General features: G+C 41.0%; 2 protein-coding genes across 2 annotated transcripts; one reads left to right on the forward strand and one right to left on the reverse strand.

Moving 5' to 3' along the window:
• Positions 1 to 8,042: 8,042 nt before the first annotated feature.
• GOPC (golgi associated PDZ and coiled-coil motif containing) lies at positions 8,043 to 34,153 on the forward strand. The gene is made up of 9 exons (XM_058801174.1): positions 8,043 to 8,321; positions 20,989 to 21,153; positions 23,419 to 23,442; positions 26,772 to 26,947; positions 27,220 to 27,385; positions 28,627 to 28,722; positions 29,457 to 29,621; positions 30,333 to 30,513; positions 31,035 to 34,153. Exons 1-9 carry the CDS (start codon positions 8,043 to 8,045, stop codon positions 31,151 to 31,153), a joined length of 1,371 nt encoding a protein of 456 aa, XP_058657157.1. The 3' UTR covers positions 31,154 to 34,153.
• Positions 34,154 to 42,887: 8,734 nt separating this feature from the next.
• Positions 42,888 to 88,920, reverse strand: DCBLD1 (discoidin, CUB and LCCL domain containing 1). Its single transcript, XM_058802105.1, is given in 16 exon segments — positions 42,888 to 45,148; positions 47,628 to 47,747; positions 49,265 to 49,314; positions 50,443 to 50,533; positions 52,006 to 52,122; positions 52,205 to 52,352; positions 53,870 to 53,994; positions 55,040 to 55,255; positions 56,521 to 56,561; positions 60,596 to 60,729; positions 62,386 to 62,458; positions 63,193 to 63,244; positions 63,808 to 63,945; positions 73,275 to 73,487; positions 88,510 to 88,851; positions 88,854 to 88,920. Coding segments are annotated over 16 exon segments (2,445 nt in total). The 3' UTR covers positions 42,888 to 44,630.
• Between the last annotated feature and the right edge of the window lie 16,002 nt (positions 88,921 to 104,922).

The raw sequence follows: 104,922 nt of genomic DNA on the forward strand, positions 1-104,922 counted from the left end.
AAACCAAAACAAACAAACAAAACCCCACCAAAACAAATCAAAAAAAGCAAACCAAAATGAACCTCCCCCCCCCCCCCCAAAAAAAAAGATTTATAAACATTTCAGAATCTCTGTACAGGACGTGGCATTGCTGGCCCATGAGTTGCACAACCTCACAGCACACTATTAGGAAGATGAATCACTGTGGCCATTTCCTGCCAGCAGTTTTTATGCAAACTCTCCCCAGCTTCTGCAGGACTAAAGGCATGATGTAGCACTCCATCACTTCTGTGTCAGAAGGAATGAGCAATAGCCCCCAAACCTGCCACTGGGAGAAGTCCCAGGCACATCCTACACTGTGTGTGCTTTAACCAAAGGTAAGCACTTCAGATCAAAACCTGCAAAATCCCAAGTCTGCATAAGACATTGTCTTGTTGGCAGCTAATAAGTACATTGATTAAATATATTGGACAAATTTGCATAAGCACAAGCTTGAGTTGCTGGAAATTACATCATTCAGGATTGCTGCGTTTATTTCAAATCTGAAGTAGGGCTCATAAAGGACTGTAAAGTTTGGTGGATTTTTTTCAAATATATCAGTTAGCCAAAGAAAAATATGCTATTTTTTGTACAAACCTTTCCTCATACAATATTTCAGCAGTACTGGTATATGGGCCTTTTCTTTCTTCACCAAAGTCACATTTTTGACAAAACACACATATTCAGGTCAAGGCATAACTTTATAATCTAAGATTTAGAAAATGACATAAAAGTAAGATGACATTAAAATGGGAAGAATGAACCTGCAGAACTCTTGTTATGGCCTGTTTAGAAATGTCTGAAGAAAGCCCACAAACCTACAGGCATATCCCTTGTAATGTACCTGATGGCACAGACCATGCAAAGGAAGATGCTGTCTTATCACAAAAGACATGGAGAAGCTGAGCTCTTGCAGTTGGGCTGTCCCTTGCCTATGGAAAGGAAATATTGCAGCGAAAGTCCAGCTCAGGGCTTGCACAGGGCACAGACAGGAGCATGATCCCTGAGGGATGTCACAAGCAGAAGCAGTTTGGCAAGTAGGAACTGCTAAGTGATGGCGTATGCTCTAAAGAATCCTTGGCACATTCAGGTGCCATATGCTATCAAGTGCCTGCCACTGAGTACATGTGAATTTATAATTATTTTTTGCTGGAGTTTTTTAATTTGGATTTGGACCAGTTTTTCATAGGAACAGCAAATGGCATTTGTCTGCTGCAAAGGTTACCTCCAATCAAGCACTTCTCTTCAGAATGGATCAGGCTGCTAAGGGAAACAATCATAACATTGTTTTTCAAAATGTTATGAGTCTCTTAATCATCTGTTGAAATGTCCTGAAATGTTTTACAGAAATGTTTCCTAAACAAAGAGCCTCAGAGGGTTACACTGAATCAAGAATGTCAGCAAATGGATTCTAGGCCAATTATTAAGACCTAATTAATATACAGGTTATAAATTTATAAAGAATTATTTTGTGTTTTAATCCTACAAAGCAGAGTTTCACAAAAACAATCAGAGACCTGTCTGGAAAAAAAAAGGTATCTCAATTTTCTTAAGCCAAGAATTTTGTGGAACTATTTTTATCCATTTTCATAGTATGTGGAAAAGGTGTATTCTAACTCCAGGCAAGGTCATCTTCATACCCTGGAAACAGCTGCTGGATGAGTTAAAGCAGATTTTTCTTCCACACAAAAAGGTAGGTTTCCTTTTCTTCCTCCATGCTGGCAATATAGAGGAGATGCAAACGATGACCCCTTAGGAATTTCTTGCATTTCGCTTGTCCAGGGCACATTTGCATTCCAGAGGAGCTAGCACGGTGAAACAGATCGAAAGGAATGAAATTTTGTTAAATGGAAATCCACATATTGAGGAGTTTTAGTTATTGCCAGTTTTATGAGTACTAAGGGATTCTAGCCCAGATCAGATGCATCTGGGGCAGGCACCACACAAAAAACAACCCTCCTGGAGGACATCAATTTACATAATTTCATACACATATGCCACTAATGATGCTGCAACTGCCCTTCAAAGTACTGTAGGCAATGGCATCCACTTGATGGAGGAATGTTTTTCATTAATTGAGCCACGGAGAGCTCTGTCCATGAAATGAGAGATTAGGGTATGGTATAATGACAGTTTCCTATTAATGACATTACAAGTAATTTCCAAAAAGGAATGAAGAGGGGGGAAGTAAAGAGGGTAGATCTGATGGCTGAGTGTTTTCAGCCTAGAATTAAACACAGAGGTCTTTCGTATGTGAAGAGCTATATAAGATCTGTAATTAATGTATGTGAGACCGTGTCTTGTGCAGTACCACCTGAAAGTAAAGTAGAAGGGAAGGATTATCCAGTCAATAAGGGAACTGAAAAATCAATGGAACTTTGCTAGTCCTGTAGGGAGTAAGTTAGTTCTGCCCCTTCCATTTCCTGTGAATATCTTTAGCTTTTAAAGCAGCCTGCTCATAACTGAACATCCAACAGAATCAGAGTGGAGCTTAAACTGTAAAAATTGTCTGCTGTTCAAACTGCAAGGCACAGGACTCTGAAACGGCAATTTTTAAATTATACACACTGTGTGCATAGAAAGAGGGTTTCATTCTTGCATGCTGTAAAGCCGAACATTTTTGGCATGTCTTTCATTCATTTGTTAAAACAAAACAAAAATTCAGAATGAAAATAGCTAAGCTTAAGTGTATACATAGAAAGAAGCATGAGACTAAGATCACAATAGCACTCTAAAAAAGAAAAGCTGGTCTGAAAAGTGACCTGTGAGAGCAATAGGGAGTGGGTATTCAGAATAGTCATCAGTAAACTGTTGCACCCATGGATTGTAAAATGCAGCCAACTATGAACTAGCTAGGCCTGAAGGCAGGAATCACCTAAAATATAAAAACCAGAATCTCTGGGGTTTGTCAGCAAAAATTTTCTGTAATGACAACCAAAAATGTACAGCTGTTCAAGTATCAGTACAAATGGACAACTCCCTCCTCTCTTTCAGAAAGGAGTGTGCTTTAGACAGGCACATTCTAATCATCTTCTCTAACTCCTTTTCCTGCTTTACCATCTGTGATTTTCTCCCATCCTTTGATGCTGTTAGATATTGCCTGTTTTCTCTCCATTTCCCCTTTGGTGCCCCCACCTGTGACTGCACAGCCACCCAGGCAATGCAACCACGCAAGATGCTTCAGCACAAACCACACAGAAGGTGGCCTTGACATGTGCAGGCGCTGCAGCCTGGCACGCACAGCTGGGCAGCTGCAATTACAGAGGGTGGACTGACCCTCATGTGCAAACACACATGTTTATATTGTAAATTCTTTGTGCAGGGGCTGGGGCTAACCAAAGGTTTGCATTGTATCTCACACAACACTTTCCCAGTCTAGGCATGGACACTAGATAGCAAATCTATAGCATTGGAGATGTCGATCCAAGAAATTTATTTTTAAATTTTGATTCAGGTATTACTTTGGATTTTTTTTTTGTTGTCTGAAAATATGTCCTCCTCACGCTTAAGGTCATTTACTCTTAAAGCTCAAAGCAAGTTTTCAGATGATTAATTAGGTACTCCAGTAATCAGTTAAAGTATGCAGGTTTTAATTTATGAAGGACCATTTGTACTTAAATGTACTTAATAGCAGTGTAATAAGGAGATCTCACGTTCTCTCTATGTTGTCTAAAATAACTGAAATTATGTACATAAATTAGATGTGGAGGAATTAACTGGTGATTAGCTTCACCAGCTCTATCACTCCATAGATAAGGTCAAAGGAGGAGATCACAAAGCTTTCAGTGAAATCTCTGACATTAAAGGCAGCAAATCCAAATTCTTCTTGACATATAACTTGCTTCAACTCTATGATTGTTAGAAATATTCCTTGTAGAAAGGATTCTTACTGCTGGACCAGCTGACTCAGACTACTGCTGTTCTTTAAATGTTCTTCAATTACTTTATTGATGTTATCAGTGTGTAGTATGCTATAGTTTACTCTAAATTGATTTAATCTAATTGAAGGCCAAAACTACTAACTTTTGTTAGGTTCAATTCCATAATTACTGCACAGCTTCCTTACAGAACAGAGCTATGTTTGCTCTAGGGGATTTTGGGAGGCATTTCAAGGGTAACTGGAATTGATCAGAATTTTCTAGGGGACCTGCAAGCATAGTTTTGAGATAACTAAATTATTTGTGCGTTTACCCTTAAAAGCAAGTGATACTTGCTTTTTCTTTCAACCCCTCTTTTATACAGTATTTCTAGTGAGGAATATAAATAGCTAATGATAGTTACATTTACTGATTTTTTAAAAATGTTTCTTTAAGCATTTCTTCTCATTTATCCATAAGCCAGCATGTATTAGACAGATACTATGCTGCAGGTAAGCTTCTAAAAGGATTTTATTTGAGAAGCTAATCTCTGAGTGGAATAAGTAAAGACAAAACCTTGTTTGAGTGGTGAAATGTAAGGACATGCAAAGCAAAGGTAGCGCTGATAAGGGATGAAAGAATTAAAAGTAATGACCACAGAACTCTGATACCCCTGTAGATAAAGACAATTAAAGATAGAGTGGGACTTACCTTAAGTTAAAGGAAAAGGACCCTAAAAACCTAAGAATAAGTGATTCTTTAAAAAGAAGCAGTCATACGTAAATTACATGTCAAAGTTTTTGAAGGCAGTATTTGCTATAGATATGTTACATAGTAACTATGGGAAACTTCTCTGTTGAGATGGGGAGATACTGTTCAAATGAAGAATAGAGATATATGAGCAGAAACTGACAATTTTTGGCTAAGTGATACATTACTGTTCTGTTAAAAAAGGCAAAGAATGTAACAGATTTCTATAGATACTTCTCCAGTGCAGTACGAGACTCAAAGTCGAAGCAAACATAAAAACTGGTAGTCCTGAAAGAATTAATTCTCTTGTGTGGCTGAAATAATTTAAACAATAAAACTGGTTTGGCTTTTGAGCCAGCAAATACTTTTATTTTCTGTTGGATGCTGTTGTGCAAAAAAGACATTTGATGCCACTGTGGAGAATGAAAATCAGGATAAGGTCGGGCAAATCCTCTGTGCATCTGGACTCTCTCCAAAGCACTTACAGCCTTTTCTCAGCTCCTATTTTGAATACACTGGTTTACAAAGCCAGAATGTTTTCTGTAGGTGTATGTAAAGGCATCTCTAACTTTTGTTTCCACCATGAATGGGCTTAACAGTAAGAGAATCCCCCATTAGTTGCCCAGTCGGTTACTACCTGCCTTCAGTTGCAGTGCAGACAATTGGAGTAGTGCGCTGGTTTTGTCTGGGGTAGTTTTCTTCACAGTGGTTAGTGTGGGGCTGCATTTTGGATTTGTGCTGAACACAGAATTGATAATGCAGAGATAGTTTTGTTATTGCTGAGTAGGGTTTAAACATAGCCAAGGCCTTCTGTGTTTTTTGTACTGCCATGCTGGCAAGGAAAGTTGGGAGCACATGGGAAGTTGGGAGGAGACACAACCAAGACAGCTGACCCCAACTGATTAAAGGGATATTCCCAACCATATGGCATCATGCTCAGTATCTAAAGTGGGGGGAAGAAGGAGAAAGTGGGGGATGTTTGGATGATTGTGTTTGGCTTCCCAAGTAACCATTATATGTGATTGGGCCCTGCTTTTCTGGACATGGCTGAACACCTGCCTGTCCATGGGAAACAGTGAATTGATTTTTTGTTTGCTTACTCAGCTTTTACTCTCCCTATTAAACTGTCTTTGTCTAAACCCACAAGCTCTCTACCTTTTACCCTCCTGATTCTGTCCCCAGTCCTGCTGGTGGGGCAGTGAGTGAGTGGATGCACAGGGCTGTGGTGAAACCACAAAAAAGGGTAAAGGGCAAGTGAACGGGTTTGTAACAACACTCTGTCAGCTCCTTGTCAAGCCTACAATAGCAGGTCCCAGAGGAAATGTGATATCTACTGGTAGTGGTGAAGTTTGCTTTTATCAAGCTCTTCTGAAAGCACAGATTGATGGAAGTACAATTCCTTCCTGCTCTGACATATCTCTTTGCATTCCAGGTGACTGGTCTAAGCACTGAGCTGTAAAGTGGTATCTTTCTGTCAATCTGTGTTCCAATCAATTATTTATGCAAAGTGGAGAAAGGAAACAAGCTCACCTCCGGGATGCCCTTCAGCCCCAGGGCTGTGTGTGAGAGGTGCTGGTGCCCCCATCATTATCTTGGCATCTCCTCTGCTGGCTGGAGGGTCCCTGTGCTCCCCCTCTCTGGTGCTGGCAGAGTAGGTTGGGTAGGCAGGATTTGGGTCCTCGTCTGGGCTGAAGTGATCCGCTCTCTCTTTTGAGGTGGAATTACAGCTTCAGTGCAATAAAAACAACCTGCATGTGTTCTCCACAAGAGAAATAAATGTAATAAAGCTCCCACTGAAATCAACATCAGAGTTGCAGCATTTGAGAGGAGATGAGCTGTAACCAAGGAGAGTGCCTTGGAGAAAGCACCCATGCACTTATTCCCTAAAATTTGCTTTCATTCTCAGAACCAGCATGAGCCTAAAAAAAGCAAATACATTTTATATGGTTCATCCTGAAATTCATTGGTGCTTCTAGGGGTGCAACGGTGCTGGCAGCAGTCCATTTGGGACTAGGTTAGATATTAAGATGGAATTCTTTACTCTGTGGTTGGTGAGACACTGGGACATGTTGCCCAGAGAAGCTGTGCTTGCCCCATCCCTGGCAGTGCTCAAGCCAGGCTGGATGAGACCTTGAGCAACCTGTTTTAGTGGGAGCTGTCCCTGCACATGGCAGGAGAGTTAGAGCTAGATGGTCCCTTCCGAGCCTTTATGTTCTGTGGTTCTGCGATTTCATACAATACCTCCAAACTTGCATCTTTTCTGAGCACAAGCAATGGATGTGTCACTGCAAATCCTGCTGTGTGGTTTGCACATGCCGAGCACCTTGGTGAATACAGCAGTGCAGACTCCTCTTTCCCCTTCCATTATATATAAAAATGACCATATATACTCCAAAATGACCCAGCTTGCCAATTCAGCATGGCTCCACTTTTGAGTGTTCATGTCTGGGCAATGTGGAAGCCATAGATGTCTTTTGTATCTGTTTGCTCAAATGCAACTCTTGTCCATATTGCAGAAGTATTACTGCAATGATAGCTCAGAAAATGAAAAAGCTTTTCCCAAAGCTAAACCCGTTGTTGTTACTTTATCTAATGATGCCATCTCTCTGTTTGCCCCTCACCCCCTGCTGCTGCTTTCCCTGTCAGTAGTGGAGGTTGTTTCCTGTCACCACGGTGTGTAAGTCACCATCATCCCACTTTGTGACGTTTTCTCAGTTTCTGTGTGTTTCCCCTCTTTAGATCTTAGAATATTGCCATATTCTAGTGCCTCATTCAAGCAGTGATGCTTCTGAGTGAAGCTGTGGCTTTAGCATGGCATCTGTCTCTTCGTGTAGGCCACTTCTATGCACAGATACCTCTGTAATTGTACTTCTCTGTTACATTTATTCATCCCTTCCTTGATGTATTTACATCGCAAATTTACGTTGTTCAGGGCAAGGTCCGCATTCCTTTTCTTTACTATGTACATATTCTTTTTCTTTACAGTGTACCAACTTAGCCTAGCTCTGTATGGACTATATGTCAACATAAAACTGGCCATAATTACAATACTATACCCGAGGGCGCTCCCAGTGCCCGCGGCGGGGACGCAGGAAGGACATGGGGACACGGAGGGTACACGGGGAGGACACGGGGGGACACGGGAAGGACACGGGGACAGTCCCGAGCCCCTCGGCCAGTCCGAGCCTCTCTCCCCTCACGCCCGGCCCGTGCGGGCCCGCAGCGCCCCCTGCCGGCGCGGTGGGGCCGCTCGGTGGCTCGGCGCTCGGCCGGCGCTGCCTGCCACACCAGCAGGCGGCCCCGCGGCCGGCGCGCACGCGCGTGCCCGCGCTCCCTGCGTGGCTGCCCCGGGAGCGGGGCCGGGGACGCGTCCGGCGGCAGCGGGCGGGCAGCGCTGTGAGGGGAGCGGGCGGCAGCATGTCGGCGGCGGGCGGTGGACCCTGCGGCCCGGGCGCGGCCGGCCCGGCCTCGGCTGCGGCGGCGGGCGGCGGAGTGTCCATGTTCCGCTGGCTGGAGGTGCTGGAGAAGGAGTTCGACAAGGCGTTCGTGGACGTGGACCTGCTGCTGGGCGAGATCGACCCCGACCAGGCCGACATCACGTACGAGGGGCGGCAGAAGATGACGAGCCTGAGCTCGTGCTTCGCCCAGCTCTGCCACAAGGCTCAGACCGTGTCCCAGATCAACCACAAGCTGGAGGTGAGGGCGCCGCCGTGGCCCCGGGCGGGCCGGGCCGGGGGCGCATCCCGGGCGTGCCGCGGTGGCCGGGCCCTGCCCCGGGACAGAGGGGGCTCCCCCGGGGTTCCCCCTGCTCCTTCCCTGCCCCGAGCAGCTGAGCGAGGTTCACCAGGCCCCGCGTTTTAGGATTCGGGCCTGGCCGCGGCCATCCTCCCTCTGGGTTTGGTAATTCCAGCTGTGGCATGGGGCGGTGCGTGCCTGAGGAGTTCTGTGTGATGTTGAAAGCAGGAATTTTGGGCAGCAGATGCTGCTGACTGGTCTTCTCTGCAGTGAGTCAGAAGGAGAGGACAGAGTCTTAAGCTGCACCAGGGAGGATTAGGTTGGACATTAGGAAGAAGTTCTTCACAGCAAGGCTGGTTAGACATTGAAATGTGCTGTCGAGGGTGGTGATGGAGTCACTGTCCCTGGAGGTGTGTAAGGAAAGGCTTAGTCTGGTTACCGTGGTGGTGTTTGGTCACAGGTTGGGCTTGATGATCCCAGGGTTCTTTTCCAGCCTAATTTATTCCTAGTTCCTGTGGATTTGGAAAGACTTGTAAAGAAAGGACAAAGGCAAGATCGAGGTGCTTAAAGCTTAGAGTCAGTAGTCAAAATGAAGACATTGTTCCTCCTTAAAAGTAAAGGAAACAGAAAAGTGGATTGGGCATGGACTTTGACAGGTCCTCTTGTTCCTTCACACATCAAAGCAGATCAAATAGCTCTCTGCCAAGCTTAGTAACTGAAAATAATAGCAGGGGTCGCACATTCTGTGAGGAGAAGAATAACTGGCCTTCCTGGAAGGTTTTCTTCATGCCTGATACAGAATTTCAGGCAGGCTGGGAGAAAAGAAGCCAGAGCCAAGTTATCTGGTCCTGAGGCTGCTGAGAGGCAGGGCTGAAAAGTCCTTTGGCCTGTGAAAGAACTGGAGTGCTCTGGAAGGAGATTCTGGAGAACTTTATGGTCATTTTGTATCTATCCTACCTGAGTATCTTCGGTTTATTAGGTATTATTTGTGGTGTCCTCAGCAGGTGTGAATGTGAGCTGCCCTCTTGTCTTTTAACTACAATTAGAAGGCTTTCAATGTTTCTTCCTCAGTTGCCTTTTCCCTGGATTAAAGGCTTCCACTTTCTTCATTGTCTCTTGTAGGCCGTACTTTTTAGACTTCTATTGCTTGTTCTTTGAACTTGTAAGGGTATAGCAGTAAGAGGAGAAATTCTGAGACACCGTGAAAATATGGGCTTTGTAAGAGCTTCAATAGACAGAATTCCCTTCTTTCAGTCCTTTGTGTTACACTTATTATCATAAAAGAATCTTAAAGCCTTCAAGCAGTAACCTGCTCTTCTGAAGGCGTGTCTTTCAGTAGGAAGTAAGTAGATTGTCTTTGGTTTTATCAGATTTCTTCCTGGTACGAAGACATTGTTATGCAAAAGAACCCGTGGAATTTTACAGAGGAGCAGGATTTTTCAGAGTAGAGCAAAGATCTCGTTAAACTAGGAATTTTTTTCATTTAATTTTTTTTCCCACCAGAATGCTTACTGTAGTGATGTTTATGTTCCTCTGTGTGTTTTTGTTGATATGTTGTCTTATATTTGGGGTGAGAGAAATATTTTTATGTATATGCACACATATACACTACCAACCTATAAAGTGGGCTTCATGAAGTACAGGTATAGGAAAATGAGGTATTTATGAGTTTGCTGTAGATAATCAGAATTTATTGCATATTGCACAGCTGTGGTGGGTTGTTGTGTGCAGGCCTGTAAACCAAGTGAGTTTTAGGTTATTTTAGGAGAATAGATTTCTTTGAAAGGTTGTTTCAAGCTTAAATATTTTGAAAGGAAATGATATAACTCAGATCCTGAAAGGTTTTTTGTATCTAATTTAAATCAGCAGCAGCACCTACAAAACTGAAGATCTGTGCCTGAATCTCTTATGAATATAGGAGCAAAGGAGCCCAGTTAGCAGTTGTTAATAATTAGCATTATTTTTGTGTATGCTTGAGGTAATTGTTTGATAAAAATGTTACTGATAATCTAGAGTGAGTGCTTCGGAAGTGAATAAAAAGTGTTACTTTGTAAAGTAGTTTTATTGCTGTGAGTAGTATCAGGCCTCGTACATACAGAAGAGTTTTTATCTCTCAAATAGACCTTTAGAAGACTTTAGTATTGCCTTGAAGGTTGTTAATTTTAGGACCTCATGTTTATTGGCGTCATAAACTTGAAATGAGAGCTGCCATTTAAAACCTCCAAAAGATGGAGCTGCTCTGTTGAGAATGAGTGTCTTGTCTTACGTGCACAGATTTCTAGCCGGAAGCCCCAGTGACCAATATGAAGAGTGCAGTTACATATTTTGAAAGAAATCACTAACAGCACTACTGGCATTTAGGATGTGATTGGTGGTTTTGCTTCTTTTTTATAATGGGAGTTACTGCACTTCATGTAACTTTTAAGATTGCAAGCATTTGTTAATAACTTACCATTGTAACTTTATACTGTTTTACATTTTAATACAAAGCTTTTGTTGCAGTCACAAAAATGTCTTCTATAATAGTTTACTTGGGTACACTTATTCAAGCCAATAAATTAGATCCATCTTGGGAAATACTAAAATAGTACAAATAAATCCTTTATTTGGATTAAAATAATACTTGAACTGAATCTAAGCTTGTCTAAGCTTACTCCTGCAGCTGCATTTGGCAGGACTTGTCTTACTGAATAAGTGATTTTATTTCATAAAATAAAACAACAAACAACAAAAAGTTATGAATATCATTCTGTTGTTTGTGGATATCATTTCCTTAACCAAAACTGTTGACTTTTACTATAATATTGCAGGCAAGAATAAAATGCAGTTCAGACTTTGGTTTATCCACTTTATCAGCTTAATACACATTCTGTGATTTGTACAATCGCTCTTAAGAGGCACAGCTTGAGGTCTGGTGGATGGAAGCTCCTGCTGTAGGACTTGCCAAAAAATTGTTGCCATCTTGCTGTATATCTACTGCTAGAGAGAGGGGTCTAGGTAAAATATTATATGGATAGTGAAAGAAGTGTTCCAGGAAGACAGTAGTTTCCCAGGAGGCAGCTGTGTTGGCAGTTCTGGGCCAGGTTATTTTTAGAAGGAGCCTGAAGGTATTCCAGATGCACAGGGGATGTATGCAAATAAATTTACTTGTGCTTGGCATGGTGAAAGTTTATAAATCTACTACTGTGCTAATAATATTTTCAGTCTTAAATTAAACTAATGGTATGTTGGGGGGAGGATTTGTTTTCATAATTTTCCTGCTGGTCACAGTAGGGCAGAGTTGAATTAAGTAGCTTGTAAAGAGGAGGAAAAAAAGGTGTTTGTCAATACAAGCCACTGTCTTTTCTGAGATCAGCCTCATTTCATTGTGAACAAATGAAGAAGTGTATCTTGTTAGTAGGATAGCAGGGGCCTGGGTCTTTTAGAACTGGTGACAGACATTTTGAAGCAGATTTTTTGTGCTTCTCTGTTGGAAAGCCATATAAATCAGCAGATGCATGCTGGTGGTCAGTGTGTGAGATTTTAGAAAATGTTTAACTGAGAAGCAGTTCATAGGTTGGTTTTTTTTCCTGTTTGATTGTCACTTGACTATGGCATTGTCTAAATGTCCATTAAAAAAAATAAGAGTTCTGTGTATCTGCAGTTTTGTAGAAATAAAAGAAGTAGGTCAATGTGCCAGTGAAAACTGAGCATGACTTCAACTCTGGCACTTTGACTGCCAATCTGATTCTGCAATTTTAAATGAACAAGCTGGAAAGGAATGTTTGGTGGAGCACACCCTGGATCTTGGCAGATGTGTTAAGGCTGTGTATATGCTACAGCTGAGGAAACCATGTATGTCTAAGGAGTTAGATGTAGTTTTATGTCTGTGATTAATTTGGATCAGCATGTTTAGAGGAATGTGGTTCTATAAGCTGAATTCTTATGTTAGTAACTTGTAACCTATTCAGTTAAAGCACATACAGAATGATGTGGGTGATATGAAGATGTATAGATAAAATACCCCAACTGCAAACTGGAAAAGCTAAGTGTAGGTGCCTTTATGTGTATGGTGACTTTCCATAGGCATGCAAGTCCATCTTATGGGACACACTGCAGAGGTGCAGTCCTGCTCTGTTGTTTGACACGACTTTAATCAAGGTAGGACTGTACACATTCTTAAGAATGTCTGTCTGGATTTTTTTTTTGCCTCTCTCCTTTATTTTGTAGTGAGAAATGCACTTGTTGAAGACCAAGATATTTTTTTGTCCATGTGAGGTGTATATATACATACATATAGAACAGTTGCAGTAGCTTATTTACTTTTTTCAAATGTCATTAATATTTCCAGTAGTTATTAAGATATTATTTTATTAATTGGACTTGTAATACTTTTTCTCTTTTGAATTAGAAATCTGTTGGTACTAGATAGAATATATTTTTTTGAAATATCAGTGGAGTGAGATTTGGTCCAGCTAGTTTGATATCCTAAAATTTGAGCATTTTTCACATATTCAGGAAACATAGATTTACATGCATTTTTTCAGTCAGCTTATATACTAAGTTGTCATTAGTGTGATACATATGACTTCTATCAGAATCATTATGCCCTTTTTAATTACAATTATGCCTATTTAATTAATCCAAATATTAATTAATATTTTCCTGTATCAGAAGCCTTTGTACTTCTATACAAATTTAACTAGCCTAATTAATTTTCAGTCTGTATGTGGTAAAGTGTTTTCCTTTTCTGTCTCATTTGTTGGGAGCTACCAAAGAGAAAGTGAGAAGAAACCAAAATATTGGTTTATATTTCTTACTTTATTTTACTGATTTACTTTGCATAGGTAGCATAGATTTCAAAATAATGTTAATAATAAAACTATCAGTATAACTTCTAAGAACAGATTTGTGTCTTCCTGATAAGCAACTAGAAGCATGAGCAGCCTGACAGAAATAGTCATTGTGAGGCAGTCAGAAATTTGTCCCTGTCAGCAAAATTTAGAAAAAAAATGATTTGTTCTTCTGTAAGTAGGTGCAAACAGAATAAAACAGTCAAGCACAAAATAAAACAGTAGCAAGAAACAGTAGCTGGTATTTAAATGATAGAGGTGAAAAAGATCAGTCACAGGTGTAAAAATGTTGGTGGATGTATCCATTTATGTAAATGGAAACCAAATTTTTAAGATGCCTTATTTAAGACCTAGTATTATTATTTGTCCTTTGATTGTGGGGAGAAAAAGTGTGCAGATAATTACATGTCCAGAACGGTCTTCAGCAGAGAAGATAAAAAATTAGGAGTGTTGCTTTGTATCCTTTTAATTTGCTGACTCTGAATGTTTTGTCAGGACTAGAATAGAAACTGAGAAATGGAGCAACTCATTTGTCTCATGTCCTTTATCTTCTGTATGGGACATAACAAAAGTGGATTAAATTAATTTATGATTGATTTGTGTCTTCAGTATCATGCACTGCATTTTTACCAAGACTACTTACACAGCTACACTACCATACAGTTTATTTAGGGAGTCATTAGTCATAAATTTTGTTGTTCATGTTCTTATTAGCCACATGATAAAGACTGTTTTGTTAAATTCAGCATTAGCTAAAAATTGAAGTCATAAAGGTCCTTTTTGGGGTCACAATAATAATGAAATAAAGGCTTTTAGTGTAATCTAATAATCTGTCAGTATAGTCTTTTCCAATACTATCTTGAAACATTTTCCTCTTTGACAAGTGGTAAGCACTGTGGTGAAGTTGGGGGTTTTCATAAAAATATGGTTTCCAAGTGTATCATCTATTCAGAAACTCATTTTGTGCAGTGCTGTCGCATTGTTTAGCTTTGCAGGGAGCACCACGAGAGTAAACAGGGCTCTGCTCTGTTCCATGGTTTCTCATTCAGAGCAGTCCATTAAACTTAATAGGGTTGTGTGACAAATTGCAGCAAATGCTGCTCAGTAGGCAGGAAAAATTGAGTAGTCAAGACTGAGGAAGAGTAGAGTGTTCTTGTCTTTTGGAGAGCTGTAGGCAAAGTGGTGAAGTGATACTGGTGAGATAATGGAGACAATCCTTTCCTCAAGGAATTAGAGAAGTGTAATAATTAAGAGCCCTGGCTGCTTCACATCAAGGAGCTGCTGCAGGGGGAGCCCATGAAAATGTGGCAGTGTGTGGGCTGTGCAGGCCAGGCTCTGTTGTTGTTGTATATCTGGTGTCTGAGTGTGCATCTGCACGCTGCAGCAGCTGCTGCATGCTCTGAAAAACTGTTTTCTCTCCTGCACTGGTGTAATTTTGTGGGAACACTAAGGAATAATGATTTCATTGTTTGTAAAGCATAATTAAAATTTTTATTTTTTTACCTAAGTTTGCCTTTAAATGATGTTTCTGTCTTTAAAAAAATGCCTCCAGAATGAAATGATAAGCAAATATGCTAGCATCATATCTTGATATTTATACTGCTTTTTTGTGCATGTGCTGGGACAGGAGCCACAGAGTAATTGCAGCATTGCAGTGTGCTCTGTTCTGTTTCATGGTCCTGGGTCCTGCAGCCTTTAAATCAGAAGGTTAATAGTCCTAATCAGGAGTGAAATGTTGAAATACATAAATGCATATGTTGGTAAACTTTATGGAGTCTAGTCATAACGACATGCTGCTGAGGAAATAAAGCACCTCATAAACTTGATTTGTCTGTGAATTTTGCTTTGATCCCATAGCAGATACATAAGGGCCTGTCCTTTAAAATTAGCTATGAAATACATATGTGTACACCAGAGGAGTTTTATTAGTAACAGAATCAATGGAGCTTGGAAACCTCATGATTTGTGGGGAATGGAAGTGTTGAGCACTTTTTCAAGTCACTAAGACCTTCTGATTCAGGCAGTTCCTGTTCTCTTGCATGATCTAGGAGTTTCCACATCACAGCATCCTTTCCTTTGCCTTTTCATCCCTACATTTTTTTGTTAGTTGGCTGGACATGAGACAGCAGCTCAGTCTTTAGCTCAGAACTGCACGTGTGCTCTCTGTACGCCAGGATGTCAGCTTCTGTCTCTGTGAGGATTAAACAAATTAGCTAAAGATTTAGGTCTTTTCACTTCTCCCTCTGAAAGGGCACTAATCTGTCACTCTTTCCTACTAGCAGCTGTGTAATGTAGAAGTTGTGTGTTGTAGGAACTTTAATCATACACACCTTTACCCCTTTAATAGATTCATTTGTATTTTGAAAATTCAATTCAAATCAACAGGGAAGGAGGGTGAAATAGGGAGAAATGTAGGCATATAGATAAAAAGCACTAGATGGCCCTATTTAGGTAACTAAAAAATTCTGAGATGAACTCCTAGCTTCTGCCAATCGGAGATTATATGGTGAGAAAAAAAAGTCTTTAGAAAGGCAGTTTTCAGACTTTATGATTTAGAAGGCTTGGCATAAGAATGAATAAGGTGTGTGCTAAAGACCTGAAATTAAACAAAAAACTAAATGCATTGGATGAGTGCTTGGCTTATGACTTCTAGTCCCTTGAGGATGCTAATGGATCCTTTCTATGTATCTAGCTTCCCTTCACTGAAAAACCTGAGTTTTCTACTGTGTTTGAATTATGTCTAGACTTTTTTTGAGCTAGAAATTCATATACCAAAAGTGCATTAATTACTTGATTGACTTGATTCTGGTCTTCCTCTCATTTTTATTTGCTGAATAATGCCACTGTCTTGCCCTAGTAGTGTGCAGGCCTATGACCCAGCTTCCCAGTTCAACATGGCTCCACTTTGGAGTGTTCATGTCTGGGCAATGTGGAAGCCAAAGATATTTTTTTATAACTATTAGCTCAAATGCAACTCTTGTCCATATTGCAGAAGTTACTGCGATGGTAGCTCAGAAAATGAAAAAGCTTTTCCCAAAGCTAAACCCGTTGTTGTTACTTTATCTAATGATGCCATCTCTCTGTTTGCCCCTCACCCCCTGCTGCTGCTTTCCCTGTCAGTAGTGGAGGTTGTTTCCTGTCACCACGGTGTGTAAGTCACCATCATCCCACTTTGTGACGTTTTCTCAGTTTCTGTGTGTTTCCCCTCGTGCTTTAGATCTTCTGGGGTTGCACAATTGCCATCTTCTAGAGCCTCATTCAAGCAGGGATGCTTCTGAGCAGTCACACATAACTTGTGGTTTTAGCATGTCTGCCTCCTGTTGTGCACTTCTATACAAAAATACCCAGCTGTATTTGTACTTCTGTTACATTTGTTCATCCTTCCTTGATGTATTTACACTGTAAGCTGGTCAGGGCAAGATCTACATTCTTGTTTTTTACAATATATAAATTTAGTATAAGATCTTTGAGTATGTCTCTGACATCTAATAGAAATAAACTATTTTTGATTAGTGATTCTAGCTATTCTGTTAGAGTAACTAATGTCACTTTTCTGTGAAAAATGTACAGATGAGAGTTCAGACCATCATATGAAAAATATATAAATTTATTGGAAGAGACTTAAATACTAATATTTTGTTCTATGACTTCTGATGAAAAACACTAGTTTAGACTTTAAGAACTCCATGAATAGAAATACGATTAACCCTAGCATTTTAGAGTCCATTTATTTTTTTTGCCAGCTTAAAATACATATTCAGTGTAAGGTAATGTAACAAACTCAATTTTTTGATAATTTGTAACTGCTTGAACAGGCTGTAAGAATTGTTGATTAAAACTAGGACTTTGTATGCATTCTTTTGCCTAGAGGTTTTTAAATTTTTTTTTTTAATTTTTGACATGTTCTGTGGAAGAAATATTAATTGCTTAATGCCATGATTTCTCTTCTACTATCTCCTATGGGAATAAAAAGAGTAGTTTATAAATTCTTGAATTATTTCTGTTGAGTTGGCATTTAACTTTCATAGCTGTAAGACCTTTGAGAAATACAAAACACCTGGTAAATGGCAAAATATGTCCCAAAATTGACTAAATATTTGATTAGCTTTTAAAAACTATTTTTCTGGTATCGTCTGGATGTTAGATTGTGTGGAAGATAAATGCTGAGTTTTGCTATGTGGTGATTTTGACCAAGATCTCCATTTTACTAGAATTGTGGAATTTAGAAATAGCCTGTGGTGGTGATCTGAAGCAGTAGATTGATGTCCTGCCTGCATGATTCATGTAGGTGTAGGTTTTCATGATAAATGCTGCTTCTGTGACCCCAGTCTGGTGGTGCTGTTTGCTGTGCCTGGGCTGGAGCAGAGACACAGAGGAGGGAGCAGAGAGCAGCTCAGGTGTAACCTTGCAGTGTGGTGCTTGCTGGTGAGTGGCAATTGCTGGTCTGCACAGTTGTGTCCTGCCCACAAGGGTTCCTTTTTGGCTGAATCAGCAAGTTATCATTAAGAGAAGGTTATGAAAGTGAACCACTGCCTTCTCTTCAGCCTCTGCTCCTCATTGTTCCCTGTTCAAAGTTTCTGTTCTCTTTTTGTTGTTTGGTGACTCTTCCTGGACTCACCTAACCATGAAGCTCAATGGTGTCCTGTGGCTAGATGTTTGTGAGTTCTGCCCCCAGCTGACTGCTTTGCAAATTCTAGGGTAGTTGCAGGTGACCACCAAAATACATGGCATCTCTCTTTGACAGTCTTGTGGGAGAGTGCATCCAAATTAAAGGATTACTACAGTTGCTTGTGCAGCATTAGTTTATCTTTGTGTTTATCCTGTTTATAGAAATTGGAATATAATATTATCTGACACCATCTTTTTCAGCAGAGCCCTTTCCTCATGCAGTGAATGGTGCTCTGGGAAGGAATAGCTTTACTGATAGTCCTTGTTTGTACTCATGATTTCATCTGCTGTCTCTGCCCCATCCCTGGTTTTTACTGAGTAGCTTCCAAAATCAATGATAGAGAGGTTGAATTTCCAGCAGTCTTTTCATATGTTTTCTTTATAACTAATTGAAGGAATTTGGATAAAAAATGGTGCTAGTAAAAGTAATGTAAAGGAAAATTAAGTGAGCTGGCCAAGCTGAGAATGGCAGAACTTCTGTGAAGTAATGTAAAGATTTGGCAGCCTTCATAGAAGTAGATCACAGGATATGAAAGTAGCTGCTTGTGTTTGCATTTTGATGTGAATCCTGTGCCTGCATCAGTTCCTGGGGATAGATTTATGACTTTTCACAATGTGTAAACAGATTAATTCCATTATATATGCTCTTATCATTTCTCATTTTGCTTTTTTTCACTCTGTGCTTTTTATTTATTTAGGCTTTACAGTAACTGGAGGGAGGAGACAGGAAAGATGGGAGAGGGACTTTTTACAAGAGCATGTAGCGACAGAGCGAGGGGGAGTGGCTTCAAACTGAGAGTACATTTAGATTACATAATAGGAAAAAATTCTTTATTGTGAGGGTGGTGATGCACTGGAACAGGTTGTCTGGAGTGCCCCATTCCTGGAAGTGTTCAGGGCCAGGTTGGATGGAGCTCTGAGCAGCCTGGTCTAGTGCAAGGTGTCCCTGTCCATAGCAGGGGGGTTGGAACCAGGTCTTTAAGGTCCCTCTCAACCCAGGCCATTCTGTGATTCAATGATTTGAATATCAGGTTATATTCAGAGTACTATTTTTAATTTTTATTACGCATTTGACAGTCTTTTTTTGATACTTTTGGGGCATCATTCACCCTGCAAAGCTGGTAGCTATCATTCTTGCTGCTTTGTTATTTGCACAGGGAAATAAATTTGGGGTTTTTTCCCCACCAGAACTCCAATTGCCATTCTCTATTAGGTGAGGCTGGACAATATTAAATTGGTCTAATTTAGCTGTTTTGCCACTTCACCGTTCTACAGGTCTTTTGAATTAGAGTAGATGAGAGAGCATGTGTGTGTGTGTAAAATAGCCATAAAAGTCAGCATGTCAGCTGTTAGAAAGGAGTAAGATAGTAGTGGTCTTACTTTATTAAAACTAGACTTAATATATGCAGTATGTAATAATAACAAAATATTGTTATTATGTGAAATTGTGGCTGGGTCAAACTGTGCCTTCATTATTAAGGACTTTGTTATCTGCTCTGCACTGTATCATCAGCTTGTATGCTGGTGATATTTTCATTTGCTGTGTTAGTTCAGGTGTGTGTCTGCTTTTGTTAGAAGGTGGGTAAACCACAGCAGAGACTTTAACTGTGACTGGTCACTGGAGCAATGCAGTTTTGTAAGTAACTCATTTCTCTGAAATTATTTGGCTTGTAGTATTTTAGATATCATCTTACTGTAAAAGGCAATTTCTGCTTTAGACTTCTTGCAAGGGTTTGCAAAATTTTCAAGTTTTTTTTTGCTATTCTGGCAGTTGGAAGCTGAAAATGCATGCAGCTCCATTTTTTTTGGCAAAAAAGTAAGTGCTGGCCTGATGTGCTGAGGCTCTGCCTCAAGGGACAGGGGGAGGTTGTTCTGTTGTGTTCAGTCCCAGAGATGTGGGACTAAAGGGCAGAGCCAAGAGGCAGGAGGGGAGATTGTTCTTCTTGGCAGCTGCACGCTGGAGGTTGGCTTGATCCATCTCCTCAATTGCACCCTGGGTGCTCTGAATCACCTCTGGAAGTTCCTACTTGTCTCTGAATTACTCTGGAAGCTTGAGAAGCTGTCCATCTAAACCATGTGCTTGAAGTTAGACCCAGTAAATCCTCCCCAATGATAGTAAAATCCTTCCTGCTTTTTTTTCATTAACTGATGCAGATGTTTTATACTGAGTTGCCTTGCAACTTGAGTTTCACTGTTATGGTGTTGTTAAAATACCTAAAATACCCTGCTTTAATATGAGAGGGGATTTTTTAAGAATTAGTCATTTTTCATTTTGGTCTTTAGTTCCAAATCTTTTGGATGCACAAACATACTCTGGGAATTTACCTAAAAATCCCCTGAAATCATATTCTGTGGTTTTTTTGGCAAATAGTAGCTTTAAAGCTTATCTAAATGTAGCTTATAAAATGCTACTTGAACTTAGATAATAAGTAACTTTGTAAACATGTTAGTATTTGTTCTTTCATTACAGATTTCTGCTTTGTAACGTGCAACCTCACATGAAAAGTGTTTCTAAAATGTTTCAAAACCACTTTTTTCAATAGTTAATAGCTTTTTCTTTTTTTCTACATATGCATTTTAGGGGCATTTCGTGACTTCTGGTTTACTCAACTAATTTGCTATTTCAGTTAAACTCTGAAATATTTTCAGTTGAAAATAGACCAGATGTAGATAGGATTATTTGACTTCAGTATTGGATAAATAATTGTTATTTTACTTTGAGCCATTTTTTTCAGTAAGATTTAATAATTTTAGAATTTAAAATCGTGTTTACGTTGCTAGGGGTGTAAATCCTACATAGGTTTAATGCCATTGCCTTGTATTGGAGTGAGCATCAGCATCACGTGCCATTGTCTGCATGAAGGAAAGCTCAGCTTTGTTACTCTTGGCAATATGGTCATTTGATGCTGGTTCTATGGCTGCATGAATTTTGTGGCAAATTGGGGAGAAAATCCTGCAAATGACCCAGTGTTAAAGCTGGGCTTCAGAGGAATGGTTGATATCAGGGATTCTTAACCTGCATTCCACCAGGTGCAGCATCCCTGTACCAGCAAATGCTGTTATGTGTCAGTTCTGGTGACCCCATTTAATCCTTGCTCTCATTACAGTGATGGATTGTATCTTCACAGGCACAGCTGCTTGATCTGAAGTCTGAGCTGACAGAAACACAGGCAGAGAAAGCAGTGTTGGAAAAGGAAGTGCACGATCAGCTTTTGCAGCTCCACGCTGTTCAGCTTCAGCTGCATGCCAAGACTGGTCAGAATGTTGACTCTGGGGCCATTAAGGCAAAACTGGTGAGTATGGCAACTTGAATGTGGGATTATAGTAATCTTCTTCCTCTCCTGGCTTCCAGTTTCTGCCTTGGAAGGTGTGAATAAGCTGACTACAAATTCTCATGTTAAGAATATTAGCTTTTTTTCTTTCCATAACATTTATCGCTGGTTGTTAGCAACCATTAAAAATAAGGTGAATAATGTCAGAAAAAAGAGTAAAGATTTAAGTTTTTTTTGTAAATAAACCATTTTTAGTGGTTTCTGAAAGTAGAAAAAATGAAAATGTTTTTGTGATTTATAAAGCTTTTCTGAAGACTGAAATTGCAAAAGATAATAGAAGAAGTCTGTAGTAGAAGCACTCAGTAGACTGCATGTTTTTTTCAAAACTCAGACCTTTGCAAAGCCCACCAAAAGTTAATAATTCCAGTTAATTAACAATTAATCTGTGCAGTTAGTTGGCATTGACTGATAGCCTGGGCATAGTCTGCCTTGTTACTAGCCACTGCACAAATTCAGGCTCTAATACTATGGCTTTGTAAATTAAAAAAATGTAATGTTGTGTATGTGTGATTTCTAGCTGTTGGTATGAATCAAAGTCTATCTCTGACTTTCTAAAATTGCTTCACAGTTTGGTTGCAAATACCTACTCCCAATATATGTGGAACATTAGATTAGTCACTTTGCTATTTTGTCCCATTAATTAATGTGCAATAAAACACAGTGGTAGACTATAAGTATTAAAGGATGCCTAGGCTAATCACTGAGCAACAGGAGTAATCCAAATTCTTTGTGTTTCAGATTCAAAAGCTGTAATTGATTAGAGCTCTCATCCTAGGGCTACATAGTTATATATGCAGTATAAGAGTATTTTCTGGATTGTCCACACATAATTTATTGTCTACTAAATCATGGCTACAGTATGGTGAAGTTTATTTAGAGATCTAAATAATTCTCTTGGCTTTTAAATAAGCATTAGTTAAATATCACCAGCATTTTGTAAGTGTTAGACTGCAGGTTTACACAAAGAAAATTTTAAGTTAACACATCACTGTGAGTGTTTTTGGTCCCCAGATTTTCTTAATTCAACTTAACTTCTGACTAACACACAGAATAATACTTTTAAGGATTTTGTTTCTTGTTACCTTGTTACAAATTATTTCTAAAGATAGATTAAATTTCCATGCTATTGACAGCAGTCTTCTTCCCACAGGTGACAATAAATACATTTTACATACATTGGTTCAGTTTTATCTGTGTTTATAACATTTATAACTTTATAACAGCTTAGCTTGATATTCTCTACGTAATTTCCTTTAGTTTTTCCTTTTTTAAATATGAGGACTAGTGTTTTGAGTTTGTTTTACTTTGCCTTTAGGGAATTCATAACTTTAAACTCTTCTAGATAAAGAAAGCTATAAAAATTTGTGAAGCTAGAACAAGCAAAACTGAGGCTGCTTTAATGACAATAAAATGGGACCTCTGATGTTTGGGTAAATGAAACTGTTGTGCTGACCTTCTGGCAGTCAGAAGGTCTCTGAGGGCAAAGAAGAACTCTGTCAACAGAATGTGCAATGGGGAAATAAAGCTCAATTAATTAACTTCCTCCTTTCTTGAGGGACAGACACTCTTATTTTATGTGTAGATTCTTAGCATAAATGTATACTCTGTAATCTGTAAAACTGTACACAGTGGTGAACTAGGACATTTTAAAATTTTTAGATTGCTAAGCAGTTGATAATTGTGTAGTTTGGGCCAAGTCCATTTTTAGGAGTGGGGAATCTTCTTAGTGCAATCATAATAACTCTTTGTGAGAGTATGAAGTTGCCTGGTTGAAATTTTTTGTGTGTGTTTTTGCACTTGATGCCTTTTCTGATACTTCTGCCTGTCCTTTATGTCCCTCTTGTAACTCATAGTATGTTCTTTCTGAAAGAAAAAAAATCTATTACCTGTATAGTGTTGTATTACAGAATGGATTTTCTGTGATTCTTTCATGTATATTGCATTATTTTGTCATTTACAGAGATTCTTGGTATTTTAGGAGAAAGTATTGTTTTCAATACTTCACTAAGGTTAAGTTTTTATAAGATTTTTAATAAATTTCACTACAAAATACCAAAATTGTTGCTAAATAGAATTGTAGCAGTGTGTTTGTTCTATATGCCATCTAATGAAATATACAGTTTGCTGGTGAAGTCCTTTTGGACTAAGTAATTTATGTTATTGCATTTTCTTGAAGTTTCTGTTGCCTGTTTCTCTAATTATGGAACTCTTTTCTTCTGTCTTAAGTCTGTCCTTTCTGTGGATGAAATGGTAAGTATGCTGATTGCCATTTTTTTTTTATGTTCAAGCAGTGCTTTTGTTTTGTGCAACAACCTGTATATATGTTGGCCTCAGAAACTGGCAAAACAGATCTGGCTTGTTCCTTCATCCCAACAGTTGGCAAGAGACTGTGTAAAGAATTTCCTTTGCATTTTAATTTTTCTTTTCTAGATGTGGTGCCCTTTTTCCTAATTCTGTATGTATTCTGTTTATTATTGCTGCAGCTAGTTTGGGATGATATCTGGCAACTTGACATTCTGAAAGATTGTTCTGGCAGTATCTCAAAAACTGCTAAGATGTTATACAGTTGCTAAAGTATAAACACTGTACACTTCTATGAGTGTGATATGAAGTCTTCTGATGTTGTAGTTGAAAAAATCATGTCAGCTTCTCCTGTTTCCCCCTTATTTTTATCATGGGCATGACTTAATATGGTTTACTGGCTGATGTAACAGCCAAAAGCATATGAGCTCAATAATACATAGATATAAATAAAAAGTGAAGCAAACTTGACTTTTATTTTTTCACAGTGATAGACTTGAAAGATTTTTAAGCAGCTTTTCTACTTTTATTATGTTACATGCTTCGTTATCATTACTCAGTATTTGGTTTTTTGAAAAGCCACAGAATAGCTGGTAACTGTAAGCTTTAGTCTTCAACCTTGCTGTAACTTTTCTTTTTATATTACCAACAGAAAATGCATTTTCTGTTTTTACAACCTGTGCCCTACCATGAACACTAGAAAGCATGAAACTATTCTCTAACTTAACTTCCTTAATTTCTTTTAACAGTTTTGAGACTTTTGTCGAATCTTTTGACAGTCATTCAAAACAGTACATGCTCTTTCAGGACATCTTCAGAAATTCTGTATTGCAAACCTTTTAATATTTTTTTATTTATTTCATGTGGTGATCAGTTGGAGACAGTTGATAGGAGATTGGTTTCTGGGTGTAATTTTGCACCTCTGTCACAAAAGAGTAATCATAGTAATGGAGAAAATAGGAAGAGAACACTTTAATGAGATTGCATTTCCCTTGTATTTTTGTATTTTAGGTGTAACATTTAAAATGCATTACTAAAAGTGATTCTATGTAGAAGTGTATCATTTGGCTTCCTCTTTGAATTAAATGACAAACCAAATTCAAAGAAAATCAATGGACAACCTGAGTCTGGATGAGGGTGTTTAAGCTTTATATAAAGCTTAAAGCTTTATATGAAGTTTAAACTTTATGTAAATACTGTAAAATGTGCTGCTTGAAATTCGCTGGTGTAATCAAGAATCTTTGATCACTTCAGCAGTTCACTTCTCTGAGGGAGGTTGGAATATGCCTATCTTAAATTCTAGTCTTTGTCTTTTTATATTTGTCAAATAGTTGGTATTCTAAAAGTGGAGAAACAGGGAGCCTACACTGCTATTTAGATCACCTTAATGCAGTATTGACAACAGGAACAGAGCTAACAGGAACTCTGTATTTGTATACAGACATTGTAGCTGCTGTAAAACAGATGTTAAGTCTGAACTGTGACCCTTCTTACTCCTCAAGTGTGTAGCAGAGACAGCACAGCATGATAGCCCAAGACCAAAATAATAATAGAAAGAACTGGTATAATCTTAGAAGCTCCTGTTCTGAAATGTAGATCAGTCAAAATTCTTGGCTTAGATGTGGTCCTGCAGTTCAGAAAGAGATTTGCTGTGGAGTCATTTGCACAAGACAATCCCAACCCAAAGGCCAGAGGCCAGAAGTGGCTTTGGGTGGCATGTTTTCTGACATGCCTGTGGAGCCAAACTTGATTGGAAGGTGTGTCATCATGGGAATCGCAGAAAGTGAAATGCCAGTGATTTCAGGCAATCCTTGAGCTGCTCCTCCTGAGCACTGTGCTAGCCAGGCACTCTGAATTTGATAGATTCAAAGTCACCTATGAATTTGATAGACTGTACTGCCTCCCTCATCTGTTAAATACTTTTATCAGTTTAGAAGAACAAAGTACACACCTATGTGTGTACCACATACCAGATTCAGAAGTGACTTTCTGGCAAAGTCAGTAAATGCTTTCATATATCTATTGTGAAAATAATTCCATTTGGAAGGACCAATTTTGTGTAGTTTCTCAAATGTGGTGATATCGACCATATTAATGGTTTTATATCCAGGTTTGGAATAGTGAATAGCATGTGCGCAATTTGATAACAGATTTGTCTTGCCAGTTCTGTAAAATTTTATATCTGTTCTGTTGCTTCTTTAGTAGAACATCTTGGTTTTATTTGTTTAACAATATAATTGGTACAGGTACAGAGAACAGGGTTTTTTGGGTACTCCAGGTGTCTTCAGAAATGCATTATGGTGAACTTAGTTTTTATTGCTGTTTCAGTTGACAGCCAGTTTTGAAAGGAAACAATATTAGACCCTGTGTCTTTGCTATTTCCCTAGTTAATTGTGGGGGTTTTCCCCCGCTTTGTAAACGGCATGCAGAGCAAGATATAAAAGATACATGTTATCAAGCATGCTCTCTTTAAAGTAGATTTTGTAGATTAACAATCTAATTCCTTTTGCACCAGTACACTGGGTATTAGAAAAGGTAATGACTACGCAGTTTGTGTACATTTGGGATGGAAAAGTGTGGGACTATTTTATATTTCCATAATTTCTTTTTCAGGGGGTGAAGCACAGGGTGATAGCTTGCTTAAAGTGTGGTTTTAATGTGGGTTTTGATTTTGTTTTGTTTGGTTGTTGTTTGGGGTTTTTTTTAACAGAGCTATTATGCACTAATTTTCTTCTAGTTTTGTCAGGGTGTCATTTTCATGTGTAGAATCCTTGGCTTTATTTGTGTGGTCTTCAGACTCTAATCTGGAAATGTCTCTGACTGGACATTTCTTGGTTGTTTGCATGAAAATAATTGTCATTTTAAGGACATATGGGCTTAGGTTTCCATGTCATCATCATCATAATAAGAGTAAAAGAGTTTAGTTAAATTGAAATATTTAGTAGCTTCATGGTTACTCTTTAATTTTGAAAATAGTATTGCTTAACTTTTAAACTCCTATTGCAAGACAAGAAAATGTAAAGGTGATATTCAGGGTATTTAAATTTTGCCACCGTTCTGTAGGATAGTATGCAAACCACTAGCTGTAGTGCCAGAGTCCCTGCTTTGTTTTTTTTTTTTTTTAAATTTCTTTTCCTGCATGCATGTCTTGTACACAGGAAAGTAATTTTAGATTGTGTGTGTAGAAACAGTAAGTGTTCTTTCATTATTAACTTGGATAAAAGCTTTTTAATACTCTTTTCTTTCTTTCTTCTTTTTTTCTTTTTGTCATTGTAAAGGAGAGAGAACTTGAAGCTAACAAGAAGGAAAAAGTCAAAGAAGCTCAACTGGAAGCTGAGGTGAAGTTGCTGAGGAAGGAGAATGAAGCCCTCCGTAGACACATAGCTGTGCTTCAGGCTGAGGTTTATGGAGCAAGATTGGCAGCCAAGTATTTAGATAAGGAGCTAGCTGGAAGGTATGTGAAGTCAATCCATGTCCCCTAGCATAAGAGGTTTGTTGTTGTTTTTTCCTTCCTTTGCATCCCCAGAGGCAGGTTCAAGGTTAAGACTAAGGAGGAAAAGCCTCACGTTTCCAGTTAATTAACAAAAGGAAGAGTAAAAATCCCCGGGGTTCTCGTGCCAGTTGCTGCGTGCTCATGTGCTGTAGGCTGATGAGGTGTATGAGTCCTGCTGTGCATTGCATTTGCTGTGGTAATGCAGCATTGTTGTACTCTGTGTCACTGTGTAGGGTGCAGCAGATTCAGTTACTGGGCCGGGATATGAAGGGACCTGCTCACGACAAGCTGTGGAACCAGCTGGAGGCAGAAATTCACCTTCACCGCCACAAAACCGTCATTCGAGCTTGCCGCGGCCGGAACGACCTCAAACGACCAATGCAAGCACCACCAGGACATGTAAGTTGGAAAGATGAGCCATTCCTCCATGATTTCCAGACATGAGTTACCTCTTGAGCTTTGTGATTGTTTTCACTTCAGTGTTGTGTTTTTTTCAAATGTTACTTGTAAGTATGTTGTCCATTTCTATGCTGAAGCACAGTTCTGTGCTGAATAGCATATCCCTCTAAATGACCACGGGAGATGATGCAATTCCTTTGACTTACCTAGGAACACTCACTCCTTTTGAAAACTGGGCCTCTGATATAAATATATGTACTTATGTGTATAAATACAACTTGAAAGCAGTATTTTGTAACCTAGGTTTCAAAAAGTGGATCTAACTTATTTACAAAAACCAAGAATAAGTTTTTTAGCATTAGATTAAACTGAAATTTATTTTAATTTCTTTTCTTAAAAGGCCAGATAAATTGTCACTTTGTAAAAGAATTATTTGTGGGTTGGTTTTTTTCCTCCTAAAGGTACTTTTTAAAACAAAACCTTTAAACAGCATTTCACTATGGGTGTCTTTGGTAAAACTCACCCAACATGGGACATGTCCTGTTAATTACCCCAGTGTTCAGTACAGAAAATCAGACATTTTGAGCAAGGTGCATTGCTTTGATCTGTTCTGAATACCTTAGTTGGTCGGATGGGTCTTACTGCTTGTGTTGCTAATTGCATGTAAAACACTGATGGACAAATACATGTATTTGTGATTTTAAAAGTATGCATAATGGCATCAGTGACTTAACAAAAGGAAAAAACAAACCTTGGTTTATTTAGTCTCTCTTTTAGACTTGTATTCAATGGCTTTTGGTGTGGTTTATTTTTATTACAATAAAAATAAACTCGAGCAAGCAACCTCTTCTTTGGGAGTATATTACATCATCTCCTGTCATTTGATTACTTTTAAGATGAGTTTACATCATATAACATTTCAGCAGTGATCAGCACTTCTTCATGTGGTCCCTTATGTGGCTGGTTTCCTTCTTTTGAAGTTCAGTTCTGTGTTGTGCACTAATCAGCAGTGGAGTAATTTAAATAATTATTCTCATCAGGGGTACATAATGAGGAATCTTTTCTGATTTCACTCCCTTTCTGTAAAGGGGTGCTGTAAGTTTGTCCTGCCTAGAGTTAGTCTAAAACTCTCTTGCTCAGAGTGCTGCCTGTATATAATTATAAAAACCAAAATGCTGAAATGCATCCATTTTTGGTTCACACATTTATGTTTGTGCTATGTTTGTTTTTTATCAAACTAGGATCCTGATGCCTTAAAGAAGAGTCAAGGTGTTGGCCCAATCAGAAAAGTTTTGCTAGTTAAAGAAGACCATGAAGGACTAGGAATTTCAATCACAGTAAATATTTGCATTTGTTTTCTATGACAAAGACACAGCAATTCAAGTTTGTATCCTACTTCTGTAAAATCCATGGATCAGTAGATGTGTGGTTAGAACAAATGAAAAAAACATACACAAATCCATAACTATGGTCACAGAACTTCAAGACCCATTTTGATAGATTAGGAAATAGATAATTGCTACTTTATTAAACTTAAGATTTTATTTATGTGTAGGATATAGACACTTTAGCCAGGTGTGATTCCAGGTGTAAATATTTAGAAGAGCAGAGACAATCTGAGACCTGACTTCCAACACTTAGCTGTTGTGATTATAATTTTTTTTGTAATATCTGTATTGGCACCTCTCACCTAACAAAATCTGTGTAAACTTTTTAGAACAAATTTGGAAAATTTTGACTACTAGACTTTTATTCTAAATATGAATACTGTTTCTTGCAAGTCAATATGGTGCCTGATATGCTTTTTTTAATGAGATTTTGTGGTTTTCATGAGTTTATATATGATTTTATAGTTTTATTAGTATTCAGAACTGCACGCTTTGACTTTGAGTACATATTCGAAATTTTCCATTCTTCTTTGGGGAGAAGAATTAAGGGAAACAGCTCATGCATTCTTAAACATTAGAAGTTGAAGTAAGCACTTTAGGAGCTACTATCAGAATGTCAATTTTACCTTAAAAGGCACCTCAGTTAATTAAATTCTACCTTTCTTTTTTTTTTTTTTTAATAGGGTGGGAAGGAGCATGGTGTTCCAATACTGATTTCTGAAATCCATCCTGGGCAGCCTGCTGATCGATGTGGAGGACTGCATGTTGGTGATGCTATTCTGGCAGTAAATGGAGTTAATCTAAGAGATGCCAAGCATAAAGAAGCTGTAACTATTCTTTCCCAACAGGTCAGTTTGGACCTGTTATCCATAGGCACATCTAGGTGCTTCTTGTGTGCTGCCTGTTGAATTGCCTTGAATTTTAGTGTTTCCTGTTAAATAGTGTGTAATGCTAAGATACAGTGATTCTTGAGGCTCTATCACCTTGCACTTAATCCTCTTATGTTTTGCAATTTAAGGAGAAAACTGCTGGATCAGTAGCAGTTCAGTTAAACATATATTGGTTAATCATTATTCAGTAAGGCTGATGAAAATCAATTTATTACATTGCCCCACAGAAATAACTATTTAGTGACATATGCTTTACTCTTATGACTGAACAACTCCAGCCAAACAATGTTTCTCATGTGCTTTGTGGTCTAGCATCTTCTTCCTGATTTGCATCCCATTTTCTGACAATTAACACGTGTGCCTAATTTCTAAAGAGGAAGAAAACTTCCTCTTTAGAAATCACTGTTTGAAATGTACTGGCATATAAGAAATATGGGTAGTTTTAGTAAAGCTTAGCTATAGAGCTGTTCTACTTTAGTCAGTAAAAACTTAACTCAGATACCTATCCAAAATATTCAACATGATTGAATCAGCGTCAGCTTAATTGAATTTACAGAAATGTGTTCACAACAGTAAGATATACTTACTTTACTAACCTAGCTCATCTTGGTAATCCTGCTGGGTAGCTGTGCAGTAGTAAGTAAATTTGTATTTTTTGCTACATTTTAGAGGGGTGAAATCGAATTTGAAGTAGTGTACGTTGCTCCAGAAGTTGATTCAGATGATGAAAATGTAGAATATGAGGATGAGAGTGGACACCGTTACCGTTTATATCTTGATGAATTGGAAGAAGGTGCAAATTCAAGTTCTAATAGGAAAGATGCAAGTGTGGATGTCAAGCCCTCACAAGGTAAGCCTTCTAAATGTGTTACCTGCAGTTTAATTCTGAAGTCTCAATAATGCAAACCAGTTTCTGGAAAATACTTTTTTATATTCGTTGTAAAATTAATCTGCTGTCAATTCAATTAACCTACTAATAGACTGTCAGTTCATCTGGTTGGTCCCTCAATGTTTGGCCTGGTTTACTTAGATACAACTGAATTAACTGAATTAACTTATGAACTTTTTTCTTGGTCATCTTTTCCCAAAGGCTGAAATTCAAATTTATTCTTATCTTTTCCTACCTCTGACTAGGAGTTGTTAATTTCCCTTATCACTTCATGTTGGTGACTTCTTCAGATACATTTTTTAAATTAGAAAAGCAAAGAAACAGTTCCTGTTTTCCTGCCATGCTCCATTCTGCTAAAAACCTGTCAGCTTTAATTTTAGTAGTCATTTCAGGAAACATTCCAGTTTTTGAAACAAGGATCACTGATCTGTCCTTCCCAAGATTGCTTCTTTCCTTAAATCAATTTTCTTTTTAACTTGCAGTGTTTGATAAGAAGCCAAGTATTGATGGACATGAAAATGGAGACCTGGGGAATTCAGTTGAAGCTTCTTTAGAAGACACTGCACCCAAATTAGCCCGTTCTGCTGAGTCTTTATCTTAAAAACTATAAAAAAAAAAAAAAGGCAAAGCCTGGACTGATCCCATCTTTGGGAACAATTGATAATCAATATTGACTGCTTAAAGTTGCATATACTAGTATAGGTTGTAAAAGGATGATTAAATGTCAAAAGGAACTGTATTACTGTTGCCTGGAAAAAAGGCGGTTACCTCAGGGCTTCATTGTGAGCAATTCTCAATGTGGAAAACTGTCCTTTGCGTGACACACAGTAGTTACCGAACACACAGCATGTGAAATGAATTTCTTTTAATAATAAAAGAGTAGTCCCACCAAAGAGTGGGATTTTTAAAGTGGATAACCTCAGTATGTTCCACTTTTAATCTCATTGATGTCCCTTAGGAAGCAGAATAATGAGTGACAGGCCTAATTTTGACCCCTGGATGTTTTAAAGGGACAACTAACGGTCAGTTTGGTGTGACACATGCTTTAGCCCATGACAGATGGAGGGGACACTTGTTCCATTGCATCCATGTGTTTTGTATTTAGGATTTTTGAACTGTAACTTTAAAGAACACTTTTTTTTTCCCCTCGGAATAGTAAAGGTGAAAGTTTTTATTTGAGCAAAGACTATCAAAACCCACATAAGCAGCGGAGTGCTTGCTAATCATGATCATTCAGCCCATGGTAATTTTATGAGTGAGGTTTTTGGATTTGTTGTTTTTAAATTCACCACCATTTGTTCCATTTGAAACCTGCTCCAAAAGTAGTTAAAGAGAGTAGTATGGGGTTTTAATAGTGAAGTTAGTTGAAAAATTACTCACAATTAATGTGAGCCCTTTGGTATTTTTTTCTGAGCATCATCAATTTAGTGTTTGTTTTTGAATGGATATGGTTACTCCTAATGCAGAGTTGTTTGAATTGGTCATTGTTAGCTTGACCTTATGAAATGATGAGTGCTTTTGATGGGTACTGAACATACTCATTTCACATTAAAATAATCCTTAAAGAAGTAGAAGTTGAGTGCACAGTACTTTACAGGAGGTTCTCAGAGTCATACGGTGCCTGGCCCTATCTGTGTTATGTTATGGCAGTCCTATTAACCTATAATTGTCTTACTGTTGAAGCAAAATGTTACTCCCTTTGTGAGAGCAGTGTATCTTAAAATAGTTTTTAATTGGTGTGCATCTAAAGGCCCCTGGCATGTCTGCAGGTGGGGAGGTTGAGGCTGGTGTCTGGAGCAGTTTCTCATGCTCCATTTGTAGCTCCCTTGCTGAAGTGCAGCACACTCCACAGACAAGCTCTACGTTGTCTTCGCACTTACTATTTCAGCATGCAGTGCCATCTTTCCTGTTCACTGCTCTGCAGGCTGTTGAACTGTAACGTGAAATGGTTTTGTACATTGAAAGTGGAACTAATGTGAAAAGATATCTTTGCAAGTGTTAACTGTGTAGGGTATAAATACATAAGAAAAAACCTCAAAGGCCTTTAGAGTAACATCAATTAATCTTATGTTCTAAGTTGTGATGTAGAACACAGTTACCTTGTCTCTCCTAGGAGCACTATATATATTTATATGTTTATAGAAAAAGCCTAAAAATGTATATACTTTATTCAAAGATTTTGCTATTTATAAATCCCTTAACTTCGCTATGTACACGATCATTTTGTGTGTGTGTGTGTGTGCATGAGCTTCACTTACTCAGTGGACTAACATTATTAGGTTCATTTTTTATACTAGTGTTTGTCGTACAGCATACTGTTGAAGGTTTTTAAAATAGTCAAGGCTGTACAGTTTTCACCGAACAGAAACTAGTATTTAAAAATAAAGCTGTGTGAAGAAGAAACAGGTCCCCAGGCATGTTTCTTTTTCTGAAGCTTCAGAAACTTGAGGACACATTGGCTGTGTGTTAGCAGATGAATCCACTGCCAGAACTTTTGCATCCAGATTTGTGTTTTTCCCACAGCTACTCAAGCAGAGTGCACTCTGAAACTGTCTGTGGCCTGGAACACATAATGTCCTCTCTGTCAGGAAGAGACAGTTGAAAGCTAAGTTGTGGTCATCTTGTCTTTGAAAGTCATTGCTGTGTGAAATCTTCCTGCTGTTCTTAGAAATTAGACTTGTCCAACTAGTCTTGTAACTTTTTTAAAAGACATTCAATTTTCCTGTATGGTTTCCCTTAATTTGAGGGAAAGGTGAAATTTTTTATTTATTTTTTCTTCCTTACTTCATGGCACACTGTATTTTCTGTTCAATGCATTTGATAAGTTTTAGCCTGAAGTGGAAGAATGTTTCTAGAGTTATTTTCCTAACATTCCTCATCTGCCAGTTTCATGTGATGCTGTGTGCTCTCTTCTTCATCTGCTAGACCTTTCTCTGCTCTTCTTTATTTTTATCTCTCTATGAGATCAACAGAAGGAGCAATTGCTGAGGAAGATGACTGGGAGTAGACATATCAGGTAGCAGTAAATTATCACCAGATTTCCTTCCCAGCAGTTCTTATAATCTTTATTTAGGAAGCTGTGGATGGGAGGATTTCACTCAGACACTACAGTCTGTACTTGTTACCACCTGATTTAACATACTGGTTTATTTGCAATCATACTGAAATGCTTAGAGATTAATATTTAAACTGAGAAAAGTTTTGCAAGTTGAGATTTCCAGATTCAATGGACAAATGTGTATTCTCCCCTTTGTCAGTAACTGGAAGACTCAGTCCTGCTGATTCCCAGAGGCTTAATGAGTTAGACTTGGAAGAATTTCTGAGGAAAGTCAGTGTTCAGACTTAATTTTTATTTTTTAAAGTGTAAAACAGTTTACTTGTATGTGTATATATATTTTTACTTAAAAAAATAAAATAATATTCTAAAGATAATTTTTCAATTTTTTTGGTATATAATTCCTTTCCTATTAAAATCTTCAGTAAGACAATTGTATTTTAAGCTAAAGGTGGACAGTGTTTGTTGGCATCTGGGACCAATGTTAATTAAAAGCATGTAAGATAAGGAAAGTGCTTTACGGCAATAAATTTAACTCTGATCAAAGGTTGTATGTAGTATTTCCTTTGTAGACGTGTATTCTTGGCAGTGAAGAGGGTTTCTATCCATCTCAATATATGTTAATCCACAGTTGTATCAAACAAAATACAGATATTTATTGTATTTGTTCAAACATAATTACATTATGGGTTACTCTCATTTCTGTAGCAGATAGAGCATTTTGCAAAATATGTATACACCTAGCTAAGCTGAATATATTTTTATTAGACTGTAAATAAACACACTCTTCTGCATTGCAGTGATTTCTGCACCTAATTCAGAGTTGTATTTCATTTTCTTCTCTTTTTGTACATAATAAAGACACAACGATGTGTGTGGTTTTGTCTGTTAAGAGTGTAGTTCACGCCTGGCCAAAAAGCTAATATGGGGGAAACCAGAGCAACATAACATGGAGTTTGACTCTTATCTAGTCTAGTCTATAGTTAAGAGCAAAATATGGTTTTTTGAAAGACACAGGACATGTCTCAGATTTCATTGAGATGCATTTTCTGCTGAATCTTTTTTTAGTTAAAAGACAAAAAATATTTGCATACATGCATATATGACTGTATAATAATACCAGAACTGACTGAAGCCTGTATAGTAGTACCATAAATATTCTGACTGTATAATGATACCATAAATATTCTGAAGCCCTTGACTAGGAAGAGCTGTAAAGGCCTAGACCTGTCAAAGGGTTAAGTCATTTGGCTAAAATTGTGGAAACTGCCCTTTATCTCTATTTTTTTTGTTGGTGTTTGTTTGCTTTCCATGCATTTTGAAATATTTGAAGTTTTCTACTGCAGTTATGAAACACTTCCCTTTAAGTTACAATTTTTAGTCCTGATATTTAAGTCCTTTTGTTCAGATTTAGTGTCTGTTTTGTGTTTTAAATTATATTGTAAAATAAATAATCTCTCACCTCTACTGCAGTGGTCATCTCACCCTAAAGGATGAAGTTCATCTGAACGAGCAGGGAGCTCAAGTGAAAGGCAGTGCTGTCATAACTGGTAGTAGTATAATTATGGTAGTGCTTAAGGATTTATTGGGAGTGTGTAAGCAGAGGGCAGAAAGCTGTGAGCGTAGGAACTGTCTCAATAGACAAGGCTGAGTCATGTTGGATGAAAAGATGTAGAATGTACAATTGGTGAGGGCTGAAACTGTTAACTGTTTATATTTTAGCTCTAAATTTTTTAGGAGGGTTTAGATATGGGTGACTTCAGCAGATGGAAAGAAGAGGGAAAGGAGAGAAATCTAGCTTGAGTTGTTGTAAAACAAAATGAGGAATAGAGGCAGCTATGAATGAAGATGGTAGAAAGAGGAGAAATGAAATTACTTCTTTATGTTACCTGAAGTCAAAAAAGATCATTCAAAATTTTTTTGTGATCCAGGTTCCGGCTGAAGGAGCTCACAGGCTGCTCCCAGTGACTGTGGTCACTGAAGAGTCCTCTGCTTTCTTTTTTTTTCCAGAGACACATGTGACAGGAAGAGAAACGTGTCCTGACTTAGGATCCGTGTAAGAAGTCTGGTTTTCCTGATTAAAACCTCGGCTCAATGGCCTGAAAAAAAAATGGGCTAACATATTTCAAGCTTGCCTTTGTAAGCTTCAACTTACACTGGAATAATTGGAAAATATTATCACCTTGTCCAGTGTGTCTTTTCCCATAGGATGCAGTTCCCAATTCTTTAGAAGTTTTGTAGTTGTAAGGGAACCAAGGAGTTGAAAAGTGGAAAACATGCTGACTTTGAAAGAGAAATATTAAATTTCTTTAGATTTTCTTTTCTCATATTGCTTTTAATGCTTCAGAGTAGCCATGTCCTAGCTACTCTGTTCACCTGGTGTTCACTTCCCACAGATGTGGGAATCTGCTCATGATGCCTGCTCCTGTGTAGGACGTGATGCTTCTGAGTTAAATGGTTAAAAAGGCCAAGTAGTATTTTGCAAGGATTTTCAATTCCTAGGTGAAAACTTGAAGTAACTTGGGTAAATTTTCCACACTCTATACAAGTGTTTGATTCAATCAGCCATCCAAATTATTTGGTGATTCTTTGCCAGCCTTCTGCCTCATGTGCTAAGACTTGTGTTTTCCAGCTATACCTAGGTTAAACCTTGGAGCTGCCAATGTTTTGAAGGCCCTGCCAGGAGTATGCTCTTCCAGTCCCTTATGTGAGGTATTTTAAAAATCCATGTATTGATCCAAGGAGAACTGGCTACAGTTTCTTTGTAACTTTCTAGTGGAGATAGTGATCACAATTCCCTTCAGAATTTTTGGCACTCTGTGTTTCTTCAAGTTTCCTTTTTGAAATGCAAAAGCTCTGCAGCCTTAGCTGGCTCCCCAGCTTCTCGTGCATCAGTTGTGGGGCCATCAGCTCTCTGGTGCCTGGTTTTCAGTGGCTGATTCTCAATAAGGAAGTTAGCAAGATGTAAATACAAGTAGAGTGAAAGTACAGGCATTCACAGACATGTTTTGATTGTCTGTAGTGCTGGAAGTCAGGGGTGCTTGGGAGACAGCTGGTAACTTTTCTGTTAAAACTGCAAGTCTTCAAATATATCTGTAAATCCTGTTGATTAAATCTTAATTTGCCTATGAACTGTCTAAATATTTGCACAGATATTACTTCTGTCAAATGAAATAAGTCAGATTCCCATGAAAATATTTTTTCTAATGTTACTTCACTTGCTGTTGTCCAAGTGTTTCTGTCTGTCATCAATTTCTTTAGGGAATGGAAGCATTAAAATTCATACTGCTGAACTGAAATAGTCACATATTTGGTTCACTGGGTTTACACTGCTGGAAATGTCCTTGACTTGAATGCTTTCCCTTCCAATAGGAAATGGAGTGTCCCTATTCAATCCCTGCTGGAACAACCTGTGGAGAGTTTGCCACTGTTGACTCTTCTGCTGAAGGTCAGGGAAGAAGGTTGCTAGAGGTTGCCCATGCTGATCCTCTTGTAGAAGTGAAGCCTTTGAGTTATGTCCATAAATGCACCAGCTCCTCTTGGTTTAATCTATAATTTGCATGGTAGTTTGTGGTTCTGTCAGAAGGGATTCCCCATGTGTGCTACAATTTAAACCCTGCAGTGGGTACCCTCAGCTTCTGAGGGTGGCAGGATTGGGCATGGAACAGAGAAATTGAATTTCTATATATGATAAAGGAGGATTTCTGTATAGCTGTCAAATGAGTGCTGCTGCAGGCTTTCCTGTTTATTTGATCTTCCTTTTTTGTCCTGTCTGGCACTTTAGGTGTTCTCCTAAGTTGTGAGAGATGTGGGGTGTTACAAGGCAATGCAGGAAGCCAGCAGAATTAGGGTGCTCCTTTAAGTATTATTTGAAGTGGTATTTTAACTCCAGGTTGCATATTACTTTTATTTTAAAATGAAAGACAGGGCTATTCTATGTATTGTGATCCCCACATCTTACTAAGTTATCTTGAATGGTCTGGGTAAGTAGGCAAGTGTACTTGGGGCTGTGTCAGTTTTTATGCTGTTTTCCACTTCCAAACTTGTCTATTACTTTGTAATTGCAATTTGTGACCAGATCTTCTTTTTCCGTGCAAAGTACTTGCATTTGTGTGTGGTGCCAAGAGGGGGCAGCAGCTTCCTTCCAATCTTCAGCATTAATGAACCTTTGAGAAACAGAACCTAGTGTTTCATGGGTTGGTTTTTTTTTTGTGGTTTGGTTGGTTGGTTGTGGCTTTTCAATTAAAAAAAAAAAAACAACTTTATTCAACTTTATTCATTAGAACTATTTCTAGAAACATGTAATCTTAAAATAATTAACATCCAGTCTAATTGACATCCTGTAGCAAGTAGTTTGCAGATGGCACATATTACACTTAAAAATTGTCCTCTCTATATATCAGTGAAGTGCATGTCCAAACACTCATAAACACAGACAAGTATAATTACATACAGCTCTGCATTCATGACTTGCTAAAAACCACTTGATTTTCCCCATCAATTACTTTAAAAAATGAGTGCTCTGCTCTCTTACAAACTCAGAGACAAACATGAAATGTTTTATCTCTTGTTTGTGAATGGGTTGAGGCTTTCCAAAAGAAGGGACCGAATGCACTGATAAAACATGAAGTGTGATGCCAAGTAGGTTTGTAAATACTCCTGCCTGTGCTTCACCAGTGCCCTTCAACCATGATACAGAACCAGCCTTGTCACATTCCTGGAATCTTTGCCCATGGTCATGACAGGTGAGGAGAAGCAGGGAAAAAAGGACATGACAGTTGTGTTTTGCTCTAGTCCATGTTCAGACAGAAGCCCCTTGACTGGAGAAAGAGGAAGGTCAGTTCACATTGACCCACCATTGTCTTTTCTTTACTGGTGCTCCTTTCCAGAGACCACCCAATGACAGTCCAGCCTGCAGGCCTTGTTTGTTGTCATTAGCCAGGTGATCACTAGACCTGTCAGCAGAGACATAAATATCTCCTTGGTGCTGGTCTTTGTGCAGTCATGCGGTTGAATTATAAAAGCAGCAGGATGGACCATGACTTCATATGTTAAAAAGTTACCTATATACATGAATACTTATAGGAGGGTGAATGCCATCTGCAAGGTCTTTGTAAGATAGTAGACAACTCATTGCAGCATTGTTATCAAAAGCATGGCTCACTTTGTGTTGTGGCGTGTCAGAAAAGGTTGTGTGGCCTTTTATGATGAGACACTGAAAGCGCTTCATGCGTGAACCATCCACAACCTTTCCACATCCACACATGACACCGGCATGTCCATATAACAGGCATGCTTTATCCAGGTCACCTTATTCAAATTTTATAAAACTGTCTGTCAGAACAGATGGTGTCACTTAAGGATAAAAAGCTTAGCCATAGATGTGAAGAAAAGCTGCCTCTTCAAGTGAGGTCTGCTAGCTCGTCTTAGTCTTTATCGCCCCTGTCTTTCCCTGCTTGACAGAGGACTTTTCACAGGTTTGTGGTTGGTGTTTTCAGAGGCCTTGGCATTTTTGGATAGGTTTGATTTGTTGCTACAGCTCTGGACAGGTGGCAGCATATCTGTCTATCTCAGTTCGCCCATCTGCAAAATGGTGTTTGCCTGGGCCAGAGAAATTAAGATGCACAAAACACATTTGTAAAGACTGGTTTCTAGGATATGCTCAGAGGGTTAAATTGTCCAGACCATGGGCAGGGTGGTGGGTAATATTACTGTCTGGGTCTTTTCTGCCCTTGTTTTATGGCAAGCATCACCATCTTCTCTGCTATCTGCCACTCCTCATGGAGCAAGACTTCTGGTGACTTCCCCGTCACAGCTCAGGCATCACCCATTGCTGTGTGTTTCTATATTGTTTGTTTTAAGTTGATCTTGGTGTTTCTCTTCAGCCTACAATTTTGGCTGCCTCCCTACCTTTTTGCCTGCCTTCTAGTAGGCAACATACATGTGTTTTCAAAGTCTATTATTGTCTGTTGTCATCTGATTTGGCTGAGAGACTGTTACAAGCTTTGAATAATTTGTTATGTTTGTAAGTTTTCTCTTTTTTTTTGGTAGCTCAGATTTAGTAGGAGGAAGTGCTGGATATTCAGGGTACTGTTCCTCTTTGGGTTAGCCAATAATACAGATTATTAATACATTAATAATACAAGGGAACTTTTCCAGTAAAGTCTGTTAAAAATTCTGTGTCTAATAAAAATTATGGATTCTTGAGGTCAGTTCAGGGTAATTATTCAGGGCACAAATGCCTTAGTAACACTACAATGTCATATTTGTTGATTTTCATTTTTTACCATGGCAAAAAATATTGTGCTTTAACTTGATTGTCTCCTTCCTGGATTTCTCTTTTACATACTTGTGACTATACAAAAATAAACAGGATGATAATCTCTTGGATGTCACATGGCAGAGCAGTAGCTGTGGTGTGAGTGTCGAAGTAATGAATTAACTCAGCCCAGGACAAGAGGTTACTAAATAACCTTTGCCTACTGAAGGTGGCAAAGGTTTCTCAGGACTTACAGGCACTTATGTGAGGCAAAGCCCAATCTAATTGGTGACGTTTGAATGAAGGTCTCCAAATTCTCATGTCCAGACTATACAATGAGATAGCACAGAAAGTTAGATGTGAGGCATCCTCCTTATCATGGGTAGCAGGAATTTTCTCCAACTAAGGATGTCTTCCCTCTTGTCTTTATTTAGTTTAGAAATACTTTATCTGACTCCTTGTCGCGTGTCCTTAATGGATTGTAGGACTGTACCGGGGGGAGGAAGGGGGCTTCAAAAAAAGGAAGCCCTCAAGAGAGGTTTCTATTTAAAGTTTGAAACTGATTGTGCAGAAATGGCACCTTCCTTTTAAATAAGTATGTTCTGTGAAATTCACCCTATCTTCAATAATTCACAGGGATTGCACTGGTAGTCTTGTTAACCCCACACAGCCATGGCAGGGTAATTTTCAGTGTAGGTATCAACAACACTGATGAGTTTTAAATGAAATGGTAAATTCTGCTTTCACACTGTACTAATCACAGTGCAGGCTGGAGGTCAGTACAAACTTACATCATAGCTGACATTGGAAAGAAAAGGGCAGTACACAATTTTTATTATGGAAAAAATTAAGGAAAAAGGAATGCAACAACATAACCTTGTCATTCCTTTGGTCTGGCCTGATTACAGGCTGAGGAGCCTTTAACAAGCCCAGTTGCTGAGCAAAGCTTACCAGATTTTGGAGAGAGGGTGGACAGAAAAACACAGATGGATTTCTACAAGGTTACTTTTCAGTGGACATCTGATCCTGCAGGACTGCTTTGAGAAGACAGACTCCCTTCTTAGAACTCTCTTCATTTTTTCACTTTTGGTTTAATGATAGTGATCTACCAAACAGGTAACTACAGTTAGGTATCTTCTCCTGTAATGGGACCTATAGCCTGATATTCCCATCCTGTCTAGGTAATGTTTTGTGCTTCAGACAGGGTTCCACTAAAATCTGCCCATGGAGTGAAGGACTGCCAGTTCTTTGGCAGTCAGTGGGAAAAATCTGAAGGAAGTCTGTATTAAAAACTTAATCTTCCCAGGCTTTAGCCATGCCAATGATGCAGACCAGCCATGGGATTCACAAGCTGCTTCTAATGATTAGAATCCAACTTCCTGTGTTTTATTTGGATTTTTTTTTTTTTTGTGTTTTAAATATAAGGCACCAGCTGGAAATGTATGTTGTCTTTTTTTTGGTTTGAGTTGTAGGTAGCTGACACCATTTTTTACACTTTCTTACCTCAAGAGCCACCTCCTTCAGTTCCCTCAGTCAGACCTGCAGTTAACAGGCAAAGTCAGAGATTTGCTCTCAATAGCAATGGCACAGGCAGGTGCTAAGTGCCAGGAGCAGTTAATATTTAACCTTCTTGTGGACTCTGGCTTGGCTTTTCTGTTCCAACCCACTGGGAGTGCCAGCTCAGGGAAGAAGTTTGGTATCAAAACACCACTGAAAGTCTCCCCTCACCAGAGGATCACTCTGCTCTCACAGAATCTCCACAGATGCTGGAGAGAGGTGCAGAGCTAACTGGCCTTCTGAGTGTGGAAACATCCCAGAATGGTGCATACTCTAACCTTCACTGTGGAACAAAAGGTTTTTAAACCTGCGATGTTTTGTAAGGCTGCCTGTGCTATACCTGTATCTGCCTTTGGCAGTGAGGACAGGCTGATGTAGACAAGCTGGAGTTTGATGTATTAGCGTGTAAAAAGCCATCCAGAGGATGCACATGAGGATGGGCACTGGCACTGATAAGATTCAGGCAATCCTCTTTCATTGCTTCACCAGGATTTGGTATCTGTACGACCATTAGGATAGAGAGGTGCAGTGTAGGAAGTTCCCTCACATATCTGCTGCTACGGTTGCTAAAAATTTCCTAAGCCCAAGGCTTTTAGTGTTAACCACACACAGCATTCACTCAGATGTGAACCATGAAGCACCATGGCAGTGACCAGGAGATGTGCTGCCTCTGTCCCTGTAAGCACTAAGCCACTGTGAAAGGAGGCCGATGGTGTTTGGGGATCTATTTTAACCCAGCTTTGCAGGTGTGTTGGATTACTTTTGACGGGGGTGGGGATGAAGGCAAGGTGCAAATTGAGACCAAACTTTCCATTAGGCTAAATCAGGGTTTGAATGACAGCAGAAATGGGCAGATGCTGCTAAGAAGCTTTTGACACTTGTACCATGCTGCAGGTGTGCCAAGCATGTGGCAGAAATATGCAAAAAGTTCATTATAATACAAGTGGTGTCATCTGCTGCCTGGTCCCTTTGCATTGCTGTGTTCCTTAGCTGCCTCATTAGGTGGGGAGTAGGCCTGATTACTGACTTGTTTGTCAAGTGACAAGCCAGGCTAATTAGTTGTGTGGGCAGAGGATTGGTTTCAAGCTCATCAGGAGGGCACCCTCATCCTTTTCTCAATCATACGCGTCCTGCAGCGGGGTTTGCCGCAGGAGTTTGTTTGTGGGTTCTTCTTCTCTAGAGCTCACGGACAGAAAATCTGGGCTAAATGGGGCACTGAGAGGATCTTTTTTTTAGCCTGTCACACTGGAGCCGTGGATTGCAGCAGCGCAACTGGCACTTTTGCAGGGCGTGAGGAGCACTTCCTTGTCACCCTGCAGGGTGTGTGGCGGGAGTGGGCGTGCAGCGATAATCGAGTCACTGAGTTAAGTGGCAGGCCTGTGTGGCTGATTTACAAATACCAGTGTTCTTTATTTACACAGACATGTAAACAACAGAAGGTAAACAACACCGCCCAGCTCGGTCTAACAAACAGGCTGCTGCTGTTTCACTTCAGGACCTGAGGTGTTTTAGACATTTCACAGAAACTGTATAGACAGCAAACACAGGAAGGCTACGAGGTTACCTTGACTCTTTCTCTCTGCACGGGAATTGCATGCACGGTGCGGCAGCGCGGGGGAACGGCACCGCCTGAGGCTGCAAACAGGGGTATGCAAGGAACCCACCCAGAGCTGGCCTGAAGTTCGAGTCTGGCCGGAGTCAGTAGTATTTGTGAGCAGTACCACTGCAGCCAGTCTGTGCTCTGACAGCACTTCCCACCCAGAGGTCTGAAAGCACTCTGCGAACAGACTGAGCAATCTTCAGCACATCCTTGGCAAATCATCCTGTTTATGTACAAGGAAATAAAGGGAGGGCCTTCAAAGAGCGGCTTTCCCAGAGCTCAGGTTTTACTGGTCTCGTTTCCCAACCTTGTGCTTTAAGCATAGCACCATTCTTTCTTCACAGAAGTACATTGCTTCTTGGCATTTTAGGACAAGCTTTTGAATACAAAGAAATGCCCCAAGCACTGGAGGTAGAGGGGCAGTGGACGGTCCCAGTCATGACCAGAAGCTGCTCTGCTCCAAAGCTGCCCCTGCTGAAAGAGGAGCCAGCTACTGTGCGACACATTGCACCCAATCCCAAGCTTTTTCAAGTTTGTCTGAAAACACAACTAAGGGAAACATTAGCTGCAAAAGAAAATCTGTTCAAAAACAACAGTGCTGATGTGCTGTCTTGCAAATTTAACTGCAACAGTAACCCAAAGACAGAAAAATACCTAGTGGAAAAATGAAGAGTTCCGGAAGTTTGCTGCTTTGTGCCAAGGAACAAATTTTCTTAAAGTTTTAGCAGCAAAAGAACAGCACTGAGTTCTCAGCTGTAAATTCACATTTTGGTTGCACACACACTTCCTAAATAAAAAAAAATTAAAGTAACTTCTCCAGATTAACTGGTATTGGATATGTTGTTTGGTTCTGTTTTTTTGGTTTGGTTTCTTTTTTTTTCTTTTTTTTTCCTGTTGTGGAATGATAACCATGGCTTGAACCCAAAACCAGTTTCAGCCTTTCTACCTGTTTTCTAACATGAATTGCAAGTTCGATGGGCTCAGCTTGTATGCTAGATCAAATTCAAGCATGTGAGAATTGCTGCTAAAAAAGCAGCTGGGAAGTTGTGTTTGAGCACAGTATTTAAATACTCAGCTGCCTTCTCTCATGCACATTATGCAGCAAGAAGTTTAACTTCTATCCTCCCAATTAGAACTACAGCCCTATCTTTAGTTATCATAGGAAAGGAGATGAATCAACACAACCATAAGATACACCATTTACAGCTGCCAGTACAGCAGCAGGTAAAATAAAGATGGAAAAAGAGGACTGTTTTTCTTAAATAGTCATTCCTGCAATCCTTTCAAACCCCCAGGTGAAAAGGAAACCTAAGAAATTCTCCTTAAATAAAAGCTATGTACAAATTGCACACATTGCAAACGGAGCACTGAGATCAGTTACAGAAAATAAGATGTACAGTCTTCACTGATAACATCTCTCTTGCTATAAACAGTGATAAACAGCATATGCTTTCTTCAGATGTCAGAACCCAGCAAGACAGCAATATTATGTACACAGGGCTTGTTTGCCTTCTGCCTCCCACAGCAGAGCCCCTCCAAACTCTGTTTTCACTTCAGAAAGCTGTGCAGCGACGCTCCTGCGCACCGTGCCGCTGCTGCTCGGCAGATCACAAGAGAGCTGTCATTGCTGTCTGGCTGATGGGCTTCAGGCAGTCTCTGGGCGTGGAGTACCCCTCGCCCCCCAGAGCAGTTTGCTGGGGCTTCTGGTAGTCTGTGCTGTAGCTCACGGAGGTCACAACACCATTAACTTTGGGTTTGTCGTAGTTTATGACACTCTGGGGTGTCTGATAGTCTCCGTTCCTGGTGTCGGTTTTGCAGGAACTGGAGAAGCTGCCAGCGGTAAGGGAGTGTAGCTGAGACGAGGCGACGGGAACGTTGTAGCCGTTCTCAGGGGGGAAATTGCCTTCTCTTACTATGTGCCGCTCTATGATGGGGGTGGCGTACTCGGGCTCCTGGCTGGTCAGGGGCAGAGCATATTCGTGCCTGTTAGCTCTGTGAGGGCAGTGATAGTGATTTTCAAACTCAGAACTCCCCCTTCTTCCCTCCTCTTTGGTGTCCATGGGGCGAAAAGTAGATCCTTTGCGTGTTACCGTCCCGGTTCCGATCATGAGAGGCTGCTGATAATCTACAAGGAAGCATGAAATGCTCAGTTAGGCACAGATTGGTTATCTTATGTATATAATACTTATGCACAGATAGGTATTTTATGTTGAAAAGCTACTCTGTTTTTGTATCAAAAGTGTGGTTTTTAGGGATGTGAGGAAACCTTTCCCCAGCACTGATCCTGTAACCTCCTTCAGCGAGCAAGAGTTGCAGAACATGGCAGAAGCTTTTCCACAGAGAAGCTCCAATCTGCCACCTCTTTTTCTACTCTCTCCCTCCCTTTCCCTACCTACCCCCCAAATAAATTAACATTTCTGGAGTATACTTGAAAGCCCTAAAAAAGAGTGAGGTCAACAAAACATTAACAACAAACTGGACAAAGGACACTGCATGAAGATCCACAAGCAAGAAGTTCTCCAAAATGAGTGTTCCACTTTTGGAATAATTAAAATGCCCAGAGGATTCTTAACGAGCCGGCTTTATTTAAAAGGCATCTCACAGCAGCTGACTGACAAGAAGGATGAAGTTAGGCAAAACGGCAGCCAAGAGAGTCAATGGAAGTGTGAAATGTGCTAAGCCAGCTCAGCACGGCTGCAGGCGTGCCAGGGGGGATGAGCTTGGGGGGAGAAGCGGGAATGGTGCTGCTGGAGGGACTGGGCAGTCACCCAGTCAAGGGGGAGGGCAGGGACAGAGCTGGCCTAAGGGCTGAGCAGGAGCAAGGAGCGAGATGGAGGAAACATGGCCACAAGAAGTGTGTGTTTGTGCCTCTAGCTATGGTAGGTGCCAGGCTGCCATGTGAGGAGGTCTGAACGAGAAGGTTTTCTGAAAAAACAAGCAACACTGTTATGAGGAAAGTGAACGTTCTAACTTTCTCGCTTTGGCGATGGTGACAATCTCGTACAGATACCAAGGGTGGCCTGAACAGCTCTAGTAAATGACACTGCTAAAGTGTGGCGTTTGCACGCAGGCGTGAAGAAGTTAGCTCGGTTTCTGTTCTGGCATCGCGGTTCAGCTGACATGAGCGTCGAATTCGATCCCATATGTCCTGTGAATCTTTTTGGCAGTTTCTGGCTGGGTCCCAAACTTCAGCATGTAGGGTGAAGGTGTTATGATATTTCTCCAAGTAAGTAGTGCAGCTCTCCCCAGCATCGCTGCCGCCATCCCCAGAAATCTCTCTCGCTCAGGATGGAGCATCTCGGCTTCCTCCTGGCTGCCTCTGGGAACCAGCAGGCAGTCTGAAGCGAGGGAATTCCATGTAGCATGAAAATCTATATGCAAACTGTGTGCTCCCTGCAATTAAATTATTAAATGGCACATTTCTAGGTTGCATCCACGTTCTTATTTAATGTTTTTTTAATTTTAAGGAGACTGCAGGTGAAATGCTAAGGCTGGGAATATGCCTGAGCCAGGCTGAGAGTTCAGACTTCCCATAAACACAGCAGGAGGGGATGGTGGAAAGACTTCCCAGACATGGCCAGGGAACCAAAAAACCATATTTTGTGAGCAACCTTTATTCGTTCTTTTTCCTTAAAGCTGTTTTATAGGTCTCTGCACATTTATATTGAAAGTTCCTACAGAGGATTGAAACTGTCTTTGAAAGATACTGAGAGCAGCACCATATAGAATTACAGTAACCATCCATTTGTTTTTTAAATGTATTTCTCTGCCAAACACAATGAAGAAATTCTAAGGAATTTCTAAGGTCTGGAGGCTGGAAACAGGAAACTAATCTTTCTTCAAGAGTGCTGATCACTGATCCCATGAAATGGCTGGTCTCACTAGCCTTACCAGACAGACTAGACTAGGCAGGGATAAGATGTGCTAAGAGGATGAATTAAAAAATCATCCCTTTGGGATGCAAATAGTACTGATGCTCTTTCATTGGGATTTGCTCTATCCAAACAGTGACCTGGAGCCAAAGTAACACAGGAAGAAATGCTGTGGTTGGCTCACTTCTTCCCTCTCATCTACCTGCCCGCTCTTCAGGAGGCCTCACCTCCCAGATAGTTCAGGAAAGCTGCACAGGGATCTGAGCACAACTTCCAGCTAGGCATGAAATCCCACCATAAACCAACTAAATAATTTTTCTATTTGATCAGCAGCAAGGGGCATCATATTCTGTTCCATTTCCAGAGACACTTGTGTTTAAATAGAAACACAAAAATTAGTCAGCAAAGGGAAGCAATCCTATCCCAGGCACATTCTTGCACTTCATCCATGCCTGAGTGCCTTCCATCAGTACCTTCAGCTGCAACTATGTCAGAGTCAGGAAATTTTTCCAACAACTCCACGAAAACAAAATTCCAAAACAGTGGGCCTTTCCCTCCCTAATATATTTATAGCTGTTTCACTATACATTTGGGATGAACATAAATAAATCTGTTCCTGAGACTCAGTTTGCATGAGAGTTGAAGTTTGTCACACTGCTGGGCCATCCCTCTGCCTGTTACTGGCTCTGCACACAGAGCAAGAGGGATGGATCCGAGGGGGAGAGCTGTTACCTGCCATGTCACTGGTGACCAGATCCAGCTTTTGTGGTGTCTCCTTCTCATTATTATAGCTGATGGTAAATTCGGTTGACTGATGTCTGGTAAAGGGCTGCTTGATTTGTTTCCAACAACCTGTGAAAAAGAAATTAAAATAGAAGGCTTATCAGCAAGTTAAATGCTTGGAATCAGAAGACTTACCAGCAAGTTTAATTTTCGGTATACTCATTGCTGTCAATATATTGAAATAGTTTAAAAACATGACTAAAATGGGCTGTTTGTTCAAAAAAAGCCCCCTGAATATGGAGGGTGAAGGAAGAAGTGAATCATCAACTGGGATTTCCAAGTTTATATAAGATTTTTTGGCAAGAAGGGCTCAAACTCTGTAGGTGCCTACAGTGATGCCTTAACAAAATATATTGATAAAATACCAACTTTAAGTCAGTTATGTTTAGGCATTGAATATGTGGCAAAAATAATGCTTAAAATTTCTCCTTTTGCAGTGGATTAGTGTGGCTTCTGATTCATGGGTATCTGAGCACCTGCACTCATCAATTAACTTGTTCTCACAACATCCTTGTGAGACAGAAAAGAAAAAATCCACAGTGTCAGGGACTTGCTGGAGCCTGCGCCAGGAGGTCTGGGGAGAGGTGAGCTTGACTCACAGCTTTGCAAGGCCCAAGCCTGGCTCACAGGGGCTTAGGAGCTTGATTTATGAAGCAGACACACAACAAATGAACTGACTGGATAAGAGGCTATCTCCAGTTTCTTGGGATTTGTCCTCATTAGCAAGTGAGAAAGGATTATGATGTGACCTTGAAAAATCATATTAGCAAATATGACGTTAAGTACAAATTAATTTTCTAATGAGGGCGAGCTGCAGTGGGTAACAGCATTCCTTTCACTGATGTCAGCACCTACTGAGGGATGAAATTTTGGAGCTGAGCTGTTGCAAGAGACTTGTCAAGAGACATATGAAGTGCTCAGTGGTTTGGGTTTTTTGTGGAAAGCCGAGTTTCAGAAGGATATTCCTCGATGGAACTGGTTGGCCAGGAAAATCACCCCAACTGCCAAGCTGATGGGAACCCCACTCTAGAAAATGTTATTGAGCAAGACAAAGAAAATATTTTTGTAGTCATCTTCTAAAGCAGTGTGCCAAGCCAATCCCTCATTCAATACAGCTCACTGTTCTTAGGCTTTATAAATACACTTTGAGCCAGGGAGCGCAGTGAAAAAAAAATATTCAAGCCATAAAAAATTATTACCTCTTGCTCTCTTAGAGAAAGGCAATCCCCTCTGCTGTGGGGAAAAGAAAAGAAAAGCAGCAATTTTCTGCAAAATAGGTATTTTGGAAGTGGGAAGGAAAAGAAGGGCACCTGGGAGCACTCTTACATGCTAATTTATGCACTCTGTATAATAGATCTTTTGTTAATTGCCTTTCTGTCATAGAAACCAAATTATATTGTTTCTCAGGGCACTGTGCTAGGATGACACAAGTGGGACTATCATTTGCTGTTTCCCTTGTATGAAGAGGTGAATTTGAATGAGGAAATGTGGATGCTATTTCACAAGCATTAAATGCTTAGCTGCATAAACCCCTTCCTGCTTGCCCAGTGGACAGGACAGGGCAAAGTGCATGATTCTCCACTAACCTGATTTCTGAGTACTGGATAATCCATAAGAAAGTCCTTTGGCTTCTCGCCTGTGAGGAGAGGAAAGGGTTTATAAACATGAGTACTTTCAGCTTCATGCCTTAGCTCCAGCAGAGCCTTTTTATTTAGTGGCTGAGGACAAGGCTTCACTTTGAGTTCCTGGAGGTTGTTGTTAACTAGAACTAGGCAAGCAAACCAGCACTTTGACATTTTCTTTTCTTCTCCATCTATGTGCAACTTGTGAGTGCTGGTGTTCAAATTTCCAGGGCTGGCACTCACCAGTTTGATGTGTCTATGTCTAGATGTGTCACTCTGGGCTATGTTTGGGTCTGCTCTTCTGAATTCTTTGGCTATTTTATAGATTTACTGGGAATCCAGTATCACATATACTCAGCTCTGGTGATGAAACAGCAACACCAGAGCATTGCTTACACTTCCAAATCCCCATCTGCTGACAGAAGCATTTCCTGGTTCAACATGCAAGTGCAGGTTCATAGGAATGGGCATCTAGCAGGAAGCACAGCTAGCAGTGATTCTTCCAGTCCTCAGTCTTGTGAGATGAAATAGCTTCATTTTAGCTGCTTGCACCAGTGTATGTGTGACTCCACAGAGCAGAGCTCTGCTTCCAGCCTGCTAGGGTAAGTGCTCTAACTTAAGGGACTGGGAAGCAGAAACACAAGAGGAGGGAAATAAAAGAAAATTATCCAGATAGATAGCTCAAATCTTCCTTCCCTTCACTGCATTTTTATTTGGTTTTGATGTGGTAAGTATCCTATCTTTGATAGCTTTACACCTCAATGCATGTGGGTATATGTAGGGTGAAGGGAGCAGCTGGTTATGCACAGTTCTGACCTGCTTTACCTTCATTTTTCTCTTGACTAGGGGAGGCATACAGTAAGAAATATAATTTACAATGTCCATGAATGCACCAGCTCCTCCTGGTTTAATTTATAATCTGCATGGTAGCCTGTGGTTCTGTCAGAAGGGATTCCCCATGTGTGCTACAATTTAAACCCTGCAGTGGGTACCCTCAGCACTGAGTTCTACTTAAAAGAAAGACTGACAAACAGGATCAATTCCCAGCTCTCTGGTTAGGAGGCTCTGGAAAGAGGGCATGGAGCTGGACAGGCTAGCTAGGTACCCACCAATGCCTCCTTTCACAAACACCAGTATCTTACTTGCGTAGGGCTGCGCAGATGCAAATTCCAGAGAACAGGAACAGAAACAGCACGATGAAGATGGGGACAATTATAGCTGTGAGCTTTAAACCTGCATGAGAAAAAAAGAAGGCATAAAAGTTTAAAAGGTAAATTTCTCCAAAGATGGCAATTTTTACTACAGCAAGAGGTAGATAATGTTGCAGGAATGCTTCTTGAGGAGAGCATGAAAATGTACAACAGTAAAACTAAAAGACAATCCTCAGCCATGGTTGGATGCCATGGACCCGTGTGGAACAATGTTGAAACAAAATAGTTGAATATACTTTCTCAAGAGTTACACTTGGCAGCTATATGCATCCTTACAAAGAACAGCTCTTTCTTATTACACACTAGATGACTTTAAAAAAGCCACTCATACACACTCTGTTTGCAGTTGCTTATAAATCTGCTAAAGGAGACTGCAATTTTACATGCCAAGTATCTGGCTCATGCTGAACTGGCTGAAACATTTCAGTCAAAATAGCTCAAAGATTTCCAAGAGGGAACCTAGGGAAAACCTGTTTAGCCACTGTTAAATTCTAACACAAAATTCTTTAGAGCAGGGATTTGAAAATTAGAAGTGGGGTGGCTCTTGTGTCAGGAGCGTGCTGTTCCCTGTTTCCACAGACACTTGCCAACTGGGAGAATAAGGCAGTACAAGTGTCCATAGGGTATTTACAATTTAGCAGATGAAATCTCAGTAGATTTCATTTTCAGTGAACATGGATATGGTTTACTCCTACCGCTGCACAGATGAACAGAGCTTGCTTGCTCTTGGCAAGCAGTTTCAGAATTTTTTCTTCCACTGATTGCTTCTTGCAACTTGTTTTTTTCACAGAGGCATTTCTACAACTATCAGCTACCTAATGGGTAGTAGCATTTGGTACAGTGGGTCTGGCAATTCCTGCCTGGCTATGAGCCCACCAAACAGTCAGTATAAGCACCAAATTTTGTTTGTTTGCTTTTTAAAGTCTATGAAGTTAGCTCCACAACATTAAAGGATGAAGACTGCAAATTCAGGGAGAATTACACAAATTAAGGTTGTCTGAGCCCCCATAAACACAGGCATTATGGAAGAGTGTTTAATTACACAATCAGGCACTGCTGTATGCTGCTTTCAGCTGTGAACTCACTCTGGAAGGAGTCAGGGTTGTTTGGAGAGAAGATAACACTTTAGTGAGACAACTACTTCACATACTAAAAAATTCTAAAATACAGGATGAGAGAGAGGAAGAACTCTCCCAAAAATTGCTGCTGAGTGCTCACTGTATTCCCTTGAGCCACCCACCAAGCATGGCAAATCAACCAATATGACAGGGAAACCAAAGCCCAATGTTTAACACATCAAGGAAAATTAAGGCTTTCAATCTCTTTCTGTGCCTTAAGACAAAAAGAACCTATTGCTCCTCCCTCTTCTCTCTGTCATTTTTAAAGTCTGAAGGGAAAATAAAAGTTTTGATTTGTGAGAAAGTTTAAAGTTCACTCAGACTGGGCTGAAGACATGATGCATCCTCGAGAAAATGCAGCACTAGGTAGTGTTACCCAAGCTAGTTTCTTCGGAGGGGATGGGCTCTGTAACAGTCCTGTCTTCTTTCCCAAGGGAGGTTTCTGTGCTCTGACTCGGTTTCTGCCACATGGAATGCGTGAAGGAGCTGTTAGCTGCAAGAGAGGAGGGGACATCAGTGGCACTGGGCAGCACAGGGGGCTTCAGAGGCACCACGCACTGCTGCTGACCCCATACCTGGCATTATTCTACAGCCCATCAGCTCCAGCTTCAGGGCTATCCTTTGGTTCCAGCTCTGAGGGATGATCCGCACGTAACGGGCCACGATGGGAGGGATGAAGTTATTGCGCACCACGTCACCGGCGTTGGAGTTGCCTTGGAACACCTGCAACAAAAGGGGCACACACGTTGTCTGCCCTGCTTTAAAAGCCTCTTTCCTCAAAGTGCTCCTGACATCCAGCTTCAAAGATTTTCATCCTAAGACTAACACACTGATAACCTGGGATTCAGCCACAAGATTTCAGGAATTGAGAGTTCTGGAAAGAAATAATCGTTTTAGTTGTGCCAGATGATCACATTTTTCTGTTAGCTTGGAGGAGAAAGATTATCACCGTTTCAATACTGTGGAATTCCCAGTTAATGTATGCTGGTATCATTTTTTATTTAAGAGCACTGCAGCACCCTTTCTTGGAAATAGTGGATAGAAACATAAAAAGGAAAATCCTGAAGTGAACCATTCCTAGACATTTTAGTAAAATGGTCCGTTTTCTATATCAAACTTGAAGAATGACTATTAAGTACACAGTTGTCACTGCATTTATATATTATTACCCAGAATCAGCTCAGCCCCTTGTGCAGAATAACCATCCTTGCAATATTAGTTCTTGGAGATGCTTCAGCATGATTTAGGAAAACTTAAAAGCCTGATGAGACAGAGAAGTGAGCTCAGCATATCTTAGATAAATTGTCAGGCCATATAGGGTTCTGATGGGGCAGGTTCTGTCATGCACCTTAGCTGAAACTAAGACTATATAATACTTTCAAAGGATATTTGTATACAACAAGTCACTGTGGGAAACTGCAAGCCTGCATATTTTAAATAGCTAAGCCTTTGCAGTTCACCCACTACTAGGCTGATTTGTCACTCTTTGGGCCAACATCCCCTCAGTTTAACATTTTAAAAAATATTAACACCATTAATGTTGGAAATTCCTTGCCATGCAAGCTAAGAAAAGCAGAGCCAGCAGGAAATCTCTCTTCAGCTCTGCCAAGTTTTCAAAAACTGCCATCAGCGCTGAGGACAGTAGAGCCTTCTCCTGAGGCCAGCTGAGATCCCTCAGGAAGGATGGGTCTGACTTTGAACACTGTGGGGACAGGGAGGAAGGCTTTTGGGATTTCTTTTGTTCGAAAGAAAACATGAAGGTTTCAGGGGAAAATGTTTCCAGACAAACTGCACCAGCAGCTCTGCCCTTCACTGGAGGGGTTGTTTCATTTGGCAGGGGGAGGTGGATTGACCATCCCAATGCATTGGGAGCTGATCCTCAGCTTTGCTGGTGCCATACCAACAGCATCCCTGGCACGGGCAAACACTGAGCTGAGCAAAGGACGTGCCCCAACAGCTGCTGTACAGCTCTAGTTACAGCACTTTTTTAAAAGAAGGGTGCAGACATACACATGCCTCCCTGCGTGTGTCCCACAGCTCCACCAATCCCTGGATAACTTCCTTGTTTCAACAAGCTCACTATCTGCTCTGCAGCCATAAATTACACTGGTGAAGACAGCCCAAGTCTAGACAAGTTTGAAACTCCTAATCATTCTTGACAGTGAAAGCTTGCCCTTCAATGTCAAGACAGCATAGGCATTATTGGTTTGTGTTTTCCTACCCTTCCCACTTTCCCTTACCTTTTCTTCATTGCTCAGAATCCCTTTGTAAGTTCTCCATTTTGAGTTGTTATTTTTATAGTTCATTGTAAATGTCTTCACATAAAAGTTGAAATGCATGGATCCAGAACCAGTGGTTTTAATCCCTTTTAAGAAAATGCAAGAAACATTTTCATTTGCTATGTGCCTGTTTTAAGGGAACATTTCCATATGCAAACACAGAAGCCAAATCAATTTGGAAAACTTGATATTCAAGGTGTTAGTTTATTTTTCAAACCATGTTGGAATTGAGTTTAAAAGTTGGGTGAAGAATTGAAATCTGTTTTAAATTGTGAACTTAGACCAATAGATATTTTTAATAGAGCACAAAAGGCTCTGGGAGCTGGGTCTGTTCAGCCTTGAGGAGAGATGTCTGAGGGGACCTCATCAATGTCTGTCAGTATCTAAAAGGAGTGTGCCAAGAGGATGGAGCCAGGCTCTGCTCAGTGGTGCCAAGCACTAGGACAAGAGGCAATGAAACTGATGCACAGGAAGTTCCACCTGAACATGAGGAAGAACTTTACTGCGGCCAAACACTGGAGCAGGCTGCCCAAAGTGGTTGTGGAGTCTCTCTCACTGCAGATATCCAAGAATTACCTGGACACAATCCTGGGCTGTGTGCTCTAGGATGACCCTGCTTGAGGCTGGACCATACGACCCACTGTGGTGCCTTCCAGTTTTACTCATTCTGTGATTCTGTGACTCCAAAATGAAAATTGCTTTTTGATATTATGGTCTGTATCAGCCATCTTTACATCTTTAGCAGCAACTGTAATTTACATTTTTACAACTAAACCAGGAGATGGAAACAGGAATTTCTTTCACTTAGGCCTTGTTTTAAAGGCTGTGACTTTCACGTTTCTTATTGATTTCAGATCATCCACCCAGACTCCACTGCTCCGTGTGTAAAGTATTTTGTCCTGTCAGCATGTTTACAGATCAGCTGAGTTCAATCCTATATCCTTGTAGGAACACCAGTCTTGCAAATAGTTTCTTGTTTTAAACAGGAAAATTATATTCCTGAGCGCAGAAAGTGCAGAACACTTAATTACATTTAACAAAAGAAACGTTGCATTAGTGCACTATCAGCTTTCCAGCTGCATTCAGTTTCTTCTCCAGCTGTAACCCCCCAATTCCCAGAGAGCGACATACCCGTGATTCTCTTCTTCTCTCCCAGGTCTATCTCCAGCCATTCCCGGTTGCTGCTGTGGTTGGAGGCCCAAGACCATCCTGGGACTTGTAGCCAAGCCTTGTCTGGGGACCACAGGAGTAGTTGCCCAAATTCATTGGTCTCCTCCCAGTAGGAAGATGCAGTAACCTGGCTCTTGGAGAGGAATCCCTCTTCCAGACTGAGAGATTTGTTGCAGCCTAGGAGTCCCCACACAGACAGGCAGAAGGAGTTATTTTGCATTTTCACAGGATATTTTTATATTAGGCTAGCAACATTTGAAGACCACCCACAGCAGCAAAGTCAGACATTGCTGAATCTAGTGCTAGCCTGATGCTCTCCATTAGCTGTGGTGTTTACCAGTCAATTTGTAGCGTATGATCCAGTACCGGAGTGCTGCAGTCCCAATCCTTTACCAGTCTAACTCCTACATACATGACACCTTCTGACTACATCTTCTATTTTTGCCATTTAGTTTTTTAATCTCTGCACTTTTGTCTCATTCCTGTGAAGACATATTTTATTTTTAAATTTTTCCTTCTGAAACATAATATTTATGTTTTGAGATTGGCATTAACTAATTCTGCTGTACAAAACATTTCACAGATGAAGGCACTGTACTGAGAGGAATACTTTACTGTAAATATTTCATGAGTCCCACCTGCAATTAGGGCTAGGAAAGTTACTCATTAGAGGAGCTCCTTGATACAGCTGCCAAGATGTGATATCATGAAGATAATATCTGTGGGTAAGCACTACAAACTCCACCAAAGAACCCACAAAGTCTCTGCGCATCAAGGTTCTTCAGAGAAAACAGGCCAGTGGAATATGGTTCAATGAAGTTAAAAATAATTCCTTGGCAGATTCAAAGACCTATACATGCTCTACAGTTTTCAGTAGCAGAGTAAATGATATTATCTCAAATGAGTGAAATATAATTCAAATGAACGAATGCGAACTTTCCCTCCCCTCTTTGCTGTGTTTTATGGAAATGAACGGCTTGACAGATTAAAACAGGGTTTTGCATCTTGGAAAGCCATAAACAAAAACGCCTTCTGTATCAGTGCAATATAAATATATTTTCATTTCTCTCCTATGTTTTCTTTCTCCGCTTGTATGATGAAGATGGAAATTACAAATATCTGAAGAAAAACTGCTTTCATTTTCTGTAGCCTAAAGTACATAAAAATGGGATTATCTGATTGTCATTTTTCATATGCTGGCACCAGAAATGTAACAGCAGAATACTATTTCTGTTTCTCATCTATGTGCGTATGACCGCACATATTCTGTGTTTTTTCCTAGCTCGCTTCAGATCCCTTCAATTTTTTTATTCACTTGCCAATTTTAAAAAACTGTTGTCCTAAAATATCCTTCCTAGACACAGCCTGACATTCTCCTGATTATTTTTTAAAACTTTTACAGAAAATATTTAAATAGCTCAAAACAAAGCAATTTTTCTTACCATTTGAAGTAAACGTAAATCGCTTATCTGACAGAGAACCCCTGTAAGAGAAGAAAAAGGTAATTCAGCCTCTCATGAGGTGGTCACAGGAGTGCTGAGGCAGAGCTGCACAATCACTGTTTATCCAGTAAAATATCTCTGGCCAGACAGCCACTTTCTCTGCTGGCTGGATACTGACCCCTGTAAGAGCACTCAAGTGCGTCTCTCACTGTGACTGAAACCAGGTAATTTTTTAATGGTTTTGAGCATTTTTTAAAGCTTTAGAGTGATTTCCCATTGCCTCACTCTGTTACTCCTGCTGCTTGTGAAAGAGCTACACTCGATAGAGACTAAACCACACCAGCTCTGGCCATTCCTACTTGGGCTACAGGTGTGTCATAGGATGAAAATGGGATGAAAACTGCTCCTTGTTTTAATCTGGGTGAGAACCAGTTCTGTTATAACCACGGCCAACATCTCCCATCAGGAATGGTTCTTTATGCTCCATTAAACACATCTATAGCTCCCTTTTTCTTCCCCCTTCTGACATGGATTGTTTTGCTTCAGGGGAAAAGCCATTTCTTGGGCCACGCCACACAGCCCTGCACAATGCAGGACAAGATAAAATCACCACTCTAAGGGAGAGCTGAGTTTTCCTTGGCCTCTCGGGGAGCTGCTTTCTAATTCCCAAGGAGATGCCCCTGAGGTTTCATTCCAGAAGCAATGAATCCAACTGGCTGCTTAATAAAAAGAAAAGCCAGGGTTTTAACATGAAATTAGTTTGGATTTCTTGAAAATCTGCCCCCTCCACTGTCACTTCAATTAGCTACATGCATCACTGGCCCCTTTTGAAAAGCCTTGGCTAGCGTGACTAAGCAGTAAAACAACTTCTGCACCAAGCATGGAGACAGTTCCCTTTTAGGCTGCTCTTTCTTTGTTTTTGGCCAGGAAAATTTCCCCCAAGCTACTGTCTGCAGCCTCACCACGGTGTTATATGTTTTGCAGGGCTATATGTTTTGAGAGCACTGCAAATGGGGAATAGGAAAGTAGTCCCATGTCAAGGTCAATAAAAACACTGCCTTTTTTTGTCACTGAGGGAAAACTAATGACTACAGGCAAACGAAGCCCTTCAGAGCTCTGGGTGGGAGCTGATTTATTTGGGCATGTAGGCGGCTGAGTAGCTAGAAGGGGAAACACAAAACCTCCCTCCCACATCTTCCCCACAGGCAATCCTTGGGGGCAATCAGATGCACTCTGCTCACTTCAAACCAGTTCCACATCACAGCCAAAACAGTTGTTGATTTCTTAGAGAAGCAAAACAATTCATTTCAAGGGAAAAGAAGAAAATAAATACCTAAAAACCTACCTAAAACAGCAATCACAGTGCTCCTTGAATACTTATAATAAAAAAAAGTCAACCAGAACCCTTTCAAATAGAGCACTGCAAATTTAGCAAATAGAGGACTGCAAATTTAGCAAATCAAGGTTAGCACTTCTAAGGTCTACAAAGCTATGAAATCAAGCTGATAAATTTCTACTGTAATTCACTAAAGAGAACAAGCCAATTCAGTAAGTGGTAATTCATCAGTTTCCTAATGTGACTGCTGGAATTTTGTCACACAGGTTCCACTTTGTCCTCTAAGGGACGGAATCACTCCATGTTCCTCATTTGCCTGACAAGCTTCAGGATCCTGCCTTTCTTTTTTGGTTTTTTTTTTTTTTTTTTTTTTTTTCCAGAGCTGGTCTCAAGCAAACTTCTCCTAAGCAGTGTAGGTTAACCCCAAATCTCATCTTTCACTGTTGACAAGCACACAGCCTCTTGCATTTTCAAAGGCAAATGATTCCACGTGTGCAGAGGTACAGCCACAGGCCAGGCCATGCTACAGCACCTGTGTATTTGCACTGGGGTATCAGAACTGCCCAATAAACCCAGCCACTCGGGCTTCATTACAGCATCTGGGGGCGCAGGTCTGCACATGGATCATGGGAAGTGACAACCTCACACATGCTGGAGCGTAACAAACACACTGAGAGATGGAGTGGGGAGGCCAAGGTCAGCTCTTGCAGGGTGCTGGGTGAGCAAGACATAACTCCATGTTAACAACACAACACTTAACAGCTCGATGCACTCCAGCAGCAGCTTTTGATGAGGTCAATTTCGGCTAAAGTCGCTAAATAATTTAAACCTTTAATACTGAAATCCATTATAAATGAGATTTTAAAAGCTTGAGCAAGCTCTTATTTAAGGGCATCTAAAAAGCTCTTAAGGCACTGCTGCTCAAGCACCAGTTTTTCCATGCAGGCACTGGCTCATCTGCAGGATTTTCTTTCAGCATGTAGGCACTGCAGAACAGGGAAGCCATGCAGCTTTGCAGATACTGCTTATAAAAGATTTTTTAAAGCACAAAATGCATTGGTTCATTTTCTTAGTAAACAGGCCTACTGTTTCTAGGAGCCCTTTTTCATGTGTTGGAACAAAAGCATTTCCCTACATACTCCAATTTCCCTCTCCTGGGCTCACACCAACAGTTCATCTGTTCCAGAGACTGTCCCAGCTGCCAGGTGTGGCAGAAACGTCCTAGGAAGGGCTGTGCTGACACTCCCATTTTTCTCAAACTCTGTGCCCTCTAGTTTGCAGGCAGTGAGCCTGTGGCTTCCTGTAAAACCTGCAGAAAACTTCTGTTGTCTACTCAGGGCAATTCTGTCCCTTGGAGACCTACATCATACTCGAGGAGTGCCTCTGTCTGTCCCTGTAGGCAGGAGAGCTACAGGGGCTCTGCTCCTCCTCAGGGTTCTCTCTCAGGCCCTCGTATTAAATGTGCATGTGTACACTTGCAGAATTACACACTTCATTCTTTGACCACTGGCTCTTGTACTGGGGAAAAAAAAATACAAATAGGAATCACAACACCTTTTCATTATAAAATTTTATGTACTACCGTCCGAGTTACTCCACTGGGATTACCAAGGGTCACAAGCATATTAATGTATGTGAACAGTTCTGTAACATCTTTATGTAAGGTATAAAATATTTAATTTAGGGTTTCACTAAGCTGGCACGTGTGATGGAAAGAATTTGTATTATTTGTTTTATGGAGGGGCTTGGTGCCTGACCAGAGCTCTCAGTCCTGCTTTGCTTGAGACAAGTTTATGGTAATTTTCTTTGGCAACTAACTTTCAAAAAAAAAAAGGAAAATATTTAGGCTGTATAGTTCTTTGGCCATGATCTACATACTACCCAGTTTTGTATACTCCAGTGCCATTGTATATAAAGCATTTCAGTCTCTGCTGAAGTTTGAGCACAGCAACAGAGCACAAGAATGCCTTTTTTTTTTAATGAATGAAACCATGATTGTAAAATTGTCAGGAGGGTGTCAGAAATCATGGAGAAAACAGGAAAATAGTACAAAAATTACATATTGCCTTAGCTCTCATAGGTTATGGGATGGAAATTTCCCTTCTTAAAAAAGAAAAAAAAAAGGCCCCATGTAAAATCCAGATAACATTTGAAAATTAAAAACTATAAACCAACAGGAATGACAGAAGCAGTTGCTGGAAGGTCTTACTGTGCTGGATAGAGATTAGAGGATTTATTTCTACTTCAACAGCAGTACAATTAAAAGTCAGAAGATAAGCAGTAAATATAACACACTTGCTATAAATATTCTAAAAGAGAAAAACTCTGAACATGTCAAAAGCACAATGTTTAAGAAGTTGTTCATTAAATCCCCTATGGCTCAATGGCACTTTTTACTTACTCATTTTTCCTAGCTTTTTTTTAAACTTCAACATGAATTTATCATGATTTATTAGCTCATTGATTAAACCGAACATCATACTCTCATGTATCTGCTAACAAAGCAATTTGTAAATATGTTTGGGAAGGAACAGAAGGAAAAAAAATGAAAATACCATCCTACATAGGGCCACTGAAAACCTGAAACCTCTTCCTATCTCCATTGCCAACACCATTTTAATAAAGCTCTAGAAACACACCTAACATCTTGCGCTCCCCCAAATGGCATCCCAACCCGGTTGTGCAGGTGGTGGCAGTGCCCTGTGCCCGGTGCCAGCCCGGCCCAGCCGTGGTACTCACTCGAGGGAGGGGACGCCGTTGGCGACGGCGCCCTGGTAGCGGCTGATGCCCTTGTGCTGCGTGACGCTGATCTGCCCGCCCAGCTCGTCCGCCAGCACGCCCGCGTGGATCGCTGACTTGCACAGCAGAGACGTCTGCAAGGCAGGAGCCACCGCTCAGGAAATCAATCTGACACGCTGCTAAGGCCTTCCCTCCCAAGCATACAGGTGTTACAGCTCATAAACTCCAGCAAAAGCTCACGAGGAGTAAGAGGCAGGGGTGGGAGAAAGAGGAGTAATCTTTGAAAAATATACGTCTTCTAAAGTAATTTTTCTTTTCAAATGAAAAAACAAATGGTCAGCTTCTGAGAAGGAGCTGTAAGATTGTCACTCCTCAGGAAAAAAACATTCAAAGGCAAGGCAACACTTCCTTGGGACGATAAATCAATAATTCCTTGGTGCTCTTGCCTGAAGACAGACCCATATATTACTGCACTTTAGGATTTGAATTATGGTGCACATTAGGGGTTTGGCTATGTGTTGAGTAGCTGCTGCTGGGTTTTAAGTGCAGCCCATTTCCATTATCTCAGGTGGGATAGTGCTAGATAGATAGAAAAATACAGGAACTATTGCCAACCAGGTGGCAATAACAGGGCTAGGGCAAAGCAGGAAAGGGACAGAGAAAGGTACAAAGGACACTTTGCTAGGGGCTGCAGGCAGAGGCAGGTGAAATTCACACCGGCCCAGTTTGGGCTGTGTGACAAGCTGAGGTACTGGGCTGTCCCCTCCAGGGAGGGATGGGGAGAGCGGAGGCACAAAGGCAGCACATCTCCAGGGGAGCCCTGCAGGTTCTTCCCATCAGAAAATCCTCCTTAATGGTGGAGGGGAAATTTCTTTTGCAAATTCCTTAGTGTAGATAAAATCTGCATGAGGTCATGCCATGGGCTGCTTTTCTGCCCTAATCATTGGAACCAAGGGCAGAATAACTTCAGCTAACGAGAATGTAATGTGGCATTTCTTTGTTTCTTCAGCTCTGCCACTTTCCAGGCTGGAGCCAGCACGCTTGAATAACTGGATGAACAGGTTAAACATGAGCACTGACTTTTCAGAAACTCAGTGACTGTGATAGGGTGGGATTTTTCTTCAGTGGTGTGATTAGGCTTACTCCTCTGTGAGAGAGGTAAAGATTTCACAGACATGACAGGAGAAGAGTCCAGGGTGAGGGGCACAGAGAGGGCAGAGCTCTGAGCCATATGAACCATGGATAAATGCAACCACTTCAACTTTCTCAGTTTGAAGAACAAGAAGTTAAAACAACCCAGGAGGTTGGTAGTTACCAGTGGGATGTGGTTAGGCAGTGCTTAATATTTATTTCATCTCAGAGCATATGCTAGGAATAGTGCAGGCATGATCTTAAAGAAAGCCCACATGTTACTGAAATGTATCTTTGCCACATGTGGACACCAAACAAGTAAAGGCTAAAATCATAGAAATATTTCATACATGGATGAGCACTGCCTCAAGAAGGACAAACACTGGGCAGGCTTTTTCCAGAAAGCCAGAAACCACAAGTCAGTAGGTATATTTGACAATCAGTGGACTTTGTTCTCACACAATTGATTTGTCTGTTTGAAAAGCGTCTCTGTGTGCTTATGTACTGATAACTTAACTTATATACTGATAATAAAAGGTATAGCAAAACAGCCCAGAAGAATTACTAACAAAAGTCAAGCAGCAAAAGTTGAAACCAAGTTGTTCTATTCTTGTTTCTTTTGTCTTTATAAATTTGCCCTCATGATCCTGTGTACTTACATCTCTGTATCCTTCTCCAATATTCCCAGATATGTCACCTGCTATGTCTCTGCAGCCAGCAGGACAGTATCTGCTGCAGTGAGAGAAGAAAGGCTTGTTTAAGGCATGAGCTGTAGTGACAATACACACAAACAAACTCCTATAAAAGAAATGCTCTCAAACCAATAAATATTTTAGCAGTAATTTCTCTAAATTACTGATGCTCTGTTAGTAAGTCTAGGAGATAATAAATGGGCCCTTGAGTTCATAGGTGGACTGAACACAGTAGCACACAAAGACCTAGAAAAGCAGTTTAGCAAGGGCATTTATTTCTATTTAATTCTCTTGTTCTAGAAATGCTACCACACAAGTTTTCAGAGTAAGATAAGAAGCCTATATGCACATCCAGACAGCAGCCAAAAGAGCACAATTTATTACCATTTCAAACCTATCACAAAGTTCAAGGAACCGAGAAATTATAGCTTGTCCTCAGATAATCTTGTATCAGCTGGGACGTGATCTGCTCCCAGAGGAAGCACTGGAATTTGAGGCTACTTTGAATTTCAAAGTGGAAACTCTTTTTACATATACCATGTATATGTATGCACTTAATGAGAATTGCTGAGAGCTCTGCAACTCCATTCCATCATTTTTCTGGGCCACAGTCTTCCATTCTGCACTAGTGCTTTTCACAGCCAGCCATTAGACCATTACTCAAAAAAATTCACTTCTCCAGAAAACCAAAACACTTTAACATTTTCTAACAATTGAATCAGTTGACAGATACTGCAAAGCAAGCCAGAATGCAGAGCTGCAAACCCTCTTTACCTGAATTCAGCCTTTGTGTAGTGGTTTGCTCGTTCCAAACACGTGATCAGATCTGTGAAAATTTACAAATGTCAATTCCAATTGTTGGATATAAAATTACAGACAAATATTTGCCAGAACATGAAATTACATTTAAAGACCTCTTTGTATAATACTTTAGCAATTTTATTAGACTGGAAGCAATAGCTATGATTTTCTTTCATTCTTTTCAACTTCCCCTTCTACTCTTATGCTTTACACCTTCTTCAAAGTTGAACAGACCTCCAGAACATTAAATGTGGGAATGAAAACTTTAATCCCTCCTACTCCACCCTTCTATCACAGTGTGCTCGGTTCTGGAGCTCAAAACACAGTGGAGCTTCAAGGAGAAGGCACTATTTTCTCCTCCACTGGCCCTGAATTGCAAATAGTCTAGGTAGGATTTCAGCAGCTATTGTATCTGGTTAATGTTACAACTGTTTCTTACACACATGCTATTAAAAATACCATGGCTCATGCTAATCTGGAAATATTTAGGAACAAACTTTTAGGCTAAAGCTCTATGTCTGTAAAGATTGTAATTAAATAGGGGGAGCCATGCCACTAATCTTCTACTACTTTTGGATATCACCTTACCTGGGTGATCACTGCTGGCATAGGACAACAAAAAGCCTCGTCCTGACACGTGGGATCCACTCTCAAAGTGAATAGTTGCCTCGTTGCTATCTAGAATGATTTCTTTGGGGACAGGCATCACATTACCACAGTAGGGCCCTAGAGACAGAACAAAGAAGGTTTCAAAAGTTTAGATGACGTAATTAGGCTGGGAAAGTCTCATGATTAGCAGAGAATTTCATAACACACTCATTCTCTTTCAGTATCAACCCAAATGTTGACAAAAGGGTTTTGGCTTCAGTCCTTTATGGGTATGAGCTCTAAAGCTACCCTGACAAGCAGTGGCCAGGATCCAGTTGTCTCTGCATGGCAGCAATTCCAGCATCCACATTTCTCATCACATAAGCCTGAAGAGAAGGAATAATGCCCTTCAACCTTTGAAGTACAGCGTGCTCACAACCAGCAGTAACTCATTAGAGAAAATGACACTACATTCAAAAGCAATCCAAGGGATCTAGGCAGGGTCCCTGAGATAAACCCTCCAAACACACACAGCTCATGCCATTGTGGCACAGCAGCCAGCCAGAAAGGATTAAGATCAGATACAGGGCACCTGGTTTTCAAGGACCTGCATGCCACAAGCCGGATTGTGCTCCAAGGCAGTAACATTTCCCTTAGAAAATTTCCTAAGCTTTTTCCATTTTAAAACACATGGTAATATACAGTTCAAGTCTCTAGAGTTTTAAACAAGAAAGAGAGGGAAAGAAAGGGGAAGATGAAGGGAGTGGGACAGGGAGACAACAGCCTTGTGCTTACAGTGAATTAGATAAGGGTTTTATAGCTACCAACTGCAGTATCTTGGAACAGTCTTTGGGACACTCCTTTCTTGTGACAGCAGGCATGCCCAGGACTCCTAGTAATTACATTTGCTTCTCAGAAAGTCAGTTCCCAAGGGGAGTGTTCCTTTGAGACTGCCACAGTCTTTGCATTGGCCTTCTGTCACCATACCTGGGTGCAAACAGTTGTCCCTAGATGCCCTCAGGCACAGATAATACAGAAAATTCAAAGCAGTTTGGATATACTTGTTCAAATTTATGAGTCTATGTACAATATAAACTGCAAAGAAGAGGTTTTTTTAAGATGGCAAAGAGACTTTTTTCCCTAGAGGAAAAAAAATCCAAATGACCCTTTACAAGCCCTCAGCCCATCTGTTCTGCTGAGGTGAATGACAGCTTTTGTGTCCTAAAGCAAGCATTTGGGATGAAAAACAACCATTTTGATTTTACCTAGACAACCTCATCTTGTTGGTGGTGGCTACTTTAGGGCAACCTGGAAGTGACTTCTGAGACACAAGTAATTACACTCACATTATGACACAAATCTGATGAGTGATACACATCATAACAGGCTCCTAAAAGCTTCTTCATTTTGCTTGGTGCTCTGGGTTAGGGAAGGGGCTCTTTTCCAAATACTTCATTTGCCTTATAACAACTATAAGGTCAGCCTATAGAGTGGCCCAATCAGAGCCAGCTGTCAGCAGAAGGGACAAACAAAAGAAGGAACTCTTGTCCTTTTGGCTTAAAAATCGTACGGTGAAGGCAGGCAGGCAGAGAAACAAGCGACGAGTGTGACATTTCCCTGGAGTACTCGTGTGTTGAAAAATGACTCACAACTTAGTCAGAGAAAACAATGTCTATAAAAAGGGTTAAATAAATTGCTTAGGAAATGAACTTATCAAAAAGACAGCATCTGACACTGTGTCATACCAGTCAACTGCACGAGTGATTTATTTGAGAAGGTCTTTTGTGTCAGGTTGCAGTGGGAGAAGTGCTAACTTAGATATTTTTCTGAGAGAGAGAGAAATGGGGGAAAGACAAGGAGCATTGCACGTCTTCAAAATAAAGCACCTGAGAAAGCTTTAGTCCTTTTCTTCTCTCAAGGTCTGTCTCTACATATTTTCTCACAAGTGTGCTTTGGCTCTCTCCCTCACAGTGATTGGCAGTGACCTGTCTACTCTGGAGGTATAATTTAGATGGCTGATTCACACAACCACACATCAGCCGGATCAGGGATGAGTGTCTCCTCCAGTAGCAAGTCTACATATGTTCCAGATAATTATACAAACAAATCATACATCATGACAAAACCAATAAAATAAAATATAAATTAGTCTAGACACACAGAGCTGTATAATCCAAATTAAAGCAAGAAATTCAGAAGCGATCAGCTTAAGAAACCAACATTCAGTCTAAAGACAAGTGTCCACTATGAAATAATAAATCTAAAAAGGTTACCAGGCTATGGTTATCCTCTGCCAAGAGCAGTTCTGGCATACCAAGATATTCCCATAGGTAGCTCAAAAAAAAGGGAGCCTAGGATTAATTCCTTAAAGGATATAGAAGTAAGAAAGAGTATATACTTAAGGGAGTAATTTTCCAAAGGTTTATAAGTTTTCTGCAAAGATTTGTAAGAAAAAAAAAGGGGGGGTGTGGGCAGATAGAATTTATTAATACTATGAAACATTCCCTTGTTCTTTTGCTGCAAACTGAGGAAGCCTTGCAAAACATTTCAATATATTTCTTCTCAACAATTCAGATAATTGAATTAAACCTTATCAGCACTTCACTGTCAGGTCCTCAGACTTGCCTGGGCTGTCCATATGAATACTGTACAACCACAGTGAAGATGAGAGATGATGGAGAAAGCCCCAGTATGAAAATGAGAAACTTGCTTATAGGGTCCTGTTAATTTTTACTGCAGCAATTGGACTTGACTCTGGATAAATATTTAATTCCTAAACCTGGGACTTAGCCAGCAGTTTTTTAAGATCCCCTTTGAGAACTGCCAGATCACGTTATCAGTTTTTCATCTTCTAATGTTAGTTGTGAGGTGGGCTGTTTTGCATATTCGGCTTGAAAAACGAGTCATGAATGCTGATCCCTCTCAGCTTCCTGTTAAAGTGACTTGGCTGGAGCCCTGCTGGGGTAAGTAGGCAGGATTATCTGGTTTGTTTATAAGAACAAAGGAAAGAGTTTGATTTAATAAACAGATGTGTTACATGTGATGAAGCTGAGTAGGTGTTCTCCATATTTCAATATTACTGTATCTAGATGCCAGGGCCTTTCCTTCTTCCTGTGTCTCATTAAGAAGTTGACCCAACTGTGGGTCCGTCTGTTCACTCCAGATTCCTTTTATACATATTTATAAAAATTCTGCAGGAGACATATTAGGGGTCTAAGGATTTCAACCATACTCATTTTAATATTCTCCATAATTAAACTAACTTTTAATGCTTTTCATGAAGAATATCTGATCTGTTAGTATGGTTTAGGTGGCTTAAATAAAACACTTCTGTCTCCAAGTAGTATTAACATCCTGCAAGATATACAGTAAATTGTCTTGTGGATATCCTTTGGCTGGCCCCTCTGAAGACTGAAGAAACTATTTTACACTTTGTTTATTTTTTCAATGTTAGCAATAGCCTACTGCTTTTGTCTTTTTCATAACAGTGTTGTTTTGCAAATCTGATGATCTTTACAGCATTGTCTGGTTTTATGAGGTCTACTTTACTTCTACTGTCAACCGGGCTCTGGCACAGCAGCTGAGCTTTCCTTGTTGAATTATGTTCCTTTATTTTTTCCACTTCCCTTAAGAAGTACTGTGCCCAGAGGACTCTCTTCTTTCACACCAGCTGGCAATGCCTACATGATGCTTGTTTCTCTAATTCTTAATACTTTCTGCCTCTTCTGTAAGGCTTTTGCTTCCTTTTAGAAGCAACTATTTCCCTCTTCAGCTATTGAATGGCCAGTTCACTATGCTCATTCTGCTTTCATATTCCTCAACTTCATTTGAAATCTGCAGCTTGACATTTGCTTTAAGTCAAGTCTTTAAGAAACTTGGTTTGGATATTAAATAATTATGTCTCTGTTCAACAGAGAATCTTCTCCCTTTTTTCAGTCTTTACTTGCAGAGTAAGCCATGGTTGGCAGGCAAGATGCAGCAACAATCCATGGATGTGCCTCTAAACGATTATCATGCCTTAATTTGCATTTGTTTGGGGAAAACAATGTTTTAAATTGTAGCCTTTTCTCAAATAAGTAAATTTGGAATACCTCAGTAGCTGGGAAAGGACAGGGGATTAGATGAACATGGATTACACTTGTTTCACTTCAGAGCTAAAAACTCATCCAGAGTACAAGTGTTTCACAAATAGTTCACAAAACCAGCAAGGATCTGTTGTATGAAAACAGCTTCAGTCTCAAAATCCATCTCCATCCCGCATTCACACAAATACTTTGATAAGCAGTAACTCTTCCTCTCCCCCTTACCAAGAGAGGTCCTCTCTGCTCCAACCCTGACACACACATGGCGCAGTGGGAACCTGCAGGACCCTGCAAGGACACAGAAAGTGCTGCTCTATGTCCTTCCTTGCAATTTAACACTGCAGATACGACATGACAGAGCAGTCAGGATGAGACAGCCTGGTTATTCAACATTTAACTCTCTGCAACACAGTCTGACCTCTGGCTGAGTGGTAAGCATTTCTTGTTTCAGGAAAAACAAACACAACTTTCGGTTAATGTTTCCAAAGGGTTGCCAAAGACTGCAACAAAGGAAAGGAAAAGGCATCTGAGTGAGGTTGGGGAAGTAATCACAACTTTAAAATGGAGCATCTGCACCACCTGCACAGGCTGGTCTGCCTGCTTGACCTCAGGTGAGATTGCCTCTTTTAACATGGTTGTGGTTTTAGCCAAATCCAAACACAGACACACAGCAACAACTAGTAATCACGAGTGAAAAACTGTACTTTAACAAAAAAAAACAGAGGTTAACACACTGTATGCAGCTAACAGGAAAAAAGGTGTGTTTGAAAAAAAAAATGCTGACATTCTTTGTTGCATCAATCCTTCCAAAGCTGAAAACTCAGGATACTGCAACCACTCAGGTGAAACCCATCTGTTAAAAGTGTTTTGGCTGTTAAGAAACTGCTCAACTTGATCTTCAGCAAGAACTTGTCTGGGCATTTCTCTGGGTTTCCTGAAATACCAGAAACAATACAGTAATAACAAGTTTCCTTTGAGGGATGAAAAAGAAATCTGGACACACCCTTTATTCAAGCAAGATATTTATTTCAATACATAATAAGGAGCAACTGGTTTGGTGAATCCCCTCAAGCCATAATGACAGGCAGGAGGCATCCGAAGGCACTCTGTACCTTTAGTGATGGGGTGTGGGGAGAAGAAAGCATTTTCAGTAAATTCTCTATTTCACGTTAGTTACCAGCTGTAAATTATGCAAGAACAAGTCAACTGCACTAACTCTCCAAATTATTACTAGTCACTCAGCAGCTCTGACATCCACCCCAGAGGAACAGATCAACCTCCTACTGACTGCAAGTGAATGAGGAAGTAAGTAGGCACTTATCTCTTCTTTTGGCTTTCTCTCCAGTCAAGACTGATGATCATCTCACAAAATTAAGGGAAAAAATACCAAGCCATTAGATGGGGAAGAGATAGAAAAAAGCAAAAAAAGGGGTCAAAAGAGGTACAGAAATTTGATAGAGACATTAAAAGAAGCAGACTAAAAGCAGTTCCTGTCAAACTTTTAAAACATCTATGATCCACCTTCATAAGTAGTGCAAATTTTGTTCTTGAGAACTACAGGGCTGACATGGTTAATCTTGTTTTCACATATCCCTTTAACTAATTAAAAAATCAGAAGCTCCACTTCAGAGCTCAGTATTTTTAATATGCTCAGATAATGCAATTAACTCGAGAAGAAAAGCATTTCGGCAAAGGCTGCACCTTGTCTGCACTGTGAGATTATGCTCATATTAATTTTCTGTGGGACAAAAACACCATATTTTAATCCAGTCAAAAACTGTGCCTTTGAAACAGACCACGATCATCTATTTATTTCTCATAGACACAACCTGTGCAAAGCTGTGCTAATATTTAAATGTTTGTCAGACAAAGGTGACTCAGTTTCACCAAAACGGGTGTTAGACTCCCTTTGCTGACTGATGATTAATATTTTCACAGCTATGTCTGAACACAGAGCTAACAGCTTGAAAGAAAAGGCTTGCTACAGGTTCCTTTCTCCAGTGAACACTAAAGAAAATAATTTGCAGAGTAATAACTCAGAGATACACTGTCAAGACCCTGTATGACTCCAGTTTCAGAGCTTCATTAAAATTATTTAACTATCATCTTTTAATTGCAATATTGGAGAAATATAAATTCAATAGCTGCTTTCACAGGTCCATCAAAGCTGAGAAGTACCAAAGGTGAGAAGAACTGTAGTGTCACATTTGTGTTTGAGTTGAGACTGAGAAAGGCTTCAGTAGATCAGCACACGGAACAACTGCATGCTTTTCTAGGAATGAATCATACTCTTCTATCCATCTGCAGAATTCAAGGAATGTCCAGAACGTCTATAAAATCTGCAGGTAGGTGCTCTAATCTGTAGTCACCACCTTACTGAAGTAGCATCAATATTCCTGCTAACATAAATCAATTAATCCCTTCATTTGTATTTAACAGATTCCCTTTGCTGCATGGAACATAAATACCCCAAAGACAAATTGAGTTACTCCTTGCTGTATTGCAAGAATCCCTGCAGATGGTTATAATGATGAATGAATCACAGTTATATGTAAAGACTGGAAGAAATCTGAAAGGAAAACAATACTTTATCATCTGGAGCCTTCTTCACACTAATTTTATATTTGTACACATAATCTAGTATTTTGCCTCTGACCAATTTTCCAAGCTTTAGATATACTCCTCAACAGATGTTTTTATTCATAATGACATTCATGCTGTTGTTTTCTGTAGAGCAGAAGAAACCAGCATGATATTTAAAACATATTTCCCTTTGGACCTCATTGTCTTGTAATTGCAAACCTCCCAAATAAAGAGCAAAGGCTGCTCAGACTAATTTGAAACATGAGCAGCATTCCCATTGTCATCTTTCATACTTTACTTTTTAGGTTTTCCTTTTTAAACCCAGGTCAAATACAGAAAACACACCAAGATTAGTTTTTAATTGCTCAGATGTTTTCAGCGCTTGCAAAATATTTTCAGGACTCCATCATCCCACGAAAGAATTTTGATGTCTAAGGTCAGTATCTCCTCAGCCAGAGGGAAGATGTTGACCTGCCTGTAGATGTTCATGAAGAGAGAAGGGTTGCAAAGAGGAGATCTGAGTTCAGAAACAGCTGTCTAAAAGGACACTTAACAGAGTGAATGGATGTAGCAGAGCTTATTCACAGGGCTTCTTTCACTTTAATAAATGCATATTGAAACCCAAAGCTATAGCAAGAGTGTTGGAAAAAATGACTTAGAGAAGCTCTAATCTCATCTAAGAATTCACGTGTCTTTTAAAACATAAGCAAACATAATGAATGTATGCCTATAGAACTATTTCCACATCCATTCTGCATGGGTTTGCCTGAATGTAGAACAGACACTCTGTAGGTATGCTGGTGGGAAAGTCTACAGTGAGCTGCAGACCACAAAAACCATTACAGATGGTAAGTCTGCCTAAACTGTAAAACTGGTTTAATCAGATATGACCAAAATCTGCTAATTGTGCAGCTCACTACTGAGAATGCAAATTACAGTCCACATGCATCAGACGTTACTAATCAGATCTAAAAATGGGTGTGGGAATACTTTAAAAAAATTAATTATGTGGACTTGGTTGCATAATACACAGCCATTCTGGGCTTATAGGCTGAATAACTGCAGTATAAATGATGTGAAGATGCCTTCAGGCTGATCTGTAAGGAGCCAGAATTTCAATCAACATCCAAGCTTCATTTTTCACTTCAAAAAACAATATGTTGATTTATCCCTGTTTCCGAGAAGATTTAGATTGGAAATGTCAAGAGAGTATCAATAAAAATTATTCAGAGATATGCTAATGCAATAATAACCACCTATTTCTTACTGCTAAGTACAGACAGACTGCTTCAGGTGAACACAACTCATTACTTAGTTACAAAACAGATCACAAAACTATAAAACTATGGCTTGGGTTGTAAGGGATCTTAAAGAGCATCTAATTCCAACCCTCCCTGGCATGGGCAGGGACCTTCCACTAGATTAGGTTGGTCAGGTCCCCATCCAACCTGGCCTTGAACACTTCCAGGGATGGAACTCCACAGCTTCTCTGGGCAACCTGTTCCAGTGCTTCACCCCTTCTCACTGAAGAAATAAATAACACTAAAGAATTCCAGCAGACATGAACAGAGATGCTCCTTATGCCTCAAATCAAGCTCTGTGCAGGCTCAGATATCAGCATGTCACTGCCCACTCTTACTGAAGGTTGCTTCAAAATGTAATACCTCCCCCATGAGAACAATAATTACCTTTACCTTCCTTTGTGAGCAAGCCTTTAATACCTCACTTGATCTTCTCTTACCAGATGAGTGATAAGCCCATCATACTGATAAATGAAAGGCAATCAACCCTCCTTACTACTAAGATATCCTATGAGATCTCATCTTTGGAGAACCACATACTTTTCTGAGCCAAGCAGTGAGGTGGAAAACCTGCAGAGGCTCTGTGCAGCTCATTTCTTCATCACATTTTTCCCTTGAATCCATTCTGCTTGTTAAGCCCAGGACAGTACATATAGCCTCAGCTGACTGAAGGGCTACACAGCCCACTCCCAGCAGGCAAAATTTTATGAACTGTCAATTCATGAGTTTATTCCTACATTGCATAACTCCTTGCAGCTTTGAATTTAAACTGGATTTCTGAAAAAGGGTGCACGACTTGAAAATCAGTTTGACTCTTCTAGAAAGTGCAGATCAAAAGTTTCTGTGACAACTGGTTGGGAAAACCATTTTGAGGAAGGCCTCATGTTCTCCCTGGGGAGAATCCTGTTGCCATTATGATTGTTTTACGTGCACAGCTGTAGCAGATTATTTGCTTATCTTCCTGTGCAAATCTCTTACAAGAGTGCAGTCTGGCTCTTGTATGCATTTAATATCTGCAAGTATTAAAGCCTGTACATTAGTAAGGTGGCTGACAGCTAGCAATAGTAAAGGTTATCTCTTCTCTGAGCCATGGGCTGCCTAGGAATAGAGACACACAGGATCACTGACTCCAATTTCTCATCTTTGTCTAGTTTGTGAGGAAGCTCTTCCCCTGCTCAAGAAGGGAGCAGGGCTGATACAGATCTACAGACTTGCTGTATGAAACTGTGATGATCCAGCTCTGCAGGTGTGAAGGCAGAGCCCTCAGGAGTGCTGTGACCGAGCCCCAGCAGCCCCTCTGCAGCACAGCACAGAGGGGCAGAACCTCAGCCTTGGCAGAACCACACATGGTGGGACAGTGGCTTCCCACACAGAGAATGAAACACCTGAATATAGAAAGGAGGAGGAGAGCACAAAGGCTGTTTCTTGCATTTTGCTAAGCTGCTTTTTACTCTTGCTTTCACCAGTTCATTCACTGACCATGGCCTTGTCTCTCACATACCATGCAGTGTTGAAGAGCTCTGGATGGTAAGGTAGCTGGACTCGCATTTCTGTGATTCAATATCCAGGTCTCCGATTTTCAAGATCAGGCGTTTTCCTGGAGGCACTTGGATTTTCTTCTCACAAAGAGTGTAGTTTGGGTATGTCCCAGGATAGTTCTTGGATGCCAGTGTCCCACTGTCCTGATACATCACTGTGTGCCCACATCCATCCCCTGGAGAAAGGAAGAGAAACAGAATGTATTCCTCAATTAAAAAAAAATGTAAGAAAATACTGCCTACATAATCATGTCTCGTGCACTTTTCTCTTTTAAATAAGCATTTTGTAATACTCCACCTCACTTCTGCTGTTGTTGGAACATAGGTAGCTGAAATAAATTTAGTCACATTTCTCTTGTAAAGCAGTAGAAAGAAGGGTTGGAAACCCCCATGAACTGGGGTGTATTTGACAGTAAGATACAGACAGTGTCTCTCTGGCTTTCTGCTTTGTAGCCAAACCCTAATAAATCCCTGAAGATGCAATTCCACATGTAAAGAGCAGGATCTTTCCTTAAGTAATTTTCTCCCAGTTATGAGTCAGCATTTTATTTCCACAGCAATAGCCATCTCAGAGAGGGTAACTGAGTCACACATGAAAGCAGAGACATGACTTAACTGCCTACTATCACACACCTGACACATCTTATTTTCCTGCTGTTTTTCTTGTGCCACTTGCAAAGTACTAACAGCACAGGGTGAAGGCACAAGAGGGACTTCCAAAGTGGGGCGTGCACTGTCAGTGGTACACAGGCTACTTTGCAGCAGCATTCCCTGAAAAGCACGAGCTGCTGCCTCTTTGCTCAAGAGGTGAGGGTAGGGGCCCTCAAAGTGTGTCTTCATGGCAATGTAAGGAGCCAGCTCAGCTCTGGAACCTTTCCTTGGTGGAGAGGCATCTGAGGAGCAGCTGCACCTGATCAGAGGACAACAGGAAAAGGCACATGGAAATACATAGGGGGATGTGTGGACTGACATGGAAAACAGGAAGCATCCATAGCGGGGGAAGGAAGCAGGTATCAGATAAGAGACCTTGACTACTAAAGGAAGCAATTTTTACTGAACTATTTAAAAGCATACTAGTAACTTAAAATTTGTATTCTAAAGCTTAAGCTATTTTGTTCTGCCCAATCTTCCAAATAATGGAAATATTTGTGGCAGTGGACTAGTGTCATATACACACACATACAGGCAGTCCTCAGTTTCAGGTCATTTAGGGCATAGGCACACATTCCATAGGAGTCTTGCATTCTGTTATCCTTTATCTTGGCAAAACTGAAGCTAATCCAAGAAGTGTTAACAAAATAAAGAATCCTGCAGGAGATGGGAATTCATAATGTTCACATTAACTACTCAAAATTTTCCTTTTGGGGATATTTTCGTTAAATGGTTTTGGTCTGTGCCATTTTAATTACTATCTGAATTTCCTTCCAAAATCATTAGAAACAACAAACTTAAGGTTTGATAGGATTTTTTAAAAAGGAAAAACTAGGAATGAAGTGTTGAAAAAGAAGTGTTGCCATACCAAGAAGGGGGGAGAAGTGGCATGCTGTGCTAAGATAAGCTCCAAGCTATCAAACTTTGACTTGCTACCATATAATTACACTGCCATTTCATCCAACTCACTCAACTGCTCTTTCACAAGCAATCACATTTATTTTGAAGCTTTGGCATTACTACTAGCTTTGTTGCCTAGTATTTATTTTTGTCATAGGTTCATGCTGGAAATAGAGGTGAATAGGAGATATAGATCCAAAATCATATCACCATAAAACATATTCAATATGGTTTTTTTCAGATCTCCTTTTTCACATGCTTTGAAAAGCATCTGCTGTTCAGGGTTTTTAACCAAGCACTGTTGACTTTAGGATGCCTAGGAAAAAAATCAAGATGAAAGGAAAGCTGGCTTCATGAGCAAATCACCTTTTAATGGAAACTTTTGGCAACATGAGTGAAGATATAAAGAACAATATGGTAGATGAGCTGTCAGCTTTTTGAAGAGAGAGGGGTCCACAAAGGTCTAGGCAGTGTAAAACCAGACCACTTCCAGCAGGACACAGGACAACCTTGATGCCTGTGTAGCCAACTGCTGTACAGTATAAAAAGAACTGCCCATGGCCTTTAATTTAAACGGCATGTTTCTAACTGTGAGAACTTATTTTAGCTGGAATAAAGAAACTACAATATTGAGCTTTGTTTGCAACATATCCTTAGTAGGGAAGAAAGGGAAAAACAGCAGTAAAGTTATGGAATCACATGGGGATGAACTCCTTAAAATGGAAAGTCACAGACTTCATCTTACTGGGCTATGTTCTGGCCTCTGTCACCTTTGTACAATGCCAAGGATCTACTGTGGTGCAAAATGCTGCTCAAAAAACTGCAAAGACCTTGCTATCATGCCAAGACCCTGACAACTGTCCAGGTCACAGAGCCGTGTATTTCTGCAGAAAGTCTACAGGCAAAGCCATACATGAGAGACCTCAGCTTGCCATCCTCCTCTGTTGAGGTTATACAAGGTCTTGTTCCCAGAGAAACTCCTTTTTTTTTTTTTTTTTTGTTAAATCTGTCTTTGAGAGAGAGCATTAACACCAGAACATCTTTTGAGCTAAGAAAGCATCAATGCTATTTTCTGACTTTTCACTGGTGGAGCATGGCCATCCAAACACTCCAAAGCTCAGAAGAGGAAGGCTCAGCATCAGCCTATCAGCCTGCACCTATAACATCCCTTGCTGCCTCAGTTCTGCCTGCCTGCCATGAAGCAAAAGGTAATGATATAAGCTTGTTTGCCACAAGAACCAAAGTAATGTCCAAAAAGTCAGACCAAGTCCTAGTAACTATTGCTTCTTACAGAGAAAGCTGACTGCAGCTCTGAATTCTGAGTTTCTCAGCAAGATTAAGATTTTTCTTTGCTCTGGTACACTGAAATTTGCTGGAAAACACACCCAACAGAAGGAGTCAGAAGGTACAGAGGGAAGGTAGAATAAAGCTCAGGATCTGACAAGTCAAAGAACAAATTAATGACTAAATATTAGTTAAAAACTCCCAAATATAACATCACTATATAACAAGGGCTCAGAAAAGGAGGCAAGTTGTAAGGAATTCAAGCATATCCCTAATCACATTATCAAATGTAAAATGTGAAAAATGCTGCCATTAGTTTTGCTCTTATTATTTTCCACAGGAAATTTTGATTTTCAGTAGAAATATGTCGGCCAAACTTAAAATACAGTGAGTGAAAACACAACTCCTTGTCCTTATGAAAACTATGGCTTAAACACCTGATGTCACACTCTCTTCTATAGGCACAGCTCTTCTGGATGGAAATATGTTTATTTAACCAGTCAGTTTGACACAGACTTTCTTGCTGACACTAAATTTTCACTTATCATTACTTCTGAGAACTGTTTTCTATCACCCCATTTGGCAAGAAGCTGTCAGCCTTGCCTCAGACATCCAGGTTTCATCACTTCTCACTGGACAGAAGCAAAGCAACACATTTGACCTAAGGTACTAAAAAACCAGAGAATGTAAACCTACTCAGATTTAATAAAATCTCTCCCCAGCACCAGGGGTTATTGAAAACACATCAAACATGCTTTGTAGAACAGGTTCCCATCAGCACTTGAATCCAGACCAAGATATGATCTCTGAGCCGTGGGCGACCACCTGCTGGCCTAGCTGCAGGTTATACCAGAGATCACACAGCACTGGAATTAAGGCTGTTTACCAGAGATAAAAATAATCTCCCACGGCAGATGATGGAAACAACTCCAACAACTCCCCAAGAAGGAAGAACCACAGCTGGCACCTTCTGCCACAGCAGCAGGCATGCCACTCACACCTTGCCCTCTCTCACAGAGTGCTGGCCAAGAGCAGGGCCTGTCTGTAACCCCAAACCTGGGACCCCACCAGACGACACCAGCACATGTGGCTGTGGAGAGGACAAGAGGAGACCCCAAGGGGCTGGCAGGTATCCCCACGCTCAGACACAGATGTAAAGGATGCATGTGGGACAAGGTGAAGAAGCATCTGTGTCTGTGCTGGGTCTGACCATGGCTGCTGGCCCACAGGCAGGAGGGCCCCTCCAGCATCCAACCTGCCCAGGAAGGACAGAGGTGATGAAATCAATGCCCACAAACAAACTCTGGCCCCAGTCTGTGAGCTGCCTGGGACACAGCCCCTAACAGGTACTAGGTTCCTTCTGGTACCCTCCTGTCACCCAAAACCACCTGACTGGACTGACCCTCTCCTTCCATCCCTTCCTAGGCCCAGCACACAATCCGAGCCACAGTCTCTCACTCCCCTGCTCCCTGGGCTTTTCCACCCCTTGGCTGCACACACGTGTGGATGCACACAGTGCCTTCATGCAACCACTCAGCACATTCCCTTCTGTGACAGGCAAAAGGCTGCAGTTTTTCAAATAAGTGCTCTATGAAGTTTCCATGTGCTGCACCTTCCAGAAACACGTTGATTCGGCCAATTACAAAACAGTTACAGTGTATGATATCAAAGCATTTTCAAAAGCACTGCTACAATATCCTGGCAGCAAACAGCTGCCTTTTTCATCCCTCTGATTCACCCTCATGCAGCAACTCATAGCAGCCTTGGACTCACTCCAGTGCTAAATACATGTTATACCTAGGCGTGATCACGCACCCAGCCTGCTGCTCCCCATTCCATCGCAGGAGCCCCGTGGGGCCCCAGCTTTTCCCACTTGCTCTCCCTGGTTACAGATTGCTGCTGCCTGGTGTCCCTTGGCTGCCCACTCTTTCCACTGGGATGAAGACCCCCAAAGCAACTTTATTTCCCTTCCACCCTCCTCTCGCCCAGTTTGACATCCTTTGAAGGTCACCTTCATGGTGGTGCTTGGGAGAAGGCAGGTTCCTCTACTCCACATGGAGGACAGGGAACAGAGCTGTTGGGAGCTCATGGCCTGTCCTTCTCCCTTTTCCACGCCTTTGTTTGAGAGGAGAGCAGAAAACTGCGTTTGAATACCTAAACTCTGAATCCAGCCCAAAAAATTCAGCATTTTCTGAAGAGCCACTGCAGCAAATGGGCACAGTCAAAGGGGGCAGAATGCCATGGAGTCAAAACTATGGCTCTGAGAGCTCTGATGAGAAGCCCCACAAGGAGAAAAGAGATTTCTCCCATCTTCCACATTGCTTTCACTGAAGTAATAACTTCAGCTTATTAAAAGCTACAATAATAACTGAGTCAAGGAGTTTTGCATCTTGAAATGAGATTTGAGTTATGCATAAGAACAGATAAGTATCCAAGAAGGAAATCAACTCCTTCCAGTCAAACCTGTGCCCTCTCTGCTCACGTAGGATAGGAGAAAAGAGAAAAAAAACCCAAGTTTTCTTGCCAGATGCCATCTAAATCCACTGCAGTGGTCTGAAAACACTTTGGTTTTCATACAGCAACTCTAACCTTCATTACTAACAGAACCATGCATGCTGCAAACATAAATGGGTTCACATCTTCACTGCTTTCTGAGGTGGAGTAAAATGCAGAGTTAAGTGCTTCATCTCTAACCTCTACACTGCCAAACCTGGGTCAAGAGCATCAACTCTTTACTGTGCCATTACAACAGAAGAGACACCTCCACAAAAGCAGGACCTAAACCCTTCACTTCCACAGAGAATAGTGAGATGTCAGAGCTTTGTGCTTTTCCTGACAGTGAGTACTTTTCCTGTTGGCCCTCAAACAAAGGGCAACACCACAGCCCTGATGCATTGTTGGGCAGGTGAGAACCCCAAGTCCTCCTTCCCAGCAGTGCTGGGCTCAGAGCCACTGACACCACAGGGAAGGTAGAGGGAGAAATGGCCACACATTTGGGAACTTCACAAACCCCTGGATTCAGGGCAGATGCCATTTACACCAGCCAAGCAACTGGCTGAGCCCTGCTTCAAAAGTATATAAATCCACAGGAGGATTTTTTTGGAAGTCCAGCTTTATGTTCTTTACATTATTTTGTGGATGCAGAAAAAACTATTTTCAAATAATGAAAGAAGCCACTAAAAATTAAGGCAAGTCTATAATGAAAAAAACCCCAAAGTGATTGTCATCCTCCATGGCCTTCAAATTAGTATTAATATATTTTTAAGGGAAAAAGTCTCCCACATCACAGTATGCCCTACTGCAAAAGGAAAAACAAATAGCACATAAATATTTTCTTTGAGTTGCATTTTAATTTAACTTCATTAAGAAGTCAAGAAACATTTTATCCTCTGTGCTGCAGCAGCTCCTGAGGATGCTTATTTTGCTGCCCAAGCTAACCAAGTGGTGGCTGCCAGGAGGGCTAAGAGCAGGAAGCGAAGGTAGAGCAGCAGAAGAAACAAAGGAACACTGTGGAGTGCTGATTTTATTGCCCAAATTATTTACTTACCAACTTCAAAGGGATGCAAAAGGAGAAGGAGGCCAAACAAACCACAGCATGTTTTTCCCTCCTCTTCACAGACATTATTTACTGTAATGTCCCTCTTAAAGCAGAAATGAGAAAGAAGCAAATGACCTCCAATTGGTTCTACTGTGGTTCCATAAATCACAGATTCCCACCATGTGCCCAGTCACCCCCACAGCCATTCAGGCTCAGCTGGGAACTGGCTTTCCTCGGGATGTCCCCTGCAGCCAGCCTCACGAGATGCTCTGCCTCAAACTATGAAAAGTTATTTTGGTAAGCAGTTGGATTGCCATCATCAGGTAAAGAAAAAAACAAACCCTGACAACCCTTTTGAACTCTTATCTAGCAATGTAGCTTACATCCATATGACCATTTTTCAAAGTTTGAGTTTTTTAGCCATTGCAGCACAGCCATCTGGGAGTAGACAGGGAAATGCTTTCAGCTACATGGCAGTGACTTTGCAGGAATTGCTACAACTGACCTGGGCTGCCTTTACTACCCCAGCAACCTCTCACCTTTGCAGAAGTTCTCAAAGACAAATACATACCAAGATCTGAGACTTTATTTATTTAACTGCTAAAAGGTCAAAAGAAAGCAGATATCTCCTTATAAGCAACTTCTTCTATCAACATGAAGACACATCCACCAAGCCAGAACTTTACACTCAGCATGCAGGTTTGAAACCTGAACAAGTAGTAAAGTCTTTCTTACACTAACACAAATGTGAATCACGATCTGGTTCCACTGCAATCTGTGAAAGACAGACAGTACCAGAGTACATGTCAAAAATAAGCATGTTTTAGTCACTGCTTCCAGGACTTAGGCACTATACCCAAATGTAGCCCGCCAGAGAAGCGAGCTTCAGTGCTGGAATTTGCTTTTTAGCACTCTAAATACAGCACTCTTGAGCTTGTGGGTGTGAGAAAACTTCTATGCCTTTTTAACTGCTGAAACAAAAGAGATTTGTAATTTATTTATTTATTGCATGGCTTCATTTAAGTATTTTTCAATGCTTTCCTTTTATGAAGGTGGCATATTGCTGTGACTGACCACCTCAACATCTTATTGTTCAGGTGTGAACAGATAGGAGAATGGAGCTACACATGTATGTAAATTTCAGAGGAATCTTAGAGTTCCATTTTTGCAAAAGGGAAACTGATTTTTTGTTTTCTAAATAAATAAATGATTACTATGAGATACACGTCCATATTACACACCTTAAGTGCAGAGAAGGCACCGAGTCCACTGCCAAGCACTTCTTGTAGCTGCGTGTTCAGAAAGAATTGTGAAGGACTATAAATAAATGGATGGCCACGGTTCTCCATCAGCCACTCGTGCAGAGTAACTCAGGACCCTGGTGATGGTTCAGAGCTATGAAGGCTATGAGGACCAAATATCCCACAGGCTGCAGTTTCTTCCCTGCCCCTCTGCCCACAGCAACCCAGAAATGTGTTAACAACAAAGGGCTGGAGCAGGAGATGGAGCTCCTTCTACCCTGTGCTGGGCTGTCCCTAGGTTGGGGGGACATTTTGCCATCAGGGCATCTCCTCCAGTTCTGCTGACTTGAGGCAAACATGAAGCTGGAATTTTGGATTTTTATTAAGGGCTTTTCAGGCAAAGTAGGAAATGCTAATCTTAACTAAGAGTCATATCATATGTATGCAAATTGTTTGCTCTACTTTCTCCATCTGTTTTCTTCCCAGGTTTTTCTCTGCGCTATGCTTTACTGGAGATTAACTTACAGTATATTGCACCAAATTTGGACTGTGTGGGAAACATATGCTGCAAGCTCAAGGCCAGACTCGAATATTGGGTTGCACAGGAATAGGAATATTCACAGCAGTGCTAAGGACTGACAAACCCACAGGGACAGGAAATTCAGAGACACCAGGGTAAGGAGAGGCTGAAGCAGAGCTGTTCCAGTTACAGTAGCAGGTGGGAAGGCAAGATTTCAAAACAGTTTTAATTTGGGCAAGAGGAAATGGCTGAACATGATAGAATGAAACCACACACTCCCCTCATTTTAATATGCAATTACCTTGTTAGTGTGATACATGTTGAGCAAGACAGACAGTTATCAATGATGGAGAATGGTCTTTTTTTTCTGGAAATCAAACTCGTCCTGACTTACTTGAAAAATCACACATCCACCTCTTATGCCTGTACACCCAGGTGGAATATGTCATTTGTTAATAAGAAAGGACCAGAGAAAGGATGCTACTTTTCTCAAAGTGAATTATACAAACACCCCATTTTCCCCAAGGTGTAAATCAACAAGTATCTCAAGAGAAAACAAACAGGTTTGTGATGAAAACAATAATTGTCTTTTACCAGCACAAAAAAAAAAATTCATGTCTTTTGACTCAGTGAACCCAATGTCTAAGAAACTATTTCCTCCATGGTTACTGCTAACTAACAACAAATGGGTTTTTGTGACTCTGGGAGAAACGGAAGCAAAATTTTACTGAACTAAGATGAAGAAACAATCAAAGAACTACTCTGGCCTGATGCACTGAAAGCAAGGAATGCCTTTTATCAGTATAGTCCCACAACCAACCTGTTTGATATTCATCCTTAAGGTACTAAACAAAATGGTACATGCAGAAACTCCATAAGCTTTTGTGATCTTCCCAATTCATTGTGGTTACATATAGTTGCTGTGAAAGATGTTTTAAATTTAAAAAGAAAAAAAAAATAAAGAAAGGAAAGCAGCTACATCATTACTTAAGTACTACAGTGTTGGTTGTGGCACCACATGTGACCCACAGCATCATTTTTGTGCTTTCTGTGACACATCAATGAGACTGCATAAAAGGTATTTACTTATAGATGTGGAAAAGAGCAGAGTATAGTTTTTGCCCTGTATTCACCACTTATACTGAAACTCCATAATTCCATTGTGAGCAGATTTTTTGATTAGCAGCAGTATTAAACAATCACATTCTCGACTTTTGAAACAGGATACGTAGAAAGATCTGAACAGTTTTTCACTCAACCCAAGAGTGAATGTCTCGGTGTAACTGCTTAGTTTGATACAGTTTTAGTTTGCTTTCCACCTACAAAACACAGCAACTAAGTTTCATCTAAAAAACCACAATTTTTTAAATTTTCAAAACACAAGCATTAGCAAGACCATGAGTTTAAACTAAACAGGTCTCTTCCGTCTGTGCTAAAATCCTAGATCAGTAAGTGCCAATTCCTTGGTTTGAAAATGTTAACATGACTGCTCAAAAAGCCTTCAGTAGCTCAGAGGAATTTGAAGTTCAATTCCCCTGCAGCATGCTGACATAAGAAACATGGGCTAATACAAAGCCCTGCCTTTGGGAGGAAGCTGACACAACAGGGAAGGCAGCAGCTCAAATGTGAGCCACGAACCTCGCTGCTCAAACATCCCAGCAGAGGGAGACCCACAGGATAATTGAATTTATTTTACAAGTTAAAATAGATTTTTGCAGACCCGGAGGACAAAGTGTGGACTTTTGTTGTTGTTGTTGTTATGAGTTCATTTTACAAGTGAGGCATTGCTGACTATTAAGATCAAAACAACATACCAACACAGAACTGGTGTGGCACCAGAGCAAAACACGAGTGAATTTCAGGCAGAAGCCACACATCTCCTTTCTTCACAGTTAGTGCAGCTGCAACAACAAGGCTCAGGCACGTAACAAAGCCATTCTGTTTGGGTGGGTGAAGAAATCCACCTATGTTTCCAGCTTTTTGAAATCTCTGCTGCTACTCCATGAAGAAAAGTTTTGTTTGATTTCTGACAGGACACACACAGGCCTTTGTATAGCATGAGGGATCACATCCAGAATTCCCCATGTGTTTTTGTAATTTGAAATAAAACAAACAAACAAAATTTTTATTCAGTGGACAGGAACATCTGGAAGATGACATCAACATGACTTCAACTTTAATGTCAAAGCATTGGACTGAAATCCAATATTGTTAAACAATTTGTGGTGGAAATGCCAGAAACTCAAACATCATGGAATAAAACTGTGATGGATATGAGGTTTCTGCAGCAACTGAAGGAAGAAACAATGTTTTAGAGCTTAACTAAATGCCTGATGAAAACTAACATAATTACAGATGCAGCTCAGGCTGAAATGCATGATACTAAATATAAAAATGAACACCCTGGTCCTGTAGGAGGCCTGGGGACTGGGTTTCTAGCCTTGTCCTGCTCTGCTTTCCCCATTTATTCTCCTGTCCCTGTTGTGGTTGGCTGGAAAACACCTTCACTGAAGCTCTTTGGAGATGGGCAAATGCTGCACAGCTCAGGTGCCCTCATCCTTCTTTGTGCCTGTGCGGGGGAGCAGAATGGAGCTGCCATCAGACAGCAGCCCCATCCCATCAGGGAAATAGAAATCACAAATATGGTCCCAGTGGGACTGGAAACCTCGCTCAAAGAGGATGAGAAAGTACCACCACCACCAAACTATGCCTTCATGTCTTGGAAGGAAACTGCTGAGAGGCAAGTCCTGGCTCTGTCAAAAGAAGAGACAGGGAGAGAGGCAATGAAAGACCAAAATGCTTCCTCTCCTCAAAGCACTCAGCTCCCAGGCCTAATTACACAGCATCAACAATCCTAACCAAAACTACTGGCAGCCTCTCTCTATGTATGAGCATACAGCCAACCTCAAAATTGTGGCTTTAGCACTCACAATTTTCACAGGCCAAAATCAGCTTAATTAGATAATTTGTAATTTCTTTTGAAAGGAAAAATGAAGGTATCTGTATACTCTTAAAACTAGTCAAACCACTATCCTTTTTTATTTAAGCATCACTATTAGCTTGTCCCAATTTGAAGTTTCCCACTCCCAGTTCTAACACTAATTAAACCTTTTGGGGAAGTTGTGCGCTCATTCTTATGCATTGCTATTAATACTTTTTATTGCAGTTAGTTGGGATCCAACACCATTCCACTGAACCCAGTCAGAAGGATTTTATTTTGATTTTGTCTGGCTTGTTTTATTCTTAGCAGATGGTGCAAACCCATATGTTGATGAGTACATGCCACAGGAGAGCATCTGATCCGATACAGCCAGCCCCAAACTACAGCAATGCCTGTGCTGAGGACTTCAGTGCCTGCCACCACACAGGACCACACTTCTCAGCATGGTGTGAGAGCTCAGAAGGGCTTTCAAAACTATACCAGTCCTGGTGTCTAAGATACTTTTGAAAAGGTACCTCAGGCATCTCTATACGGTAGTATGACTGTCCTCAAAATTGGTATTTTTTCAAGCTAGTTTTTACTGTGCTACCCACGTAACTCAGGTGGACTAAAGGTGACACTGATATGTGAGAAATATAAATGAATATATTTTTGCATATGCAAATCGACAAATAATTTTCATGAAATATATCTCAACAGCCATGCAGGTAACAACTTTCCCAAAGCATCTTTTTTTCCCCGCATTGTCAGAGACTCCTGCTGCCCTCCCTGTCTTTGATTTTGTTTGAAATACATCCCCTGATAACCTAAAGTGAAGTACTTATGAAGAGCTTACAGCTATTTATAGCAAAGGCTGTGTGACTGAAAACATTGCAGTTTTCTTGTGGTGGGTACTTGCATTGCTTATGAACTGCAACTGGAAAACTGTTGCTTCCCTCTTTAGAATTCTAGTCACCATTCCCAAGGCAAGAGAGAGGGAGCCAAGGAAGGAAACAGACATAAGGACAAAATGCAAACAAACTGAAAATTTACCAATCACTTATATTCAGAAACTGAAGCGGGGGGCGGGGGTTTGGGTACAAGAAAGACTCATCTCGATCTGCATTTCAAACTGCTGGAAATGGGCATACAAAGTGGATTAGCATGATCACACCAGTATTCCTCAGCAAGGGTTTTGTGCAAGCCCCTGAGAACAGGCATAATCTCTGGTAATTACTGGATACACTGTTGTCACATCGAATAACAGCCTTTCCTCAAAACATATAAAAGTCTGCTCCCCATCGATCCTTCCAATTGGGCATTGGGTGCCACTGTCAACAGACCCAGGAACACAGCAAGCAAAGCTCACTCCTGGACGCTGATCTGCAAATCCCACATGAACTAGTTTACATAGCTGTGTTTTATTTGAAGTGAAAATAAATGAGGTACAGCAAGAGCAGTGGCTTAAATCTTGTACTTAATAGATTAAAATCCCTGTTCCTCTTATGCCTTCCTACAACCAAACAACCTTCGGGTCAGTTTTAAGTCCTACTGGCCAGAAATGTGATAGAAAATGAGTCAAAATTATGATTTCTGCTGCTCACAATTACATGGTTCAAGGTCTTGCTCAACATCAGAAGAAAAGACAAGGAATGGTGAAAGGCAAAGATAATGCGTTCAGGTTTGGTTCCCTTCTGCCTTCAGATTTAACCACTGGGGGACATTTTTAGAAGAGATACCAGGATATGGGATGGCTGTGTGAGGTTGCTAGACAAGGTAAAGGTATACTTTTTACTTGTCAGTAAAGAACTGGCAACTGAAACCCCAAAAGATTGGTGTACAGCAGAATAAAAAGAGAAAAGAACCACCTCTTATTATAAATCCCAAAGCTATATGTTACTCATGGACAGTCATGGACAGTCATAGATGGAGTATTTGTTCCCAGGTGAGACCTACTAAGCCTATAAATATTTTTTAAATTAAAATAGTTTCCCTTGATCCACACATCTCTTATCATCATTTTATGGACAACAAAATTCCACATTCATAGATGCCTCGGACAACACACACATTTAACATGTTTTCAAGAACAGAAAGAGTGCTGACACCTGGACTCTACACAGCCACACTCAGATACAAGTCATTCTCTGAAATAACCAAGCCACAGTGAAAAAAGAGGTCTTTCCTTAATTTGAAACTGAAGAACAGAAGCTATAACAGCCCTTTCATCCTTGTTCTGTAGCACCCCTCAAGAAAAAGTTAAGAGGAAGGTAAAGTCAGCTCATGAGGTGTCAGAAAAATATAATGCTTCATTTTTTAAAAATGGATATTTTAAATTGAATATACTTAAACCAGTGCATCTTTCTTTGAACCAGCTGGTGGGAAACACCAGCGGTGACAAGATACAGAATTATCTGAAACTCGAGCCTGATTCACTCTGGCACTTCTCCTGCTCCATTACAACTTCTAAATCAAGTCAAGAGGCTTGTGTAACAGGAAGTTTGTATCCACTTATCCTTATCTCCTTTCTCCACTGGTGTGACTTTAAATTACCCTTAATTTATAGGGTAATAGTAATAAACAAACACAGAAGAACTTCCACCCGTGGAGAAATGAAGTGTGTGGGGGGAATCAACATCTTTCCTGCTTTCTAGACACTGGACAGATTATCTTGTAAATCTGAGTTTGGTCCAAAGAGAACCAAGCAGAATAGTACTTGTCTTTCCATTCTGTTGATTTGATAGTAGAAACATTTTTAACATTAATAAAACAAAAGTGCTTTTACCAATTAATTTGGAAATATGGACAAGATAGGACATTCATACGTACTACTGTGTTACTGTACGCACAAAAACCCCCTGAAATCCCAGCAGACTTACTATTACTCACTTGCACCCCAAATGACTTTCTTCTCCCTGGTGCCATTGAGTGAAGAATAAGCATTGGTGAGAGAGAAAACAAACAAAAAACCCCTCCCCTCAACACAGTGATGAAAAGAGGGGATTAAGAGAATGTTTTTTTCTTTGCCACATATGTTTCCTGGAACATATCAAATTGGAATCCCAGCGCACAGAGGACAGAACAGCTAAGCTACCAAGAAGCTGGCAAGTGGCAACACGACTCATACCAACTTCTCCCTTTTGTGGAGAGCCGTATCAGAAACCTCTGTTAATAGGAGGTTATGGGAAGAACAGGTATAAATCAACCGAAGTACTTTCTGCCAACGACTGTATACAAAGCCAATGCCTATATAGAGCTAATGCACAGCGCTGGGTTCTGGAATTTGCAGCCAACTCGGAACATTAGTACGGGATTTCTAAGTTATCTGAATGCACTGTCAAGCTCATTATGATGCTTAGTTGCCAGTACTAGCTATTTTATCGGTAGCTGCCAGTGAAGTCTTCTAAGACGGATGCATCAGGCCACGCAATGCAACAGCCAAGGGGCTGCAACTCCGCGGGCAGAGATGTCAGCTGCACTGGTAATTTACACAGGAATCTTAAAAACACAGGGCAAAGAGAACGGTACCCGCACTCTATTCGCAACAAACTGCACTACCACAAAAAGGCTCGGAACATCCCCTCGAGATCCCTACGAAACTTTGTCCCGACACAAGCACGGGCACTTCACTTTCTCCCCGAGGCGGCAGGAGAGCAGAGCTGCCCGTTCGCGGCTGCGGGACGGGGCTGCCGACCCGGCGCCGCCGGAGCAGACGCGGAGCTGCCGCTGACCCAGCGCCGCCCGCCGCGCCCGGGGCTCCCGCCGTGGCTACGGAGGCGCGGCCGCAGCCGGGCGCCCAGGTGGCCTCCCCGGCACGCAACTTTCCCGAGACTTTTTCGGCGCTTATGTGACTTATTGTAAAAGAAAAAAAAAAAAAAAGTCCTAATTAACAAATACCAAGAAAGTCGTAGTATACATTTACCGTAAGGCTGGTTACCACTTTAATCTCTCAGCTACTCAGACACAGGGATAAACCCGGCGAGGATTAACCAGGTCAGCTATATACAGCCCCGAGAGCAGCTCAGGCTACGCTCGGGCAGAGCAGGAGGCGAGCCTGGCGGGGGCAGCCCGCCGCAGCCCTCCGCTCGCCCCCCGCTCCCCGGGGCCGCGCCCGCCGAGCCTCCCCGCCCGGCCCCGCACTCACCCAGCGTCTCCGCCCGCAGCCAGAGCGGGGCCGAGGCTCCGAGCAGCAGCGAGAGCAGCAGCGAGGGGGCGGCCCGCGCCCCCCCGGCCGGGCCCATGGCTCCGGCTCTCGGCGGGGCGGCCAAGGCACAACTTCCCCACTTCCCTCCCGCTCCTTTCTCTTCCTCTCCTCTTCCTCCTCCTTCTGGTTGGGGCGGCTCCGGAGCCAGCCCGCGCTCCCGCGGACGGGGGCGGCCGCCTCCCGGCATCCTGCCCCCCGCAGGTGTTTCTGCGGAGGCGGAGAAGGGGCCGTGCGGGGCTGCCGCTGGCCCCGTGCCCCGCCGGTGGCCGGGCTGCAGCGCTGCCGCCTCCCCGGCCTGGGGCTGGGGGTGGAGAGAGGAAACGGGAGAAGGGGAAGCGCCACAATTCCCATTGGGCTGCCGCTCGGGGTATCTCCTCCTCCTGCCGTGGACCGAGGGGCCGGCGCGGCCCCGCCGCCCCCTCCCCTCGCCGAGCGCCGCTCTCCCGCCCACCGCCGCTCCGGGTGCTGCGCCGGGGTCGCGGCGTTTCCCCAAAGCCTTGCGGCCTCCGGCATCGCCTGCCAGCCCCCGAAGCTGGCGAGCCGCGTACATGCCCACACACATGTATACACGCGCTCGTATATGCGAGTATGTTCTTGAGGAAACAGGATTATTTTGCCGTTCGCAGGCTGATTCTAGGCATCGCTCCCGCTGCCGCGGCGGGAAGGGGCGCGGGGAAGCCGCAGGGTGTGTGCGGGGGAGGACACGAGTGGGGCCGGACGCTCCCGCTTGCCCCGTCCGGCCCCGTCAGTACAGCTGGGGTCGTGATGGGGCTTCCCGGTGCTGGGGAAGCGTCTCCGCGCAGGTTTACAGGCCGTGTGGTTTGCTTGTGCCAGCGTTGTCTGTTACAATTATGGACGGAATTAAATAGGAGTTTTCTAAAGTATGCTGTGAGCATCTCCCTCTCTGTCCGGCTCTGAAGAAACCTGTGGCATAGGGAGGGTTGCAGATGCACGGCAGGGAACACAGTGCCAGCAGCTGCAGGAGACCCGAATGTTAAGCAGGCCCCTGTGGTTTGCCTTTTAGAAATACCCTGGAGAATGGAAGGTGGGCTGTCTGACTCTGTACAGTCTTTTCGGGGATGGGTTGCTGTGAGGCAGGTGAATTCACACTGCTGGCAGGTCAGGAACGGAACACTGGGCTGCTATGCTAAAATGAAGTACAGAATTAGCTTGTATGTCAGAGACGACATTGCTAGATTTTATATTATGTTAGAAAAAGTCAAGTTTGGTAAACCTTTATTCTAATTGAGCTCTTGTTTTGTAAGTGTTAATGTCTGTTTTTTAACTTTTCAGACACCATATGTGATCAGGCATATTTTTTGCCATGTACCCAGTACATTATATTCTTGGTATATGTATTTAACACACGTTGTTAGTATTTGAGACTTACCCTTCTTTCCAAAGGAGAGTTTGAAATCTAGACTAAAATGTTAGAGATGATATAAGGCAGAGTGAGTGTTTGTTAGTGCAGCAGTTTGGTGGCCAGATTAATCCTCACTGGATTTTGCCAACAAATGCCAAATCCTTCTGGTTGAAGGAGGTTGGGATAGGTCACTCTCTTGGAGATTCTGAAGGCTGAGAGACTTTTGAAGAGGAGCAGCATGTCCATGTGAATAAAAGTGGCCTGCTCTTGTACTTGTCTCACAGATTGTCAGGAGCAAATCCATACACATGAGAGTGATTATGGAGACAAAGGGGCAAGAAAGTCAAACTCTGCAACAGCCTCAAGACTAGATTTACAGACCTCACAGAAGTGGTGAAAATATTGTGGTCACAGAAAATAATTTTTCCAATACCAAATTCTGGTCCAAAACCTACAAACAAGACTCAATGGAATAAATGGAAACATGAGGGAGAGAGATGGATAGGATAACACATATGTTGCAAAACATATATCATCTTTGAAAGAGTGGTAGCTGTTGAAAAGCAATATAACAACATATGAACATGCATTGTTTTGTATTAGTCTCAGCAGGCAATCAAAACCAGTCAGTCCCACGTGGGTTGGTACTGGGAATTGTACTGATTTGTATTCCATCAGCTGAGATCTAGAATATATTCTCAGTTAGTAATAGTGCCAGGTTCTAGTTCTATTTGTTAAGAGTCATCATAAATATGGACAGGACAGTCCTGCAGGTCAATCCCAGCTAACCTTAGGGAAGCACTACTGTGATAAATTGGCTTTGGTGATCTTGGGCAATTTAATGTGCAAAACACTTTGCCATGGAGCTTGCAGATAATGTCACTAGTGCTGATCTCTCCACAGAACTTGGATGGTTGGTAATTGGTTGAGGCAAGTTAGGAGCCTTGGAAGGCCAAAACAGTTTTTGCCTGTCACACAGCTCTAGAGGCTCAGAACAAAGGGGAAGGTAGGTTGCCAGATACCATGAAAGGAGCCTTTCTTCATCTGCTGGGCGCTGGAGTCTTGGCAGTGCCCTCTGAGACAGAGAGATAATGATTCAATTCGCAGTTATTTTTATTTCAATGATTTGTAGTGAAACGATAAGTCATGCCCTTGAGACTGGGGCTGTAAAACATCTGGGAGTGGTATTTGTTTTCCTCTCACGGCCAGTGAGGAGAGCACTGGTGGAGGGAAAGCGTGCAGGCTGCGTTTCCAATCTCACCACCCTGGGTCAGCCGGGGCTGGTCCCTTGTCCAAGGCCACGTGTTTCCTGCTGCAAACCTGTAGTCCTCAGGGGGAAGCCCTGCTCCTCTCGCCTGTGTTGGGAGCACAGCTTTCCTATTGACTGCGGCAGGATAATAATAATGCAATCAGTGAAGTAGCTTCTGTATTATTTATTTTGCTATTAAATTCTCATTACTATGCCCTCTCTCTGTCAGTTTTCAATATGCTGTAGGCAAAGAACTTACTGTCAGCTTCCAAGATTAAATAATCATTAAGATGAATGAAATAGTCTATAGCTCTCAAAGTTGTTATTCACAAGGAGGACTTGTGTAACCCTTGTCACCTTGCTACACTGGTTCATGTGTGCTTTTCCAAATTTCCCTTTGTAAGGAGGTGACTTAAAACCAGCTTTTAAATAAATACAGTTTTAAAGGCATGTGCTTTGAGTTAAGGCATAAGTTTAGTTCAGAAAGAAGGCATACATTGAGCCTGACTAATATGTTGTCACACGGTGGGAGCTTCACAACAGGAAAGCTCCCTGCCAAACCACTTCTGACAGCTTTTTGGTCACTCACACTGACTTAATTTGGAAGAGACCTGATTCACCCAAACACACAGTTACTTTTTACCATGAACATATGCCTTTCCTTTACAGGTAGTTTTCCAAGGCTATGAGTTAGGAGTATTTCGTGTGTTTGTTGCAAATGGTATTAACTGAGTCACCTACAGCTAGATAATGTGTCTCATTTCATTGTATGGATCCCTTTACTGTGCGGCCACCTGCAAATGAGCCGTTTTTACTCTCCAGACCTTTGACCCCAGGATGAACAAACAGCGAGTGAGGACCTCGGGACAAAATCAGCTCAAAACGCTTCAGAAGGTGGATGGTCAGTATGGGAACATGCCCAGGTTTCATTTGTAGGCTTGTACAGTCTCTAGCTTCATGGATTTGCTTTCTTGACCTATACTTTTTATATACTGTTGCATAATTGCATATAACACACAGAGAAAACGCTGCTTCTAAGCAGATGTAAATCATCTGATGAGTCCTTGTGTTCCTCGTGTGATGTTAAACTGGTAGTTCTCTGGGGCAAGGGGCAGGGGAGGAGGGAAAAACACACTGCAGAGCCCTCCTAAGCTTATCTTGCAAGCTTGACACTGCATATATTCTTCCTTTCAAAAGCATGTTGTTCTGTGCAGGTTCTAGGGGAAAAATAATAGAAAGCAAACTTCATTTATACAAAGAGGTTCAAGTTTCATCTTAATGGAGCAGTCTTGTTTTTGTGCAGCTAACAGGAAAGTTCCTGCTCTTAGTAAGTGGAAAGCTTTTTCTTTGCATAGAAGAAGGGGGAGGAATTGAAAACACAATGGAGAGGACCCGAGGTTACAAATTACCAAACGGCAAGAACAATTCTAGACATTGAGAGGTATGTTAATTTCTTCATTAGCAGAAGGATAGCTTGCAGATTGAGAGGCCTTTTAGCGGTCTTTATATAAGGGCCAAGTTTTGCATTTTCACTGGGGCAAAAGCAAATGGTATAGTGGATTTACAGGATAAAGCTGAGAACAAAATGCTGTGGTTGCCGATCTCTGTGTATTCAGGGACTGTGTTCTGCCAGAAGTGTATGTGTTGGTTATATAAAAAATTCAGAAAATAAAACACATAGGGTAAAACCATTAAATGTGTCTAGATGCAACATTTGTATAAACTTCATGAGGAGTCCTCTCTGTTAAAACTGATCAGACTACAGCAAAGAAAACGGTGCCACAAGGCTGTGGCATGGCTTAGGAAGTTTAGCAAATTCCTTGAGATATACATTAATTATTCTGTGTATGTAGAGTATTTTATGGACACAATGCTCTATACTTTGTTTTTATCATTGGAATCTAAGGCCTTGCCCATGGAGCAACACGGACATTTCAGCTTCCACTAAGGTCTGCATACCATTAAACCCTGAGGAGATGGACGGACCTCCAGGACTCGTCTGGAAAAATTTTGCAATTTACTCATTGGAATTAGAAAAAATCTACCCATTTGTAGTTGCCTGTGGGGCTGTGCCCTCCCTCTCAGAGCCAGCCTGGGTTCTGATGAAGTTTATGTTAGCAGCTTCTCTCCTTGCTTAATGTAAGCATCCCCCTCCAGGTGTGAAAATGCCCAGGAGGGAAGGAGTCAGTAAAATAACAATTCCACTTTTCAAGTAGTTCTGAGCAAGTAGCTAAGAGGATATCGTGACCAAACGCTTCCTCAGTATTTTAAGGCAAACATGAGGCAAGAATCAGAACAAAACAAAAAAAAATCTGATAGAAGAAACAGTTTAACTTGCACTAGCACAGGTCACTGCCTGCACCCATATGGATGAGTTGGAACCATGTAGTGTCATTATGTAATTACACTGGTAGCAAGAATCCTCAGGGGGGAGAGACCATAAATATTCTTAGACCTTAAGAACATGGAAAAAGAAATAACAGGCCATAAATTCCGGGAGAGAAAACTAAACCGCAGCAGGCTTCAGGACTTTTGTCTTAACCATAGGTCTTGTCTGAGTGGGGGTGATAGCAGGGCTCTTCCCAGCACTGGTAGGGAATGTCTATGGGATAATTGGATGCTAAGAGATAACCAGCCTCATTCACAGCAGTAGCAGCAGTTGGGTGTAACTCTAATGAGAGTCATATAGGCGATGAATGTGCACTTTTCATCACTTTAATTGCTGTAACCTATCCAATCATGTCACCTATTATGATGTAATTATGAGATCAAGTTGAAGACTAATCATTTGTCCCACTGCCACATATTTTGCAGTTTCTCACAGCTGCTTGGTCGTCTAAGGTCATAATTTTTCATACTTTGAAGGAAAAAGAAATAAAGTTGCTAATCATCTGGATTTTGAAGACAATCAACCAAACATGCTATGCTGCTGTCAAGAAATACGGGGCAGAACGTTCCTTTTCATTTAAACATATTTTTTAGGATTGCCTTGAAAAATATTATGATCTAGAGATTCATGACACTTTTTGTCAAAACAGAGCCTGCTGTTTTATAATTTGTTAGTTTGACAGCATCCTTGGTCATTGTCAGTGACAAAACTCTGATTGTTTTTTATAGGTGTTTTTGAGAGATTTTGTGATGCTGCAAGTCCTCATACTTTTAAAAAATGCCCATACTTTTAAAAAATTTTGCCCATTAATGCATGGGTAATTTTTAATGATAACATGTTTGGAATTTTCAAGAGGGAGTTCACAGCTGAATTTGCACAGTCTGCATTTTTTTTTCCATGGGAAGCAAGTAGTCTTAATCATTTACTCATGTTTATGAGATTGCATCCAAGTAGGAGCTAAGAAATTACTTGTACAAAATATGAGGCAATCCAGTGGTCACTTCCAGGAATGACCAATTATGTTTGAATCACATGTCTTTTAAATAAAGTTGACAATTGATCTAGTTATAATCTTTCCCAAAAGGTATGGAGTAATGGGAGATGAATGCAAATAAGCAGGACTTGATAATTTCTAATATAGAGAGTGTGCCACTTATGCACACTGGAGAGGGCAGTTTATGTGTTGGTTTATTGATCATGATACTTGTGCCTGTATAACTAAGAGAGCTGAAAGCAAACATAAGTTTGAACTGAGTGACTACTTGGTTTAAAAGCAGTCATCCAGTTTACTCCAGATCTAGCTTGTCTTCCTAATTTCAAGGGTTATCATACCATGTTGCAGTTTTCCTGCAGGGTATGATATGAACTCAGTCTCAGGAGTTGAAAAGTAAGACCTTCTTTCTCTTCAGTTCATTTGTTTCAAGAGAGAGGGATGGGAATCATGCTTATTAATTTAGCAATTATGATGTGTGGGAATGTGGTCCCTCCCCCCTCCCTGTGCTCTGCACAGGCCCTGTGGAAGTCTGCACAGCAGTAAGCCAGTTATGCATAGTGGAAGCACAAGTCATAAATCTGCAATAATCATTATGTATGGAGAAAAAGCTTCTTGTGCAACTTTTCTGCACAGCATTGGGCCACTACGCCAATGAATCACAAGGTCAAATTCTTGTAATTCATACTGACACAGCTGTGGATCACAACTGTATATATAGTTTAAGGATTCACTGTGAATTGCTTTTGAAGCCAGGCTATTTATTGAATGTAAAAGCCTGATCAAATGTAATCTGTCTCTGTAAAAAACTTTTTGCCTTTTTGCAAATAATTAGAAAAATGTGAGTTTGAGTGAATATTTTCTCCTATTTTAATTACTTTAATTACATTAATGTACTATTGTGCCTGTTTATGAAATATAAAAGCTTAGAACCTGCTTTAGGTTCCTTGTCAAAGATGACTGCACAATAGAAAGTAAATATATTATGTTGGTGAACACTCAAATCTGTTTTGAACATTCTTTCTTCATAAGATAATAAAAAACCAATAATTCATATTTGTTGCCACCTAAAGTTGGGTTTGTGTGGACAGTATAATTTCTCAGATATTCCTTCCCAAAGCAAGAACTTTTAGCTTTCTTCTGTCTTGTTCTTTTCATTAAAGATACTGTATTCTTAGTTATGACAGACATGCATGCTGATAGTTGTTCTTTGCCCTGGGGTTCATAAATGGTCCTAAAGGCCTTTTTCCAAATGTGATAGACATAGTTGAGCTCAAGTTAGGTCTGCCTCCAAGACTTAAATTCAGCCTGTATTTTAATTTTTTGCTCTATATTCAGTATGGCATTTGTCCACCAAAATCAGACATTCTTACCCTCCTTCCCTTGAGCATGATGAAGGTTTTGGTTCAGGGTGGTGGGGTTGGGTTGGCTGTCCATGTGGATTCAGCCCAGGCATGCACCTACTGTGGGCTGCTTGCCTGCACAGGTGAGAGAAATAAGGGCCAGGCATCCACTGTGTGAGCAGCTCTGCTGCCTAACCTGAGTTTCCATCTCCTGCTGCCTGGGCATGTTGAGTTCCCACACTAACATTTATCTATTTCATACACTTTTATCCTCAATAGCTTAAAAAGTTTGAGTGAACCCTTCATGGCGTCATTCTCCAGTGGATGAACAGAGCACCTGGGAACAAGGAAACCTTCATCTGTCGTGAGCAGCTGGGGCAGAGAACAACTGTTTGTGGCCGAAGTCCCTGTAAGAGCGCCCACCACCCAGCCACAGCTCCTCATGTGCACAAAGAATCAGGCAGCTTCACAGAGGAGATGCCTTGGGACAGCTGGGATTAGTCTGGCACAAAAGGATTCAGGATGCACACCCAGTATGCCAAATGGTGAGCAGGGTGTTGGTGAAGTCAGCCACAGCTAAGACTGTTATTAACTGCTCTAACCAGGCCAAAACTAACCCTGGTTATAATTACCTGCTCAGGCTCTCCAGTTACCTCTGCTCTCAGAGAAGATCTGAGTCCCTGCAGTTTCTGGCTTTCTCATGCAGCACCCTGCTCATGAGGGATTTACAAGGACTCACTCAGCACCTTTTCAGGAGTTACCATAATCTTTTAGGCTCAGAGTTCTGCTGTGTACATTTGAATACTGTACCATTTATAGGTATTTGACTTCCTGTTTAAATAAAGATGAGCATGGTATATTAATCAATAATTGGGATTAACGTTAGCATGTGGTACTGTCTTCTAGCTGACTTTGTAGCTTTTACTTAGAAAAGAGAGCGATCAAATGGGTTTTGATTAGTTCTCGTGGCATTATCTGATTCCTCTCCTACACTCCCACCAATATGCTCCTGTTACCAGGGATCTAGAGAGGCAAATCCTATCCTCTAAATGAGCAGGAGCAGGAAGCCCAGCTGGTCTTCAGCCTGCCTCTCAGTTACCAACCACTCTGGAGCACATGTGGGTAATTTCACCTTGGCTTCTTCTGGTTGCAGCCTGGATTTGGTGGACCATGAACTTTCGCTTACTTCCTTGCATTTTATGCCCAGTATTTTTTCTTGATGTTCTTTGTTTTACATTACTGTCCCAAGATTTTTTTTTGTTGTTGTTGCTTTGATCTGTAGAATTACATTAATGCAATAAAATAGCAAACACCAAAGCAAAGGAAACTGTAGGGGGATAGAACATAAGTAAATAAAGGTAGTATAGAAAGTAATCTTACCCCTAAAGACTTGCAGCTGAGCCAATTATTAAGGATTAGGAGCAGGCCTGATGTTAACAAGCCACACCTGTAACCAATCAGAAGAGTGTTATAAAAGAGTGGATTGGCTGGTTGAGGGGAACTGGAGTCAGTGCCTAGAGGAGTTGCCTGCAAGAACCATTGAGGAGGTACAAAACTCTAGCCATACATATCCCTTACAATGTAATGACAATAGAACTCATGCACTATGATGACAACAAATGGTGACCCTGATGTAATTTGGGAAAGGGGACTTAAATACTAAACTATATGACCCCGTGGATTGGGGAGATAAAGAACTCGACTACTAAACTGTATAACCCTGTGGATTTGGGGAAACAGGACTCACCTATATAACCCCATGGATTCGGGGAAAAGGACTTGAATACTAAACTACGGGTAACATATATCAATTGCACCTATTAACGTTTGTTAAATGTGAGTATAAAAGATTTTGAAGATAAGTACTTTGTAAACTGAGAAAATCTGCAAAACTGAACCAACACTCAAGAAATATATATATTCATGCTATAATATGTTGCCTGAACATTTATATAACTCTTAGTTCTAAATGAAATATATGCATGTATCATAATGTTAATTTATTTGAACATGTCCTTCTAGAAATGCTGCAAGTCTGTAATTAAAAGAAAAAGGGGGAATTGTAGGGGGATAGAACATAAATAAATAAAGGTAGTATAGAAAGTAATCCTGCCCCCTAAAGAGTTGCAGCTGAGCCAATTATTAAGGATTAGGAGCAGGCCTGATTTTAGCAGGCTGCAGCTGTAGCCAGTCAGCAGAGTGTTATAAAAGAGTGGGTTGGTTGGCTGAGGGGAACTGGAGTTGGTTGGCTGCTGTGAGGGCAAGGAGGAGTCAGTGCCTGGAGGAGCTGCCTACAAAAAACATCAAGGAGGCACAAAACTCTAGCAATATGGAACCCTTGCAATGTAATGACAATAGAACTCATGCACTATAATGACAACAGGAAACAAAAACAGCATGACAGAGATACCATAGTCATAGAAAATAATTATAACATTTGCAGGCAGCCATTCTACCAAGTAAAGGCTAACTTGTTGCTACATAAAAGAAATACTTATAGCTGTGTTATTTTACTAGTATTATAAAGACACACTTATAGACAATTCCTCATATGCATTACATTTATCTGAAAAATTTGTGTGAAAATGCAGTGAACTATTTTTACTGGCATACAGACATTGGAGTAGATCTACCTGGGCACTCTGTGCACCTGGAATCTCCACTAAATGGAACATTGCTGCTTAGCAGTCTTGTTTGGGCAGAGTATCTTTCTTCAGATTAGTTCTTGGGCCTAATCTAAAGTACCTTGACATTACTGGGGGAGCCTCTATTGACAGCAGTGCCAAATGTGTTTTGGTCCCATGCTTTCTAGATTCTAGTGCTGTAACATTTCAAGATATTGCTGTATCATAGCTCTTCACTCTGCTCAACTTCTGCAGCTTGCAGAGCAATGGAAGACTGCATGTGTCTGCACCTAATTTAAATTGCTGTTAGGATGGTTATTCCCCAGTACACTGGACTGAGAACACAAATGCCCAGGGAGGTTGAAGGATATGGTCTTTACTTAACCTGCGCGTTATTGTGAAAGGGCACGTTAACCTTTTTTCAGAGAATAGTCTTTCTGTGGTTTGTGATTTAGTAGAAATCCAAAACATGGCTGGAAAATAAATTTTTAACATGACCAAACAAAACCACCAACCCAACCAAAAAACAAAACCAAAAACCAACCAAAGAAACAAAAAACCCACCCCCTACCCCAACCTAGCCAGAAGAATCTTCTCAGAAATAGTTGTTTTAGTTATTGTTTTAAAATTATTCATTCTCTTATATCCATTTTGATACAGAGATTTTCTCTTTTTAACGAATCCCTTTCTTTGAGCTCCACTGAGTCCTTTCAGCCTTAGAAAAGGAAATCATTGTGCTTGTGCATGTAAATAATACTGGAAAAATAATGTACTTTTCATAAACCAGTTTAGATCTTTAATCTTGGGAGCATAAACATATGAACCTGTATGACATCCCTTGTTTAATGTTTGTCCTGTCTTAGCCTGCTTTGCATTGAGGTAGTGTTTGTCATTACAGCTTAAGCATGTAATTGTTCTGCAAATCTTTTAGGAGTCCAGATGTTCTCACAATTAAAGGCCACCTCTTACTACTTGTGTTATCATAATGCACAGAGAGGTCACTGCTCTGTTGTGCAAGATCACACTCAAACATGTCATGACCAGCAGACCCTGCTCCCCAGGCTTCCCTCTATTAAGGGACAATAATGTATCAGACCTAAATTTAGTCAACAATAGCAGCTGCTAGAGTGAAGGCTCAAACCAACTGGGTCAAAGGGTTCCTTTCTTTGCCTCACTTCCCCTCTTCCTGGAGCTCACCTGATGTTGTGTTGAGCTAATTCAATTTGCTGAGGTAGCAGAACATTCTCTTCACAACAAGGTGGATGGATTTCCGCTGTGCTGGGGACCTGAATTAGCTCAGGAGAGGATCAAAACCGTGCCAGAGCTGGTGCAAGGGGGAGGGAAGGACTGCACTGCTAGGGCAGGAAAGGAGAGGAAAGCAGGTCTGGGACCATGCCAGGGCTGATGTCCTTTACAGGTGATAAATTCTCTCGGCATCGGGATGCACCTGCGCTGGCAGCGTGAGGGTTTAGCTCTGTGTGCCTGTGCCCTCCTTGCTCTGGGACCTGCCTGGCTTCTCAGTAAAGACAACTTCCTGAGGAAGGAAACTTCCCTCAGCCTGAAGGAAATTTCCTCAGCAAAAGAAAATAAAAAAGCTGGTTTAACACCCAACCCACCATCTTGCTGTGATTCTGACAGCATGGCTGTACCAGCTTGGGGGTCAGCACATATGGCTGTGGGCAGATAATACTCAGGCTGTTTAAAAGCATTGCACTTAATTTAAAATCAATACATCTAAATTTAAGTGACTGCTGCTGCAGTCAATGGAGTTGGCAGACTCAGATCAGTGGCCTTTTGAGATTCTTGAATGATCGCTGTGGCTCTCAGCTACTGGTCCAGAATTGCAGGGTTCCCTTGCTATGGGGTGACACCTGCTAGCCCACCCTGAGGGTGTACCTGGGATGGGCTGGCTCTGCCCAGCATCCCTGGGCTCCCCCATTCCCCCAGGGACCAGGCCCCGTGTCAGCCCCTGAAGCCCCTGCCCCAGGAGTGTAACATCAGGGCCATTCTCCATCCCTGGGCAACATCCCAACCTTGGCCTCTCTGTCCCCAGCAAGGTGCTGGATGATGGCCCTGGCTGCCCTGCTGTTGGCTGGGGGTGGGATGGGCTCTGCCCTGGGAACACCCTACCATGGTACTTGATAAAAATGAGAGCAAGCTCCCAGACTAAAGTGATTTCAGCTTTTATGATAAGAAAAAGAAAGGCCTAAAGCATGGGGGCCTGCAGGCCGAGCAGGAGCATTCCTGTTGAGGATGCTGCAGCACTGGTGCTGGGTCTTTTCTGTAGCGTAGTCCCCGATGTTCCAGATGGAGAGGACAGATTCAGTGGGTCAGAAGCCCCTTTTTATCCTGTTTTTTTGTCCCTTTGGATTGGTTTCTTTTTGGAGCCTTCATTTGCATGAAGGTTTAAGGTGCTTGATTGGCCCATTATGTTCTGTCCAGGCTGGCTCGTTTTTGCCTGAGGGAGGCCTCACTTTGCTTAAATGTGTTATGCTTATAACTACCCTTTTAACCCCTTTTACAATATAATAACCAAGCTAACAGTACATGCTTAACCATCTATCAACTATTTTACAGCAGTTTCTAACCTGTTTTTGACAGTACCTCAACACTGCTAGTCCAGGGTGAACATCTGGTACTCCCAGCAACAGGTGTCACAGGGGACCTGTGTTTAGGGAATGGGACCAAGCCCCATGTCCCTCATAACAGGGGATTGAGTGCACAGTGGGGGAGCTCAGCAGGGGCTGGCCCTCATCAGGTTGATCTGAATTTGGGGCTGTGGAGCTCTGCTCAGGCCTTTCCCTGCACCCAGAAGGGCAAGGAGCAGACTTGTTGGTGTTCCAGAGTGGTTTAAATCCTTGGAGGATAAAGCCTGAAGCTGACTGGGCTGCCTGTGATGTTGGTGCATGCTAGCAAGTCGAGACAAAGCGTTGTCTTGCCCACAGCATTTACCTTAGCAGTTATTGCAGGTGGAAATGATGTGCTGGATTACCATCCCCAGGATTTCTCCTGATGGAAGATTCCAGCCCTCTCCTTCAGAAAAGAAGGGATTAGATATATCTCCAACTGTTTGCAACAAGCCTGTGTTTTAGAGAACATCCTTAATTTTTGTCCCCCTACTGTGAGAAGGTTTGCTCTTGCTTGCATGGAGAAAGGGATCTGCTTGTTCCTGTGCACCAGCGCCTGTACCCAGGGGTGCTGCTCAGTCAAGAAGAGGAGGGTGGGAATTTATGGGGAGAGAAAGACTGGGACTCTAGATACCTACCAAAAGGTTAGTGAGCAATGCATCCAAATAACAGTCCAGCAACACACTTTCTCAGGCTGGTGATTGAAATGGTCAAATCCAGCCCCAGTTAATTCCTGTCTCCACAGTGGGCACTGTTGCTTCTCAGTCTGTAAGGAGCTCAAGGCAGATGGGCTCTCTCCTGGATTGCTGGATAAGCAATTTCTTTTTATGGAACTACTGGGAGATGAAATGTTCAGGTATTTGGGAATGCCATGGAAACCAGGGGTGTTAGAGGTAGAGACTTTTATGGGAGATGTTTATGCAAACTGAACACCTGACTGTTCTGAAGATCTTTACAAAAATTGAAGATTGTGTAATCTGCACTACTGCTTCTGCACCTTTTGTCTTTTTCTCCTAATCTTGATTTTATATCTTCTTACACACTGATCTACAGGCTCAGAGCGATAAGTCACTCCCTCTGTGGTATGCAATCTTCTTTCCTTCTGTTTCCCTCTAAAACCCTTTGCACATCTTTTTCATGCAATCCTCTTCAGACATCCTGCATCAGGCCATTTTACCCTCACACTGTTGCACTGCCTGCTACTTGTGTATGTTAAAATTTAGTTTTCTTCAAATTTCAGACAGCACATTTGTTTAGTAATAATCAGGAAATAGCTAATAGATAACACAGTTGAACAAATCACCGAATAGCTTTGCTAATACTTTGCCAACTCACCGTCTTTAAAGAAATACAAAAAAGTGCAAGCTTTACCTAATTAACAGCAAGGTTTTTATTGTTACTTTGTGCTCACTCTCTCCTAATGTTGTGTATGATGATCACACAAACATAGTTTAATAAACTCTAATATATTATTTTCCTTTTTAGATTTCAATTTTCTAGCAATGTATTTATAGATCCATGTTACCCTTTAGCATTCCTTATCTTTTCTATCCTGGCCTAGCTTTTACATCTCTTCCTGTTAATCTCCACAGCTCAAATTTGCCTAGTCTGAAACCCATCGTTGTGCATCGTTTAATGAGACATTTCTCCAGTCATCATTACTGCAGATCAATAGAAGCAAATCCCTGTCTCCTGACTGGTTTAACTAAGGATCTCATGCATGACTGTCTTTCCAATTTGATCCAGTTTAACAGTCTGTTTCTCCCCCCCTCCCCGACCCCACTTTTTTAATCTGCAGAGATAGATATAAATCTTGAGCCAGACTCCAGGGGGTTTCTCTTGTATGGCCTTCCCTCTGTTTGTGCACAGCACTCCCTGATCGACTGGCTGCTATTGCCAGACAAACAGCTGTCTTAGCAGTCGCACTAACAAATGAAAGGGGAAGGAGGGAGGCTGGGGCAGTGGAGGGAACCTTTTTGCCCTAAGGGTCCTTGTTCATTTACTTTACTAAGAAATTCAAAGTCTAATGGGGGCCCATTGCTGGAGGGAAAATGAGAATAATCTATGATCTTTGGAAAAGAGTGAAAAATCCATTATCACTCTTCATATCAGCATATCTTTTCACGATGATCTCCCCAAGACAAAGATAGAAACTGATAAATAAAAGCTGAGGTTTTCCTTTTTCTGGCTCTGCCCTGTAGGCTGGTTGAGGGATTGACAGTCTCTTCTTTCTCACCTCTCCCAACTTTCCTTCTCATCAAGATAGGACTCAGGAACTGTGGTCTAACTTCAAAGAATTTTTTGTGCTGTGTGACAGGACACAAACAGTCCAGTTTAGACACAAACCTCTGTGGGCTTTTGGGTGTTCCTGCCTGCCTCCTCAGCCATCCCGTGTCCAGTTTTTGTTGTCCTGCCGATTCCTGCTGTGTGTTGTTGTTTTGTGAAGCCAAGCCGTGCACAGATGTGTTTGAGAGGCAGCACACAGACAATTGTTTCATTTGATGACATTTTAGGTGCCTGACTCAAACGTGGGAGGAGATTAAAATTAGATTGCTGGAGTGGATATTACGTTGAGATTTTTGGCCAAACTTTGTGATGGAGGTTGCTGTCACAAGGGCAGGAATGATGACACAACTCCAGGTCTGGATCAGCTGGGAGTTGACCATTTGAGAGCTTTTGTCCTGTACTATTAAAATAAGCTGAAGTTGCCATCAGTTTATGTTAATGTGTTGATCTGTAACCTTTTGGCAGCCCAAAAGGTGTTTCCCAGCTGATCTTTCTGGCTGTATGTGCAACAGCCTGTGGCTGTGCACTGGGGTGAATGGTAGAGGCTGCGCACACCCACCTTGAGCCAATAATTTTAATCTTCTGCTGTAAGTGCAGCAAAGCACTAAAGCTCTGTGTCTTTGATCCTTGGTCTGCTTATATTATACTATTCATGTGCACAAATGCACAGCCTTGTGCATGTCCATGTACGGGAAAGTTTTGATTTTATGGATTATGATGATTTCAGGTATAAAGAAGCTGTTATTCACTTTTACTGGCAGTAACAATGTACATGTTTCTCCTCAAGGTATGATGGCCCTTACTCATTGCTATCAAGGCTGACCCTTTGTAAATAGTTCTGTTTTTCTTACAAGAGACTCAGAAGAACTTGAAAGATGAATCCATAGTTTGAAAAGAGCTCTGATATGTACTTCTGTCCGGGTAGGGAATTGTGATCAAGTTTTCTCTATTTTTCTCTTAATTCTCAGTCTTCTCCCTTGCGGATATACTGGTCTGTACTTGTGCTGCTCTTTGCAATAAAGGAAATTATATTCTGTAAGGAGATATGTAATATAAAGGACTAGGTTATTAATGATATCTCACAAAATTTGGATCCCTAGAACCACATCAGTATGCAGTGTGATGGAAGTGATGTACTTAAAAATTACACTTAATGTTTTGTTATTTACAGATATTGCAAACATTCCTTTTAAAGTTCAGCTTCTAAAACCCATACAATGCTCTCTTCTTGTAGAATTCCTGAAATTCAGGTTAAAAATCTAAAGACTCAGGTGACTGTTACTGCTTGTTCTCCCAGTGTGTTCAAAGGAAGGTAAGCAAGAAAGGAGATATTGCAGTGCTTTTTTTTTTTTTTCTTTGAAAGTCTTGGTTTATGGGATGTTACAGTGACACCTGGTGGAAAACGGTGCTGGAAGCTGAAGAAAAATTTCTGCGCCATTTGAGTAGTTCATTTGAATCGTATCTTTAATATTAGTATTTTA

This window comes from Ammospiza caudacuta, chromosome 3, assembly GCF_027887145.1.
Source record: "Ammospiza caudacuta isolate bAmmCau1 chromosome 3, bAmmCau1.pri, whole genome shotgun sequence".
In the NCBI taxonomy this organism is placed as follows: domain Eukaryota; kingdom Metazoa; phylum Chordata; class Aves; order Passeriformes; family Passerellidae; genus Ammospiza; species Ammospiza caudacuta.

Bases quoted from the DNA above. Each gene is read 5' to 3' on its own strand.
- GOPC (XM_058801174.1), top strand. From the start codon at position 8,043: ATGTCGGCGGCGGGCGGTGGACCCTGCGGCCCGGGCGCGGCCGGCCCG. The intron at 27,386-28,626 runs GTAAGTTGGAAA...TTATCAAACTAG, and splicing joins TGCAAGCACCACCAGGACAT to GATCCTGATGCCTTAAAGAA. The intron at 28,723-29,456 runs GTAAATATTTGC...TTTTTTTAATAG, and splicing joins GACTAGGAATTTCAATCACA to GGTGGGAAGGAGCATGGTGT.